Source organism: Mytilus californianus, unplaced genomic scaffold (assembly GCF_021869535.1).
Source record: "Mytilus californianus isolate M0D057914Y unplaced genomic scaffold, xbMytCali1.0.p SCAF_36, whole genome shotgun sequence".
Taxonomy (NCBI): domain Eukaryota; kingdom Metazoa; phylum Mollusca; class Bivalvia; order Mytilida; family Mytilidae; genus Mytilus; species Mytilus californianus.
Genome location: NW_026262686.1, coordinates 505163 through 632378, shown reverse-complemented (window position 1 = coordinate 632378; position 127216 = coordinate 505163). Strand labels below are relative to the sequence as shown.

At 31.5% G+C, this 127216-nt stretch overlaps 5 protein-coding genes and 1 long non-coding RNA gene across 9 annotated transcripts; 2 read left to right on the top strand and 4 right to left on the bottom strand.

The window, feature by feature from the left end:
* Nucleotides 1-10903: 10903 nt before the first annotated feature.
* LOC127736752 (28S ribosomal protein S23, mitochondrial-like) lies at nt 10904-27331 on the bottom strand. Its single transcript, XM_052247332.1, has 5 exons — nt 27237-27331; nt 17194-17358; nt 16310-16393; nt 14376-14514; nt 10904-11078 (listed from the first exon to the last, which is right to left on the bottom strand). Exons 1-5 carry the CDS (start codon nt 27278-27280, stop codon nt 11046-11048), a joined length of 465 nt encoding a protein of 154 aa, XP_052103292.1. The 5' UTR covers nt 27281-27331; the 3' UTR covers nt 10904-11045.
* A 53-nt stretch (nt 27332-27384) lies between these two features.
* On the top strand, nt 27385-79497 carry LOC127736749 (uncharacterized). Of its 2 annotated transcripts, none has more exons than XM_052247327.1 (8): nt 27385-27504; nt 33781-34233; nt 35591-36199; nt 36926-37130; nt 38231-38473; nt 74189-74311; nt 75573-75651; nt 79259-79497. In XM_052247327.1, exons 2-8 carry the CDS (start codon nt 33835-33837, stop codon nt 79401-79403), a joined length of 1803 nt encoding a protein of 600 aa, XP_052103287.1. In that variant the 5' UTR covers nt 27385-27504; nt 33781-33834; the 3' UTR covers nt 79404-79497. The 2 variants fall into 2 exon arrangements, with proteins under 2 accessions (XP_052103287.1, XP_052103288.1); XM_052247328.1 differs by lacking the exon at nt 27385-27504 and adding an exon at nt 32934-32989.
* LOC127736748 (uncharacterized) lies at nt 44095-53614 on the bottom strand. Its single transcript, XM_052247326.1, has 5 exons — nt 50468-53614; nt 47036-47233; nt 45914-46075; nt 45004-45067; nt 44095-44683 (listed from the first exon to the last, which is right to left on the bottom strand). Exons 1-5 carry the CDS (start codon nt 52253-52255, stop codon nt 44658-44660), a joined length of 2238 nt encoding a protein of 745 aa, XP_052103286.1. The 5' UTR covers nt 52256-53614; the 3' UTR covers nt 44095-44657.
* Nucleotides 55041-73519, top strand: LOC127736751 (uncharacterized). 3 transcript variants are annotated; one of them, XM_052247329.1, is made up of 4 exons: nt 55041-55447; nt 64311-64571; nt 69530-69714; nt 71755-73519. In XM_052247329.1, the coding sequence occupies exons 1-4, from the start codon at nt 55271-55273 to the stop codon at nt 72314-72316; spliced, it is 1185 nt and encodes a 394-aa protein (XP_052103289.1). In that variant the 5' UTR covers nt 55041-55270; the 3' UTR covers nt 72317-73519. The 3 variants fall into 3 exon arrangements, with proteins under 3 accessions (XP_052103289.1, XP_052103291.1, XP_052103290.1); XM_052247331.1 differs by lacking the exon at nt 55041-55447 and adding an exon at nt 62209-62266; XM_052247330.1 differs by lacking the exon at nt 55041-55447 and adding an exon at nt 62209-62343.
* A 15669-nt stretch (nt 79498-95166) lies between the features above and the next one.
* LOC127736747 (peroxisomal acyl-coenzyme A oxidase 3-like) lies at nt 95167-114421 on the bottom strand. The gene is made up of 13 exons (XM_052247325.1): nt 114105-114421; nt 112867-113172; nt 112061-112150; nt 109647-109879; nt 108692-108788; nt 107844-108026; nt 107181-107424; nt 106501-106623; nt 105115-105225; nt 104317-104471; nt 101666-101813; nt 99461-99615; nt 95167-96155 (listed from the first exon to the last, which is right to left on the bottom strand). Exons 1-13 carry the CDS (start codon nt 114339-114341, stop codon nt 96042-96044), a joined length of 2196 nt encoding a protein of 731 aa, XP_052103285.1. The 5' UTR covers nt 114342-114421; the 3' UTR covers nt 95167-96041.
* A 9304-nt stretch (nt 114422-123725) lies between these two features.
* Nucleotides 123726-126279, bottom strand: LOC127736746 (uncharacterized). The gene is made up of 3 exons (XR_007999154.1): nt 125919-126279; nt 125545-125618; nt 123726-123804 (listed from the first exon to the last, which is right to left on the bottom strand). It is a non-coding gene; the product is annotated as an uncharacterized LOC127736746 (long non-coding RNA).
* Between the last annotated feature and the right edge of the window lie 937 nt (nt 126280-127216).

Here is a 127216-nt window from a genome sequence, read left to right as displayed (position 1 = left end):
AACAAGACTTTAATCATTGCCAGCTTACCCTATGTGCATGTTTTCTGACATGAAATGTCTAAAACATGTTTGAAACTATTCTGATAACAAATTGAAAGCATTTTAGAATACTATAAATGTATTGTTTTGTAGTTAATCATTCCAACATTCAAGATTATACAAAGTATCCAAGCCTGCCTGTGTCTCCAGTCCACATCTTACTGTATGCCTATTTGTCAATGAAAGTTCACAATTTCTGTCTCAAATGGTCAGTTAAGAATTCTTGTCACAACAGTATTATCTCTAACCATATAACTAACATAAGTTAGTTAATATATGAACTAGAAGTGTCTAAACAAAGCCATATTTGCAGATTGTATTTAAGAAGATATCAGTCTGGTGCATAAATTCACTAAAAGTTTGATAGAAATGACTGCTTACATCTTATTTTTGCATTACTTTCCAGCACAGTTATTGTTTTGTTTACAAAAGATCTTGAAAATAATAAAATCATAGGATTAACAAGTTAAATTATCTGTTTTATGACCCAGGGTAGGCATTTTTTTCTGTTTTTTGCTCCCTGGGGCCTCACATTTCCTAAATATTTTCCCTGTTTCTAGCAATGTGGAATATTTAGTATATATTTAGGATAGAACACACTATTGTAAGTTTTACTGAGGTCTTTTTGTAATTCTAGCTTGTACTTTTTAATGCCGCAGTCACAAAAAAACACATTTAGGTGTTACGGCTTACTTTTGGGTTATCGACAGGACAAAAATAACCCAACAAAATTATTTAGGAAGGATCAATGAGTTCCAATGACTGCGAATAGTAAATATAAGCACTTCTAAACAATTTAAATCACAAATAGGCATATATTATGAATTTATTTTGAATTCAGGGCTTTAAGTAAACCATGCATACTGTAAACTGTGAATTTATGCTGAGTCATCATAGTTAAGGCCCAGGATTTTCTCAATCTTCATGAAATATTTATAAAACTTCATATTTGAGTTAAATTCTTTAAAATCTCTGCGATAAACCAGATTTTGTGAAATTCTGTATGTTCTATTTTTTAACCCTATATAGGTTGCAATTCTGTAAATATAGACAATGCAATTTCCCATAGGAACTCCCTTTGCGGCTAAAACTGTGACACTTTTACTATGAAGTTTCGTGAAAAATAATATCCCAGAACGGAAAGTTTATATGCACTACTATTTTATTCAAAGGTCAAAATATAGGGCTGTGCGGCATATTTTCAACAATTATATGCCCTGAACTTCTAAGAGTTTAAACTTATACTAAAATTCTATACTACCCTTACCTTCATATTTGGACCTCCTAAGAATTAAAATTTAGGCGCTACCATGTTTTTCTATACTGGTTACATTCCCAAGTGATGTCTCTATGAGATGAAACACAGAGATCATAAATGAGAACCAGTGCATTAACAAATTAACATATCTATGAATATTATATATCTCCCCAAAAGAGGCGTGGTTTGAGAAACAGCTGTATTTACAAAGTGCAACCTACAGGCATTTTCTCATGTAGAAAATGGTGGATTAAACCTGGTTTTATAGCTAGCTAAACAACTCACTTGTATGACAGTCGCATAAAATTCCATTATATTGACAACAATGTGCGAACAACACAAACAGATATAATATAGGTAAAAATGTCAAAACTAGGAGTACAGCAGCCAACATTGTGTTATAATCTTAATCACTATAAAACAAACAAATATATCAACAACAAAAATTAAAATGGCATATAGACAAAGCACATACGCAAAAATGAAATACAAGTATACAAAAAATGACAAAATTCAACAAATGTGTTGTCAATAAGAAACTCCAGCACGTGTTCCTCTGTGTAGAATGTTTTACCTTTTTGTTCACTATTAACAAAATATGCCGTATGGTATCCTAAAGTAATACATTTATAGCGTATGCTACCATTGTTATATTGAAAAGCATTGTGGATTACCGTTTTTTTGTGTGTGTTTTTGCCTATTCTTTTTAAGACTGTATTAATAGATAGACACTTTACAAAACAAAAATTATTAGTAAAATCAGATCTGCAAATAGTTAAGCATAAAGGAAATTGTTAGTTGTTCTCTTATAGGAGATATTGCCCTAAAATGATGATTTTTACCCTTTGTTGTGTTTTGGGCCAAAATTATAGCAGGAAGATAGAAACTGTTAACAGAAAACATGATCAACAATTATATTCTTGTCCACAATGTTGGAGATACACATGGACTTAAGTGATCCTCTGTTTTATTTGCTTTGAGTGTTTGGTAAGCTTTGTTTATTGGTTCAAAGAATCATTGTTAGGTGTACATATCTGTCCAATGGGAAGCCCTATCATCTTGATCCAATTTTATACATAGATCAATTGGCATAGCTGTTTCTGATTGTAGGCTGTTTATCACGGCCTTCGTTTACTTGAGAGGATCCAATGTAGTACTGACTGTTATCAATAGAATGTCAACATTAAATTGTTATTTGCTATCTTTTTTTCTGGGGGGAAAGGGGGGGGGGGGGCAATTGAACAAGTAGATACAGTCCTTTTTTGTCCAATTATGATCAGCCATGTTCTGATTCCAGTAATAATTGCCTGTTCTCTGAATGTTCTGGTGTCCCCTGGTTACAACCCATTCTGTTCTCTGAATATTATTGTGTCCAGTTACAATCCATTCTGTTCTCTGAATGTTCTGGTGTCCAGTTACAATCCATTCTGTTTTCTGAATGTTCTGGTGTCCAGTTACAATCCATTCTGTTCTCTGAATGTTCTGTTGTCCAGTTACAATCCATTCTATTCTCTGAATTTTCTGGTGTCCAGTTACAATCCATTCTGTTCTCTGAATGTTCTGGTGTCCTGTTACAATCCATTCTGTTCTCTGAATGTTCTGGTGTCCAGTTACAATCCATTCTGTTATTTAACGAAAGAAAAGTATGACAGACAGCACCAAACGACAACCACTGGGCAAATGGATCTAGTCTAGCTTAAGATAAGGATAAGACATTAAGATTGTAGCTTTTTAAAAATCTGTGTTGTATTTTTTTTTCTAGTCCAGACAAAGACGGCCTAAGCCAGATTTGACTACCGTTTTAAAATGTGTGGTTAGTACTGCAATTCGTAATTGATTTGACTTTCCAGCTGTTTTGATTCGATCGCACTGATTCATTAGGAAAAAGAGTATGAATAAAGACTCGAACTCAGGGCCAAGTTAAGTTCAACAACAAAGAGTTCCAAGTGGTGAAGTTGAAATCGTCCCTTTGAAAATTTTACGGACGAAATTTTGAGTTGGTTGACCTTTATGGAATATCTGTTACTGCGTAAAATCGTTTCTCAATTTTGTTACGTAACTAACAGTCCTGCAGACGGAAATCTTTGCTCTAAACTTTCGAGATGTATTTTAGTTTTGATTGATCAAAGATTACTTTTAAATTTTCTGAGAGGCGCGCTCTATAAAAAAAACTTATTTAAAGGAGGCAACAGAAAACCTACAAGTCGAGCATCATTTTGGTATTCGATACTCGATACTACCGAGCAATACTCTAGTACTCATTGACATCCCTAATAAATACTCATCAAAGATATCAGGCTTATAATTTGATACTCTAAACGCGCGTTGTGCCTACATTAGACTCATGACGCTCAAACAAAACATTTGGAAGGCAAAATGAAACACGAGCCTGTAGCATGTTATCAAAGGTAAAGGTACACAAGGTGAACCCGTCCGTCTGGTTGATTTCATTTGATCTTTCTTGGTTCATTTGTTAACATTACATATCCCTGATTAGATCAGTTTTTCCGATTATATTCGGTTGATAGCTATATATAATGGTTGTAAGGTGTACATGTTGGCCAGTCCGACAAGGACTATCTGGCAATGACAAAACTTGAAAGCCAAGGTTAATAAGTACCGAAAGAGGCTTTATCAGCAAGACAAAATAGCCAAATTCATATAAGGTCCGGATTACCTGTTGGGGCCTTAGTTTCTTGATATTTCTGCGAACTAGGATTGCCAGTTTTTCTACCGAAGATCGGTGGTTCTGACTGCCGGGCTGATGATATCCTCTGGGACACCGTAACCAGGTTACAGTCTACCAGCAGCGGTGTCGACCTAGTAATAAATCAAAATGACACAAGAAACAAATGGGCATTGCAATCAGAACAAAAATAAGATCAAGATCATCACAACACTAAATCTGTATACGAAATTCAACATATGTTGACCTATTAGAGACTGAAAAAGTTGCCTAACCACAAAGACTTTACGTTGATTATGTTAACAAACAATAAAGGCCATTGAAATTTTCCGCCTCCTAAGATATTTGGCTTCATACAAATAGTATTTGGTATGTTTCCCACCAATACACACAATAAATACAAGGGAATAAAACGCATACGAAATATTTGTTTCTGGTAAGGTAATCTAAAAAAAAAAGAAGGGTAAAACCCAAAATCAACAAGAAGCTAAGACAACTATATACCAAACATTTTTTTGGCGTGTATTTAATCTGAAATTTAACATTTCGTTATTAAAGGCAATGATTCTCACAAATTCAGTATACTATGATACCAAAGAGACAAGATTTTGAATCAACCTCTCGTTCTGGAACCCAGCAACCTGTCTCAAAACCAACATGCACTGGCACTGGATTCATACTACTATGAGATCACACAGCACCAGGCAGGGAATAAAACCCACAACCGTACGAACAAGCATGTTTTAGGAAATAACAGACAACAGATAACCGAAATGGGAATCAAACCCAGAACCTCTCGCCCTCTAAACTACCATGCTCCAATGAGGTCATATACAATAGTCTAGGAATCAAATCAAATATCCATAATCTCTTCATTTTTCTAATAAGTTTTAGATTTTCATATATTTTGGCCTCGAGTATCACTTAGGTGACATTCATTGTCGAAATGCGCATATGGTGCATTAAAATGGGTACCTTTAATGTTGTTACTACTGCTCCTGCACCGGGAACCAAGCACACAACGTCTCTCTCTTGAGGCAATCATGTTTCTATGAGACCATAGAGAACCAGACTAGAAGTCAAATAGTTATATCTCGCTCTCGAAATAGAAAATTGAACAGAGCAGGGAAACAAATTAATTAGATTAGATATCGCCTTCGTTCCCATAATCCTTCTACCAGGGGTCTTAGCTAACAAATCCAGACAGGGAATCTAACCACTAAAAGCTGGCTATTCCATCCACTATACTACTATGACAAAACTGAGAACCCGAAAGGGAATCCAACCAATAATCACCGATTATCGAAGCCATTCGGCTACTATGCGACCACAGAGCACCAGACAGGCAGCCAATTCCACAACACCTTACTCTGGAAGCCATACTACTATGAGACCACAAAGCACCATACATGGAATCAAACCCACATAATCTCGCTCTGGAATCCATATCATACTACTAAGGGAACACAAAGCACAAGACTGATAATTTAACTTCAGAATCCACTATGACAACACCTGACAACCGATCTTAAATCAAATCCGTAGACTCTCGTTCTCGTAGACAGCATACTACTATGATACCACAGTAAATTGGACAGGGAATGAAAGCAAACTCTCGCTCTCAAAGTTATAATGTTATTCTGAAAAAAATAGAGAGGCAGAGAGGGAATCAACCAGGTCCATATATATAACTCTCAAAGCAAACATGCTACTATGCAATAACAGAGAATCAAACGCAATCGAATTAATTAACCTCTTACTAAAAGAATACATGCTCACTGAGCGCCGGATAGGGATTCAAATCTACAAAATTCTTACACATTATGGTGGGAGGAGCCTTTCAATTATTTTAGGGTCAAAGATGCAAATTATTGCATTGAATTACCGGTACTTAAATGTCTCCAAATTAGCAAAACTTGAAACCCCTTTTTTTGGTTTTAGTTTATAACGGCATATTTAAATTATTATACCAATAAATGATAACTGATCTAGTATTTGCTATGCTCCTAGAATCATGTTAGACAATCAGAGGTAATACTGATTTCTACAAATTTGAAAACCAAAAGAAACTGGTCTTTCAGGAGATACAATAGAGCAAAGCACATATACAATTCTCCAAACGTGTACACAAAATGAGGTGTACCTCTTCAATTAATATACACATAATATAAAAAGATTGAAAGCTCTGTGTTAATCAAAAGGATCGAATCACTGGTGGAAAAAGTAGTTTGAAAAATGTCAAATCATATTAAAAAATTGTTAGGAAACAAGAATATGTAAATGCTCTTTTGTTCCGACGTTGGAAAGTTCCGGGCGGAAAGAACTTACTAGCCGAAAAGTTCCGGAGGAACTTATTAACTAGTTACTTTGTTCTTCCTCTGGTTTAAAAATTCCACCGGAACAAAGTGACTAGTTGAAAAGTTCCAACGGAACATATCAACTAGTTAGAAAGTTCCTTTTTGCCAAATTAGTCAAAACCGGAACTAACAAACTAGCCCAAAAGTTCCAACGGAACTTATCAACTAGGCAGAAAGTTCCATTTGGAGAATTGATGCAAAGTAAAAGCGCAACATATTATATTTGAACCTTTTAAAGGGAAACCAAAATACTGATTACAAAAGTCAAAAGGAACTTATCAACTAGCCACAAAGTTCCTCTTTGGCAAATAAGTCAAAACCGGAACTAACAAACTAGCCCAAAAGTTCCAACGGAACTTATCAACCAGTCACAAAGTTCCATTTGGAGAATTGATGCAAAGAACCACATGAGGAAGGACTTATTCCGTTTTATGTGAGCTATGAAATACAACTTAACTTTTGCATATTTGTCCCCAAAGAAACCCCTTTCAGTGCGTTGGGTATTCTTGTAAATTAATGATTTGCTCTTATATATACTGATACTCATTCTTCCCCCTCTTCCTACAAAAAGGACGAAATACGGTATATTCGGAACGATGTAACTAGTTGTTCTGTTCCGCCAGAACTATTCAACTAGCTACATTGTTCCGGGACTTTTCAACTAGCTACTTTTTTCCGGAACTTTTCGACTGCACTCGGAATAAAACAACTAGTTGGAAAGTTCCATCGGAACGAAATAACTAGTTGAAAAGTTCCGCCGGAACAAAGTAACTGACGGAACATAGTGGCTGTTACAAATACACTTGTTGAAATGTCTCGCCTGCTTTAGTGACCATTATTGGTCTTAAAGATAAGTTTGAGGTCACGGTCAGATAAACCCTGTAAGCCAAACATGTGCACCTTACAATCATTCAATACACCAAATATAGCTGACCTAGTGCTTGTAGTATCCAAGAAACAGTAGCCATGAAAATTGAACATTGACCAATGAACTATAAAACATTAGGTCAAGGTGACATGATACATGCCAGACAGACATGTACACTTTACAGTCATTCCATATACCCACTACAGTTGGCCAATATTGTTGATATCATCTGAATGAGGACCAAATAAACTCAAAATTTGAACACCAGACGTGTATTTCGACTACAAAAGACTCATCAGAGACGCTTGAATAAAGAAAGTTAAAAAGGCCAAAAATAAAGTACGAAGTTGAAGACCATTGAGGATCCAAAATTTCGAAAGGTTTTGCCAAATAAAGCTAAGGTAATGTTCTCCTGTGGTAGAAAATCCTTAGTATTTCGAAAAAAATAGAAGTTTTGTAAACAGATAATTTATAGTCATGATCATATCAATGATACCCTAAAACAACGGAAACTTAACATCATGTCAACACTGAAATGCTGACTACTGGGCTGGTGATACCCTCAAACTACGGAAACTTAACATCATGTCAACACTGAAGAGCTAACTACTGGGCTGGTGATACCCTCAAACTACGGAAACTTAACATCATGTCAACACTGAAGAGCTAACTACTGGGCTGATGATACCCTCAAACTACGGAAACTTAACATCATGTCAACACTGAAGAGCTAACTACTGGGCTGATGATACCCTCAAACTACGGAAACTTAACATCATGTCAACACTGAAGAGCTAACTACTGGGCTGGTGATACGCTCAAACCACGGAAACTTAACATCATGTCAACACTGAAGAGCTAACTACTGGGCTGATGATACCCTCAAACTACGGAAACTTAACATCATGTCAACACTGAAGAGCTAACTACTGGGCTGGTGATACGCTCAAACCACGGAAACTTAACATCATGTCAACACTGAAGAGCTAACTACTGGGCTGGTGATACGCTCAAACCACGGAAACTTAACATCATGTCAACACTGAAGAGCTAACTACTGGGCTGGTGATACGCTCAAACCACGGAAACTTAACATCATGTCAACACTGAAGTGCTGAAAACTGGGCTGGTGATACCCTCAAACTTCGGAAACTTAACACTATGTCAACACTGGAGTGCTTACTACTGGGCTGGTACTTCCCTCAAACTACGGAAACTTAACATTGACCAATAAACTATGACAATGAGGTAAAGGACAGGTCATACCTGACAGACCTGTATATCTTACAATCATTCAATACACTATTAAATATAGTTTACCTATTGCTTATAATATTCAAAACAGACCAAAATACAAAAAATAACATTAACCAATGAACCATGAAAATGAGGTAAAGGTCAGTTGAAACCTACCAGACTGACATGTACACCTTATAATCATTGCATACACAATCAGTGTAATCATTGAGAAACAGGCCTAATCATGTAACGTTAACCTTGATCAATGATCCAAGAAATTAGATCGAGGTCAGAGGGACCTGTCTGACCGACAAGAACACAATGCAGGGAACCATATATTAAATACAGATATCCTATTACTCATAATGAGTGAGAAATTCATATGACAACAAAAATACATTTTTCAAGCAGTCGCTGAACCATGAAAATGAAGGGCAATGGATACAGAAGGAAACTTTATGACATAAGGACTCTGTATATAGGTATGAAGAGTCCAGGTTTTCTACTTCCTGAAATATAAAACTTTATACAAAGTTTATGCCCCAGCCACATTCTCGCATTCTACAACTTTCGTCCCAGGTGAGACAAAAATCCTTGCTATAGTACTACTACAAACAGTTGCATTTTATGCAGTTCCTTTGAAGGATAAGCATTTTTTTTAAATACATTAAATGACCACTAGTTCAAATTTTTCAAAAAATCTGCACGAGTAATTGACTACACAAAATTAGCCCCTCTTGAAGAATCCTACTGACAACTGACCTGGAAAATCTACAAAAATGCTCCAAATGTGTATATATATTGAGGTTCACATCTTCAATGTGTATAAAACAAAACATCCTAGAAGGTTACAAATTGAAAACTGCAGTTGATTACACAAAATCCATATTATAAGCAGGATTTGCACTTTGTATAACCCAGCTAAAGAATTGTAAATCCACCTCTGTGTACCAGTATTTTGAGACCGAGAGGGAGACTGCAATTTCATAAAATTTGTTCCACTATTGACCAGTCTTCTTTTCTTCTGAATCAACCTCTGTATTGAGCACAGTTTTAATCATAGATAAAGTTTCAAGTCTTTTGTGTACAATTTGGAGTTTAGTATGGCATTCATTATCACTGAACTAGTATATATATTTGTTTAGGGACCAGCTGAAGGACGCCTCTGGGTGCGGGAATTTCTCGCTGCATTGAAGACCTGTTGGTGGCCTTCTGCTGTTGTCTGTTCTGTGGTCGGGTTGTTGTCTCTTTGACACATTCCCCATTTCCATTCTCAATTTTATTTTAAAGTCTACAAAAGGAAATGCCTGTACCAAGTCATGAATATGGAAGTTGTTTTCCATTTGTTTGATGTGTTTTTGCCATTTGATAAGGTACATTTGAATTTTCCTTGGAGTTCGGTACATTTGTTATTTTACTTAGTGCAAGCTTTAAAAAATAAATTAGATTAATTGTGATCTTTAAAATGCCCATCTCAATCATATCTGGCAATAAGTTGTTGTTTGTTCAGTGAAAGATAAAAAAAAATAAAGATTTGGCCAAGATCCCAAAACATGTTATTTTAGCTAATTAGTTCATTTATTGTATGAAGTACATAAACAAGTTGATCTGGCATTCCCAAAGCTTGCATTACCTATCATAATTTCCTTAATAGAGGATTGCTGCTGATAAGGAACCTTTGAGCCATGGGTATCAAGCGGTAAAGTTGAAGTCATCCCTTCAAAAGTTGAACGGACGCCATCACGACTTGGAAAACTGTTATGGAATATCTATGTCACAAACAAACAGATATATAATCTAATTATATGTCACAATCCTGTCCTCTTTTCCTCAATCTTGACATCACAGAATGAGACTAATCACCAAATAAAAAATCCTAAAAAGAGACTGTCAACTTTATCTCTGATTAGTACTTACCATGAGCTACACAACAGGTGCCATATGTGAAACAGGATCTGATTACTCTTCAGGAGCACCTGAGTTTACCCCCCTTTTTGGTTGGGTTCCTGTTGCTCAGTCGTTGGTTTTCTACTGAGTATTTTGTAGACTGTTGTTGGTGTTTTTGTGGTTTTTGGTTTTGAGCCATTGTTTTGATGGATTCTCTTAGAACTGTATATTTTGAAGTTTGTGTCAAAAAAGAGGTGGAGGATACCAAGGGGACATTCAAAACTCACAAGTCGAAGGAAAACTGACAATGACAAGGGAAAAAAACTGACAATGTCATGGCAAAAACCAAAAATGATGGGCATACATTGTATTTTACTATTCATAACATTTCTTCTTTTTTTCTATCCTCAAGTTCATGTTCCAATGCCCCTGTTAAAGGCAATAGAAATCTTTTTTTATTTAGTGTGCTCCTTCTGAACATGGATTATTGAGAGTGGCCATACTGGACTTTGGACTCTCATTTAGATATCACAACTTTTATCAAAATCCAAGAGATATGAATAAATATATAAATTTAATAGCATTTTATTGACACTCTGAACACTCTTCCCATCTGCATTTGGACAGCATGTGTCATTTTTTATTCTATCCATATCTTATTTCTATGAGTTCGCTTCTTAAGTCTTAGCACAAACACAAACACACACACGATTAACTAGGAAACATCTCTTGAGCCATATTATGCTAAAAAAAAAAAATTTTATAATTAGAGTAATCATCCAAATTTGATATCTTTACAAATAACCACAATGGATATAAAACTCAAATTTCGTTATAAAGTGAAGCTGATAAATATATTTTTTCAGAAAAATTTTTTGTGTACAAAGATATCAAAGCAGTTTTTTTTGTATTTCTCATCCGAAGATTAGATTAAAGCGAGCCTCCAATTATTGTCATGTTCATGATGCCTTATTAATGGATACCCTTATTCCCTTTTATTCAGATGACAACTTAAAATTAACAAGTATATGTGTACCATGCCCCACTTACAACATCATATTTTCATATTTAGTGAACAGTAAAATCAGCATTCAAATCCTTATTTGGAACAAATCTTTATGAACACATGCACTGTAGGACAAGGTACATGTTGGAGCTTATTTGTCCCTGTAAATTCACCAAAAATAAAATATTGCTTGATATCATTACATATCACATATTTTAAGCTTCAGAAGAAAGGATTTCACAAAATATCAGCAAAGCCTTAATGACACAATTTCTTAAAAGTGATGTCATAAAAAGGTTTTGTCTAAAATGGGTAAATTGTAAGAGCATATTATCAAACAAAGAAGAAATTTGTCCATTTATAAATTTTGAAATTATAAAGAAACTAAGGTTTAAACTCCCTCAGGCAAAGTTGACCTTAGATGGATTTGGCTATTTTTTAGGTCCTTTTTGGTTATATAGCTCTTCAATTGTTTCGGTTCTTATACATCCTTGGCTTTCAAATATTCCGCTGTGAGCGTTCCTGATGAAGGTAAATCCAGAAAAGCGCTTCAGACGCATGCAATTAATAACATGTTGTTTTCATTTTTTGGAGAACAGACAGACTAACAGAGTGATGGACACACAGATCAGAAAACATAATGCCCCATTCTATTGTAGGAGGCATAAAAAGTATCATTACAATCTTGCCAGACCATAACATTAGCTTATAGATGGATGGTAGTTCCAAGGACTGACCGTTTAACGAATGACATATTTTCTATAGGATTGTACGCAGACTTCAGCAAAACCACGAAATTATATATCCAAGGACATGCAAGTTTTCCTTAATCCACGAAAATTGGTACCTACGAAAATAAATGAATCCACAGTATTAGTGTAAGATTCCAACCCAGTGGTAGTAAAATAACTTACGATTTACAACTCCTATTAGTACAGTTTGTTGCATAATGTGTAAGTAGTATAATAAACATGATGATAATTCAAGCGTATATTTCCTGTGTCTTAAATAACCTTGAAGACCGAAATCAACAAATCTAAGCTTTAACCTGAGCTGTGTCAAATAGAAATCGACCTTATGCAAGAGCATGTAATCATGTACAAGTATAAGACTTTGGTTTATTTTAGGACATTCAAATACGAAATAAAAGATGAATGTTGGTCTGGTTTGTAGGGTTCTTATTTCAACTCAATTTTCAAACAGTTAAAGACTTTGTAAAGAGATTTTTTCAACCTGAAATAAGTCAACAGATGTATTGATATACATTTGCATAAGGTCGATTTCTATCTGACGCAGCTCACCTCTATGTTTTGCATTTGTACAACATTCCTCAAAGAAAAGAAAAAAATTAAGAGATTCCTATATAAACTATCGTAAAAAATTTAAAAAATGTAACTTCTACAGAATTATACTTGAACTATGAAAAAAAAGATAAAAGAAATATAGATGTAATACCACCAAAACATGGTACGTCACACAGTTTTCACGATAAACTTTAAAGTCTACAGGCCAGAGGCTGAATTTTGCGAAAATTTTAGTTAGATTCTATTGGCTTGTATAGATTATTTTTACAGGCCTGACAGCATTTTTACAAGCCTAGGCTGGTTGGCCTGTAGTTGAGTGCGAAGACTGGGACTCACATCCGGTTTTATACGAAAAAGGGTCGAAAAAAAATATTCCCTTGAATTTGACAGTTGTAGGAAATTAACCCTGCATTTCATTGCAGGAAAAAACAATAAACTGCTTCGCTGAGCGCAGCTAGATACGCCCGCAGAGGTCCAACCATGAATAGTTGGGGCAAAAATGGACACAATATTCAAGCTTGATTCAGGTCTGAATTTGGATTGTAATTAAATATTTGACATATTATAGGTTTCTGAATAAATGTAGTCAAAGAACTTGAAATTGGTTATATGAATTGAATTTATATTCAATTAAAGATTTCTTGTTGTTGTGCAATACTTAGTAAATCTGTTGTCAGACTATAAACAAATAAAGTTCAATTTATTCTCAATGTCATATTAGAAATTTATGAAAATAAAAAGGGAGCTTACATCAATAGATATAAACAATTCACCAAAGTTTCATGAGAATTGGTGACAGCATTTTTGAGTTATTGTCTGAAAACTGGAAAATCACCCCTTTTTTTAATGAAAAAAAACCCATAACCTAGAAATGCAAAATGTAAAATTTATAAAATTCTAAAGGGAGCTTACATCAATACATACAAACAATTCACCAAAGTTTCATAAGAATTGCTGAATGTTTTTGTCAGAAAACTGGAAAATCCCCCCTTTTTTTATGAATAAAACCCTGTAACTTGGAAACGAAAAATCTTAAATTTATAAAAATCAAAAGGGAGCTCATGTCAATAAATATAAACAATTCACCACAATTTCTTGCAAGTTGGTGAAAGCATTCTTGACTTATTGTCAGAAAACTGGAAAACCCCCCTCTTTTTAATGAATAAAACCCCATAACTCGGAAACGTAAAATCTAAATTTTATAAAAAACGAAAGGGAGCTCACGTCAATAGATATAAACAATTCATCAAAGTTTTATGCAAATTGGGTAAAGCATTTTTGAGTTAATGTCCGACATTTTGGCGACGGACAGACGGACAACTGTATACCATAATATGTCCCGTAAACGGGCGTATAAAAATTTAGTCATGAACACATACCTTTGGTGATTCAAAGCACCATTCTTTTTTGATTTGGTGTTTCTTGGAAATATTTTTGAAACTGGAGGTGACATTGTTACTAAAGCTTGTAAACAGGAAAAAAAGGGGTGACGATTTGATTGGTTAACTTCCAGTGATGATTATTATCTTATATGCAATGAAATGTTATGTGAAATTTTGACTGTAGTATTGGACAGGATTAAACTTTATTCAAGCCAAGTATTTCTATATTTGAAACAAAGATAAATTCTGCATAATTTTTTGAAAAGTGCCAATTTAACAAAGACTAATACGGAAAATAATGGTGGTATCACTACTATATAAGTAGTAGGGTGGAGTGTAGTATGCTTACTAATTCTTTCTGTTCTTTCTTTTCAACCTCTGACTCTAGTTTAAAACCTTGGGCTCTCATGAAACTAGCTGCTTGTCTAAATAAATCATCATCACTTACTCTTCCAGATTTCTTTAATTCAAAATACTTATCTACAAATCTGAAAGAAAAAAATAAATTCTAGAATAACAAAGATATCAAACGCATTTAACATGTCGACCATTGATCAGTAAATCTTTTTTCCACTTGTTAGTAAATAGTATTTTTGATTGGAGACAATTAATGAGCTGCTGACCAATCAGAAAATTCACATTTTTTGCAGGGGTTCATTATGTACAATCTTTAGTTTTCTGTATTGTGTTTCGTGGAATGGTGTCTGTCTGTTTTCACTTGGCCATGATATTGTCTGTTGTTATTGGTTGACTTAGGGAGCAACCATTTGATTTTTATGGGGGGCTAGGATGAAAAATTAGTGTCCTGCATTTTTTTTTGGTTGTAATCTCGGTCCTGCCTTTTTATTTTTCACTTTATTCGGTCCTGCCTGTTTTTTTTAATAGTTTATCCTGACTTTTTATACATGATTTGTTATCCTGCCTTTTTTTTTTGCCAAGTTGCTCATCCTGCCTTTTTTTTACTCAAAACTTCTGTCCTGCCTTTTTTTTCAAATTTCATCCTAGCCCCCCCGCCCCCCCCATAAAAATCAAATGGTAGCTCCCTTATGGCTTTTTTATTTCCTCCTTTGTATTTTTTCACATTTTTTTCACTAATTTTTAAAACTATTAAGTTGTAGATTCAGAAATTATTGCGTGCATTTATTATTGCTATTTTTGAAGAATGGACAGAAATGTGAGATTAAATATTGCGAGTTTAGGATAATCTGAATACAGATATATGTACCATATATCAGAATGCCAGTTCTTGTTATTGCGATCATCACCTAGTCTCATTATTCACATTAATAAAAACCTCACAATAATTTCTGAATTTACAGTACCTACCTGATGAATTTATGACACGAATTACACAGAGGTATTAATTTGATAACTTCTTGAGATTTGATTATTTCATTATATTTGATTACTTCTTAAGATTTGATTACTTCTATTGATTTGATTAACTTCTTGATATTTGATTTCTTCTTGAGATTTATTTACTTCTTGAGATTTGATTGCTTCTAGAGATTTGATTAACTTCTTGATATTTGATTACTTCTTGAGATTTATTTACTTCTTGAGATTTGATTACTTCTTGAGATTTGATTACTTTTTGAGATTTGATTACTTCATGAAATTTGATTAATTTAATTACTTCTTGAGATTTGATTTCTTCTTGAGATTTAATTACTTCTTGAGATTTGATTACTTTTTGAGATTTTATTACTTCATGAAATTTGATTAATTTAATTACTTCTTGAGATTTGATTACTTCTTGAGATTTATTTACTTCTTGAGATTTGATTTCTTCTTGAGATTTAATTACTTCATGATATTTGATTACTTCTTGAGATTTATTTACTTCTTGAGATTTGATTACTTCTTGAGATTTGATTACTTTTTGAGATTTGATTACTTCATGAAATTTGATTAATTTAATTACTTCTTGAGATTTATTTACTTCTTGAGATTTGATTTCTTCTTGAGATTTAATTACTTCTTGAGATTTGATTACTTTTTGAGATTTTATTACTTCATGAAATTTGATTAATTTAATTACTTCTTGAGATTTGATTACTTCTTGAGATTTATTTACTTCTTGAGACTTGATTTCTTCTTGAGATTTAATTACTTCTTGAGATCTGATTACTCCATGAGATATAATTACTTCATGAGTGATTACTTCTTGATATTTTATTATTTCATGAGATCTGATTACTTTTTGAGACTTATTTACTTCTTGAGATTTGATTACTCCATGAGATTTTCAGATGATCCCTACTGAAGTATACAAGAACTGACCTTTGACACTGGGTGGGTGTTTCTTTTTCTGTTAAGTCTACTACTTCTTGTGATTTTTTACTGCCATATACTGCATAATATTTCCTGAAAAATAAAATTACTTATATTCATCCAAAATAATAGAAAATCATAGAAGATACTTCCAATCCTGTGAGTGAAATTTTTAAACAGTCATAATGATGTGCAAGAGAGGGTGACGCACTGTATTTTTTTCTTCAGAACTTCAGTTGTAATTTTTCTTCAGTTAGACACAAATCATAGTTTATATAAACGCTAAATGAATAATGAAAAGAGACCAATTTCTATTTGATGGCAGCATGTTTTCCCTCTGATATGTAAAAAAGGAAATATTTTAGCAACTGATTTTCAATATATTGCCAGCAAATTTAGTTTTGAAAAAAAAATTTTAAATGTGATTTCCCATAATTTTCAATGGAAACTTGTTGCATACTTGTGGTTAACCCATGTAAAGGTTCATCATTACAGATGTAATTTTGTAGTTTCAGATGTAGAGCTTGAAAAATGACCATCAATGGCAGCCAAGTTTTCTGAGTTGTTTGTACGTCTATGTTTTAGAGAGATTGGAGTTAGTATGTTCCTTTTTATACATGTATTGGGATACTATGAGAACTTATGACTAGATCTTTGAATATAAACATTCTGTCTTGTTATTTCGGTAAATATCACTCAAAGCTCTGATTCCATTTCCCGGTTAGGCTTTTTCTGTTTTTGATTTGATCACCTCTTTGCATTAAATTTTGGACTTTCAAATTTTTGGACCTTGAGCATCACTGAAGAGACATTGGGTGTCGAAATGTGCAGTACCTTTAATGTTATTAATGCTTTAGATAAGTATATTATTACCATCTGTATAAGTAACTTACGCTCTGACTAGATCTTCTGGGTAGAGTATATTAACTACTTGTTGATTTTCTGATGGTTTCCTTGTATAAGTTGGATTTACTTTTGGTGGAAATACTTTGTATACATTAAACCAGATTGGTTTGTCTTCATATTTCAAAGCTCCCGATCGTATCATTCCTTCCACTCTGTAAATAATAATAAAACTAGGTTACCTATAGTACAGCCTTCTTTCATTTCAGCTGTCCCTGTACTTTAGGGATAGGGTTCATTAAAAATGTGGGTCAGAGTAGGATGATATGTTGTTTCTAGTTTTTTCGGCTAGGTTTTAAGGGTTACTGTAAATTCAGATATTATTGCGAGATTTTTATTATTGCGAATAATGCGATTGGGTGATAATCGCAATAATAAGAACTTGCATTCTGATATCTGACACATATAAGTGTACATGGTGTAAGCAGATTTTCCTGAAATCGCAATAATAAATGCACGCAATAATTTCTGAATTTACAGTAGTGTTATTATGTTAGGTATGGCTTAGGGCAGGTAGTTTGAACACTAGGGTTAGTTTAGTATAGCTCTATATAGGTTTGGACTGTTTTAAGATGAAGGGCATGTAACTGTGATTGCTTGTCTGAAAAGGGACAACTTAATAATGTTTGTTTACATATAGATAAAATATCTAAATGATTGGATAACTTTATAATATTTTGGGGTTGAAAAAAAACAGTTTTCAGTAGGATGCTTAATTTTTTTTCTGTATTTAAAAGTTTTATTTTCTTTAAAAAAAACAATGGTGACCCTATGTCATAACCCTTACAAGGATCTGACAATCTATCAGATAACTGTATTGTATTCTAAGCTTGGATTTTGCAAAATGTTGGTTTTATTGTTGCTATCAAGAGTCTACCTAAGCTAATATTTGTGACAAACAAACTAAATTTTACAGAGACAAGCTTCAAATATACAGTTACATGTACAAATAACATGTACCAATATTTCTGTTTTAATGCAAAATATTCAAAGTATTCCATTTAACATGTTTAAGACATAATCTCACAAACGAAAATTCATTGGCTTAGATAAAAAGTACAAAAGTGTATTACATGGGGACAGAACTAATTACTATAATCAAGTAGGAGTAAAAGGAGGTCAAAGGTGTATTAGGGTAGGCAGAACTAATTACTTGTCACTGGGTTTGTACTTTTGACCGAAGCCACTAGTGGAGCAGCATCTGCTTACCCCTCCCAAGCACTTGAGATCACCCCCAGTTTTTGGTTGAGTTTGTGTTGCTAAGTCTTTTGTTTTCTATGTTGTATTTTGTGTACTGTTGTTTTTCTTTCCGTCGTTTTTCGGTTTTATTTGCCATTGTATTGTCAGTTTATTTTTGACTTATGAGTTTGAATATCCCTTTGGTATCTTTGCCTCTATCATCAGGTAGGAGCAACATGAGGTCAAAGGTGTACATGGTGTGTAAGATGAGGTTAAAGATGTATTAGATTAGGTCATCAGTGTATACGATTAGGTCAAAAGTAAACTGTAAATTTAGATATTATTGCGAGGTTTTTATAAACGCAAATAATGAGACTGGGTCAGTACCACAACATTAAGAACTGGCATTCTTACATCTGTGTGCCGATTTTCCTAAAATCACAATCATCAATCTTGCATTTTTGTCCATTCTTCAAATATTCGCAATAATAAATGCATGCAATAATTTTTGAATTAACAGATAAGTAAGTCAGCATCAAGTTGATTTATATAATTTAAAAAATATGGTTATATTTCAACAGTTTAAACATGTTAAAAGTATTGTATATGTTAAAAATACATCATGTGTATTTTTTTAACATAACTGTAACTTTTATTTTCTCCTAATGCTTATATATATATATCTATAAAATTAAAATCATAAAATAATTTTCTCTGTCAGAGTCTGAATATATCATGTATATAGGAAAACCTCAAAAGGACAATAAACAAATATATGAATAACATGTCAACTGGTTAATTGCTTAAATCACTGAAACATTTCAATTTATTACTAAGACACAAATCTGGTTCGTTATTTCTTATTCAATTATTTAATTAATTGTTAGGGTGGTTTAATAAAGCGCAAGGAGAGCTCATCTGCATTTTATATGTCATTGTTCCTGCTTTTTGAAAAGAAACAAAAGTCTATTTAGTCGTCCTATGTCACATTTGATGTGGGTCTGAGACAACCAAGGCACCTGTATGGCAGAAACGGTTCCATAGCGACTTTTGTAATCAAGGTCATTAACAATGATTAAACGTTGCCCTAGTCATCAGTCAGGGGACTTACTTAAATGAGTGATTTTCTAAATCACTGATTCAAGTAACATTATGTCCATAAAGGTTGGAAGTAAGAGTTGTCTTTCTTTAATAATCACCTATTTAAGTAGTACAAATTAATCACTAGACTAAGTGATTTAATTTTATTGTAGCTTTAAATATAGAATACTAATGATCCAGGGACTAATTATGTTGCTAAAATTATCAGAACCAACATCTGTGTTGATAGGATGACCGGGTCATGTCAGGTGATGACCTTGTACTAAATCTAGGATAATGACATAAAAATCACTTGTTTAAGTATCATACCTCAATTTCCTTCCAAAAAATCACTTCTTTAAGTATCATTATTTTAATAACCCCCACTAATTTCAACACCCCCGAACAGTGAAATTGTGATCGCGAACAGTAGAATTTTATTACATAATCTATAAGATGAAACCTTGAATTTTACAGGAAAAATACTCCCACTGCTGGGAAAAATCTGTTAAGAAAGTATCAGTTCATTATGTAAAGCCATTTTTATAGCATTTTTTCAACTAAAATAGAATTTGCAGTTAAATGATTGCATCGAAGGCAGAAACCTTGCTGCTTAAAAGAAGCAAAAAGTTCATTTTTTCAATTTTACTAATGAAAAGATATTATCTAAACCTATGTGTTTAAAATTTTGGTAAAACAACAAAATCACAATTTGTGACAAAACTTCGAATTTGCTACTTAAATAAGTGATTTAATCAAAGCGCGAAAGCGCTGTAAAGGCAGTTAATTACAGGTTGTGTGTATTTTTAGTCCAGTTATATCATTATCTTGCATAGTACATTGTACTTATCAGAGGTGGCTTTCAGTATTTAAGATTTAGAGTTCTCTAATGATATTGAAAAAGTTTTATGAATGTCATATTCTGAGCACTATATGAAGGCGATTGTTCTCACTTGTTTATGAACTAGTGCATTATGTCCAGTTTGTACCTTTTTTATCTATGTTTATAGTCAAATACTGTTTAAAATAGTTTGGCATTTTTTTTAGTAATAAGTAAATGTTATCAACTGTATTTTATTCAACTTTGCAAATGTGGTTTGTTACTGGTAAGTACAATGTATGGATGATAGTTGTTTCATTGGCAATCATAACACATCTCCTTATTTATATAATGATCTATATTCATCGACCTCAGGTACAAAAAAAATGTATGTAACTAAACTATGATGGGAAACCTTTGACTTCTTTCTTTAATATAAACTTTTGATTTGGTACCATAGAACTATGTAGAATAAATGTACATTGCAACATGTCAACTCTTTCAAAGACAATACTTTTTTTAGAAACTATAACTCGAAGCAAAATTATATTTCCAAGTATAAAGTAATTTATGAATGAAACAAGAGTGCACACACTGAAATGTCTCGCCTTCTTTACTAATCATTGATATTATGTTGATAGTCCTCAATATAAAGCTTTATTACAACTGTCACATAAACTTAACATTAACCAAGTAAACTAAACATTGACCAATGAACCAAGTAAACTAAACATTGACCAATGAACCAAGAAAATGAGGTCAAGGTCAGATGAACCATGCTAGGCAGGCATGTACAGCTAACAATTCTTCCATACAACAAATATAGTTGACCTATTGCTTATAGTTTAAGAAAAACAGACCAAAATAAAAAAACTTAAAACTGAGCAATGAACCTTGAAAATGAGGTCAAGGTAAAAAAAAACCTGCGTGACTGACATATAGATCATAAAATATTTATATACACCAAATATAGTTGAACTATTGCATATAGTATTAGAAAAAAAGACCAAAACTCAAAAACTTAACTTTGACCACTGAAAAGTGAAAATGAGGTCAAGGTCAGATGACACCTGCCAGCTAGACATGTACACCTTACAATCATTCCATACACCAAATATAGTAGACCTATTGCATACAGTATAAGAAAAACAGACCAAAACACAAAAACTTAACTATAACCACTGAACCATGAAAATGAGGTCAAGATCAGATGACACCTTACAGTCCTTCCATACACCGAATATACTAGACCTATTGCTAATAGTATCTGAGATATGGACTTGACCACCAAAACTTAACCTTGTTCACTGATCCATGAAATGAGGTCGAGGTCAAGTGAAAACTGTCTGACGGGCATGAGGACCTTGCAAGGTATGCACATACCAAATATAGTTATCCTATTACTTATAATAAGAGAGAATTTAACATTACAAAAAATCTTAACTTTTTTTTCAAGTAGTCACTGAACCATGAAAATGAGGTCAAGGACATTGGACATGTGACTGACGGAAACTTCGTAACACGAGGCATCCATATACAAAGTATGAAGCATCCAGACCTTCCACCTTCTAAAATATAAAGCTTTTAAGAAGTTAGCTAACGCCGCTGCCGGATCACTATCCCTATGTCGAGCTTTCTGCGACAAAAGTCGCATGCTCGACAAAAAGGAGTTCTTAATTAAGTAATAAACTGATTCGCTGAGCGCAGCTGGATACACCCACAGAGGTCCAACCCTGAACAGTTGGGGCAAAAATGGACACAATATTCAAGCTTGATACAGGTCTGAATTTGGATTGTAATTAAATATTTGACATATTATAGTTTCTGAATAAATGTAGTCAAAGAACTTGAAATCGGTTATATGAATTGAATTTATATTCAATTAAAGATTTCTTGCTGTTGTGCAATACACTGTGCTGTTGCGCAATACTTAATAAATCTGTTGCCAGACTATAAACAAATAAAGTTCAATTTCTTCTCAATGTCATATTTGAAATTTATGAAAATCAATAGGGAGATTACATCAATAGCTATAAATAATTCACCAAAGTTTCATGCGAACTGCTTAAAGCATTTTTGAGTTGTTGTCCAAAAACTGAAAAATCCCCCCTTTTTTAATGAATAAAACCCCATAACTCAGAAATTTAAAATCTAAAATTTATAAAATTCTAAAGGGAGCTTACGGGTTGATAATTAAGTCTTAATTGCAAGATTTTTTTATCAGTTGTTTGTGGCTTTGAACTAGCTGTCAGTAAATGCGAGTACTCTCAGATCTGTACTTAGTGTCTTTTTGTTGTTTGGATGTACAACTACCCGGCCACGTCCACTTGTATTTGTATTTATCCATCTGATGAGTTAAGCCTCTTTCAACTGATTTTTATAGTTCGCTCTTATATTGTACTGTTACACCACTGTCCCAGGTTAGGGGTGGGTTTGGATCCCGCGAACATGTTTAACCCCGCCACATTCTGTATGTACATGTATGTGCCTGTCCCAAGTCAGGAGCCTGTAATTCAGTGGTTGTCGTTTGTTTATGTGTTGCATATTTGTTATTCGTTCATTTTTTGTACATAAATTAGACCGTTAGTTTTCTTGTTTGAATTGTTTTACATTGTCATTTCGGGGCCTTTTATAGCTCACTGTGCGGTATGTGCTTTGCTCATTGTTGAAGGCCGTACTGTGACCTATAGCTGTTAATTTCTGTGTCATTTGGTCTCTTGTGGAGAGTTGTCTCATTGGCAATCATACCACATCTTCTTTTTTATATTTACATCAACAGATATAAACAATTCACCAAAGTCAAGGTGAGACAACAAAACTTAGTTGTAAGATCTCTGAAATTTTTTACACGGTACAAGTTTTTCTAATTGTTGGAGATTGTATGGTGACAGTAACACCTGTAACTGCTTAACCCATTTCTTATGCACTTTGGTTCGATAAACTCACTGAATATCATACCACATCTCCTTATTTTTATATGCATTACAATTTACATGTGCATGTAATTGTAAATAATATTTATATATATATATCAGAACAAACTTCATTGCGTCACTTTTATTTATGCATCCTTTGGCACAATACAAGTTCTAAAATTACACAACATAAAACAACTAAATGTTATTTCAGATGAAAGTTTTGTTTCAGTTCCATTCATAGGATTTATTAGAATTTTGTATGTTTTGCCAAGTCCAATAAATAGCTCTATGTGCACGTGTTAATTGGAGACTTTTCTATCCCGTATAAGAGTTTTGGAACTAATTCTGTTTCTTTTTTTGAAAAAAGTGAGCAAACAAATCTTGCACATTTAAACCTTTGTCTGCCATCACACTGTCACCTGGATCACATAATTGAACTATTCTACATCTTTCAACTATTTCACAGTCACTGGTACAACCAACATATGCATTAGAGACATAGTTGACTAAACCACCAGGTGTCGAACATACAAGTATTTTCAGTGTTTCTGTTTTTATATGATGAAAAGGTTGCCTGAGCTCAAGGAGCTTTAGGTTTTATCACGGGATATTCTGTGCTGTCAATAATAATCCAAGTTGTAGGAAACTTTAATTTGAAGTTGGATGGCGAAAAATACCTGACTAAACCACTAAATGGCCAAGTGTTAGCCTCACGCCACTGTTTAGACATAAAAACAATCCATGTTTACACAATATTCTTAACACTAGTTTCAATCTAGAATCTAGACAGTTCAAAGTTGGTTGTATAATGCATCAATTTCATCAAAGTCATAAAAAAACTGATTTTCAAATGACACCCTATCAATTTGAAAATATATGCATCTCAAACAATGTGCTGTTGGACCAAGTGTGGTCAAAACAAATAAAAATTTAGTATACAACTCTACAACTCTAAACCGGTATAAAAATGCATGGCTGTGTCACGTGTCTTCATTTCAAAATTCTCTGCTGAAAATATAGGCATTGATGGTGTTTGTGTAATTCCATCTGTGAAGCTCAACATTAGCTCGGCAGTCGGTGGTGGACAGTCATAAATCCTGTCTGCAGTATGAATTACTTCTTCAGGAAAACCAACTTTACAATCAAAACTTTCCTCTAGATTTCTACTACAATATTCATCAAGTTTAGTTCTTTTGTTTTCACAGGAAACTGCCCTGATTTTTCTTTTTGCGGACGATTCAGTCTCTTACTTGGTCCAGGAAAATAGGCTGGGATTGGCAGTAGACTTAAGTCTCTGTATGGTGGGTTTGTGCCCTGAAAAAGGTTATAAAACATTAGTTTTTTGATAATTAAATGAACTTCCATTAGCAATGCATACTTTGTACGGAAGCAAGTTAACTCGTACCACGTAAACTTGTACCAAAAAAGTTAACTCGTACCAACGTAAACTCGTACCACTGGGAAGTCGTACCAATCAGAACTCGTACCACTGCAAACTCATACCATTAAAAATATATTCAAAAATACGAATGTTTTATGATTTTTTTTTTGGTAAACTAAATAAAAAAAGTTGAATTACTTGAATTTTATACTAGATTTTAATGAAAACTTAAACAAAAATACAAATGTTTTATGATTATTTTTTTTTAAGCTTTATACAAAAAATTAAAATATCTTTGAAATTTATACCAGATTTTAATGAAAACTTAGACAAAAATACAAATGTAATTTCTTAATTACCATGCTAATAAATATATTAAATTTCTTTGATTGTGTGATTATTAACTAATCAACTTGTTTTTTTTTATCTTTAACTAATCAACTTGTATAATCATATAAGCATGGTCATATTCTGCTGAAATGTGCTGAATATTGTATAAAAATAAATTTCATACTTTCTAACTGTTGGTCATAAACAATTTTAAACCTTTAAAACACAATCAATAAATTCTTTCATTAAATAAAATTCCTTTTAGAAACAATAGAAAAATACCCAAATCTATTCAATGTTACTGATTTGGAATGATTAAAAATTAAATCAAATAGTTGTCAGTAAAAGTTTAAAAAAGAGTCTATTCAAGGGAGACAACAAAGCCAATCTGCCACGGTTTTCTCTATCCAATTAGACAAGGAAAATTAGCTACAAATTGGTTATTGTAATTTCAAATTATATACATTTTACAGACTTAAGAGGTATTGAGTGAAATTAAAGTATATATTCATCATTAAACACCATTTGAATGCATTTAAATAAGTTGGTACGAGTTTACAATGGTATGAATTTACCGTGGTACGAGTTAGCAGTGGTACGAGTTTGATTTGGTACGAGTTTTTGTTTAGTGGTACGAGTTGACATTGGTACGAGTTTACAATGGTACGAGATAACTATAATTCCTTTGTACTACCTGGCAAAATATTAACTAGATTTATTCATTACAATCTGGATAAAACTATGTTAGCCTGATTCAATGTACATCAAAATGTATGTTATGTAAATCCAAAGGACAAACAATGAGAGACGTATGCAACAAACATACATTGTTTGTACCTAAATAACTATAATATAGATGAGAGCATGTCATTGTTTTGTTCCTGTTAACATTGTCATTGATATTTTTCAAGAAAGTCTATGAGGCATAGCTTATGCATTCCTGTCATTACTACATTAGCATAATTACTGCTAAAATAATTCTCAGTATGATATACCTCTTGTAAGAAATCATTATAATTGTAGCAAGCACCAAAAAATCTCAAACAGATCACATTGAATCGTAATCCAAAAAATTATGACGTCTTGAATTAACCACCCCCTTTTATAATATTCTAAAACGATAATTGCGGTTGTAAACAGACTTTGGTTTATTAGCATGGCGATTACATATATAACTATATATTTTAAAAAGAAAATAGAGTTTTACCATGAATAGTTTCCTGCACATAGTCTTTTTCAGTAAAATGTGCCTTGCAAACAACAGCTGATTGAGATGGACTCCACGATTTCATCGTGTTCTCGTCCAATCTGCGTATGGGCCATGGCGTTGATCCAACTTTTCCTTCTTTTTAAGTCATTTGGAAATGCATGTCCTCCTCTTAAATGACATCCAGGTACACAACAACAAGTACTTGGCATCGTTAATTAAAAATGCAACTGTAGTTGCACAGTGCAGAAACCGGAAGATGAAGTACAGGATCGGCTACCACGGCGCCACCTATTCAGGAACGATAATTTGCTTCTTTATATAACTGCGAAATAACAATAATGTTAGACGGGTTCGCGTGCATAAACAGAAATGCGCTTTAAATTGTATAATATAATTCATGTTCAGTCGACCTTTAATTATTATATCAATGACTGAAATGATTTATAAACATCTAGATTGCAGATAACACTCGAAATTAACCCGACCTCTTTCCACATGGAATTCAAATAATTCTAGTTTGTCAATCGGTTGACTGCTTATAATGTAAAATACAAATATATCAAAAGTTTTTAAAACTAACAAAACACAATGATCGTTTCTCTATTTCCCAATGTAAATGAAATGAGACAAAAAACATTTTATACCACAATAAGAAAAGGAGAGAATCAACATTTTCCGGATCTACTTGGAGCCTAATGACCCCCCCACGTAGATAAGATGGATATTGCGGAAAGAAATATTAACACGGCAACTAGAAAGGCATTAAAGCACTGCCTTTAAAAATCACTTATTTCAATAAGACCCCCTGACTGGTCATTGGTAGTAGTAGTTCAACACATATACAAAAGAACATGTATTATTTCTAAATAACGGGGGTAAAGATGCAATTACAAAAGTAAGGAGTTTTTATATTTCTTTCTATATAGTGATATACTATTCTGTAAAACTAAAAATTATTTTATCATCTTTGATAATCATGATTGTGATTATTCTGCTCATCAATGACATCATTCGCACCCTGCTAGTGCTATTGGCAAACAAATATTTATTCAAGTCTTTTTCATCATCTTTGTAGTCTTATGAGAACTGTCAGTATATAATTATAAATAGAGAACCTTGCAAATATATTTGAAAATTTATCAATTCTTGACCCAGCCATGATGAAAACATCGAATCAATGTATGTATTAACAACGTGTGATTTATAGTAAAATTGCACTGCATTAAACACTTAGGTGAGTCAGTACAATCTTGTGTTTACAAGTGGACTTCCGGTTGCTTGACCGCAGCAGGTGGTTGAAAAATACTTAAAAGCTTACTATTGCTACAGACGATTAAAAAATGACTATTTCAACATTATTTTGGAATAAGATGTGAACTCAAAGTAAGATAAAAACTGAGGATAATTTAGGTTAATTTTATACAGAAGTATAATTGGAAAAGCCCATCCTTCATCTTGACACACTTTCGAAATATTTCTTTGATGTTTGTTATGTGTTACATTTTCGCTATAATAGTTAATTCCTTCTTTTATATCACTGTTTAAATCAATGCTGAAAGAATTGCCACATTTTAAAGTATGAATGACGTTTGCAAATGTCAGTTTTATTTATAAATTATATGCAGATACGAGGTAGGTTTTTATCTCTTATTTTTTATGTGTATCAAAATTTAATTTTGCAATGTAATTAATTGTGTTTAAATGACATTTTCCACATATATGCAGGTCAAATTGATTACATTTTAAATTTATACACAGCATCCTTCGAGTCATGCCAGTCAGTGAGCATAGAAATACTCTTATATTAATTTTGGTGCCATGATTCGAAAGATTTAATACATGTACATACATCAGTCTGTACTATAGCTATCAACCGCAGGCTCACCAGCCCAGGCTTGTTAAAATCATCTCTACAGGTCAATAGACAAAAAGTCACATGATAGAATCTAACTAAAAATTTCGTAAAATTCTGCTTTTGCCAGTTTTGGCCTGTAGATTCAAAGTTTATCGTGAAGACTGATGCATACATTGTAGATATAAGAAGATGTGGTATGAGTGCCAATGAGACAACTCTCCGTCCAAGTCACAATTTGTAAAAGTACATATTTTTCATCATTTTCAGAGGCAGATTTAAGGGGGGCTCCAGTATCATTTCAAACGTTGGCTTGTCAGGGGCCCCAAACCCCCTTTTCCAAATTTTGGATCTGCACCTGATTTTGATGTTGACATGTATATCATGATCATTGTGGAACATGTATAAAGGCTCTTTTCTTTCATCATGAGAGCTTTCAAAGGAATCAAAATTTAGAGTGAACGTGATTTTGTATTCTGAACTCATTTTAAATTATATGTTTTTCCTTTTAAAAAACATTAAAAAATTATTCAGTGTCTTTTAAAAATAAAAGCGTATTTAAATTTAGCCTCAGGGGCTGGGCTGTGTCAATGTTGAAATTGCAATTTTTTTACTTCCAATTTCAAAATTTTCATTTCTCGATTGTAACGATAATAGATATCAGGGTATTTACAGATAAATTTATTGTATGCTAGCACATGTTTATAATCTCAAATACAGGTAAACAGATAAACAAGGGTGATAGTGTGAAATCGTAATTATCAATTATGACAATATCTATTTATATCCAGTGATGACTAGAAGGTTACATTAAAAATAATCATGGTAATGAGCTATGGTTAACAGGAATTTGTAAATTAATAAAATTTATTTGAAAGTCGTTTTATACATGTATGCTATTTAAAGACTCATCAATATGCCAAAACAGGTAATTTATGTAAAAACAAAACAATGCTCTCTCGAAAAGTGTCAATTATCAATTGAAATTCCAACATTGTACATAGATTACTTTCTGCATGAAATTTTAAAACAATATACCTGCTGTTTAACTTTAGAATACCATTGAAATACCTTTTGATGGTCTACACTTGTAATTCAGTTGGGTTGATTGTTTGTATGACATGACAGTAGATATACATGTATAATTATAAGACTTTTATGCATTAAACGTTTTATTTTTGTTAATGATGAAATAATAAATTAATTCTAATTCGTATCTTTTCTCACGTACAACACTCAAAGAAAAACTGTAACGATAAAAATAAGAAAATGTGGTATGTTTTCAAATGAGACAACTCTCCACAAGAGACCAAATGACACAGAAATTAACAACTATAGGTCACAGAATGGCCTTCAACAATGAGCAAAGCCCACACCGCATAGTCAGCTATAAAAGGCCCCGAAATGAACTATTTATAAAGCAGTTGAAGAATTCTTATAAAAACTATATTGAACAGCCCGACAGAATGATGTGAGTAAAACAAATTAGACATATAACATGTATAACAAACACTGGTCTGAGAAAACAGTTATACCTTAGTGCATTTATTTAAGACAGAAAACGCAAATTTAAAAAAGTGTAGTGTATTAATATTGGGACAAATTTTATCAAAATTATAGAAAAGTCTTTAGACTGTCACTCAAATTTAAGACAATTTTATGTAGATGGGGTGTTATGATACAGTTTGACAGCCTCAGATCTAGACATACTAATTTTTGACCTTTTCAAACTGGACCAGATCACTACTTTACCTACATGTAAAAATTGCTCCAAATTGTTTACACATGTAATTTCACCTTCCTACTTACTGTTATATGCATAGAATATAAAGAAATTAATTTGGAAGGTGTATGATCAAACTGTGCGCAAGTTATACACTGTCGGCGGCAAAAGTCAGCACTAGGGACTCTATTTATAGACAACGAAAATCAAAGGACAATTACAGTAAAGGGCCCCTTAACTACTGTTTATATTTGGAAACACCTCTTGTTTGTGGTATACCATCTTTTCCGCAAGTTCATTGTTTTCTGTTTGGTATTAAATTATAATAAAGATCCATTTTGTTACATCTTGTGATCCCTTTATTTGGCAATTGCCAATGGCAGTCAGCAGGGTTTAAGAACATCCGTTGTTCGACCTGTTAGTCAATTTAGGTTAATGAAACACATAGTGCAAGCGGTATATACTGCATGTACAATTCCCCATATAGTCATATACATGTACCCCTCCTGAACATGATATTTATTTGTTAAATTTATACACTGAATATCAGTAAAGATGTTATCATGATGAAGTTAAACATTCAAAATTTAATTTTCTGCTATTCTTTGGCGTTCATGACTTTAGCCATATCAGTCACATTTGATGAAGTGAACAAAAAAATGCATGTACATGTAAAGGCACAGATGTACACTTTTATAATAAAAGATTGTAAGCAATACTGAACATTTACAGCTTTAAAAACAATACTGTCTGTTGTTTCATTTAACATACTGGTCAAGGAAAACAAATCTATTTATAGATCAACTGGTACAGTCTGATGTTTCATTTAACATAAGGGTCAAGGAAAACAAGTTTAATTATAGATCAACTGGTTCTATTTTTCATTTCTTATGTCATGTACAAATATAGGTAAAGGAAGCGCTGGTATAAAACAACAAACAGACCAAACATATGTTTATTATATGTTTATTATCTTCAATGAATGAATTTAAAACAGAATTAAATGAGACAACTATATTTTATTTAATTCAGCACTGAACTTATCGATCACAGCTCTCCATCTTTTATTTGGAATTTCAAATTTCTGATATATATTAGCTGCATAATCTTCTTTGACAAATTAGGTGTGCAAATAACCAAAATTCTCTGTACTGTGCCAAGAAAGAATGGTTTCTCCTCAAAACTGAATAAATAAGGAAGCGAAAAATACAATTTTCAAAATTCACCTCAGTTAAAGTTAACAAAGTTATCTGCATTTGGCTTTAGTTCCACAACTGCAAACAACTGTGTCAGTGAACATGTTCAGTTTTTTTTTCACAGAAAGGAAGAAAAAACATCAAACAACCTGGCAATACATAACATGAAAAATCATCACTTAAAAGTTAAATGATGTACAGTGCATAAGAATTTAAAGTAATCATGGTTTCGATTTGGAATGAGGAAAATAAAGAATCTAGCTTACTCTAAAGTTGACTCAAAGTTTTCGAAATTGGCATTAAAATATAACAGCTCACGCTATTTCTGGCTCCAACTTTTTTGGAGCCAGTGCAGCCCCTGAAATATTGTTCTTATTGTACAACAAAAATAAGTGGCATTCACCATACCATGAAAAAAAATAAAGTAAAAAACTTTTGGAATTAGCAGCTGGTCTAATGCTCGAGGCCAGTATTTACCATGGTAATTCTATTCTCAATTTTACATGTGATATTGGTCATCAACATTTTTCATAACCATTCTAATTTGGTTTTCATAGGAAGGAAACATGACTGGCACTACCATTGGCAGTCTTTTATCCTTGTCGCTCTATTTCAAAATCTTCCTGAAACTACAAGAAGAATTGAACTGTTAAAGAACTGTATTGGAATGATAAAAACTAAACCATTCAAAGCAAAATTTGTCAGAAGTTTCCTTTCTGTAGGTCAATGGAGGTGTAAATCTACCAGATGAACTATTCAGGCTGTCAAGAGCCTCTTGTTTTGGTTCTATTGTGTTGTATTATTGCTGCCTCTCATTGATAATTTATAATATCCCCTTTATACATTTTTGTCCCCCGCATAATGAGTTGCGGGGGACATGGAAATACCGGGTGTCCGTCCATCCAGTCTTGTTAGCGCTCTCTCAGGTACAATTCTTGCCAGATTTTTATAAAACTTGTACTATACATGTAGATAAATATCAGCAATATCTCGAACAAATTTTATAATGGTGGATGATCGACTTTTTTTAAAAGAGTTATGTCCCTTGGAAATATTAGATTTATGGAAAATGGTTTCGTTAGCGCTCTCACAGGAACAGTTCTTGCCAGATTTTTATAAAACTTATACTATAGGTTAATATCAGCAATATCTCGGACAAGTTCTATAATGGTGGCTGATCGACTTTTTTTTAAAAGAGTTATGCCCCTTGGAAATATAAAATATGTGCAGCACAGGGGATATTGGAACTCTGTTCTTTTATTAATTTTTTAATAGACATGATAGACAAGAAAAACAACCAATTTGAGGTCTCAACCCCGACTCCCTTTTATGAGAGTAGAGTTTAGGTAACTGAATCACATTTAGAGTGAAAGACATAGTTAAACATCAATAACCTCTGTAAAAGTAACATTTATTTCTGAAAATTCACTTAAAATGCATTAAAAAATATGTCCTGATCAAAAACTCAATCAGTACTTAAAGATCTATATATTTAGCTTGTCTAGGAATTCATGCTAAACCAGTTTATATATGTACAAACATTTTGGTTACCTTGACATTCACCAATGGAAAAATACTTATTATATAACATTGGAATTATACAGAAATAAAACCAATGAAATTAGACTAATATGAAGTACTTAGGAACAACAAGTGCAGTCATCATTGTAATCAATGGTAAAAAGTAGTTGTGACACTTAAATATCTTCCTTCCATCCTAGATTTAAATATTTTGACAGGAAGAAAATTTTATGATTCATGAATCTTTCCATTCATATATCTGAGGGTAGAAATGGGGTACCCTACATGACAATTACAGTAAACTTTTTATTAAAATAACATTAACAATAAGCATTTTCTCCATGAGACACAAACTGTGGCTGAAAAATATGATGTGACAATGGTGATTAAATTTGAAGTCTCATTTGACCCTACAGGTAGAGAAAAGTGATACCTGTCTATAAACGCCATACCTACCCTCATACAAATGTACATAGTATACCTACTGAATGAAAAATTTCCTTGATGGAAAGGTCAATGTTCTATGTTCATTGTCAATATAAGTACTTGTAGGATTTTGGAGTTACATTTAGTATTGTAAGTTTTATCACTCAGTTATTTGGGAGAGGCAAAGCTCATTTGGAAATAAGGTTATGGAAGATAGATAAGTAAGGCACCAACCATTTGTCTTGATTATTTTCTCTAGGGATAACAAATTTTTCCACTTTAATAAAAAAAAAATAACATACAGGAATAAGATTATTTTTTTAATCAATATTTTTTTCCACTTCTCTTCTGACTTGTCTGAAACATTTTTTTTTCAAAAGAAATTTAGAATCAAACAATTAACATGAACTTATTAATGATAAACTATGCCATGATAAAACATGAGGTAATTATAGCTTGCCATGATAAACATGTTGAAGCGAAAGTAAGCAAAAATCAATCATTCAAAAATAATATTATAACAAGTTAAATGTAAATGTAATTCATAATATCTACTGAAATACATTACATTTACATGTATGCTGTATGCATTATTAAATCTCACTGAGGAAATTGGAAGTTTATTGAAGGAGTGATCTTTTTGATCATGTGATTAAGTACACATGTATTGTACATGTACATATTCCTTTTGGGTCATGTGATTTAAGTACACTTGTATGGTACATATTCCCTTTTGATCAAGTGATTCAGTACAAATGTATGGTACATATTCGCTTTTTGATTATTTGATCAATTATGATACAGATTCCGTTTTGGTCATGTGTTAATATTATGGTACAGATTCCTGTTTAATTGTGTGATCAATTTATGGTACAGATTATTTTTCGTTGTGTGATTAAATATATGTATTCCTTAAGATTTTCCTTCTTTTACTTTTGTAGGTTTCTTAAGGTAATGATATGATAAAGAAAGGGAGAGGAATAAACTGACTTCAGATGGCAACAGCAGACGCTCAGCAACACAAGCCGAGTAGTAGACGTAGCAGCCGTAGGAATCAACCATCTCCACCGGATAATGAATTTATACCCAACAACATGACAGAAACAGCAGTTACTACTGTAGACGGTCATAGACCCCATCACCATCATCATCGCACTCATAGCAACACAGAAAAAAGTAAAACAAAATCACGACCAACCAAACAGTTGGACTTTGATCAGGCAATGGCTGATTTCAAAACAATGTTCCCGACAATGGACTGTGAGATTATTGAGGCAGTACTAAGGGCAAACGATGGTGCTGTAGATTCAACAATTGATCAGTTGTTAACAATGAGTATAGATACAGAAGGCAAGGAATCCCCAATAGAGATCCCTCCTGATCTTATATCAGCAGTAAGTATAGTTACAGAAGGCAGGGAATCCCCAATAGAGATCCCTCCTGATCTTATATCAGCAGTAAGTATAGATACAGAAGGCAGGGAATCCCCAATAGAGGTCCCTTCTGATCTTATATCAGCAGTAAGTATAGTTACAGAAGGCAGGGAATCCCCAATAGAGATCCCTCCTGATCTTATATCAGCAGTAAGTATAGATACAGAAGGCAAGGAATCCCAGATAGAGATCCCTCCTGATCTTATATCACCAGTAAGTATAGATACAGAAGGCAAGGAATCCCCAATAGAGATCCCTCCTGATCTTATATCAGCAGTAAGTATAGATACAGAAGGCAAGGAATCCCCAATAGAGATCCCTCCAGATCTTATATCACCAGTAAGTATAGATACAGAAGGCAAGGAAGTTGTAGTGTAGTTACAGAAGGCAGGGAATCCCCAATAGATATCCCTCCAGATTTTAATAAAACTGATGGATGACCTGACAACAACCATGATAACACTTAAACAGAAAAAAACATTTAACATGATAAAGAATCAGTGACAACCACCTAACGTTGAACAAACCAATAAAATATTGACAGGCACAACTGTGGAGTATTTCAGAGTCAATCACACCATGCCTACAGTCACCATTCACAGCGAAGATTCACTACCAAGACAGAGTATTAATATAGCACCGAGTGTGTACTGTACAAATCATCTACACTACACACAAGGAGATTCAGTCATCACAGTTTTTATACGCCCCTTTACGGGACGTACATGTATAATGGTATACCGTTGTTTGTCCGTCCATTGTTAACATATCATACAATAACTCAAAAACGCTTTAACCAATTTGCATGAAACTTTGGTGAATTGTTTATATCTATTGATTTGAGCTCCCTTTGGATTTTTATAAATTTTAGATTTTATGTTTCTGAGTTATGGGGTTTTATTCATTAAAAAAGGGGGGATTTTCCAGTTTTCGGACAATAACTCAAAAATGCTTTGAGCAGTTTCATGAGACTTTGGTGAATTGTTTATATCTATTGACGTGAGATCCCTTTCGATTTTTATTAATTTTAGATTTTACGTTTCTGAGTTATGGGGTTTTATTCATTAAAAATGGGGGCTTTTCCAGTTTTCAGACAAGAACTCAAAAGTTCTTTGAGAAGTTTTCATGAAACTTTGGTAACTGGTTTATATCTATTTGAATAACCTCCCTTTAGTGTTTTATAAATTTCTGATATGACTTTGAGGAGTTATGGAACTTTATTCTTGTTAAAGCGACCGGCTTATTATGCGCTCATGGCGCAGCTCTTTATTGATATTGAGTGATCCACCGTAACAAGTTTTTTAATTGTACTTTTTAGGTGGAAGACGATTGCCCATTGTATAATGAGCACAGGAGTGAAGATTCTCCTCCGTCTTATACTGAAGCTGTTTCAACAAACATCTGGACAACACCTATATCTAGTCAGGAGAGCAAAAACACATCAAAGACACGGTCTCATTCAATGTCATCAAAAGCTCATAGAAAATCACACAGGTCACAACGTAGCAAGAGTTTGTTTGACCCAGATACTGATGAACTGTCTCTGTCTAATACTGAACCTAAACGACCTCCGTCTTCCCAGATTACTCATAATACACCCGTTAAAACCGGTTTCCGTAACTGGAACCCACCCATGCTGGGTAACTTGCCAGATGACTTTTTACGATTGATTCCACCCTCTGAAACACCGAGGTCATTTTTAGACCCTAATATTGACTTAAATGAAAAACCTAGAGTGCACCACAGAAGGAGTAAGCATGTTAGTTCAAGGTCAAGTAGTGAAAGGAAAAAACTGTCACAAAGCGTTCTTACAGAAGATAACAGTACAAGACAGACCAAACTGTCTCGGAGCATGAGTGAGAGATCGCCTATTGAACCGCTTCTTAGAACTAGGAGTACAGGAATGCCTTTGACCAGTCAATCATTAGTAAGTTTATACAACATGTTAAATCTATATCACTGAGATCTTTTACCTTACAAGTGACAGGAATCAGACTTGATCACCTACAATGTTCTAAATAACTCAATAATTTACTGTATTTGTTAGGTTGTTAAAAGCTTTTTCCCTCTACCATTGTCAAAATGATTATTTTACTTTGTAAAGTATATATCTTCCTTCAGAAAACATAAATGCATAGGGGAGGACTGGAAAGGCAGATGGGTGCACAGAAAGGGGAGAGGTGAACTGTGTCCCATATATCATGATATATGGGCTAGCTAGGACACTGACCTGAAGTATACAAAAATAGATTCAGTAGAAAATATCTTGTTTGTGAATTATGAGTGATCTGCCATTGAATACATGTATCTGTTTTAATACATACATTGTTTAATTGATTGTTAATTGCTTAATATTTCCACTGACAAAACTACATGCATATTCAGGACAAGGTCCTTATTCGCTCTGACACAGAAGAGAATAAATGGTAGACGTGTTGGTTTGAATCTCAATGTCAAAGTCCTCCAAGTTCGGTTCAGATTTGCCAAACAGTTTCAGAAAAGATGATCAATGATTTCCTATAGGTTTCAATGTGAGCCTACATATTATCTGTATATGACATAATTGATGAAAGAATAGAAAGCTAAAATGCAAAACAAGACTGAGTGCAAAATGCCCTAAAGTGTCATAACTTCAGATTCAAATATTTTTCAGATAATATCTTCACATGAGTTTACGCAAGGTATGCTGGATAAGAAAATGAAGGAGAATGAGAGACGACGTCGTACAGCTGTGATGAATGCAGACCCTGAGATGTCACAATATTTAGAGGACGAGAGACTTGCCATTATGTTACAGAACAGCGAATTTCTACAGGAACTCAGAGGGAATGAGGAATTCATGCAGACATTAGAAAAAGGTATTAGAAAAGGTCCCACCACATAAATTTGCTGGCCTTTAAGATAGTAAATTAAAAATGTCAGAATATGGATAACGTCAGAATATAAGTACAGTACAACTTAGCTGATTCATAAAAAAAAAAGATGAATGCAATCACCAGAATTTTGTGTTTAATTATCAATATATATCTTCTCTCCTTGCTGATTGTTAAAATCTGCTTTTGATTGAAAGATTTTTGTCTTGCCTGCAAATTTTGTTGCATTATGTGAGACATAGGTATAACTATCAAGCGACGGCGGCGATGTAAACTGTTTGTATAAAGCTTTATAGTGGTATTTCAGAAGGCCTGGATGTTTCATACCTTGTATGCAGATACCTTATATTATGTAGTTTCAGTCTCATATGTCCATTGTCCTTGACCTAATTTTCATGGTTCAGCGACTGATTGAAAAAAGTTATAGTTTTTTTGTCATGTGAATTTCTCGCTTATTATGAGGAATGAGATAACTATATTTGGTGGGTTCCTTGCAACATCTACATGTCTGTTAGACAGGGTTCACCCGAGCTCGACCTCATTTCATGGATAAGTGATCAAGGTTAAAGATACATGACTTAGTCTGTTTCTCAGATACTATAAGCAGTAGGTCAACTATATGTGGTGTATGGAATGATTGTAAGGAGTACATGTCAGTGTGGCAGGTTTCATCTTACCTTGACCTCATTTTCATGGTTCATTGGTCAATGTTAAATTTTTTGTGTTTTGTTCTGTTTTTCAATTTATACCACCAGCAATAAGTCAATTATATTTGGTGTATGAAATAATTGTAAGGTGAACATGTCTGTCTAACAGGATTTATTTGACTTTGACCTCATTGTCATGGATCTTTAAAAATGTTAAGTTTATGTGATACTTGTATTAAAACCTTTATCTTTAAGACTTTTAACATAAAAAAATAGTGACCAGTAAAGCAGGCGAGACACTTTCAACGTGTGCACTCTTGTTTTCAATGAATATTCATAACCTTGGGCACACAATAATATTGCTGAATTTATATTTACAGAGTTTCATCTAGAAATCCAATTGTTTATTTTATGATATCCAATTATCCACCATTTCAGAACGAATCAGGAATCAAAGTAAATCAGAGCGGAAGAAGAAATCACCCAGCCGTGACTCTACAGAGAGTCGGAAGCATGGTCCTCTTACAGAGCAGTTAGAAATGTGGAAAAAGTCACATGAAGTACCAGAGGAACCTCGACTTCTTCCCATCCCTCAACAGGAAGACAGACATGACTGGTCAGCTGAGGTACCACTAGCAGCAACATCTGATGTTAGACTGTCCTTTAATGATGATGATAGAGGTAATTATAGTCTGATGTTAGACTGTCCTTTAATGGTCATGAGGAGTGTATTGTTTATCCATTTCTAAATCATCTTGTCTGAAAACTGGAGAAATCAGTTAAATACGCTGTTAACAAATTTTGTTCCTCTTGACATAAATTCAACTGGAAACTGTTATAAACAATACCATAAGATGTTATTCTATTAGAACAATTTCTAGTGAAGGTTTCTGAAATTATATTTCTATGGTTATTAACCATAGTTACAAATTAAGCATTTATTTTCCGGCTAACTGTGTAACCCTCTTTAAATAAAGAATTGTTATTATTATTATTATTATTATTATTATTAATTATTATTATTTTCATTATTATTATTATTATTTAAGGAATGACTGTAATATTTTTTCTGTCTATGAAGAAATAACATCAAAAATGTGGTCCACACTGAATAACCTGCGTAGCGGGTTATTTAAAGTGTGGACCACATTTTTTATGTTATTTCGAATAGGCAGAAAAAATATTACAGTCATTTCTTATAATTTAATTCTTAATTCCATTTTAAAAACGGAGTAAATCATGAACAAACATTGATGACGTCACGGTCACATGACAAAATTATGTCTATGAGCTGATAAACAAAACGACGTCAGCCAATCAGAAGACACGTTACATCCAAAATTAAATTATTAATTATTATTATTATTATTATTATTATAATTATTATTAACGGTCATTTTCTGCTACTGTTAGCATCAAATCGGTTAAAATTTTATCGTGATTCGTCAGAGGTCTTAAATAATTATCAGTTACCATTATTTTTGGAAAGAATTTAACGTGACTCATCAAAATCAGTCGATTTTTTTATCGTCATGCACTAAAAATTACCGTTAACGTCATTTGGCATGAATTTTTACTGTTATTCGTCATCAAGCACTACAAAAGTCCAAAAGTCTGAAAAGACCAGTTTTTGTCTCGATTTGCATGAACTTTTACTCGACATTCTCTTTTTGTATGAATTTTTTGTAAAAATTCTCGACAGAGTCTGAATTTGTCTGAAATAAGTATCTAGATTCTCGACATATGTCTCGACTATCTGTATTATTACTTGATTTTTCTCGACATATGTCTTGACAGTATTAATATTGTCTGAAAATTCTCGACACTTTCTCGACAGTCTCAAAAGTGTCTTGATTTGTCTCGACCTATTCTCGACTGTCTTGGATTTGTCTCGATAAGTCTCGACATATTCTTGACATTCTTAATGATGTCTGAATATGTCTCGACACATTCTTGACATTCTTAATGATGTATGAATATATCTCGACACATTCTTGACGGTCTTAATGATGTCTTAATATGTCTCGACACATTCTCGACAGTATAAATTTCATCTGAATTGTGTATCGACGCATTCTTACAGTCTAAACACTTTCTTGAGCTGTTTTATATTCATTTCTATTATGGCTTAACTAAACCTAGAAGAATTAGAATACAATAACACAATGCAAATTATAAAAACAATAATTTGGTACAATAATTGTTTATTAACCATATAAACATTTAATATTATGCATGTAAAATGAAATATGTCTACAGTATGATTGATTTCAATTATTAAGCACTTATTTATTATATTTATAAATTAACATTTGTAATTATTTACAAACCCACATTTAAATTGGTTTATATTTAACCATACTCACATTTGTATTTGTAACATTTTTATACCAATATTTGTTTTTATCAAAATATTTACATATAAACATTTTAATACAAAATATTTAATTGCCAAAATTTTGTTTTAGTAGTAATAAGTGTAACTTGAAATATAACAGTAAATTCTAGAAAGAGAAATAAAGCAAAATATATATCCTGTACAATGGTCGTAATTTGAAAGCTCAGAACTAATTTTTTTTTCAATTACAGAAGAAAGTAGGATTTGAAATGTGTGTTTTCTTTTCCACATTTTTGCACTACATTTCTGCATTTTTATAGAACTCTTTTCCTCATTGTTTTTTACATTGATAATACTGACCGAAACCAAATGAGGACATGAAATTGAGTGTCCAAAAAAGAAATCAAGCATATGCAAATTAATATAAAAGATATAACCAAATACTGAATTCAACACATATGGGGCGACTTTCCACATGGTGACTTTTAAAAAGTACTCGCAATGTTAAGGTAGATCATATGTATAAGTTTCCCGAGATAGAATCTTGTTATACTTTTCTAAAATGAAGACTTTTATGCTCTTTTCAAAAATATAATAAAAAGGATGGGTCACCGTGCTATTTTTAAAACTATGAGTCGTTGAAAATTGTCTAAATTTATTTAGAAGGTTCATGCAAAAACACATTTTTGTGCCAAAAAAAAATCTATGAGATAGAATTTTGAAATAAATTGTGAGAAGATAGGTTTTATAATATGTTTAAAGAAAAAAAAAGAAAAAATGGTGTCACCGAACTTGTTTTCTTGCAACAAGCAAAAATTTCCCTATCAGACCAGTATAATATTTTTACTAAAAGAGTTATCTCCCCTTAAATGGCTCAGTTGAAAAAATTGATTCTAAAACACAAATGTTTGGTATTTGTTTAAATATTTTGGATAATGCAATAAATTAGCAAGTTTCCTTCATATAAATAAACAGTCTAACCAATAAAGTTGCACTTTTGTCTACAAATTTGCAGATTTGAGCAGATAACTAGACTGATTGTGTACTGCGATAGTACAATCCAAGATGGCAGTATAAGGTCCGAGTACACAGTTATCGTCCTTTGATTTTCGTTGTCCACGAATAAAGTCCCTAGTGTGGACAGTGTGTTGCTTGCCAATTTTTTTAGTACCCCTTCCAAATGTATTCCTTCATGTTTTATGCCTCAAATAGCAAGTAGGGGGATGAAATTACACTGTAAAAAAATTTGGGTCATGAATTGTAAAGTAAAGTAGTGATTTGGTCCAGCTGAAAAAGGTTAAAAATTAGCACTTCGGAAGCTGTCAAAAGATTTCAAGACCCCCTTAACATAGAATTGTCCATATTTTGAGTTAGAGCCGATGAAGTTTTCTATAATTTTGATATAATTTGTCCCAAAAGTAGTACAACACACTGTAAAAATATTATTGAGAAAGCGCAGGTGGGATTTTTTTTATTTTCATTTATTGTCTAAAAGAAATGCACTACGAAATAACTGTGTACTCGGACCTAAGAGGCGAAATCAGTAAATATAGAATCTGTACTTTGGCAACTTCCCTGAATGATTTAATGGTGTCAATTTGTCAGATAGCATGAAACTAAAGGATTTAAACTTTTATTTGATAGAAATTCTGCAAAAATTACCCATTTTGGCATTATATGGTCAAAATAAGCATTTCAAAGCTTTTTCAATTTTGATGCATAAATGGCATTCTGACTTTCTATGTGACAGGTTTTCCTGTGTCAATATTTGTGTTTCTATGCTTTAACCCAGTTGTATTACTCATTTGTGAACTCTGAATCTACAGAAAATAAGATTATCTCAGACAATATGTGCAAAATGTGTTGTATAAATGACCCTCGTGTAACGGCCTGTTTGGATCAAGTTAAATGTGAGGACCTAGGTACATAAAAGTTGAAGTCCATAATAAAGATTTCACTAAATTTGTATTAAAAGCACTTCACAATGTCTTTTGTACCTGTTTCATTTCACATAGTATCTTTCTTTTCTTATGTTAAATAGCAAGTGGTTCAAATATAAGCCTGCTGAGGCTAAAATTGCATGCGAGTTTTTCACTAAAAAGTGAAAAATCTTTGTATCAGACCATACTGTCTGCAAAAAAAGTAGAATGCAAGAGTCCCTTTATTCTCAGATTTATTGTATCATGTAACCTGAGTATAGAAATTATAAAAGAGACACAAATTTTTATTTCCTATAGCTTCAGTATGCATTTTTAAATGTAAATATGTGCTACGGCCTAAATTGACCCTAAATTATTTTCAGTCTTACTTGGCTTAAGACCCTTTTATACTAATATGGTATGCTATTTGTAATTTTTCTTTCCATTTAAAGTACATTTAATACATATGTAAGGATTATTTATAACCAAAAAACTCCACAAATTTAAAATTGCTGGAAAATAATACATCTTCATGTAAGGCCCCCCTTCATTGGAAAACCTCCATTTTTTGGCACAGGCTCATATAAATTTGACTTTTAAATAATTGTGATAAGTCTGATAAATCAAATGAGTATTCTATTGCTTTAAATACATAATATGTCATATATAAAGCCCTTTAAAATGTAATTTTTTGCAATATTTTAATTTTTAAAGCCCCAAATGTCGATAGTTGAAATTTTTCAATTTAAACGTCAAAATTTAACACGCGAAGTTGAATATAGAATTTATCATATTGTCTATAATATATATCCTATTGCCATGAAACTTTGTCAGCAGTCTCATAATTTATTAAGCTTTAGTCATACCAAGTTTTATTAAGATTGGTCAAATTTTTCTATCCTATTAGGTCCGAGTACACAGTTATCGTCCTTTGATTTTCGTTGTCCACGAATAAAGTCCCTAGTGTGGACAGTGTGTTGCTTGCCAATTTTTTTAGTACCCCTTCCAAATGTATTCCTTCATGTTTTATGCCTCAAATAGCAAGTAGGGGGATGAAATTACACTGTAAAAAAATTTGGGTCATGAATTGTAAAGTAAAGTAGTGATTTGGTCCAGCTGAAAAAGGTTAAAAATTAGCACTTCGGAAGCTGTCAAAAGATTTCAAGACCCCCTTAACATAGAATTGTCCATATTTTGAGTTAGAGCCGATGAAGTTTTCTATAATTTTGATATAATTTGTCCCAAAAGTAGTACAACACACTGTAAAAATATTATTGAGAAAGCGCAGGTGGGATTTTTTTTATTTTCATTTATTGTCTAAAAGAAATGCACTACGAAATAACTGTGTACTCGGACCAGTATACCATGAATCTACCTTAAATCTGAATATAATCTACCTGTTGAAGGAATTAAGAAAATACAAATTAAGGTAGATAGGGTGTCTTCCTCCATCTTGGATTTTGAATACCTGAAAACAATCGGTCTAGATCTTTAATAGAATGTGCAAATTTTGAGAGTAGTAGGTAATTCATGTGTAAGAATTTTCATTTCAATATAGAAAATGACATGTTTTATCATATTTATGGTTGTATTTTACAAAAAACAGAAAACTTTTGTTTGATTCAATTTTTTCCAACTTTGCCACATAAGGGGAGGCAACTCAAATGTAAGGGCAGATAATTCAGATGAAGGTACTTTTACAATAGAATGTGTTAGGAATTTACCTATTTTATTATGTAGCAAGAAAACGGGTCCGGTGACCCCATTTTTTCTTTTTCTTATCTGAAAGCATACTATTAAAGCTATCTTCTCATATTTTATCTCAAAATTCTATGGTGTAGTTTTCGTTTTATGGCAGAAAATTGGGTTTTCGATGCATAATCTATACAAAATCTGTTAATTTTGAACAACCTGTAGCGTGAAAATAAGCCCCGTGACCCATTCTTTTTATCATTTTTTTATAAAAAGCTTGATATAAACTACATTTTGGCAAATTATTAAAAAATTCTATGGATTATAATTTAGACACCCCATCTACCTTAAGAAAAAATACTATAATTAAATTAAGTCTTATATATCATTATTTCCATTTTTTACAGGTGAAATACAGGTAAAAATGCGTAAAGGTGGTAACTATTTATTTTGGAAAAGTAATGCAAGAAAATGCAGAAACGTGAAACTGGAATTTTGCTAAAAATTTGGAAACGTAATACACCCTTTGAAATGAATATCTCATAGAAAATAGCAAACTTGACTTCCATTTAAAGAATCTCTTAACACTTGAATAAAACCTTTTATCCAATAATTTTTTTCTTTTGAACAACTCTATCTATATACAGCCAGAAAATACATAACAAAGGAATTTCTGTACCTTTCCAAGTATATAAAAAGAACTATTTCTCTACTTCATACAAAATACATACATGTATAAATGCATATCTAAACATTTAAAAACCATATTTTATTGTCTTCTAAAGCAAATACAACTGGATTGCTTATTTTATCAAAGCTAAATATATGTGTGTCAATCTTTTTGTCATCAGTGACCAAGAATAGTCCAGATTGTTCCGGAATAGGAAACATCTCCAATTTTACCCACATGGTAGCTTTATCTTGATGGTTGTGAAGGAAAATCTTATTAATTGTTCCAAAGCGAAGGTTTGTCCTATGCGAAACACTAACACAATAGTCATGTGAGCGTGATGCCGTTGTCTGATGCTCTGTTGTTGAAAAGAAAATTTGTCGTTTTAACTCTGCATCCTGTCTTTGGCTGAACTTAAGATATGTGACCACTGGGTCTATGTCAAATAACTCATAACTTTGGTTATATATACTATTGTAATTATCTCGTAGAATCAATAGATCGTCACTTTGCAACATGAATCTTTTTGTAGATGATGTAGATATATCTTGATGGTGAATGGAATTAACTTTTTCTGCCATGCGACACAAACTTGTTTGTCTGCTGCAATTTAAAATTTCACCGCTCAAAATGTTGTAGGAGCTCCAATCGTATATCTGAAATATAAATTAAGGAAATTAATTTATGCATACTAGAGTAAGTGAGTGATATGTGATAAATTGTATCTAAACAAGTCTGTAGGCCTGAACTCTTGAAAGCCAAATCAGAAAATTATAAACAGATATTGTTAAGTGTAAGTGTTAGTTTTAAACCCGCTGCATTTGTTTGCAACTGTCTTAAATCAGGTACCTGATGTTCAGTTGTTGTCGTTTGTTGATGTGGTTCATAAGTGTTTTTCATTTCTCGTTTTTTATATAGATTAGACGGTTGTTTTTCCTATTTTAATGGTTTTACACTAGTCATTTTTGGGGGCCCTTTATAGCTTGCTGTTTAGTATGAGACAAGGTTCCGTGTGGAAGACCGTTCTTTGACCTTTAATGGTTTAATTTGAGTGATAATTCTGAAAATGCAACACACAGTATAACTTGCTAATATGAACCTTGATTCCAAATTTCATCAAGCATTTTGAGCGTATTGCAAGGCAAAACATAGATCCCTATCTGTTAAATTTCATTACACTGAAACAAAATGCTTTAACTATCGCTTGTCAAGGTGTAAACTACATAACAAATATCAAGTCAATATCTTAAAGCATGATAAAAAAAAGGGGGGAAACTAATTATTTGAGTGAATTTACCAAGTCCAAGGACCATAACTCTGCGCATATTGTATTTCATAGTATTATTCATCTTTCTCAGTACATTTTTAAACTCAAATGAAATGTTGATGCAACTCAAAACGCCTTCATTTCATAACCTATCATGTATATATAAGATGTTGTGGTCTGAGATAAATGTATGACTATATTCAGGATAAGATTATCCAATTCTGTTTTAACTTACGCGGTATGTCTGCATCACTGTTGATTCTTCATGTCCGTGTTGTAAAATTTGTCTGGTCACCCAACTGTTTGCCCGTTCCAAGGGATAAAGCCATCTATCATACAATGGTCCATAGTCTTCATAACCCTCTGGGATATGATGTAGCAGGTGTGTTGTGATATTCTACAAATATTAATATTTTAAACAAATGATATATGATAAATTCATACAGTATATACTACGTCTGAAATTATTATAAACCTTAATTCTGACTACAGTACCGATACCGGTTTAGTGTCTGTCTGTCTGTCATGATGTTACTGATGAAACTTAACACATCAGCTATACAAAACTCGAGGATGTGTGTGAAGGAAATTATTTCAAGGGAGATAATTGAACGTGCTTATTTTAATTGATATTGCAACAAGCATTAATGTATAATTATTACCATCAAAGTCCATTAATTGGTCGCTGATAGAGAGTTGGCTTTTTGAAATTATATGACATCTTCTAACATTGCATTTCTATATCATTCAGCAATTTATCTCCCCTTAATCGTTGTTTTCAAATTATGTATTCATTTATAAGTACTTAAATAGTGCCTGATATTCTTTTTTTTTTTATTCAGCTCTCTAAGCATACTTTTGGAAAATTAGATGATAAAAATATACTATTTCTTATGAGGCAAAAAATCTACAATCTGATTGATCAATTACAATTAAGGCTGTTAATAACACCCCATCTAGCGTAGCAGCTAATAATAAGCAATCTTTAATTATGTGCAGAAAAATTAATTAAACCTTTAAATAAATTTAAATGATTAAAACAATCATTTGTGTGAAACAGTAGTTTTTGAACCAATAAACAAAATATCTTGTTTCAATTCGTTGTTTTTAAAGGGAAATTTAATAATCATTTACATTTCCTACGAGAGGCATCAACAAAATGTTTTGAAATCTTATAAGAATTAAATTTATCTTGGTTGATCAGGGGTGTACGGAAATTAACTTTAAGCTGTGCCTCCTGCTGTTAATCGTGTGAAATAATTAAAATGATGAAGAAGTTTATTATTGTTTACTTGATTCTTTCAATTGCAAAATACCGATAAATATAGAACTCATACATCTAAGTAAATAAACTAACCTGCAAGGTCAAAGGAAAATCCCTTTCAAGTAACACAACTGCTGTACTTGTGTCTTCAATAAGTCCTTGAAGCTGCTCAATTGTGTAGGATGGTTGTGTCAGTCTTTTGATCACTTCAAATAAATTGAACAAGGTTTCTTCTTGTGGCTTTGCTAGGAGGCCTCTGATACACCATGCTGCAATATTCTTGGTTACGAACTGAAATAAAGTATTTATTTATAAAATGAATATGAATAAAAGAAGAATATTCACTATTATTTGAGTTTGAATTAACAAATGTGTTCTCAAAAAAAAATAATCATATCATACAACTATCTGTCATGACTGAATTATATGTACTTTAAATAACCCAATACAATATTTACACATTCAACTTTTATCAAAGAAGTTTAAAAGATTTTTTTTTATCTTTAATGACATTAATAATTTGACACTAAATGTCATAATTGATATTTTCAATAATTCTCCTGAGTTTAGGGTACTTGACATACTTGCAATTGGTTTCCTTTAAATTCTATCTTCAAGTTAAATATTTTATTTAAATAACTTTATTGAATATTTCATATCAATTTTGCATGCATATGGTAAATGCATTTTGTTAAAATACAAAGATTCAAAGCATTTGGATGATATGATAAATATTACTAGATATAGGGCACACCTTCATTTTATATATTTAAGAAATAAAGAAAAGTGGTACTTTTTTCCAGCTTTCAAATAATTATAATATTATTTAAAATTATTATTAATTATGACAGTTATTATTTCCTCCCCTGAATTTGAAATATTTGGTACACATATTTTTTCATGTTGACTAGGCTGTTTACTGATTACTTTGTGGTGTGAGTCAAGGCTCCACATTGAACATGTTGAAGGCTGTATAGTGTGACCTGGCTTAAATTGTTTCTACTCTAATTCTGTGCTTTACTTTTGGGCCAATTGGATTTTTTTTTCCCCAAAATAATCTTTTATTTACTCTGAAAAATCATATTTAAACCTTTCCTTTATGGCAGATTCCATATAAGAAAGTGAAACAACTCCCATAAGCACGTTAGGCAAAACTCATAAGCAATGAACTTCTGTTTTTGAATACATGCTTTACTAATAAAGATAAAGACAATTTGACAAAAAAAAAATTATGAGCATCATCCTTTTAAAAAAATAAACGAAGCCTTAAATATTATGTTTCTGACATAAGATTTGACAGACTTTATTGTTTCTGACATAAGATTTGACAGACTTTATTGTTTCTGACATAAGATTTGACAGACTTTATTTTTTCTGACATAAGATTTGACAGACTTTATTATTTCTGACATAAGATTTGACAGACTTTATTCTTTCTGACATAAGATTTGACAGACTATTATTTCTGACATAAGATTTGACAGACAAATTGAGTTTCTGACATAAGATTTTGACAGACTTGATTCTGACATAAGATTTTTCATACATAAGATATTTTGACAGACAATATATATTTGTTTTTTTTGACTGACATTGGAAATCAAATCCTAGTTGAAAGTCATTTTTAAAACTCCTGGAAAATACTGCAGCCTAACATCTAACAAGATTTCACTACAGGTCAAAGAACTTTAACTGTTAGCACATTCAAATGTTTCAGACATAAGAAAACAAGTTTGACAGATCTTATGTAGGAAACATATAAGTTAAAAATATTGCTTGAATAAAGTTAAATGAAAGAATCAACATGTGTTTTTTCTTATGCACAGCATGACTTACAGTTTTAACTGGCATATATATTGGAACCTACAATGATTTTGAAAGTATTTACAGCGATGTTTCTGACATAAGATTTATTGACAGACACTGAGCTATAAAGCAAGATATTTGAAAGTGAAAAAAAATATATATCACAGATGTTTTTGACTAAAAAAAGTAACAAATTTGGGAACAGGGATGTTTGAATAACCAGACTACACTAGTAAATACCAGTATACAAGTGTCACCATAAAGCATTGCAACACATAAACATTGTGTAAAAAAATGGGAGTTAATTCTGTCAAAACTTTTGTATTTCTTCAACTTGTTTTAATCATTTCTACTTTAAACGGAAACAATCATATCCAAAAATTATTTTTATAATTTCTTCTAACATCATTATTCCTCAAAACATTCACAGATTATCTTTAAAATAACAGTTATTATTATTTTTATTTATTTATTCATTTTGACAGACATTTCAATTTCTTATATGGAATCTGCCATATATGTTACCTGTAAAATGGTACAAATGTAGTTTTATTTTTTGGCGCAAATGAAATATAACCGTGTGGCACAAATGGAAGATTGGATTTGTTAAAAATTTGCTTATATTTACTACCTAAGTCTTGCATGGAGAGTGTCTCATTGACAATCATACCACAACGATAGACATCTTGTTATGTTTATATAGATGAGTCAAATGTGTCACCAAAAAAGATCCTTAATTCTCTTATATATACTTGTATGTTATTTCAGTGGTAGAAAAATATTAAGGTTTATGACCCCTTCTGTGGCCTGTGAATTAGGAACTTTTCAAACTGCAATAGTATCAAAACAGCAAAGATAATGAATAATAGAGATGGGCCATTTTGTACATATACCAAGGGGAAACTTCGTGCAAAGCATAATTATTTATAGTTTCATTGCATTTCATAGAAAAAGGGAATTTGGTGAAAATAAAATCAAGAATTTTGTAGAAAATCCACAGACTTTAGTATAGAGATTTTTGTTATAAAATTTGAAACATAGTTTACTCACTAGTTTTTCTATGAGCAGCTAGCGTTTATTGTTTACAAAAAGTCCTAAACAACCTTTAAATTCCAAAACACCTCGGGCTGAGACACTAAAGTCGAGCGCACCCTAGAGGGTGTACTTGAATTGGTCCATATTTTCATTTGTTTTAACCAATATCTAAATTCATAACCTTGTTTTAAAGAATTCATTGCTAGCACTGCATGCAATAATCCTCTATCTATCAAGTACCGAATTGCCAAATATGAGAGTACAAGGGGAAAGGCTGTGGATTGTCTATAAAATTTCCATATGTTTAGCATTGAAGCAACACAAGGGTACATAATCCTTAATGTAAAATTTGCTTAAAAGGTGAAATCAGTTAAAATTTTGAAAAAAAGATATGAGACTTAAGTAAAAGACACATTTTTTTAAAGACCAATGCAACCTACTCTAAATTCAGAAATTATTGCGATGTATTTGTTATTGCGAAAAATGCTGCAGGGTTACAATCACAATAGTTTAAACTTGCATTTGGAAATATTGTATATGAATTAAACAGGATTTTTCTCTAATCGCTAAAATTTAAATCGCATTTTAGTCTAAATAAAAGTCGCAATTATAAATGCACACAAATTTCTGAACTTACAGTATTCATATCTGATTCATTAAATAAGATATTTTCATAATCAATACCTGTTGTTTGCCATGCATTGTACGCAGTGTCCATGCTCTGGTAAAATGGTCAGCAGGTGTATAATCAAAGCCTTTAGGGTATTTTACACTCTTTGCTCTGTTGTCAGCTAATTTAACATCCTGTTTCGTCAGTAACCAAGGAGCTGCTGGTAAAGGAGGTGCTTTTGGTGTTGGTTCAGGAACAGCTGTTTCTGCCGACGATTTCTTTGCCTGTTTGGATGGTCTCTCACATGTGGCACTTGATGATGATGGTCTTTTTAGCCAGGTTTCTTTAAACCGATTATAGTCTTTTTCACATTGGCGAACTTTAGGTCCATCAGATTTGCCTGTTATAAGATCAAGAATGTTACTGATTACATCTGCTAATGTGTGCATGCCATCTGGTTGCATCTGATGCACTCTGTCAAAATATGGTAGGCGATGCAGTGGATGCATCCCTTTAAAACCAGTTTCCTTTTGAAGTTTAGATTTTTGGTTGTTGTTTTTTTTTTGGTCATATTCTTTTCTTATTTCCATTTCTTCTTCCCTTGAATATGCTTGTGGTTTGGGAGCAACCTCTTCAGTTTTCTTGGCAAATAATGTCTTGTCTTTGCGAAAAAGAGAATCTGTCCGTAAAAACTCTCTGTTCGATATGTGCAATACTTTATTCACTGAACTGCTATGGACACCTGTATCTTTGCAGAAAAAACAAGCACGAATAGCTGCCTGACCAGAACAGTGTAGAAGTTTAGAAAAAGCTGGTATATCACATAAATACTGTAATAAAGCAATCTTTACATTTACTGGTGCATCTGTGTAGGCATCATACAAGTTACATTCAATGTTTGATAATAATTCGTCAACTAGAACATTAATATAAGGGTCCAGTGATTTCGGTTCCTTTCTACCATAGCCTGGAACAATACCTGCCAACATCATTGGTCCTAAAATATATCGCATTTCTTGTGGTAGTGTTATCCAGGTGATGATGAGAGGCCATATTGACTTCTGGACTGTTTGATTTTTATTTGGATTCACACCATCAGCAAAAAGAGCCAATGGCACACAGTTCTGCTGTTGCTGATCTTTGAAGACTCCATCTGTCATCTGTTGACGAAATATATTGCCATCTGTGTAGCTGCTTAGCTTGCCAGTTGTGTTGAGCTTGTTGGCATAAAGAATCTTTGCCAGGTTCTTAGTTCCATACCAACGAACTATGCGGGGTACTATAGGCATATATTGAAATGTTTTTTTGTTCCTGTTGTTTGAAAACACCAAACTTTCATTGCATTCTGGACAGACAAGAATGGTACTGCTGATAGGAAAAATTTTACAGTCATTTATACAGCATTTAAATTTTTCTATTGGCATCAGGTATGGTTGAATAATAGTGACAGCTTCACTATAAGTGGATGGCAGGTTGTTTGGTTGCGGTATAACACACTTTTCATGGTGAAGATACTGTGACAAAGCTGTCTTTGACATTCCATTATTAGATGAAAATATAAATAAATGTTCTGCTATGGCATCTTTTACAGTTCTAGTAGTTCCTTCATGAAGTGGCTGATTTAAAATCAAAGTCTTTTTTAAAAATTCCTTGGACTCTCTTACAATTGCAGGTTGTTCACTATAAGTGTCTGATATTTCAGCATGCCCGGTGTTATGAATTTTCTTTGAATGAGCTCGGAAAGTCTTAATGTTAACAAATTTTCCATTACATTTTGAACATGTGCATTGTCTCTTCAAGTTATCCATTATGGTGATGGTATAGCTGTGTACTTCATATGACAAAGATGTTGATGATGTCATCCTGCAATAGACAAAGAAATGACTGTTACTACTGCAGTGTTGTATGCTAATGACTTTAGAATAAAATAGAGAATGGAAATTGAAAATGTGTCCAGGTGACAACAACCCGATCAAAAATTAAAATAAAATGCTCCGCTGGGCGCACCTTGATACGACCGCAGAGGTCGAACCCTGAACAGATGGGGCAAGTATGGACACAACATTCAAGCTTGATACAGCACTGAATTTGGATTGTGATTAAATATTTGACACAGCATAGGTTTCTGACACAGAATGAATGTTGTCTAAGAACTTAAAAAAATTTAATTTACCTATTCAAACCATATCATTATTAATTGCTTTTATATATAAATCAGAAATAACCAATTTAAAATGGAAAATTTTAAAGAAAAAAAAAATCCCTCCCCCAAATTTTTTGAACCCCCTTGAAAGTCAATCCCAGCCTTCCCTTTGTGGTATGGTACCTTGCAGTACAATTTCAGAGAGATCCATACACTTGAACACAAGTTATTGACTGGATTCTAGAAAAATGCTTTTTTTTAGGCCACTTTTTGGCCCCAAATTCCTAAACGTTAAGGGCAATTACTCCCCAAACTCATACCCAGCTTTCCCTTTGTGATATGTAGTACAATTTCATAAAGATCCATACACTTACACACAAGTTATTGTCCTGAAACTAGAAAAATGCTAGTTTTTTGCCCCTTTTTGGCCCCTAATTCCTAAAATTTTGAGGCAATTACCACCAAAATCAATCCCAGCCTTCCCTTTGTCGTATGGTACCTTGCAGTACAATTTCAGAGAGATCCATACACTTGAACACAAGTTATTGTCTGGAAACTAGAAAAATGCTTATTTTTGGCCCCTTTTTGGCCCCTTATTTCCTAAACGTTTTTGGCAATTACCCCCAAACTCAATTCCAGCTTTCCATTTGTGATATGGAACCTTGTAGTACAATTTCAGAAAGATCCATACACTTACACACAAGTTATTATCATGAAACTAGAAAAATGCTTGTTTTTTGCCCCTTTTTTGGCCCCTAATTCCTAAAATTTTGAGGCAATTACCCCCAAAATCAATCCCAGCATTCCCTTTGTGATATGGAACCTTGTGGTACAATGTCAGAGAGATCCATACACTAACACACAAGTTATGTCTGGAAGTTACAAAAATGCTTATTTTTGGTCCCTTTTTGGCCCCTAATTCCTTAACTGTTGGTACCATAACCCCCAAAATCAATCCCAACCTTCCTTTTGTGGTATTGAACCTTATGGTAAAATTTCATAGAGATCCATTCACTTAAACTAAAGTTATAGTGCGAACACCAATGTGTCTTCGGACGACGATGAAGGACGACGACAACGACGAAGCCAACGTCATACCAATATAGGACTACAAATTTTTTTTGCGGTCGTATAAAAACAACTGAACTTCAACAATTAATTTCAGTGGATAAAATTAGGGTTTTGATAAAAGTTTACAAAGTTTATTAATTTAAAAACACATTTGGGTCAAGAACACACAGTGTAGTTTTTCCAAAACCTTAATCTTCTTGTCAGTTATTTTAATGGTTATAACAAAAATTATATTAAAAGATCTTTTTTGTTGATGCATGAGCTCTGAGTGTTTCTTGAGAAGACAACTAGCCAGTATTTGACTGTTTTTCATTAAAAATGGGGAAAAATTTAAAAGGTGTTGATATAGACATATTATATAAACGCTAACATGTAAATATTCAAACATTTACATATTTTGTATTTAGTTGCCATTTGGTCTATGACCTATTGCAATAATGAGCTTTTAAATTTTAAGTTTATAATTTTAAAAACATTGTGAAAAAAAAAATTGTAACTTTTTTGTAAATTATTTATTATGAAGGAAGGTCTTATATTTAATAATACATGTACTGTTAATTTCATCAGTACAGTAAAAGTGTATCCCAAACTCTGTCTGACTGACAAAATGTCAGACAAAAAATCATTCGGACAGACAGAACTTTTTTTTTTGTTTGATATATAGTAGAAAAGTTCAATTTTCTTCTTTGGTCAGACAAACCCTTAAACAGTTTGGCACAGACTGCAGTCATTGTTGACAGATGCTTAAAATTTAGAGTACATATTCTTTTCAATATATTTATTTCGATAAGAAATAAAATTAAAAATTCTGAAACAAAATTAAAAAATCAACCTAATAAATTGCTAAACTAGTTCTGGTGCTCTTGTCATGCTTTCTAAAGGTTAAGCTTTAATTTGATTTTTTTTTTTCAATTTTGTGTAGAATTTCAATGTAAAATTTAAGTTATAATCTAATTTTTCTTGGACATAATGAAATTAAGTGAATCTCATCATGCACAGACTGACTGTGGATTTTCATAGATTACCACTTCTTTTAATTCTAATGAATTATATTTTATTTGACAAATTTTGCAAATATACTGATTCACATAGTAATATATTAAGGAATATTACTGGTTAGGGCTATAAACTTTAAAGTTAATAGTACTATTTAAAAATGTAAACTCAAAACAGCTTTAAATATAATGCACAATGATGCAGGAAAATGTATAATTTACTTTTATATTTATGTAAAATCACTTTAATTTTAAAAATATTTTAAAAACATAAAACTTCTGATTGTAATTAATGCATATCAGTAACATTGTAAATATATTTGTACACAACATTTCAAATGTATTATACATTATGAAATAATTTAATGTTGTTTTGATAGCAATTAGGAAAAACAATCCATACATTTAATGATTTTGCAAAAACCTTTCATCATTTGAAGTTTATTATCAGGATATATTTGAATGGCTTCACAAACCCAATCATAAAATTAAAAACACAATAGAAATGGCATTTTCAATTCACAAGAGCTATATACATGTCAGCTTGGCATTGAAGCCATATTCATCATTATTAGAAATAACACCTGTAAAAATTCAAATAGAAAACACAAGTAGATGTTAACCAATCAATTATCATCTTTTTAACCTTATATAAAAAGTAAAACTGAATGCTTGCAAATTATTATTTGCTTGTCAACATGGAATATCAACGTCACTACCAGCCAACCTTTACACATCTTAACAATGTGAGAAGTAACAACCAGATAATGCACCAATATCAGCCAACTTATTCACTGCCAACTAGTAGTAGATCTACAAGTCAGATGTCATACCAGCAAAATACGGTGAGTTGCAAATAAACTATAATAATTACTTTAAATAATTAACATGTTTGTAATTAATTTTAGGCATCAAAATCTGTCTAGTAAAGTTAATTTAGGTTTTTTATTTGGGAGGACGGATAGAAAAAGAGGGGGGGTGTTAATTACTCCGTATAAAATAATAATATTCAAACACAACCATAAGACCTAATAAACCATTTCTACTCATTTTATTTTCATTCAATTCTAACCTCTTTATGAATATGAACATGAATACTGCATTTAAGTGTGGAGCTATTTTTTTTTAATATTTTTTAATAATCTGATAATGTTGTTTTGCTTATATTATATTTTATATTTCTGAGCATTAAAAAGACCCTTTTTTGCAATATTTGATGTTGTGTAGTAAAAAAATTATTGATATTTAACATTGTGGTTGATTTAAACAAGGATTTGTATAGTCTGACTATGATCCATGATTTAGATAGCAAACTTTAGCATCAAAGTTGAGATATATATAAAAAAATATACCAAAATTGTCTTCAATTATATTTAACTTATAGTATTCTAAGGTTAGGTCATATCAAAATGTTTTTGATACTTATCATGCTAATAGACCAACAGATATCTTTATTAAATGATCATGAACACTCTCTGTGTAATTATAATTCATTTTTCAACATGATTTCTTGCATTCCATGAATTTAGGTTGTAAATTATAAAATATCCTTTTTGATATGTTATTAAAACAATGTCATTTCGGTATGGACTCATTGTTGAAGGCCGTACAGTGACCTATAGTTGTTAATTTCTGTGACATTTCTGTCTCTTGTGGAGAGTTGTCTCATTGGCAATCATACCACATCTTCTTCTTTTAGTAACAACGGTGCAAAAAATTATGATCCGACCTTCTAATCGACTTTTTTTTTATCTAGATTTTGCTCTAACAAAAAATATTCATTTTCAGTCATTATTAACAAAAGCAAACAATTTCTTTTTCTTTGACAACAAAGTTCCATTAAATTTAAAAAGAGACACACTTTATAAGAGTTTGCACATACCATCAACCTAGGTCTATTGTACAGCACACTATGTGATTTAATAAGTTGTTTTTTAGCTTATTTATACCAACTTGACTTTAAGCTGGTTTCACTATTTTATTGAAATTCAGCAAAATATTATTTATATGTGTAAGTCAGTCATGTTTATTCAAGTTTTAAAACTTATAGTAGCCGGTTATAATTTAAAGAATATAATATAAATTTAAATCATTGTGAAATTAATTTTAAATGGATATGTTATTAATGGATTTGCTTATAATTTATAAAATAGTCTTCCATACCACATCTCCTCATATTTTTTTTACATTGCATATAAATTAAAAGTGGCAAATAACATGAATAACATCATCTAAAAGTATTCAATAAATTATAAAATAGTCTTTCAAACCACATCTCCTTATATTTTTTTTATATTGCATATATTAGATTTAAAGCATTTTACCGTTTTTAAATAGTAACAAGAAAATGTTTACTTCAGTTTTTTTTAAAACAATACCACAATTCTTCCAACTTAACGCTTTTAGGCGTAACACATATATATATTTCTTTTTTAAAAGGTTAAATACTAGGGGTCCTTGTTGAAATAAAGGTTAAGATGCAACAATACTTTGATATTGTCATTATTTATTTGGTATACTCATCTTTCTTTCAAATTAATTTATTAAAATTACAATGCATATATATATGTGTTTATTACTATCAAACATCTCTAAGCATTTTACAATTCCTACAACAAAAGTTATTTATTCCTTACTGCACAAAGTAAAAATCTTTCATAAGTCCACCTGTTGCCAAATTTAACTCCTAAGATTTATTTTAAACATATGATGTCCATGTCTATTTTAAAAGCACAATTTATAACATAATTCAGAAAGCTTAACTAAACTAACCCTCCAAGTTAATACTTATTTCAAGTTAACTGCAGCGAAATTGCATGAAAAATATGTTTTCTTATTTATACAATCAAAAGATTCACATAGTATGCTGCCATGGATATCTAGTGAAAAAGTTTAGAAAATTGTATTAAATTTCATGTAAAAAAAAATCAAATAGACAAAATAAGAAGTACAGTAAATGATATTGAGAGAATTATAATTCGGAATATGTAAGATATTTTTCAACAAATTTCTGAGTTTTACACCTGGAGTTAAACAATATACGCAAGAAATTGGAACTATGTTTTTATGTTGTGCTGTTACACCACTGTTCTAGGTTAAGTGCTCACACACATGTTTAACCCCGACCCATTCTTTATGTGCCTGTAGTCTAGTGGTTGTCCTTGGTGTATGTCTGTTATATTGGTCTTTCAGAATTGTTTTGTTATAAATTAGATCGTTAATTTTCTTACACTATTCATCTCAAGCTATTCATGTTGTGGCCTTTGCGGTATGGGTTTTTATAATTTTTTAAAGCCAAATGGTTTCCTATAATTATCACATTCACTTTAGGCCAAAAAAAAGTATGTGTGGGTAGGAATTTATCTTATTTTACAATTACTTTTTTTACATCAAGTCTATGGGAGAGAAATTCTGACCTGAACAGTATTTATTGAAAAATGACCATAAAAATTTAAGGTAGGCTATTTCAAAGCTGAAAATATAGGATAGGTAGGGAAACAGGAAACACACATACTTTTTTATTTGGCCTTATTTGAACTCTGGTTGATAGTTGTCCCATTGGAAATCATACCACATCTCCTTATTTGTTATGTTATCTCTAAAATTTGAAAATTGATACCACAACCTGATTACAAGCTTGTAATGTATGTTATAGATTTAAAAAAATATGTTATTTCTAAAAATAGCTTTTTTGTCACACATAAAATGTTTGAACGGTCGAAAGGTTTCAGCTGCAACCAGTTCAATTTTGTATTCTGTGTTCAAAACGAGCATTGAATAGAGAAGCTAGAAATTGGACATCAAATAGAGAAGTCACAATTTGGCCGTCGATTAGATAGGCATAAAATTGGCCGTCCATTTGTAATGTTATTTGATCATGACATCAGATTTGAAAGTCGATTTGAGGAACGGATTGGTAAGAGACCGGACCTTGATCTGAGTCTTACATTTATACTAAATAAAGATCAAAACAAATAACTTAGTTACACAGCAACAAACGACATCCACTGAATAATAGGCTCCTGACTTGGGACAGTCACATACAGAAACTGCCAGTGTATTTGTCAGGAAATACCATGTGCTAGGGTATTTGCTATCAATTTGTCGAATGAATACATATTGGTTAAAATTTGGAGATAAGACTCTAATTTACATACATTTATCAAACAATCTTTGTCCATTTTTTTTCTCTAATTCAATTTAGGAGATGTTAAATTTTGTAAGGGACAAAAATTTTACACTAAAACTTATTCATAAATAATCAAGATTAAACAGAATTTTCTTAAAAGGACAAAATCATTTAGTATAAACAAATTTACCTAAAGCTTTAAGAACATTTTAAAAAGGAACTGCATCTTCAGATATATGTTTAAAAGGCAACATCATTATGGTTGGACATGTTGAAAGCCATAAATATCCTAAAGTTGCTAGCATTAACTACATAAGGTATAGAGTTTTCTCCATGGCAATCATACCACATCTTCTTTAAGAAAAAAGATAAGCATGAGCCAAATAGACAATGAACATGATAATTATCTCTTATCACTTTTTGGCTTAATTATAAGATTTTTTTCTGTAAATTTAACAATCTTTCATCTTTTATTATATTAACAATTAACTTTTAAAAAATATAGATTTGTGGAAACCTCATTGAAGTTCACCATTAATCAATATAAAAATCAGTTTTGAAGTGTTCATGCATGGAGGTCTTGCTATGTCCTGTTAACTTATATACAAAGTTTTTGTCCATGTCTCAGATAGGGACAAATACATTTATTACAAATACAAGTAATCAGTTGGTAGTGCTCTTTAGCATGTACACTAGTTCATTGACTTCCTACTTGATATTTTTTATAATTGTTTCAGGTTTTAAGGGTTAATATCCAGCTCATTGACAAAAATATAGTTGGCTTGTTTAATTTTCATATAATTTTAACAAAATATGAACTTCAACCTGTTAAAAGATATATAATTTTGATTAATTTGAAAAACAGAATTTACAGGATTAATTTGATTAGTTATACAGCAGTTTAACAAACACAAATATTGATAATTTAGAAGCTTAAATTAATATTTTTTTACTTTTAGAATGTGATTTAAATATTCAAATGATTTTAAAGAGTAATCTCCCTGTTATGTTATACACATGTACAATCTCAAGTCCTCCTTTATAGCCAAACAGTGAAAAAGTGATTAAAGAATATAAAATAAGAACTCACCAACAATACTTTTCAGATCACTAATATAACAAGACTATAGATGCCTAAATATTTGCCACACATAATAGTAAAAGTAGAAAGTTACTTTCACTTGAATGTCATTTAATCAAACCACTCAATTATCTCTCATTTTGTTGTATATTCTGTAAACAAACTGATATTCACGGATACTTCATTTCACGTTTAACTCTTTCTAGCCCGTTTCACATTGATTTAATTTTGTGGTTCTCAAATGTTATAAGACAAGGAAAGATCCAAGTTTTAAATTTTCATCATAATCAACTGGGACTATTATACTAGTCCCAGTAATCAATAAACATTATTTTTCCTCTGGCGAAGGTCGCCAAAATAAATCGCTTCAATTAAAAAGTTGGTTTACAGTATATGAAATATAAAAAAGCAAGATTATTTTCCATGTTTTCAATCAAGATCAAGGGTGTTTTAGAAGTATCCCTATTCATGTGTAATACCACCATTGATTTCTCACTTTAAACTATAACTTACAGATTAAAGTAAAGGTTTTGAATTTTGTATGATCCCTAGTTTAAATTTAAAATATTTTCCTGTATAAAGCTTATTCCTGAGAAAATTTCACACTAAAATTTCATTACATGCATGACATATTAGATCAGTAGATTGATTGTTGGTTTTTTAATGCCATTTAATGATTTTATGCAAACTTTAGCTATTTCATGAATGCCAGTTTTTATTTGTGTTTTACATTTATTGATGATCACGTCAAAAGTTTCCTTTCTGTGTTTATATTGTAAAACTGTATCCTTATTTCCTAAATAGTTCAACCAATTACATTTTGAACCTATACCTAATCATTGAAAAATTGGTTTGAAATGGCCTCCAAACTACCATGATTCTGTAAGGATTTGTACCCAAATTGCATTCATGCTTAAATTCACATCCTTAAAAATGGAAAAATGGATGCTTTATATTATTTCTTCAAAAAATTAAATCAATTTGACATCTGTCCATAAAAACGGAAGATGTGGTATGGTTGCCACTGAGACAACTCTCCACAAGAGACCAAATTACACAGAAATTAACAGTCATGCTTACTTTTCATCTATTAAGAAATGGATTCTCGTAACATAATTGAGCTGCATCGGATAGAAATCAATCTTATGCAAGTGCATGTATGCATGTACATGTATAAGACTTTGATTGGTTTTGGAACATTCCAAATACAATCATGACAATATAAAAGATGAATTTTGGTCTGTTTTGTAGGGTTTAATATCAACTAAATTTCTAAACAGTAACAGACTTTGAATAAAGATTTTTTTCAACTGAAATTAAATTCACAGATGCATTGATAATGGCAGATATTTATTTGCATAATGTTGATTTCTATCCAACGCAGCTCATATTTTATTTTCGTTTTAAAAGAGACCTTTTTGTGAATGTTCCCTACATTTTACTTTCTCCAGTGAATAGCTTAAGTTCATCTGTTGAATTATACTATGAATGTTTTGTGAATATCTAAGACAACTTGCAAGAAATCCTGCTGCTATTTTTGCTAAATAGGTGCAATTTTGATACTCAATGATATTAGGTTCTGTACTGAATTTAATTTCTGCCACACAAAGTCCCTTTTTACTAAATCCCTTAAATCTGCCCCAAAAACAGACAGAAAGTCACAGGACTAAGCCATATTAAGAAACATAAAAAAAACCAGAAGATAGTCCAGGGTTCTCACTAAGGATTTTTAAGGTGAGTCCGCAGGGACTTGTTATATGTTTTGCCATGAGGAGTCCAGCAATTAGAAGATGTACGTTTATTAAATATAATATAATTGCAGTCCCCTTGACATTAATTTATAAATGGAGCAAGGAAATTTCACATAATTTAGATTATTTTTAACTTTTGAGATAAATTTGTGATTGCTCATGCAGTAGATACCAACATTGTATAAATAAAAAACTCATTGAAAAGCCGAGGCGGATCAAGAGGGTTTTTCATGGGGCCCGCCGCCCCCACCCCCCCCCCCCCCCCCCCACACCTTTTGTGGGAAAATTTGGTTGATTATATAGGGAATCACTGAAGCATGACTGGAGCGGGCCCCCACTTAGTTAGTCAGTGGACCCCCTCTTATGAACATTTCTGGATCCGCTACTGAAATGGACACTTTTCTTTTCATAGACTGTAAATAAAAATAACTATGCTGTGTTTTGTTAAGTGCAACATCACCATTTATATTTTCACCTGGATAAGGAGGTCAAGTTAGAAAAGGCTTTGTTTGAACAATTAATGAATAAATCTCTAAAAATCATACATATCCATCGGTCTAATAAATCTGTCTGTTTGTCAATGTTCACGAGATGGGCAAAAACAGAAAAATGTCACATGATACAACTTTTCAACCTTGACCTTGAACATGTTGAAGCAGCTTCTAGTTCTGTGGTCTGACTTGACAGACGACATGCAGCTAATGTAAGATGTCAGAAAAAAAATCTCCTGTTAATCAAGCTTTTTACATAACAATTTGGGACTCAGTTATTTCAAAAAAGGTAGACAATATTCACTTGTAATAGTCACTGATGATAATGTGAGGGACTATACCCACTAGGAGGGGGGAGGGGGGAGGACTTTTCCTTTAAAAATATTCTGATCCCCAATTTGATGAAAAATTATCTTCAAGCAGATGACAAAAAAAATATATTCTGAAGCCATTTTCCCCATGCCTTCAATATACAGTTTTAGTGTTGAATATAGAAAAATAATTTGATAGATACCTTGAGCGTCTTTAAATGAGGGGGGATAGGACCTTTATCAGGACTCCGGGATAGGGTGTTTTTAACCTCAGGATTTCGGGATCCGTAATTCTTTTTTTTGAATTTCGGGATGTCGGGATTTAAATTTGGGATATTGGGATTTCGGGATCAGGACCCCTCCTAGGCTACCCCCCTCATAAATGTTCATGTGAAAACAAATGTCTGACACCGATAAAATACCACCACATTTAAAGTTGATCCTTTAATGAAAAACACTTGCAGAAAAAGTCCAAATAATTATGAGGTCTTGAAAGGATTTTCTTTGCTTTGGTCGACGCCTTTCTACAACTTCATAATGCTGTAGAAGGAGGGGGCAGGACCTTAATCGGGACATCGTAATCAGGTGTTTTAAGCTCGGGATTTCAGGATTGATCATTTCGGGATCCTGGATTTCTTTTTTCGAATTAAGTTATATCAGGCTTTTTTTTTTTTTAATTTGGGACCTCAGGATTCCATGTTTTTAAGCCAAGGATTTCGGGTTTCAGGTCCCTTCCGACCCCCCTCTAGAAGGATACCAGCAAAATAATAATACCTTTTCAAGAAGTTATATCATATGGTTGGATCGAGTCAATAAACATGACATTCAGAAGTGGCATAATAGTAGACAAATATAGTGTTGCAAAATCTTGGGTAACACATTTCAACCAGAATTATGGTAATTGTGGTCATGACTTTCACTTGAGTACTTTTTAAATATCTTTTTTTAACAGAGATTACCCATCTCTCTTTTTCCAAAGATCTTTCTCAGAAGCCATAATTTTTTATTTGCTTTCTTTTTTTAACAGTACATAAACATGTTGAGCTACTTTTTTCTTTCACAAATAAATTAATTTCTTTACTCTTTTATTTTTAAACAATGTATTATGATAATTTGTGTTGAATATTACAATAGAAACAAGTATGAAAATAAAATTCTTAGATGGGGAAATATGAACTTTTTGTTTAAAGAGGTTTAATTCATATAGTTTATTAGCTAAATAAATAAAGTATTTGATCCAGAGTAAAACCGTTAAGATGGTTTTACTTAAGACTGGTTCTGTGTCAATGATCAGAAGTGAGGGTCTAGCATTGATTTAAACCATTAATTTTTAAGATTAATAAGTCATTTTGCCATAATATGAGAACAAAACTTTTTTTACAAGAAACCAGTCAGGGGTACTTCTAGTACAAGATATTTTTTAACTACTTGAAGAAGCTTATATAAGTAAATTTTGTCATATTCATCTTTTCATTGTCCATCAGAGCTTGTATAAGTGAAAAAATTTGAAAGTCTAATTGGCACATAACTTAGCAAATAAAATAATTTACTTATACAATTAAATAAAATACACTTGTACACTTGTATGTATATTAAAGTATCTTTATATAATCTTACAAATTTACTTCTTCAAGTAAATAAAATAAAAGTTACTTGTACATGTAGTACCCCTGACTGGACTTATATTTCTGCCCATTTCAACATCGTTGGCAAATGACAATTTCTTAGTTAATCATTATTGTCCTATTTCAAAGGCAAAATACACAAATAATTTCTATGGCTGAGATAAACAAAATAGCCTATCAAAAAGGATGTCTTTGCTTCAAGGCTTATAGCTCACTGAATCTTTTAAGAGTTTTTTAGAATTTTTTTAGTATGTATCAATATTTTATAATGTCTTAAAGAGTGATTTAATTTACATTGCTAAATCTAATTTAAAATTCAGATGCTGAATCCTTCCTCTCAAGACAGTCATAACAGGACTATGGCCACACAACATAACTTTAATACAGAATCTGACAGAGAAGATCAGCCACCAAAATGTGATCTAAGATGCAAGTGCTGTGCTGTACAAATGGCTTTTGGTCTAGTGTGTGCCTGTAATCTGACCAAAGAAAGTGTTGGTACACAGACTGATATTTTAGTTCTCAACATGACTACTGAAGACTACTTCAAACCAAAGACAACTGCCTTTAAGCTATTACAGGTAAGACAAAATATGTATTTTATATTTTACTAGACCTTTAATGAAGAGTATCAGTTGTACATAATAAAAGTAATATTTAATTCTTTGTATAGATGTAGTTACTATCATACTTTGAAAAATATGAAAAATTAAGGGTCTGTTCTCAAAAAAAGTCATTTTATTTTCTTAACTAAAGTCTAACCAATAGTTTAAAAATGAAATGTATTAAGATGTTTATAATCAAAAGATTGTTGGGTAAGATATTGTCAGATGTGTTCTAAATATTATTTATTTCTATTAGAAAGTAAAAAAGTTTTATCATATCAGAAATATCCCCTCATACATTTGGAAGTGAAATTTTTCAAACAATAAGTAATCAGTATAATTTACATTTAGAAGTGAAATTTTTCAAATAATAAGTAATCAGTATGATAATGGTCTATACTGCATTCGTTATAGAAAGTGTTCAATGAAAGAAAGTAACATATTATCATACTGTATTAATCTGGTACTAATTTAGCATGACCAAAACTACCATTCAGAAGCATACTACAATCATGTACAATGTAGATATCAACAGAAAGAACACATTTCAAGTTGAAAAGATGATGATCAGCCTGAATTAACCATAATTAGAAAATCTTAATATTCATCAATTATATATATAAATATATTAATGGTTTATTCACATTCTCTAGCATTTAAAAAAGTATAATTTAAGTTTTATGTTTATCCAACAAGTGTCAAATGATAGATTAGCTTTAAACATTCAGTGGTAGTTCAGATACATATTCAGGACAAGACATGATAATGAGAAATTTATCAATTAGAATTGTTCTTATAGGGAAGGTAGAATGTGACTGACATCCTTAGCCTTCAACAATGATCAAATTCTTCAATAGCATTAAGCCCCATTTATACAAATATATAAAGAGGTTTTATTTGTTTATGTGTCGATATTTATTTATATGACAAAGGGTTATAACCTGATAATTTTATATACTTTTTAAATTATAATTGAAAAAAGCTATTAAGGTAAAACTAGCAATATATATGTATGACCTTAAAATAGATATTTTCAGTTGTATTCTGATAGAAGAAGTCTATACCATGCACTTATAACTTTGAATATTTAAATATTTTAAATCATTGAAATAAAACTGAACTGTTTTACAATTGTCATTTCGGGGTCTTTTATAGCTGTCTATGCAGTATGGGCTTTGCTCATTGCAGTAGGCTGTACAGTGACCTATAGTTATTTAGTTAGGTGTCATTTGGTCTCTTTTGGAGAGTTGTCACACAATAAAATTTATACTTTAAATTGGGAAACATTATTGAAGAAAAAAAATAAGCTAAAAATATTGATAGGATATATGGAACTCCTTTTCATGATATTTGACTGTTGTGGATTGACTGCAAAATATGAAGAAACTGTGATCAAGATGAATTCAATTGTATTTCTGTTTGCCAAACATATACTGATACTGATACGGCAGGAAATCCAGATAATTAATGTGAATTTTCATTTAAAAGAATAAATGTGCTATATTAATATTTTTACAAGCTTCTAAAGATTATTATTGCATAATTTTTTTTTCAAAATAGGATTTTGAAAGGAGGTGACTGTGAAATAGTGCATTTTCTGAAGGAATCTACTTGTTAATCTTGCTATTTGTATTTTAGCCATAACTGTGACCCTATCTATTCTTTTGATATTTTAAAAGCATTTTCTAAAGCTATCTCATTAATCGTTTAAATTCTTTTGACCATCCATAAACATAAAAATCTATTTAGTTTTGTCTCTGCAGTGTATTTATATAAATCATTATAATTATATTCAAGTATGAGTTAAAAAAAAATAAAGTTCTACTCACCATATTTGAAGGGAACTGCAACACCCATAGTTTAATACAAGAAACAAGATTAACAACATTTATGCACTGACAGGATTATGAGATATATGGATTTCAATTAAATAATTGAGATTATATTTATATCACAATGCTTATGTTTGTGCTTAAAACTTTCTGATTGGCTAATGAGTTTTCAAACATAGGTGAAAGAAAAATGATGCTGTTTCATGATTGAGTAAAAAACATCAATCAAAAGATTAAAAAAATATTTACCTTTGATCAGGTTGATAAAGTAATAAAATTTATTTTGCAAAAAATCATTATAAGTTTTAATTATAGGTAATACACGAAAGGTGTGAACATTTTTAAAGATCTAATATATATACTGCAATAAATATGTCAAGGTTGATGATGTAAATTAAGATCATAATGATAAGATTAAACTCTTACCTTCATCAATTGTACACTGACTAATTAAAGGTGTGAAAATTACTAACTAGTGAATTAAAATGTTATTAAAGTAAAATAAAATGAATTGAAAAAAATATGGTGGGATTATGAAAAATAATAATGCTTTTCTTTTAATGCATACAATCTGGGACTATTATACTAACGTTAGTATAATAGTCACACTACAATACAATCAAAAGTTTAACTGTAGAAAGTGCCAATAGTTTCATATGAAATAAAATAACTATAGAAAACATTTTGAATGTTTAATACTTAAAACAACATTGCAATTGTGATTTAGGGTGGTAGGGATTTTAGTCAAGTCTATATAATTATGAAAGTGAACTGCCTTATTTAATTGTTATTATTATTATCAAAGATTAAAGATCTTACTATACAAATCCTTGTTATTATTTATGGTGTATCTTTTTTTTTAAGTTTATAAGCTGCCTCATCAGAGGAAGAATTAAGACCGCAGTAGCATCAGAGAAATAATTCGATATTTTATTGTTAAAGAAAAAAATGGAAAAATGGAAAAATTCCATATTTAATTTTTTTAGAAAAAATGGAAATATGATAAAAGATAAAAACATTCATGATTGCATAAATTATAAATCAGTCTGAGATTCACTATTTTAAATGTTTTAAACACTTAAAGATAGAGGTACTTTGATATTTTGTATTAAAGGAGAAATTTTTCTAAATTTTATATAAATCTTTTTATTCTTTACTTCAGGTAGACATGTCATTAAGGTTTCGCTTAATTTTGAATTTAATCTTAAGGAATGATATTTGAAATGAAGTTAATTTATTGTTACATAAAATTGTTTGGCACATGAATTAATATTATTTCTTAAACTTTAAACAATACTTAATTTTCTTAAAAAGAAAAGGGTTCAAATGGATAATTTATGCTTACGGCATGAAGATATGAAACAACAAATGAATTGAATCAGAGAAAATTCATACACTTGAAATTTTCTTTACACATACAAAAAAAAGGTTGATATTTTTTTCAGCTCAACCTTTTAGGCTAATTGTAAAGTATTGCACTCTCTTGAGAGCATTTACTCCTAGCTTTTGTTAATAATGATAAATAGGAAACATCACATTATGATTATGAATAAATAGGTACAATATATTAAGTAAGTTCCAGATCCCTATTTAATTCTCTAATATTAATGATTAATATTTTTCAACAGTTTTTTTGGTAAAATTGTATGAGTGTAACCTAATAGTTTGATAAAAAAAATTAAAAAGATTCAAAATATGTTTCAAAATTTATCAAATGACACAGAAATTAACATCTATAGTTCACTGTATGGCCTTCAACAATGAGCAAAGCCCATACCACATAGTCAGCTATAGAAGGCCCTGACACATTTCTTGGTTTTAGACCCCACCCCTTTAAAAAATGGCTGGATCTGCACCTGAATAGAGAGGGGAAAGGAACCAGAGGGATGTCCAAACTCATATATCAAAAATAAACCGACAGCACCATGACTATAAAAGAAACAGAGGTCAGTTCAGTGAACCATGAAATTGGGGTCAAAAATTTCATACAGAATTACTCATTATTAGATCATCAATTTGTCACTAATGGTCACATATCTAAAAATAAAAAAAAAAAAAATTTATACAAACACTTAAAATTGCAAAATGAACCAGCATGTAATTATGGCCTTAAGGTAGACCATCGGTATATATTTTTTGAGATAGAATTTTCTTATACTTTGCCAAAATGAAGATTTCACTATGCTTTTTTCAAAAATATAATAAAAAGTATGGGTCACCGTGCTATTATTTAAGCTATGAGTCGTTGAAAATTGCCTAAATCTGGTTAGATTGTTCATGAAAAAACACATTTGTATGCATAAAAAGAAATCTATGAGATAGAATTTGGAAATAAATTGTGGGAGGATAGGTTTTATAACATGTTTTAAGAAAATAAAAAGAAAAAATGGTGTCACCGAACTTGTTTTCTTGCTACAAGTAAAAATTAAAAATTTCCCTATCAAGCCAGTGTAAGTTTTTACTAAAAGAGTTATCTCCCCTTAAATGGCTTAGTTGAAAAAAAATGATTCCAAAACACAAAATTTAATATTTGTTGGAATATTTTGAATAATACAATAAATCACCAAGTTTTCTTTAAATAAATAAACAGTGTGACAAATAAATTGCAAATCTGTCTCCTAATTTGCAGATTTGGGCAAATAACTAGACCGATTGTGTACTGCGATTATACAATCCAAGATGGCGGTATACCATGAATCTACCTTAAATGGACCGTTTAGGGCAAAATGGATAATTCTTCTTGTTTTAAAATAAATGTCAATTTTTATGTCCCATCTGCTATAGTTTTTATGTTCTCTATTTTCCGTGTTCCTAGATCTGTCTGCCAGTAAAGATTGTTACACCATTTCTTGTTAAAGTTTCTGGTCAAGGAAGTTTTCAAAGAAGTTTAAGTCACATCTACTTAAAACTTGGAGAACATGTTCCTTATGAATTGTAAGTCAAATTAGTGTTCTGACCAGATTTCATGGTTCACTGAAAATGGAAAATATAGTGTGTCACACTAAGTGAATGTCAGTACATCAGTACTGTACTGTAGAACTTATTCCTTAACTTATTTCTGTAATATATCATTCATTTTATCATATTTATTTATCATTGTAGAACCAGATAACCAGTGTCTTGCATACAACGAAACTAAGCAGCACATCAGACAAAGCTTTTGAGGACAGTGTTTCTGAAGTAATCAACTTTATCAATGATCTACCAGACACACCTAGAACCAGAGAAAAAGTACGAACAAGGTTCAGAAAAAGAATGTACAACCAAAAGGGATATGAAAAAACCAAGTGAGTATAATTTTGATTTAACAAGTGTATGTATATTCATGCTCCTGCCACCAGGTCAAGAGGGTGTTAAGTTTAACCTTTGTCCCTAAGAACGTCAGTACATGTATGACTGTAATATGATTAAAAAATAGGGTGGCATAGCATACACAATTCTTGAGTTATGTTCTTTAATAAGGATATATATAAGCCGGGCTACACTATCTGTGTCCCATGGGCACATTCTCCTTTTAATTATTATTATTTTTGTAGAAATGATCGAGTTTTTTTTTAAAGATAAGTGATATTTTTTACAGAAGAAATTTTGTTTTAAATGTTTTTTTATGATTCTTCTTGTAAGTCCATAGGTTTTTCTGTTTAAACCATCTTCATTGATGACTATATCTATATTTTATAAAGAGGTAAGGTAAGGTAAGATCTAAAGCTTTCTTGGCAATTAAACACCTCAAATTCGAATAGAACAGTTTAACTGCAATGATTTTCATATCATCAATTAAACGATCGATAAAACATGTGTTGTGTGATATAACCCATGGACAACTTTCCACCAGAGACAATCTATTCTGAATTCTAAAAAAAACTACCATACAGCCATTAAAGTAAGGCAAAAGATCACTAGCATAGCAAGTTATGAGAAGGCCCAGAGTAACACATGTTTAACAATCCTATAAATTGTCTGATTAAATTATAAAATAAAAAACAAATAACATGTATATAAATCACAGAATTACACGCCCTCAATTACTTTAGACAAGTGAATACATAGTACACTCTGATAGTTGATCTGAAAATGTTAATAAAATTAACAATTGTTGAAAAAGATATCTTCAGTGTACCTTTGCAACTTCTGTTCTGTAAAAACAATTCAAGAAACAGGAAACAAATACTGGCAAATAAACTTACCTTACAGAATGAAATGGTGATACCAGTTTCTTTTTACTTCTTAGAGATCTTCTTAGATTTCTTGTTCAGTTGTCACATTCCATGTTTCTGGTACTCACTTTTTAAATTATCATGTAAAACCGTGAATTAAAGGTGTACACGATATATATGAGATATAGAAGTAAAAAAAAATCATCCTGTTTAATCAAATTAAGAATTCCAACTTTTGATGGAATGTCAGTTCCTGATCCTAATAATAGAATCAAGAAGTCAGGAAGATTCAACTGACTATTCCCAAATTTCTATACAATTAAATGGTTCAATTATGAAGAATTAAAAAAGACCCTTCCACCCTCTGATGTTAATATATTTTAATGTCAAGTTTAAAGTGGCCTTAAATGCACTTAAATTCCTGTAACTGTTAACTTATTCCAAGATCATTATAACATGTATAAATAATGTTGTAATTGAATATGTACAAAAAATGTATTAACCCAATAAAGCACTTTCATTTCCCCCTATCCCCTTTTCAGTGTACTACAGGAGGCACTATTGATTTGCTCTATGGTCGGGTTGTTGTCTCTTTGACACATTCCCCATTTCCATTCTCAATTTTATTTGTAATATTTGTATCATATTTGAGTAATTGTCTAATGTAAACCATATTTTGGGGTAAATTTTTAAATTTGGTTATTTTTGCAATCCCATAATATTTAAGCTAGGATTTTTTGCTGATTGGCATTTATATAATAGATAAACATATGACGTTTGCAGTAAATCAGTTACTGGAAATAATTTAAAGAACATAAATTCAAGTATTTCCCAATTGTGGCTAACATTGGACACCTACTAAAAAGGGAGGTAATTGAATCTTCTATGCAATATGATAACAGTTATTATTATTGATATTTTAAAACCCCTTTGTTGTTGTTAACAATTCAATATTTTAAGTTATATACTAGTGAAAGAGGTGTGTTAATGCAGCATATTCTGAAATGTTAGTGCATTAATCAAAACAGCTAAAACAAAATAATAACATATCAGTTGACGAGATAACTATATAAAAACAAATTACTTATAAAAAAGAAAATCTGTATAAATATTTACAAACTTAGGTTTATAGAAGTACAGAGAAACTAATTTTTTATTTTTTTATTTTAGGGAGTTAGCCATAGCAACTGGCGGAAGTGCCAGAAAACTGCAATGGAAGAAAGCCAGAGAGGCAGTTATACCAACAAAACAACCCAGGGCATCCGTCAACCAAAGAAATATTTCTATTATGAGTTCCTCAACATCATCACCCGTATCTTCTCCTGCTGCGTCTCCTGTATCTACTCCTGCACATTCTCCAGAAACTTCACCCACTCAATCTCCAATGATTTCTCCTGCTTCTTCAGTCACCTCTCCTGCACCAGTATTTACAGAACAGCTTCCACAGACAAACAGTATAGGAATTCATTTCAAAGTTGGAGACAATGTCTGCATTGCAAGTGGCGGCAAGTCTTGTGACTTTGCAACCGTGGAAAAGATATGGAGCTCAAGAGTGGACATTACCTACCTAAAAAAAGCTGGGCCTAAGCTAACAACATGGAAGTTAGGAAGTGGTAAACTTTACAAAGACAGTATCCATAAGAACAGTGTCTTTCATTGCTTGGGCAAAATAGATCAAGTAGAGGGTCAGCTGATGCAGACAATAAAGAAAAAACTGAATAGCCTTTTTTAATAGACAATTTGGTAAAACCATGTAAAGTTTGACTTTTGAATTATGTTATCTTATTGTTATTGAAATTTTATTTTCAGATTTTATCAAAATTTATATAGATATAAATTAACAGTATTTTAATCATAGGCTAAGCTAGTTGATTGTTTTTTGTATATATTTATGTAAATATTTCAGGTTTCACTTTAAATATATTATATAAAGTACTGATTGAATTAAAATATATTTAATTCATTTAAGGATGTTCTCTCCTCTTCTATTTTAAAATTTGCCAGTAATTGGGAATCCTCTTGTTTTGTTTTATCCATGAACTACCATTTAAAAAATTTGCACACTAACTCTGACTTTTTTCCCTTAATTGTATCACATATAGCTTAAAATGTCATGTTTGAAAATCTATGAAAATCCTTGTTTTTTTTTTCATGGTTTTTGAAAGAAAAAAGGTGCCAATGTTAAAGTAGTAAAAGTCTAGAGAAATAATAATTCCCCACCAAATTTTCAGTGCCTTATATCTCGAAAACAAGCACACAGACCACTTATTTTTTTCTGCTTTTCCAGTTCCTTTATTTATATTCAATCAATTTGTAATATAGTCATTTAAAAAGCTTATTATTTTTAAACAGAGTAGCAAATATCCTTAAAGAAAAGAGATAAGAAACACAAAAATTACTTTGTTTATTGTTTAACCTAATTGTCCTGTATTTTTATTGTTAAAAGACAAGTATGTTTTGAATGTTGAATTGTCACTTTACTGTTTGTCATCTTGAAGGATAAAATTAAATTTCTTTTTGTTGAGACTTTGGGTTTTCCCTGTGTTATTGTTATAGTATTTATAAGTTCAAAAATGGTTAGTGAGAGTAGTTGTATAATAGGTTCTTGTTTTGGGGTAAAGAAATATATGGGTAATATATGCAAAGAAATTCTTTGGCGGTTCAAAAGGTGGGGTTCAGCTATGTTATATAATTTTTGGGTTTTATTTCACAGAAAGTGCTCGCAGTAATTAAGACAGTCAGTTCACATAATAATGTATGATTACAATAACAAATATGACTTCAGTCCATTTAAATAATGTATTGGACATTTTGTATTTTGTTTTGTTTGAATATTGTTGTTATAATATATATCATTTTATAGTTTATAATGTTATTAACGTGATTAAAATTGCTAGCTAGAAAAGAGAAATGTTACTGCGAGCAACTAAACCTATACCTAGAGTTTTGTTTTATTTTTTATACGGAGGATTAACAAATGCAGAAAAAAAACTGTTTATAATAGATTTACATATTATTATCTACACTTACACTTCCAAAGAAAATAATCTGCATTTAATTCATTAAGGGGAATAACTCTAACTAAACAATGGGAAAACTAGTTTGACCTAGTGTTTAGTACATTCAAGACAGATTTTAGCATGTCGAGAATATATCAAGAAAAATTAAGACACAATTCAAAATGTTCAGAATGTGTCGAGACATAATGAGGAAAAAAAAGAATGTCGAGAATCTGTCGAGACATAATGAGAAAAAAAAAGAATGTCGAGAATCTGTCGAGAAATTTTAAGACAGTATTTAAATGTCGAGAATTTGTCGAGAAATTTTTAGACAGTATTCAGAATGTCGAGAATATGTCGAGTAAATTTCATACTTATTTAATATAAGTCAGAATTTGTCAAGAAAAATTAAGACATAATTCATTCTTTTTGAGAATGTCGAGTAAAAGTTCATGCAAATCGAGACAAAAACTGGTCTTTTCAGACTTTTGGACTTTTGTAGTGAAGGTACCCCCATTACGACCCTCATGTAGGAGAGAATGGAGAGGACTAACAAAAGAAGCTTGAGAACTGTAGTTATCATGGTAACTCCTTTATTTTTTCAGTTTCTATAGAAGGTTATGGAGATGATAGACAACAGCAGCTAGATGCCTTCCCTTTTAGTCAGCCAATACCACAAGGAGACGATGATGCAGAATTAAGACATAAACTGAAAGACATGGGAGGAGGTATGACACCCTATGTGCCTCCAAAAATATTTTTTCATAGCATTTTTGTATTTAAGACAAATAGGAGTAAACACATGTAAATTCTTCTAGTCATAAATGTCTTTAAATTGTTTCCTTTTAATTTTTCCCTATGAAAGTTTGCTGTTTTCTGTTGAGGTCTATTCCATTAAAATGGATATGGGAGGGAAAGTTGGGAAGTTTTTATTTTTGGACCTGGGTCCTGAGTCATTTATGGTTGTTTGTCTTATTGATGTTGCATAATACTTGTAAGAAATATAAAAATAAGGAGATGAGGTATGATTGCCAATGAGACAACTATTCACCAAAGTTCAAATAAAGTGGATATAAACAATTATAGGCAATTGTATGGCCTTCAACAATGAGAAAAACCCATACCATATAGTCGGCTATAAAAGGCCCCGACTTATGTTTGTTGTGGAGGAATTTAATAAAAACTTTCTTACACACCATTGTTCATTTTAATGGAATAGTCTTGAAAAAAAAATTACATAGAGCAAGCATAGATTTCTTCAACACAAAAAAATTAAATGCTATGTTTCTTACAATTGCAAGTTATATATACCATCTCAAAATTGAAATACATGGTTCATATTCATTTTTTATATGAAAATAAGGAGATGTATTATGATTGATAAATGGTCCACTTTTCACATCAGGACGAGGATGTGAACAATTTTAGGTTATATAATTTACCTTTTAGTAGAGTAAGCAGACATGAGGGATAAAAACATATACATACCGTTTATATAATATAAAAAAGAAGATGTGGTATGATTGCCAATGAGACAACTCTCCACAAGAGACCAAATGACACAGAAATTAACAACTATAGGTCACCGTACGGCCTTCAACAATGAGCAAAGCCCATACCGCACAGTCAGCTATAAAAGTCCCCGAAATGACAATGTAAAACAATTCAAACGAGAAAACTAATGGCCTAATTTATGTACAAAAAGTGAACGAAAAACAAATATGTAACACAAAAACAAACGACAACCACTGAATTACAGGCTCCTGACTTGGGACAGGCACATACATACAGAATGTGGCCGGGTTAAACATGTTAGCGGGATCCCAACCCTCCCCTAACCTTGGACAGTGGTGTAGCAGTACAACATAAGAACAAACTATAAAACCGTACGGCCTTTCACTTTATTTGTGGTTTGCTTTTTATGATAATGGTTTTTAAACTAAAAGCAATAAATTTACTGAATGTAATAAAATATAATTTGTGTTGTAGCATCAAGAAAACAGTTTATGGCGTTGGCAAGAAAATTTTTCTCAAGAAAAAAGACAAACAAAAGAACACTTAAACAAATGTATCCTTAGTAAATCTATGATATATTTATGTTATATACACAACATTTGACAGGCATTTATATTTATGAATGGACAATTTTTATACGACCGCAAAAAATTTTTTGTGGTCGTATATTGGTATGACGTTGGCGTCGTCGTCGTTGTCGTCGTCGTCGTCGTCGTCCGGCGTCGTCTGGCGTCGTCCGAAGACACATTGGTTTTCGCACTCTAACTTTAGTTTAAGTGAATGGATCTCTATGAAATTTTACCAAAAGGTTCAATACCACAAAAGGAAGGTTGGGATTGATTTTGGGGGTTATGGTACCAACAGTAAAGGAATTAGGGGCCAAAAAGGGGCCAAAAATAAGCATTTTTGTAACTTCCAGACATAACTTGTGTGTTAGTGTATGGATCTCTCTGACATTGTACCACAAGGTTCCTTATCACAAAAGGAATGCTGGGATTGATTTTGGGGGTAATTGCCTCAAAATTTTAGGAATTAGGGGCCAAAAAAGGGGCAAAAAACAAGCATTTTTCTAGTTTCATGACAATAACTTATGTGTAAGTGTATGGATCTTTCTGAAATTGTACTACAAGGTTCCATATCACAAAGGGAAAGCTGGGTTTGAGTTTGGGGGTAATTGCCCTAAACGTTTAGGAATTTGGGGCCAAAAAGGGGCAAAAAAACAAGCATTTTTCTAGTTTCCAGACAATAACTTGTGTTCAAGTGTATGGATCTCTCTGAAATTGTACTGCAAGGTACCATACCACAAAGGGAAGGCTGGGATTGAGTTTGGGGGTGATGAATCATAAGGGGGTTCAAAAAATTTCGAGGGGGGGGGATTTTTTTTTTTTTTCTTTTAAAATTTTCCATTTTAAGTTGGTTATTTCTGATTTATATTTAAAAGCAAATAATAATGATATGGTAGGAGATACACACCAAACAGGATGTGTAAATTATTATATAATAAGTATTGTGCAATAGCAAGAAATTTTCAATTGCACAGTATTGCACAATAGCAAGAAATCTTCAATTGCACAGTATTGCGCAATAGCAAGAAATCTTCAATTGCACAGTATTGCGCAATAGCAAGAAATATCCAATAGCACAATATTGCGCAATAGCAAGAAATTGTCAATTGTACAGTATTGCGCAATAGCAAGAAATATTTAATTACACAGTATTGTGCAAAAGAAGATATTTCGTATAAATTGCTTATTTCTTGACCAATTTCAATGGGGTTTTATTCTTGAATTCTTGGGGTTCTTTAATATGCTGAATCTAACCGTGTATTTAGTTTTTGGATTTTGGGCCCCGTTTTTTAATTGGTCCACATTGAGGTCCATAGGGTCCAAAATTAAACTTTGTTTGATTTCATCAAAAATTGAATTAATGGGGTTCTTTGATATGCCAAATCTAACCGTGTATTTAGATTCTTAATTTTTGGTTCCGTTTTCAAATTGGTCTACATTAAGGTCCAAAGGGTCCAAAATTAAACTTAGTTTGATTTTAACAAAAATTGAATTCTTAGGGTTCTTTGATATGCTGAATCTAAACATGTATTTAGATTTTTGATTATGGGCCCAGTTTTCAAGTTGGTCCAAATCGAGGTCCAAAATTAAACTTTGATTTCAACAAAAATTGAATATATGGGGTTCTTTGATATGCTGAATCTAACCATGTATTTAGATTTTTGATTTTTGGGCCCCGTTATCAACTTTGTCCACATTGAGGTCAAAAGGGTCCAAAATTAAACTTTGTTTGATTTCATCAAAAATTGAATTCTTGGGGTTCTTTGATATGCTGAATCTAACCATGTATTTAGATTTTGGATATTGGACCATAATAGGTGAATGTCCAATTTAAAATTTTTAAGTTCTTAGACCACATTCATTCTGTGTCAGAAACCTATGCTGTGTCAAATATTCAATCACAATCCAAATGCAAAGCTGTATCAAGCTTGAATGTTGTGTCCATACTTGCCCCAACTGTTCAGGGTTCGACATCTGCGGTCGTATCAAGCTGCGCCCTGCGGAGCATTTTATTATCATTTTTGATCATATAATCTTTCAACAATATTCATATTTAGGATGAGAATATGTATTGTATAATATTGTAAATATAATTTCTTCTATGCCACCCTGTTAATTATAATATTTATTCACTTGAGATAGTTAAATTTTCAAACTTTAAATTTTGATATTTCCTGAGTATTTTAATTTGATAATTTAGCTATAGTGAGTGGATAAATATTGTGTAGACAATGGTGTAAAGTGGTAAAATCTTTTTCTATAATGATTTGATGCAAAGTGCAGAATGGTGGGAAAGTACACAAGAAAAATATTTAAAAGTGTATATAAAAATTTTATAAACTGGTCGAAAACAATTAAAATCCATACCGATTAAGAGAAATGCATATATTATATATTTATTAATGTTGCTGCTAATTAGACCAGCAGGATGATCCACATTTTTAATGTACTAGCAGTCTTCACGACAAACCTTTAAATCGACAGGCCCGGAGCTCAAATTTTGGAAATTTTTAGTTAGATTCTATTAACTTGTAAAGCTGATTTTTACAGGCCTGAAGGCAATTTTACATGCCTGGGCTGCTGGGCCTGTGGCTAAGCGTGAAGACTGGTACTAGCTCACATGATAACAACTTGTAAGAAAACACATGACCATAATATATGCAGACATTCTATCAGCATGTCCTGTCAGATCATTTTTTGCCTGCTTTTATTATTGGGATTGTTGAATAATAAACAAAAAATGTGAGATAAATTATTGCAATTATTGCAATTAGTGAGATAAATTATTGCAATTAGTGAGATAAATTATTGAGATAAATTATTGCAATTAGTGAGATAAATTATTGCAATTAGTGAGTTAAATTATTGAAATAAATTATTGAGATAAATTATCGCAATTACAGGAAATGCTGCATACAAATAATCCTATCAAAATTCTAAATGACGGTTTGTATTGGGTAAAGATTTGACTTGATATCTAAATCTTCCAAGGTTAATCACTTCTTTTGAGATACACAAAATAAAGTGCATTGATTATAAATTTCCAACATCCTATCCTTGAACATTTCCAGAAATTTATCAATGAAATATACGCTCAGGTATTCAAGTTACAAAATGATGTTATACTTGTCAAGAAAATTACATAACTTGTGCAAGGTGTAGGAATCTAATATCTGTTCTAAAAATATCAATGATGTCATTATTAAAGTAATCTTTAAAATTGGAGTTATCTTCCTTTAACCAATGCTTTATACAATGCAATGTTTAATTTGACTTCCCACTGATAGATTAAAGCAATCTTTACCCGTCAGTGCTTACAAGCACTTTGATTTTTAATACCAAGACCTATCCCTTCGCATTAATAAAAGCATTGCAAAAATTTATGAATTTACAGTATTCTATATATATCCAATAAATAAATATGATGAAGAAACCTGGCGATCAAAATAAAGTAATTAGTTTGAAGGAAAAATAGAAAAAATTACAAATATTCAGTTAAGTTCATTTGCATTGAAATACTTGTAAAGGTAAAAACCATTTAAACTTATTTTCGTAAGTAAGATAATATTATTTAACCTTGACCCAGAAAATCAGACAGAAAGAGAAACTGGCGCCCTCTATGATGAATCTGCTGAATAGTGATGAGGAAGGTTTTAATGAGGAGGAGCATATCAACAATAGTAAACCTTACGACCAAGAACCAGAAATTGAACCCTTGGTAATTATTTGTATATTTTAAATATGCTAGAAACAAAAAATATTCAACATCTTATCAAAATGAGAGCAGAAAAGATATTTCACAATGCTAAAATGCATAAATAAAGATAACAGGAACTAATAGAAATATAAAAAAGATAACAAGAACTAATAGAATTATAAGAAAGATAACAGGAACTAATAGAAATATAAGAAAGATAACAGGAACTAATAGAAACAAAAAAAAATAACAGGAACTAATAGAAACATAAAAAAGACAACAGGAACTAATAGAAATATACAAAAGATAACAGGAACTAATAGAAGTATAAAAAAGATAACAGGACCTAATAGAAATATAAAAAAGATAACAAGAACTAATAGAAATATAAGAAAGATAACAGGAACTAATAGAAATATAAAAAAAATAACAGGACCTAATAGAAACATAAAAAAGATAACAAGACCTAATAGAAGTATAAAAAAGATAACAGGAACTAATAGAAACAAAAAAAATAACAGGAACTAATAGAAATATAAAAGAATAACAGGAACTAATAGAAGTATAAAAAAGATAACAGGAACTAATAGAAATATAAAAAAATAACAGGAACTAATAGAAACATAAAAAAGACAACAGGAACTAATAGAAACATGAAAAAGATAACAAGACCTAATAGAAGTATAAAAAAGATAACAGGAACTAATAGAAGTATAAAAAAGATAACAGGAACTAATAGAAACAAAAAAAATAACAGGAACTAATAGAAATATAAAAGAATAACAGGAACTAATAGAAATATAAAAAAGATAACAGGAACTAATAGAAATATAAAAAAGAAAACAGGAACTAATAGAAGTATAAAAAAGATAACAGGAACTAATAGAAATATAAAAGAATAACAGGAACTAATAGAAAAATAAAAAAGATAACAGGAACTAATAGAAATATACAAAAGATAACAGGAACTAATAGAAATATAAAAAAGATAACAGGAACTAATAGAAACATAAAAAAGATAACAGGTACTTATAACAAGATAACAGGAACTAATAGAAATATAAAAAAGATAACAGAAACTAATAGAAACATAAAAAAGATAACAGGTACTAATAGAAACATAAAAAAGATATCAGGTACTTATAACAAGATAACAGGAACTAATAGAAGTATAAAAAAAGATAACAGGAACTAATAGAAACATAAAAAAGATAACAGGAACTAATAGAAATATAAAAAAAGATAACAGGTACTTATAGAAATATAAAAAAGATAACAGGAACTAATAGAAATATAAAAAAGATAACAGGAACTAATAGAAACATAAAAAAGATAACAGGTACTTATAACAAGATAACAGGAACTAATAGAAGTATAAAAAAAGATAACAGGAACTAATAAAAACATAAAAAAGATAACAGGAACTAATAGAAACATAAAAAAGATAACAGGTACTTATAACAAGATAACAGGAACTAATAGAAATATAAAAAAGATAACAGGAACTAAGAGAAGTATAAAAAAGATAACAGGAACTAATAGAAATATAAAAAAGATAACAGGAACTAAGAGAAACATAAAAAAGATAACAGGTACTTATAACAAGATAACAGGAACTAATAGAAGTATAAAAAAGATAACAGGAACTAATAGAAACATAAAAAAGATAACAGGTACTTATAACAAGATAACAGGAACTAATAGAAGTATAAAAAAAGATAACAGGAACTAATAGAAACATAAAAAAGATAACAGGAACTAATAGAAACATAAAAAAGATAACAGGTACTTATAACAAGATAACAGGAACTAATAGAAGTATAAAAAAAGATAACAGGAACTAATAGAAACATAAAAAAGATAACAGGAACTAATAGAAACATAAAAAAGATAACAGGTACTTATAACAAGATAACAGGAACTAATAGAAATATAAAAAAGATAACAGGAACTAATAGAAATATAAAAAAGATAACAGGAACTAAGAGAAGTATAAAAAAGATAACAGGAACTAATAGAAATATAAAAAAGATAACAGGAACTAAGAGAAGTATAAAAAAGATAACAGGAACTAATAGAAATATAAAAAAGATAACAGGTACTTATAAAAAGATAAAAAAGATAACAGGTACTTATAAAAAGATAACAGGAACTAATAGAAATATTGGACTACAACAGACCACACCAACTACCATCAACAATAGATGCCAAAAAAGTTCTATCATTTGTTCATTTTACTTCCTTGTTTTGTCAGAAGACTTAATGAATTACGTCATTGCTTTTCATTTTCCTCCTGCTGTTTGACTGGCCATGGTAAAAAAATATGAGAATCCTTTGTGAGAACCCTACTTTGCCCTTGGTCTCATTTTTTAAGTTCATAGACCTTCAAAATAAAACAAATGTTCAAGCATGTCAGACATTTTTAAGTGTCTAATTATGTTCATTCTATTATAAATATAAAAATAAGTTTGTTAAGAGCCACTTTATATTTACCCTAATAAGAGCCACTTTATATTTACCCTAATAAGAGCCACTTTATATTTACACTATTATGTGTATAAAATTTATAATCAATTAGTCAAATCTGCAAAAACATCAACCTCCAATCAAAATTTTAAAAAAGTGCCTTGAATAATCCTCCTGCTTTATGCAAACTTATGGAAGCCTGAGACATGTTGTTATGGAAGGGTTGATACTATTTATCTAGAGTATGATTTAATGGTAACCATGGGTACAGTAATTACAAACAGAAAAAAGACAAAATAAACGAATGAAGAAAGAAAGGAAATATACAGATACTTAGATATGATAAATTGCAACAATAAAAAGATTGATCAACTGCTCTATAAATATAGTAAAATATTTTTACATGATGTATTTTTCAGCCAACATCTTTAATAAGTGTACCAGGTCATAAATATGTACAACGACCCCCATATCATCCTGACACTATTACAACTTACCATGACAACATGGGGTCAGATATGGTCTGAAGGGATTGATGTCCACTTACCATGACAACTAAAGGCCAGATGTGGTCTAGTGAGATTTATTTCTAGTTACCATGACAACACATTTCACTGCCTGTTTACCACAACAGTATAAATTACAGATTGTTTAATGAAATCATCAAATTTAGTTACTATGACAACATTTAGTATCATCCTAGTTACTATTGCAACATATATTGTGATATGGTAGTGAAACAGTCTTATGTTGCAAATTGAAGTTTAGATTTTGTTGTACCTTGTATTTATTTAGTATTAATTTTGTATCAACATGATAGACACAGATTTCATCCTTTATTTTTCAGAAAAAAGTCATCATAATTCAAAGAAAAAAATAAAAACTCTTATTATTAATTTAGCCATTTCATTTCATGGAATAGATAGTTTTTGAAAGAAAATTTGAGTTACTGTAAATTCAGAAATTATTGCGTCCATTTATTATTGCGATGGTTGAAGAATGGAAAAAAATCGAGTTTAATTATTGTGATTTCTGGAAAATCTGCTTACAGATATATGTATCAGATATCAGAATGCAAGTTCTTATTATTGCGAGACTCACCCAGTCGCATTTATCACATTAATAAAAACATTGCAATAATTTCTGAATTCACAGTAGTCATTTTTCTTTGCACAAATTCCTTGATAAATCAACTAAATTTAACTTTTTATACTGACCACTAGACTTTAGAAAAAGATTTTTATGAAGAAGTTTAAGTCTTAATTCATCACTACAATCAAGAAAGGATCTCTTATCAGATTGTACCTAATGGTTTCATTTGTTTAGTCAAATAAGAAAATTGTCCAGTTTCACCTCCAACTTGGAGGCCAAGGGAAATAATTCCAACTCAAATTATGTCATGTGGACACTTTCTATATTGTATGTGATGCATGTGTGTTTTTTACATTGTGATCTGTGTTTATAAAGTGCTTTAATTTAAGACATCTGTCAAAACATTTTAAAGACATTTGAAATTTATCTATCATGTGTCAGTTTTACGATAGTAAGAAGAATGTTCAGTTGAAAGCTGTACATCAAAAAGTTTGCAATTTTCATAAGCAATAGTTATAATGTTAGGTTTAAGTACTGTTATTTAAACTTTGTTTTTTTTTACTCTCTTATTTCTTTCAAGAAAATTAATGAGTGAGAATTATGGTTGATAACCATTTGTGCAATGCAAATATAATGCAGGGTTGTTGAATAACAGATTTATGATAATTAATTGTTTAATTATTTTCACATTTATGGAAAACAACTATAGAATGCACTGTGCACAATAAGGGGAGATAACTTGTCTTCTTTTGTTCATCACTTTCTATTCACTGGATTGAAAAAGTTCCAAATCTATTATGTATGCGTAGAACAAAGCTTTTTATTTATTTATAGTCTTTTGGCAGCACTACAGGTATATGAATGCCTAAATTGGAGGATTTCTTTTGTGTAGAATCGATTTGTTTATATAATTTCTTAATTCTTATAAGTACTTTAATTGTTTTGATTACCTTGTGTTGTTGTGTTAATACATTATGCTACAACCTCTGTTATTCACATTTATACTTTTTTTTAATTTTGACATTTTATAAATGGATTTCTCTACTGTTGCCGTTAACATTTAACATTGACTATAAAATGACATAAGGCCAGTTACAATGTATTTATTTATTATTTCTGTAGTCAATGAGGCTCTAGGTGGGAAAATTTTTTTCAATTTGTATTCTATAATTCTTTTAGTCATTTTCTGTTTTCTTCAATTTTTTAAGCAATTTACTGCTTCTTTAATTTTTTTTCTCATTGTTCTCTGTTCTTTTTATTGTAGGTCTCATTTTGTTTTTCTATTTTTTGTATATTTTGGCCCATTTTCTCTATCCTTTATTTTTTGGGTCCATTATTCTGTATTCTGTTAACCCTGTCCAGACCCTCTTTAAGTTTTATTGATTGTGAAGTACTTATATTGATAGATATTGATATATCTGGTGCAATGGGGGTAGTCAACGGTTTGGCTCAATTATATTCTTACCATTTTATTGTTCTGATTTTCTTCTTAAAGAAATGTATCAATTCTAATTTACAAAGAAGAACGTCCATTTTGGGGATATTGATTTCTGCAAATTTACTGAAAACAAAAATTTCAGAAAAATTATAGATCCAATTTTGCTGTCATATAGTTGAAGTTAAGTCCATAATACATTCTGTTGATAAACAACATTGTACAAAGAGTTATTATATCATAAATTATAAAATTAGAATTTCGGATCGCACTTTTGGTGCAAGATATTTATTTTTTATGAAAGCTTGATTCATGACAACATCTAAATTTTGTAACAATTACTTTTTTACTTTGGCAACAGTTTAATTATTTTTGGTGTTGACAGACAAAGTAAGAGGGTTTTCTTCCAAAGTTTGTTTTATTTGTTGAAGGATTCTTTAATCATTAAAAGATTTACTTAATTTTGGATTTTAAATTTTGTTTATTATTGTTTTAGTAGCATAAAACAAGCATAGAATCAAATGATGTTGTATGTAGGTCATCATAATTAGACAATCTGATATCAATAATACAGGAGCCAGTACATCATTTATTTCATTACCTTATAACTTTGCACCTGATATTTGCCATCATTTAAAGCTCTATGAACTCAGAATTATTTATTTTCCCTCTGAATCATGTCACCTTATTGTCATATAATTGTATATTCAATCATATATTTATGTCATCTCAGTTTTTTAAAAGGGTAATCAGTAACTGCATGGCAGCTTTAACATACACAAAAGTGGGTTATGCCTTTTTTGATCTGTCTAGGTTTGTTTTTTTTTTGGGGGGGGAGGGGATAAAGCTTGTCTTGTTCGTCCACCCTGCCGTATTGGTTGGACATGGTGTTTTATTACATGCAGGGCTCATACTACTTCAGAATCATAGGGAGAAGTGACTTCTTTTTTTGAAACTGAGAGGGAGAAGTGGTGAGATTTGAAAGAGAAGTGCTCATTCGCTCGCTCGCGGCGCTACAATGTTTGGTTTTTACTATAATACAATGAGCTATATGTATCTTATTTTTTGTTATATTGTTCAATTTGTACCTGGGTATACAATTAAAGTAACAGTTCAAATTCAAAGTTGTTTAATTTTATCATATTTAGTTGCACAATCATATTAGTCCTCTTGTCAGAAAAAAACAATTAAATATCTGGCAATAATAAAAAAGATTTTTTTTTTATATCAAAAAGGAAAAGAATCCGGATTTCAGTCATAGCTGGTCCGTTTCGGATGAAATCCCCACTCCGATCCGTAGTTGAACAATAATTTGCCCAAAAATTTAAATGGCGGACGAAGAAAAATTTACAAAAATTAACGATGTTTGACACGCTATTTGGAAGGGAATATGACATTTTTAATGGAATATAAGGATAACCAATTTACTTCAGGCAAATTTCATCACGTTCTAATGAATTAACAAGCTTATTTTGCTGAAAGTTAGAATGATTTGATATACGCTCTCAGAAACAAGTACCGGAAGTGATAAAAAAATTGTCTTCATGAAAATAACATGCAACCAACTTTAAAATCAATGCTTTAACCTCTTTTCTAAAGAAAATAAATCGTTTATGTCTTTGAATTTCTTTACTTTCAAATGAAAAATTGCTGTTTTTATCGACTTGGTAAATGTTGAATATTGCTGATGACGAAAGCGACTGAAAGCGAGTATCCTGAACAACAGGGCGACTAGATTTCGCTTTTGTCGGTCGGACAAAGTGAAGTGACGGACGGGAAAGCGACTTTGTTGCCCCAGTCGCCTGCTAGCGTGAGCCCTGACATGAGAACAATTCATGATACAAGCTTTAACATACGCAACAGTGGATTTTCCATTTTCAATTGTCTTTGGGGGTAAATATTAAAGCTTTTCTTGTTTGCAATTCTGCCCTGTCGGTTGGACATGGTGTTATATCACACGATTTGAAGGTGTTATATCAAACGACTTGAAGTAAAATCCATGATATAAGCAGATAAGCATCTGTTGTCAATATTAGAAATTGAAATATAAAAATAAAGTAGACATGGGGTACAGCCAAATTTGGATACTCAGAGAAAGGCAAAATACATACACGTTTTATTTTTATGTTTTGGTCATCGTCTAACTATTTTTATGCATAAATTTTAAAGGAAAGTTTGACATTTTTGTGATATTTTCTATTCACAATAGTCAGGTTAATATATCCTCCTGAAAATCAGTCCCCCCTGCCCCTCCCTAAAATTTCATTTCCAGGAAAACAGGGAATTTTGAAACACCATCTTATTTCTAGAAATTATAGCATCACATCCATAACACTATTAACACAATATCAAAGGAATCATTTCAGATAGGATCACGTTACCCTCATGCTGAAAGGTCTTAGGGAGATAGGTCCTGAGGAGAATACTGGCACTTTACAGTACTCCCGCTTTAATATGTTTTCTTTTAAACTTTACCAAAGATAAATAACCTCATAATATTTCTGTTTGGTGCTTTATCATGTAAATTGTTTGTCTCCAGATTTATAAATAATATGTTTTTGCTGGAAGTAGGTCGATAGCGATGTTGAAATTTCAGTTAGCTATTATGATGTTAATTTTTATAAACTGATACATTTGTATATCTTTATTTATTTAGAATAAGATATCTGAAATGATTTTTCCCTGTTAGCTTTTTTTAACAAAAGTTTCACTACAATAATATATGAAAGCTACTTTACAGGAAATCATATTTTGCTATCTCAAAGAATTGCAACTGACCTTACACATTTGATTGACCTCAAAAACTGTTAAGTAGAAACCAATTAAAGTTATCAAAAATAGTGCATAAAAATCTGCCATTTTTTATGTAAAAAGTCTTCCAGTGTCTTCAGAATTAATTATTTGTATTGTAAATGTTAATTGTATGTACGCTTATAACTAATTAGATACTATTAATTTGATAGAATTCATCAAAAACAAACGATAATTATTTTATACTTTAATAGTATATATTTACATTTGGTTGTTAAAATCATGTAATAAATTCAACAATTTACACATATTGAATAATTATTCAAAATGTAATCACAATTTGTTTTTTATCTTGCATGATCAGCTCTTAATATTTTTTTGGAGATTTTTTATGACAGATTATAATGAATTCTGGGTAATCTTTTTCAATTTAAAAGCAGACACCAAAATATTGTGATTGTTTAACCATATCTGTAAACAATGATCATTAAAAATCTCCAAGGCAAAGAAATTATTATGACTAATTTTATGTAGTGCTGACATCTGCTTTTAATCTACATCAGTGCCAAGTATTTGTATAAAAATAGAATATGGTATTAATATTTGTTAATATGTAAATATACTAAATAATGTAAAATTATTTGAATTGTTGTTAGTGACGTTTTTCTTTTTTGTTAATTTTAAAACATTTCAGTGAATATGAAAATATACTATTTATACTTTTAAATGTGATTATGAATCATTTTGTCTATTATATTCCTGATATCAGGGTTATTTTCACATCATGTTTTATATTGTTCGCAAATTGATTCTAAGAAGGGTCAGATAAATATTTGCCTTGTTCATTATTCGTGTTTCACTTTGTACAATGCATTTAATCGGACAGTAACATTTTTGCTTAGGTTAAAATGTGTCTACCTCAAACACTGCGAAAATTAGACACACACGAAAATTTCCTGATATATGGTTGTATAAATGAAGCTTTCGTAACTCTTCTAGAACAATTATAACAATAATTCTGTTTTAAACATTGCATGTTTTATGTCCTGGGCGTTTTTTGAAATAAGTAATTTGACAATATTACTGAATATGAAAATATTCTATTGAAGTGCTATTGAGTTCAACAACTTCAGCTAACTTATAAAAGTATTGAGAATAAATGGATAAAAAAAAATCATTTAGGACAGAGGTCATTTATGTATGGCCGTAACATGGTCAGTGTTTAAAGCATGTAAAATAAATGGATTAGTGATGTTAATTTTCATCACTATATTGACAAGATACATATTCAAAACTGGTTTTCCAAGAGGAACATAATTTTCCTTAACTTGCTCACCTTCCAAATATTAACACATAAAAGAAATTAAAGTTAAACTCATAGAAAAGATACAAATAATTTTCATTTAGAACCATCAGTGAATTTTACTTTTCCTGCATGGTTGGAATTTAACTTAAGCCCAGCAATAATTCATTGAAAAAGTGTATCAACATCTACTGGTACTTAAAATCAACTCGATTCGAGCCATCTTTTTGTTTTTGCCTTCTTGAACATCCATTGGAATCACAAAATACATCATTGAAATAGTGTATATACACCCACTGGTACTTAAAAGGGATTTACTTCTAGCCATCTTTTTGTTTTTGCCTTCTTAAACATCCTTTGGACTCAGGCTCTGCAAAAAAGATTGTTGGTCTCCCCTAACCCTGCCGTGTCTGTATTAACTCCCGGGTCAATTCTTTTTTTCCAATAGATGAAAAAAGACCAAGACTATATGGTAATGTAGCTTTAATTGTCTGATTATTTCTTTTAAAAAGTTTCATTTGTCATTCTTAAAGTTTAAATTATGAATCAAATTTTTTGTCAAGAATTTCCTGTCAGTGGTTCAAGAAGAAATTCTTTGTAGAGCAAAACTGGTGGCTCATTTGATCTCTTGCAAAATAAATAAAATAAGATAAAAAAAAATATCTGCCTGCCAACCATTTGATATTGTGTTAGGGGAGACCAACATTCAATTTTCAATTGCCTCACAAAGTTAACTTGCTTGCAATGGAAACAACACATAATGTTTTACCTCAAATGGTTTGCTTTTATTATTTTGATATTCATTGTTAACTTTGATAAGTTTTGTTCTATCTAAGGTTGTAGATAATACTCAAGTATTTTATTATTTATACATTTTTCAGATGTATAAACTTTTAAACAATTGTTGTATATAGTTTACATATATGTATTGATTGTATTTAGTTAGTGTCAATATTGACCTCAGTATGACCTCTGTAAATATTTTTTAGATATGGTAGTGTCGATGTTCAGTATAAATAATTTTACTTTGAAAGACCTTGTGAAAAATAGGTTTTTTTAACTGTTGGTTAAGACACACCAACTTACAACCAAATGTATAAATATGGCCACCATTGGTGTGTAGATACCCAATTTAGGAATACCAAGGGTTAACAAGGAATCTATGATTAAACAACAAAATTCATGTTTTTTAAGTAAGTAAAAAATAATACACACATGTACAAATTTTAGTATCTTTTTAAGATTACCTATTGAAACATTTTTTGTCTTTTTGGTTTTAAAATAACAAATTTTAAAAGTTAGATTAAGTTTAATGCTAGTTCTTTGAATTTAATCTTAATTTTGGAAATATGTTATTTTTTGAATTACTAGTAGCTTTGTTAACAATGCCTGTTATTATATTGGTTGATATATCTTATAAAAAGTAAACAATTAAATACATTGTGTTGATATTGTGGACATTTACTTGTATGTTTACAGTAAAACTTGTTTATTGTGTAACAACCTAACTATAAATTAAATCATTAATTGTTTTTCTTGTCTTGTTTTTTTGTGTAGCTGGATAATTATTATTAGTGTATTGATGGTTAAGTTCCGTTGTTTTGTTTAGAGTATCCCAATTTTAAAAAAAATGGAGGTGGAGGTTGGATTTTTTACCGATTTTGTACATCACCCTATTCCCATTATAGCAATAGTCTTTGTCTGTCAGTATCACACTACTACACTAGACTACACCAAACACCATTTTGATTTGACAATTTCTATGAGAGTTTTCATGGTTCATCGACTGCTTGAAAATATAATTAGATTTTATTCATCAGTCAATGTTAAGTTTTCATGGTTTTGTCACTTTATCAGATACTAAAACCAATCGGTCAAGTATATTTGGTGTATGGAATGATTGTAAGGTGTACATGTCTGTCTGGCAGGGACTTCCAGTATATTTGGTGTATGGAATGATTTTAAGGTGTACATGTCTGTCTGGCAGTGTTCATCTGACCTTGACCTCAATTTCATGGTGTTGTCCGTTTCTCAGATACTATAAGCAAAAGTTCCAGTATATTTGGTGTATGGAATAATTGTAAGGTGTACATGTCTGTCTGACAGTGTTCATCTGACCTTGACCTAATTTTCATTGTGCATTAGTCAATGTTAAGTTTTCGTGGTTATGTTTGTTTCTCAGATACTATAATCGAAAAGGTCAACTATACTTGGTGTATGTAATGAATGGATAGTGTACATGTTGTCTGGCAGGGTTAATCTGACCTCTATCTCATTTTTATGGTTCATTGGACAATGTCCAATTTTCTATAAAATTAGATCTGTTTCTCAGATACTATAAGCAATAGGCTAACTTAATTTGTTGTATGGTATAATTAGGTGTACATGTCTTAATATGACTTCATTTACATTGATCATTGACAATGTTAAGTTTATGTGATGCTTGTAGTAAAACCTTCATATTACACACTTTAACATTTATTCAATCACGACAAGTAAAGTAGAAAAGTATAACAAAAATACCAAACTCCAAGGAAAATTCAAAATGGGGATGTCCATAAAAACTGACAAAATCAAACGTTATACTATATCAATCAAGGGATCAAGTGAAAAACAACTGCCATATTCCCGACTTGGTACAGAAATTTTCTGAAGATAATGGTGGGTTAAACCTGGTTTTATAGCTAGCTTAACCTCCCACTTTTATGACAGTTGTTTATGGTTCCATTATATTGACAAAATTAGGTGAGGAGTTTCAGCATGTGCACTCTTGTTGTTGCATAACTACCAGTACATATTAAGTCAAGGCCCTTCCCCCATAGGACATGGTTCAGTGACTTTCAATAAATTACCAATTTTCAATGCTAAGTTTCTGCTTAAGTTAGTTTGATAGGCAATGATATTATCTATAAAGTTGCATTACTATCAGTATATTTCAATTAAATGTGTCAACCATTTCGAGGCCATGCTCCCAGGTTCATGGTCCAGTGACTTTGAATTAATTAGCAATGTTGCTGTTCATCAGTTAGTCTTTTTCTGAATTTTCTGCTGACAGGCAAAACGTATCTCTGTGTCAACAGTTCTTTTAAGAGGGACATTAGGGTGTAATATCACCAAAAAGATACTACACCATATCAGGTTTCATGTTAAAAGGGGTAGAAAAAAATAATCCCTTGAATTTGAGTTTTATATATTGTTTAAATGGACTATTCTGCATGGATTGGGACACAAAAAGCATGCTTGAGGGAAAATTGTGTAAAAATAGGGGCGTATGGAATTATAAATTTCTTGAGAAAAGAAATTTCCTATAGGTTGCACTTTGTAAATACAGCTGTTTCTCAAACCACGCCTCTTTTGGGGAGATATATAATATTCATAAATATGTTAATTTGTTAATGTACTGGTTCCCATTTATGATCTCTGTGTTTCATCTCATAGAGACATCACTTGGGAATGTAACCAGTATAGAAAAACATGGTAGCGCCTAAATTTTAATTCTTAGGAGGTCCAAATATGAAGGTAAGGGTAGTATAGAATTTTAGTATAAATTTAAACTCTTAGAAGTTCAGGGCACATAAATGTTGAAAATATGCCGCACAGCCCTATATTTTGACCTTTGAATAAAATAGTAGTGCATATAAACTTTCCGTTCTGGGATAATATTTTTCACGAAACTTCATAGTAAAAGTGTCACAGTTTTAGCCGCAAAGGGAGTTCCTATGGGAAATTGCATTGTTTATATTTACAGAATTGCAACCTATAGGCATGTATTTGTAAATTTGTTTTACAAAGCCCTTAAGATGAATTAAAATCACCTGGTTATTGTTCTATATTGGTCTTCAACTTCATACTTTATTTGGCCTTTTTAACTTTTTTTGATTCAAGTGTCACTGATGAGTCTTTTGTAGACGAAACACGCATCTGGTGCAAATAGAAAATTTCAATCCTGGTATCTATGATGAGTTTATTTTGGTAGGGTTTTGTTTGTTAATTGGTTGATGATGAATTTTTCATTTGCTGTCCATAAAGTTTGGTAATTCATGCTATCTCTTTTTTCCTCTACTTTTTCTTCCCTTGGTGATGGAAGAACAAAAAACAACAAATCAACAACACTATTTCAAATTCATTTTATCATGATTGTTCATTGTCATTAATTCTGAACGGTAAAACAAATGACTGATGTTGGCAAGTGTGATAATATAATACAGTTATTCCTTAAATAATCATTGTATTCATTCTTTAAATGTAATGAATGATGGTTCAGAATACTATTAACAATATGCCTGTTAATACACCCCTAAAATTAACATACCATGAAATTATTCTGTATAACTGTAGACCAACTTATTTTCGTGGATACTTTATTTCGCGTTTAGCCGTTTCTAGCCTATTTCGCGCCGATTTAATTTAGCGATTCTTAAATTTACTTGATGTAGATGAATAAGGAAAAATACAAGTTTTACATGTCGCAACGATTTATATTCACGTTATTTTTCTACTCGCGAAAGTTGTGAAAATAAATCACTCACGAAAATTAGTTGGCTTACAGAATTCATTGGCATATCCAGGAGGAGGAATTTAGGAGGTTGGGACCTTAATTTCTTCAGATTTTTTTTCAAAATCACATAAAAATCTACAAAAATAGACTTAGAACCTTTCTTTTAAAGGTAGAACCCTCTTTTGCAAATTTCTGGACAAGTGCCCGCTAATGTCACAGACTCAAATCAACAACACTAACAACATACAAATAACTATACACGATGCTGGAATGTGCTACAGGTATATATATGATTATTATTGGAACTACTGTACACATGTATATCTTGTGATTTATATAGCTATACATTTTGCCTGGGGATTAAATTCCTGCATTAATAATAAGATGGCACTTCACATACAAACTATTTGCCAAGGAGATAAATTTTGTGAAATTAGCAAAATAAATCCCATGCTAAAATATCCATGTTTACAGTATCCTAAATTAACTACAAACCCTTAAAGACATGTCTCCTATTGTTAAATGTTGATACCTAAGAATAGCAAAAATAACAATAACTGGTAACTAAAACCTAAATACAACATAGGATAAACAAAACAGTATTAAATGATCAAATAAATATTATCTGAAAATTCTAAAAATTGACAATTTTAATTCTACAGTCCATAAATTATTAACTTGAATTTTATAATATGCATGCATGGAGTATATGTTGATTTATTATACTTTATGCAAATTTCTTATATCATCCATTCATTTCATTGGACACGCGGCATTTGTTAATTTTCACTAACCTTTCATAAGCCCCGCCCATCCATAGCAACATGTGATAATATTAGCAACGGGTGTTAATGCCTAAAATTAACACCCGCCTGAGCCAGTGGTTTGCCGATTCGGAACAATTAACACCCGCTACGGCCGAGGTTTACCGATTCTTATCTCTACATCATTTCCGTCGTTTTGTTGTTGTTATTGAAATAATTTAGACAACAAAAAATGACAGTGGAACGTATAGTAAAATCAATATAAGAAAGCATAATAAAGTAACAAAGGATGTGACGTAACATACGGAACACTAAAGTATAACGTTACGTTACACGCAATTAAAGTCATTACAGTTATTAGTTAACAATCTTAATTTATACAATTTTTACAATTGTCCTTCTAATAACATAGTACACACTTGAATCATAAGGCATTCAGTATAATAAAAAACATACTGCCCTTGGATGTAGATGTTAGGGTGATTAACACCCTCGGTGAAAAAATTGTCACCCACGACTTCTTCTTTGGTGATAATTATTTCCCTCATGTGTTAATCTACCCTAACACCTTCATCCAAGGGCAGTACCGTAGAAAGGCTTGTATAGTTCGCAGTGGTACATAGTCCGCAACCCCTTCTCCCCACGAAATTTTAGGTAAAAAAACTTTTTGTAACTGTTAGAAAAGGTCTAATGAAACTCCGGTAATTTCAAATCCTGTGCGGTCGTTTGCGGTATTTTCTTGGAAAAACCTGTTCTCCATCATCAAACAGAAGCTGAAACTGCTTGTAAATGATTCTAGAACGCTTCATGATTGTTAAAATAAGTTTAATTCACTTTAAAAACAATTTAGAAACTTGTGTATGTTTAAACAGGAAGTTTAAAAAGCACGTGTAAAAGAAGAAATTAACCGGTGAGAGTCGAAATCCGTACATAACAGATATCACTATAATACGACTTTGAAAGTAAAACAGTTCCATCCTTTTGTAAAACAGTCTTTAATATATCTATCACATTAATGTTTGAAGGGTCTTAAGCTAATACAAACCATATTAGTCAGTATGAAACACCAAAACGGAACGAACAATAACCGATTACGTTTTGTAGTTTACAAATTCTAAGCTGGTTTACGGTTGTCTTTTTCACTATGTTTGTATCGTTTCAATCAAGCAGATACCAGTTTATTTCAACCAATACATTGAAAAGAAACGAGAAATTTGTATATTAAAGATTTAGTTTTTATATTTATCAGTATTAATTTGATATTGAATAGAAATAACTTATTAATATGGATGAGTTAAAATTATTAGTTTGAAAAATGATAAGAGCGCCCTCTACAATAGAAATAACAAAGATGGCGGAACGTAAACAAACCACCTCGACCGCGAATTTGAAATTTTTTCTGATTTCTTGCTTATTGTACTCTATAGTCCGCACCCCGTCTGGAAGGTCCAATTTTGGAGAATAAAACCGCGGACTATACAAGCCTTTCTACAGTATGTTTATAATAGCACCACAACAACAATAAATAACCAAAAAATCATACAATTTTCAGCAATGAATGAAAAAAATATTAGATCAGTTGTTCTAATTTACATTAGAAATTTATTTACAATAGTGTGGTTAAATTGGTATAATTTGAATATAAAACTCTTTCTGTTCATTATTTGTAAATCTGACACTGAAATATAAAATGTCATCAAAAGAATCTATCATAACATGTTACAGAAATATATATATATATATATGCGTATATAGTCTTACTCCAAAAACCATGTGCAAGTTTTCAAACGAACAACATGTACACACTTAAATTTGAATACAATACAATATAAAAACAAATAATAATCAATACAATATATAAATGAGGTAAAAAATCAATGTACCTTATAAAATTATTGTTTACTTTTAACAACAACAACACTTTAATAGAATTGAGCAAAGTTTCATTGCAATTGATAAATGGATTGGAAGGAGTTGTGCTTCATATGTCAATGTTATATAACAAGTGAAGTAGATAAATTGAATTACCTCCCCATGAATCTATCAGACAGTCAAATTATCTCCCCTTGAAAATGCATAAATTAAATGGTGTACTTTCTTGATTTAAGAGGAAAATGTGCTGATAAGATGAATTAACAAATGGTCTGACGGAAGGACAGGGTCATTCCTGTTTACTTTCCAAAAATCTGTTAACTACAGATGTATTGATAATTCATTATTTTTTCAATAAATTTACAGTAAAATTTAGTACATTGTTTTATGAAATCACAGTTGCTTTAGATCTTTTCTGGCAGTTTTGATTCTGGTCTCAATTTTAACCAATCACAGATTACTTCTCAAAGTTCTGCCACCAATTATTCTATCTGACAATTTACAGCTTGGCTTTACAGCCAATCACAGGCTTGTTTACAAATTCCTGCCACCAATCAGGTCTTTCAAAACAGTTTGGTGTGTTAATCATGGCATTATACAAGTTTTTGTAAATCTGAAATACACAAATAATTATTTTTTTAGGAGTAAACTCTTAACCCAAGAATTATGTATAAAAATCAAATGTCCATATGTGTGCAAATTTTAAAGGGAGCCTCAAAATATCTGTCAAAAGGAAATCTCCTCCCTCAATACTAGTCTCTGAAGTAAATTTAAAATATGATGGTAAACTGTCCAGCTACAAACTTATCGCCTCCACAGGTAAACTGCCAGAAAACATTATAAGTGAAATGAATATTTGTTTTGCAAGATAATCCTGGATGTTTCTATCGGGGATGGGCACGATTACTGACAAATGTAATCGATTAATAATCGATTACATGAAGGTATTTTTGTGCAATCGATTAATAATCGATTACTCAGATTTTTGTATGTAATCGATTGCAATCGATTACTTTATCAAAAGTAATTACATTACTTTTCGATTACTGTCAATTACATGCTTCAAAATTTAAAAAAAATAAAGTAAGTTAAACACAATTATGTTGATCAACGTTTGTATAGTCGAAATTTAGAACTTTACCAAAAAAACAGCATTTAAAGAATTGTTTCCAAATTATAAGTTGACAGTTGTTATCTAGATGGAATCTCTTACTGAGGATCAGAATTATTAAAAAAATCTTGAAATTTTGACATTCAACATGAATTAGAGATGACATCGCCTTCCATCAATCACTTATATATATGTTTAAGGTTTTTTTCATTAATTTTGCTTTCGTACTGACTAATGTTAGCTTTTTTGTTTTTATTCATTAAAAGCAGGTATATTTTAGCATAGTTATTTACAATGTTGGAAGTTTTCTCTGAAGGAAACATAAAAAAGTAGAATTATTAATTAGTTCAGCTAATTCTAAAGATCAAAATTTATAATTATAATGACAGACATGATTTAATCCTTTTGTTGGATAACCACCTTAATTATAGGTTATAAAACTGCCAAAGGAGTACAGTTTATAACCTGGGGCAAAATAATGTAAATCTCCATCTTAATTAGACAAACAGTAATTGAAATAAAAACAAAGTATGTGTCTTATATAGTGATTAGAAGACTTTGATCATCTGATTAGTAAAGACAAGAAGTTTGTTAAGATTTTTTTATTCTCTAATAAAATTATAAACAGTATATATATATATAGTGTCAACGAGGGATACATGTATCTTTTTCTGAAAAGAATTTCAATGCATAGGCATTGGTTCATTGTTAAAAGGATTTTGTGTACTTTCTTATTTTTTATATACATGTATATCATAACATTATAAGAAATCAACTGTTTATCTATTCTAAGCTTAAATCTTATTGAAAATTATGCTTTTAGGAAATTTAATACAAATAAGCTTACTACTTAAAGGAAGTACAGAACTTAACTTAAGACACATTTCTTATTTTAAATCTATTTTCTTGTTTTAATATAAAAGGTGTTGACTTATTGACAAGCACATAAATCCATTTGTTTCAAAAGCTAGATATAAAGTAAATTATGGTAGGGGATCTGGTTGATCATAATGCAGCTTGAGACAATAGATAGAAATATAAAGGCAGTTGATAAACTCTTAAGTCATATCAGTACTTCAAAGTGATGAATACATACATGTTTTCATTTAAAATAGGTTATATTTCATCAAACTATTTTACTAATAAAAGTAATCGAAATGTAATCGAAAGTAATCGATGATTTTTGCTGTAATCGATTAAATTACGATTACATGTAATTGAAAATGTCTTCGATTACAGATTACTGTCGATTACTGGAAAAAATGTAATCAATTACAATCGATTAGGATTACAGATTACGATTACCCCATCCCTGGTTTCTATGCATGGTATGCAGGTGACTGAACTATAAAATGCACATGATTTTAATTCTGAAACTCCAACATTTGAATTATCATGTTGGTAATTTTTTACTAAAAATGGTAAAGTCTTGCAACAATGACTGATTGTGGACCCTCACCCTAGACACTTTATACAGTCGAACCTTGTTATGTCGAAGTCGAAGGGACCGGACCAAAGTATTCGACTTATCCGAGGTTTCGACTCATCAAAGGTCGAGTGTGGCGTCATCAATTTGGAATGCATGAAATTCTGTGTGAGATTTGTGTAAACTAGATACTTTGAACAGTGTGCCTTTTTTCGATATGACACTTTATGATTGTGTATTCAATCTCCATATTTTTTTGGTCCACCATAATAAATAAACACACAAGTACAGATACAAATCATTCAAAAATAAAATCAATAGTATACACAAATATTTACAAAGGTCAGTCACTATAATTTACGAAATCACTCGCGGAACGAAACAAGTTCTGAACGGTCTCTAACGAGGTCATCCTCTTTACATTAAATTATTATAAAGTTATCATAGTTGTTTTGATCCTTTTATTTTATTGTAATTAATGAATTTTTATTCTTATGATTCATTTAATCTCTGCTTGGGATATTTGAATTCGTTTCGTTTTTATGTCGGATAAAATATGTTCAACACACTAACGTTCTGCTTGGACTATAAACAAAGGTGCTAATTACCGGTCACCATAACATGTCATTTTAACTGTTATACAAACAAGTATGTTTACACAGCTTTAATCTCTTTTGAAAATGATGAGGTTACATAAGAAATACATCCCATTTGATTTTTTATCATTAGGTCTGCATCTTTTGAAAATTTTACTTTCGAACTTCGAGACATCGGGGTCAATTTACATTAATTTTACATCTACGGGACTATAAAATTTACTCCACTTAACCGAGTATTCAAATCAACCGAGTTCGACTCAACAGATGTAATTATGCATTGATCAAACGGGAATTTTACTGGGACCGAGAAATTAATTCGACTCATCCGAGTTTTCAACACAACCGAGTTCGACACAACGAGGTTCGACTGTATATCTAATTCTAATTAACAAATTTGACCTACTGAATTAGATTTATCACCAGTTTGTACTTTCATGAGCAACATGACAGGTACCACATGTGGCGCAAGATCTGCTTTAACTTACGAAAAAACCTGAAACCATCCCAGTTTTGGTGGGTTTGTTTTGCTCAGTCTTTAGTTTTCTGTGTTGTGTTTTGTATACTGTTGTTCATCTTTTGGCCTTTTTTTTTATTTCTTTGCCATGGTGTTGTCAGTTTATTTTCGACTTTAGTTTAAATGTCCATTTGGGATCTTTTGAATCTCATTTTCATATATATATAAGTTCCCGTCAGTTCTCCTTCAATGTGCTGTCATTATGAAACAAACTGTCCCATGCAAAAATCAGAATGAACACTAGACCAATGACCCCACTGATACTAACCTCTCCATCAGATTGTCCTATAGGCGAATTCAATATGAAATCTGTTGGCGCTACAGCGTCAGCCAGCGACACAGCATCGTCTTTCAATTCTGTACACAAACGTAAAATGGCCTCCCTGATAATTTGAGGTGGATTACTTCCAGTAATGTAACCTCCTACAGAATAAAATAAATGTGGATAGTGTCCACATGTGGACACGGATGATGCCCCCACTTGCATATCATATACCTATAAATGGACATAACTGAAGAATGGTAAAAGTGACGCTACCCAAATTTGAACTTGATCTGAGTTTTGTGGTAATAAGCATTGTGTGTAAGTCTCATAACATTTGGTTGAGGCTAACTTAAGTAGAGAACAGAAACTAAAAATGCAGCATTTTTTCTATTTGTAAACACGCATAACTCTAGAACGGTTGTGTATAAGTTTTATAACATTTGGTTGAGACAAACTAAAGTTAGAGAACGGAAACGAAAAATTCAGCAATTTTTATGTTTATAAAGGGACATAACTCAAGAATAGTAAAAGTGTTGCCACCAAATTTCGTGCTTAATCTGTATTATGTAGTAATAAGCATTGTGTATAAGTTTCATAACATTTGGTTGAGGCAAACTAAAGTTAGAAAACGGAAACAAAAAATTTGTACTTGATCTTAGTTTCGTGGTAATGAATATTGTGTATAGGTTTCATAATGTTTGGTTGGGGCAAACTTAAGTTACAGAATGGAAACTAAAAATTTTGTAATCTTTCAATCTATAAAGAGGCATAACTCAATAATGATTAAAGTGACACTACCCAAATTGAACTTGATCTGTGTTTTATCAGTGGAAGTCAAAATTAAACATTGCATTGTATAAAGCATTGATTGTAGTTGATTCAACTATAATCATGGACAAAGGAAGATAACTCCAATTTTAAAAATTACTTGATATTTAGAAGAAAATAAAAATTTAGCAATTTTTCCATTTTTAAAGGGCATAACTCTAGAATGGTTAAAGTGACGCCACCAAAATTCAAACTTGATCTGTGTTTTGTGGTAATAAGCATTGTGTATAAGTTTAATAACATTTGGTTAAGGCAAACTAAAGTTAGAGAACGGAAATGAAAAATTCAGCAATTTTTCCATTTGTAAAGGGGCATAACTCTAGAACGGTAAAAGTGACGCCACCAAAATTCAAACTTGATCTGTGTTTTGTGGTAATAAGCATTGTGTATAAGTTTCATAACATTTGGTTGCGGCAAACTAAAGTTAGAGAACGGAAACGAAAAATTCAGCAATTTTTCCATTTGTAAAGGGGCATAACTCTAGAACGGTAAAAGTGACGCCACCAAAATTCAAATTTGATCTGTGTTTTGTGGTAATAAGCATTGTGTATAAGTTTCATAACATTTGGTTGAGGCAAACTAAAGTTAGAGAACGGAAACGATAAATTCAGCAATTTTCCATTTGTAAAGGGGCATAACTCTAGAACGGTAAAAGTGACGCCACCAAAATTCAAACTTGATCTGTGTTTTGTGGTAATAAGCATTGTGTATAAGTTTCATAACATTTGGTTGAGGCAAACTAAAGTTAGAGAACGGAAACCAATTTTGGGACGTACGTACAGACAGACAAGGGTAAAACTTAATGCCCCCTCCGCTACGGCTGGGGCATAAAAAAGTTAATATTTATACACAAACACAAAATGGCCTTGCTAATAACAGACCTGCTAACTTTTAAATTTTATGGGGATTAACCCATGATAGATGTCGACCTGATTCTTGTAATCCTATATCAAAATAAACTGAAAACATCAAAACAGACATTCAAACATTTTTTTTGTTGGACCTTTTATAGCTGAATGTACAGTATGGGTTTTTCTCATTGTTGAGACCATATGATGACCTATAATTACTTATATCCACTTCATTTGAACTCTGGTGGAAAGTTGTCTCATTGGCAATCGTACCACATCTCATTACTTTTATAAAGAAGTTGAAATGGAAATTAAGAATATATAAACTAATTAAAAAAATAGAGTATATTACTAAATAGATCAAAAACATTTATATGACATGTATAAGAGATTCATTACATCCTCTAGTTGGCAGATACATATCATTGTAAATATACCTTGGTATAAAGTTGTCAGAATTTTTTTAATGTCCCACAGACCTATTGAATTTAACATAGCATTCAGTAAATTAAATTGAATGTTGATATACCTTGGTATAAAGTTGTCAGATGTTGTTCAAGTCTCCACAAACCAAACAGAGAACAAATTCTGGTTAATACTGGTCGTAGTTCTGAAGGGACATCTTCCCCGTTCTTCCCTTCTTGTAAAACTTTATAAAATCTCTCTAAAACTGTCATCTGAAATTTAAGAATTGGGTACCAATTTTTATGGATTGAGAAAAAAATGTATTTCAGTGGATATTACTTTTGTGGTTTGCCAAAGTCTGCATACAAGCCTTTATTATATACTTAGTAGTAAATACAGATAAATTGTATATGTAATACAATCATTGGCAAGCATGCTGTATCAGCCACCCGTGATGATATCGATATGAGCATGGTTGCAAAGGCTTTATCACACCTTCAATCTGTATGACGTCACGTCATCGATTGCAGTAACTGTTGCAAAGGCTTTATCAAATCCCTAGTCTGTATGACGTCATGTCAAACCTATAATCTGTATGACGTCATTTCAAACCTATAATCTGTATGAAGTCATGTCAAACCTATAATCTGTATGACGTCATGTCAAACCTATAATCTGTATGACGTCATTTCAAACCTCCTTTATCTGTATGACGTCATGTCACATAGAAAAACATCTACGTGATCATGAGTTATATGTATATAATAAAGTGTATATGATATGGCTTTTTCATTATCACACACCGTATCAACCCTCAACCAATATTATTCCTTCGAGCAGAGCTCTTGGGATTATATTGGTGTCTCGGGTTGATACGGATGTGATATTGAATAAACAGCCGCGCCATGAGCGCATGATACGCCCGTCGTCTTGTGTGTGAATTTTTATGCAATAAGCATAAATAGTTTCTGACATACGGCGTGACATGCGAAAACCCCCTTTTTTTTTTACAAAAAACTCAATATCTCTAAAATAAAATTTTGAATCAAAACCAAAAAGTATACAGATCTTTAGATTAATATAACTAAGAAGTGTGTAAAATTTTAAGCAATAATCATAAATTGTTTTTGAGATACGGCGCGACATGTGAAAAACCCCTCCCCCTTTTTTTACAAAATACTCAATAACTCAAAAATAAAATTTTGAATCATCACCAAAAAGTATACAGATCTTAAGGTTAATATAAATAAGAAGTGTGTAAAGTTTTAAGCAATAATCGTAAACAGTTTTTGAGATACGGCGCGACATGTGAAAAACCCCTCCCCCATTTTTAAAAAAATACTCAATATCTCTAAAATAAAATTTTGAATCATCACCAAAAAGTATACAGATCTTAAGATTAATATAACTAAGAAGTGTGTAAAGTTTTAAGCAATAATCATAAATTGTTTTTGAGATACGGCACGACATGTGAAAAAAAACACACACCTGTTTTAGTTACTAAGTCCCGTAACTCAAAAAGTTTTAATCTTATTTTCACCAAAAGTATACAGATCGTTTGACCATCATAAGAAACAACTATGTTAAGTTTCATGAAATTTGGATAAGTCATTCTCAAGTTATGGTGTGACATGTTTACGCCGGACAGACAGACGGACAGACAGACAGACGGACGGACGCCGGACATTTGTATACCATAATATGTCCCATCAAAAATTTGACGGGCGTATAAAAAGCCATATGATAATCTCTATATAGAAAATTTGTATTTGGTACAAATGCACCCACAAAATTCCACTAATATATAATGGTACTACACCCATAATAATGAATCCACAGTATGTTAAGGATGTTCACTACTCTGTGTCAAAATAACAAGTTTTTAAAAGACTGTTATAAGTTGATAGTATATAAATAAAGGAAACTAAAAAAGCAGAAAAAAATGAAGGGTCAGTGTGCTTGTTTTCGAGATATAAGCCACTGAAAATTTGGCGGGAAATAATTCTCTGTAGATTTTTCATACATTTAACATTATCACCTGTTTTCTTTCAAAAACGATGAAAAAATAACAAGGCTTTTATAAGATTTTCAAAGATGACATTTTGAACTATATGTAATCATATTATGGAGAGAAAAGTAGGGGTTAGTGGGCAACATTTATTAATGGCACTACATGGATAAAACCAAAGGATTCCGAATGTCTGACAAAAATTAAAAAACAAGAGGAGCGAACATCCTTAAGAAGAAGTTCTATGGCCGCTAAGTGACTGAGATGAAGAACAGCAATACAAGCACTGTCCTTTGATAAGTGACTGAGATGAAGAACAGTAATACAAGCACTGTCCTTTGATAAGTGACTGAGATGAAGAACAGCAATACAAGCACTGTCCTTTGATAAGTGACTGAGACGAAGAACAGCAATACAAGCACTGTCCTTTGCATTTGGTTTTGTTAAATGAGAGAAGAGATTTTGTGTCATGTATTACTTCATATCCAATTAACATTGGTCCTTAATTAATAAACTGTTCTCACAGAAATATGCCTGACCTTATCACATGGATGCCACCAACACTAAATACTGCACACATGCTTTCATCTTCCTTCGGTGACTTCTATTGGGAAAAGGGGGGGGGGAACAAAAAGGAAGTAAAACTTAAAATGCATGTTATACTACAGCAGAATGTTAATCATATATCTATCCATCAATCTGCCATTCAGAAAACTCTTGTGAGACATAGAAAGATACCTCAATGAAAGCTATGGCTAGAGTCCTACCTCAATAAAAGCAATGGCTAGAGTTCTGCAGTAATACACCTGGCTGTCATTCCTAGCAGAGAATCCATCTTTTCCTTTGTCCAGTTGTTGTTTGAGTCTGGCATCACTATCTACTAATAATCTTACAACCAACCATCTATAGGCTTCTAGTGAAACTGAAACACATGTTATAATTCAAAGTGTAATGGAAATCAATGGGTTCAAAGGTCAGGATCTGCAGTGCATTAGTAAAATTTCATAGCAACTGGGAAATTTAAGTGTCATTTGATTTTATCATTATAACTTCTATTAGTTTTTATTGGTATGCAGATAAGTATAGTAGAACTTGGTTCCTTGTTAATTATGCTACAAGTTTCTTATACTCTCTGTTAAATCTATTCAATAACTGTCTAGATTGATTGGTTGGTTGTTTTTCGCTTAATATCCATTGGCAAATAAATCATGATGGATGGAGGGCTGTTTGACGTACAGTGGCAAATTAAACGCATATTCAGGACGAGAATATGTTAGTGCCATATGAATATGAACCCTGCTTTTTACTAGACCGACACGCTGAGCCAAATCTTTAACTTGCTAGTTCTAACAGTCTGCAGGAAGACATGCCACCCATGCGAACACATTATTCTGACTAAGAGCCAACCAATCTTTGCTCTTAAGTTCCTTAATGCTGCATGCTTAGTAGAGAAGCAGCAAATATAAATTTAACTGCCTTTGGTTTGACCCGGCCCACACTTGAGGCGAACACGATGTCACCAGACATTTAAATACATTATGGTTGTACATGTGTGTGTAACTTACCTTCAGGTCTGATACAGTCTTCTACACTTCTAACTTGGAATGTAGTTTTAAGCAAGCTATCGAGATCATTCAAAAAATTAATACTTCCCAATGGACTTGACACCTTTTTACCTGAAAAAATTGCAATTTTCAATTGGTCATGGTGATTGATCATCGTTCAACATTAAGGATGCAATCTTTTGACCGTTGTCCAGTTTATAATAAATTTTATTAATAGAAACCCTGCTTAGTAGTGGATTGAGATTCTCATCTAGGTTAAATGGTCGACATACCAACCTATCTACACACATTTATATGACGATGATTTATTACACTTTTTAATGTATTCATATAAGAAAAGATCCATGTTTGACAAATTGGTAATGATTAAAATTTGCTTTATCATTTATCATACATCTCACTTCATTCAAACAAATAAATCACTCTTTAAAATAAATTTGTTTACAGTACTGTAAATTCAGAAGCTATTGCATTATTTTTATTTATGCGAAAGATGTGACAGTATCAGGTGCAATAATAAAACTTCAGTAGTGATTTTCCTTGATAAAATTTTTACAATTGCATTAATAAGATCTCCCATGTTTATCAATCATCAGTGATTCACAATAATAAATGCATGCATTAATTTCAGAATTTACAGCACTTTGTCTAGATATTAGAATATCCTTTGCTATGCTAATCTTGTCTTAATACCATAGTTTGCTTTTTAGTAATTAGTTTTACAGCACAATAAAATGCCTTGTTGTTTATGCTTATTTTGGTGTTTGAATACTATGTGTGCTTCATCACACCACCCTCATTTTCAGTTGCTTCAGATACTGTTGGGAGATCTGAACAGCTGACCAGAGGCACTTGCCATTTGGGCTGCTATTTAGGTGTTCTTACGTCCCTGTATACATTGCAGGTCTTCTTGCTTTTGTTGTTAAATTCATAATAGTGCATGTCATGTCATGTGTTTGTTTTATTTATTTTACATTTGACACAACTTTTCAGAATTTTCAGTTATTACTCAACTTTGAATTTGATTTGGCTTTCCAACTGTTTTGATTCGAGTGCCACTGATGAATCATATGTCGACTAAATGCATGTCTGGCATACCAAATTATAAGCCAGGTACCTTTGACAAAACTTTAAATATCTTTTTATTTTCCTAAAAAAAAAAGCTCTTAAAAGAGTTTTCGGTATGAATGTTTGTAAATATTCATTAAAATAAAGTTTTCTAGGTCTATCATACCACCAATTCTGAAACTGTCTTGGATATACTGTTTAATGAAGCTTATTGCCTGATGCAAACTGACAAAACTTTTTAAATGGTGGAATTTTTTTTTATGCAATTATGCCAAATGCAGTTCCTATGACTATTAGAGCCAGGTGAGCAAAACTTACCACTCCTGACTTGTTCCAGGTTAGCTAACAGATAATTACTGGTCTGTTGTAATATCACATTGTTGTCACCCTCGTACGTGCAGTTAGTATCATTATCATTACGTATAGCACCAAGACGGTTCACTGAAAAATGTAAATATTGATAAAGGAGTTTACAAGTTCAGTGGATAATATTAAAGAGAATCATGTATGGTTAAGTTTAAGGGTTAGAGAATTTACATGTTGTGACAATGACTTATAGTTAGATAAGAAACATTAACCAATCAGTTATTTTATGATGCCTAATTACTGTCTATGACTCATATGAATGGGTGTAATGTGGAGCGTGGCATTAGTGGAGCAGAAACTGCTGATCCTTTCTGGAGCACCTGAAGTCAACTCTGTTTCTTGGTGTGATTTGTGTGGCTCAATCTTCAGTTTTCTATGACTTTTTTGTAGACTGTTATTTATTTATTTTCTTTTAGCCATTGTGTTGTCTGTTTTTCTTCTACTTGTAATTTTTGGATGCCCCTTGGTATCTTCTCCCTTAATTTACCACAAAAGTAATCATAAAAACTATCTTACTACAAAAATATGCATTAAAAACTAACTTATAACAAAAATATGAATTAAATATAGTTTTTCATATAAATATTCATAAAACTAAGAAAACATAAAAATATCCATTAAAACTCTCTTACCATAAAAGTATCCATGACCTCCACATGCCTCTCTACATTCTTGAACTGCATCTCTGGCAATCCAACTGGCAAACGGCTTACTGGCACAAGACAAGGCATGGATTTCCTTGCCCAACTCTGCCTGTTCTTCAGAATTGTTGCCCAACATAAGGCCTATTCTCACACCCACAAAGTCCATGAAGAAAGAGTCAGACCAATGTTCTAATACATATGTAGCGGCAAGAAAAGGCAACAGTCTCCATTGCTGAAATGATATTAGTACATATGTATTTTTTGCTGAAATAATAAATAATACCACTTTAAATGTAGCATCATGAAACAGCTGCAGCCTCCATTGCCGACATAATAAATACCAGTAGCAGGACAGGTATTGCTATTGAAATAATATAAGTACATATGTAGCAGGAAAAAAAACAATTGCCTTCTCAGTGGCCTTAATAATAATAAATACCAGCACATATGTATTAAAAAGAAATTTGAGTAGATTTAATGATGAAATAATGAATAATACCACTTCATATGTAGCATCATGAAACTGTAGTAGCCTCCATTGCTGAAAAAGAAAGTAACAGTACATATGTAGCAGGTCAGGTAAAGCTTCTCTGTCATAAATCCCAAACCTCTTTGAAACACCTCTCTCCCCATGCTTCTGTTAATCCTTACCTGAAGTTGATATTCAAGGACAGGTATTTCTTCCTTGTCTGGAGGTCCAAACTGTCTCCTAGCAGCAGAGTACCGTATAGCTATAGGCATACACAGCTTTAGATTACACGTACACATCCCTGTAATACCTACTCTACCACCAGACAGTGCTCCTAGTGAGGCACCAAATCTTTTGTTTGGGTCCTATAAAAAATAGTATCATGATTACTGTTAATTTAGAAATTATTGCGATGTTTTTATTAAACCGGAAAATGCAACATTTATCAGGTTCGGAATTAATAAAACACACTTATAATTTCAGAAGTAATTTTCCTTCATATAACATTTGCCATTGCACTAATTAGATTTCACATTTTTGCCAGAGGTCAAGGATTTACAACAATAAATGCACACATTAGTTTCTGAATTTACAGTAATTTTGTACTTTAGTTTATACCAGGTACTTTATAATTACTGTAAAATCTTTTTTTAAAACAAATACCAGTAATCTGAATTTAACTGTAAGCTATTAAAAAAAATGTTAATGAGACAGTGACCCATAAACACAAACCATTATCCCTGTATGACAAAGTGTCCACATTGTATGACAACCTCTAAATTAATAACCGAGATTCTTAACAAGTTGGGATTTATTTCACCAGACACATCCGACAGCAATAAATTCTAAAAAGTTTTTTTTTAAATAAGAAGTTGAATTAAGAAGAAACATCTCCATTTTAGTGTATTCATACTTGACATCTGACCCAGACACTAGCATGACTAGAAGTTAAATTCTGTCCAGAAACAAGGGAAGTAATTACTTCTTACATCAACTCTTATTGTCATTTATTTAGAACTGTATTTCTTACCTTATATGGAGTTACATAGGTCCCATTTTCTAAAACATCACCTGTTCTGTTCAATAAGTACTCTCGAGGAATTCGGTAATTGTTAAAATGCATAAAACTGAAAGAAACAATTAAATTGCTTTTGTAACAATTTCATATACATGTAGAATAAAAGATTATAAAAATGGATTTCTAATAAACATTTAAATGTAAACATTATGAATGAGCTGTGTAACAATACTTCAACACTGAAATGGTATTTATTATATCAGTGTTTAATAAATCTTTTTTTTTGGTTACATGTATCCTCGTCTCATGGGTTTTTCGTGCTATTAAGAATGCATTGTGACATCACAGTTTTCACTGAAAAAGCTTGCATAGTACGAATTCATATGACGTATGAAAACATATGATCTGACCATATATAAAAAAATTTTGTTTTTATCTAAATATTTTAATATTATTACCGGGTAAATGAATTATTTTTTTACCATAATGCATTTTTCTTCCTATTTCCATGAATTTAAATAAAACTAATCAATCAATGTCTCCAACAACACCAAAGAATATACATACTTTTCATAAAACAATGGGAGACATAGTACACTTACAATACATATATCATATTTATACCATATATATGTCACACATGTAAAAAAGCACATATATGTATCTGTTATGGGCTTTTCTAGAAAAAAATGTACCTTGGGGATCAGAACTCAATTCCATGTTTAGGATTACCACCAACTGAATTTTAATTCTTTTCTGTAATGCATAAGAATCAGTGAAACTGATGACTTTGCACCTGGGTTAAAAAATAAGAGTGGAGTTTACGACCCTCCCTGGTATTCAATTCTGGAAAGGCATATATTAGAATCATAACTTACTGTCGTATTTGTGGGATGTTTTACATATACATGTATTACTATATGTGTTATATTTTTTTAATATTCTAACATTTACATGTAAATCTTACCCATTATCTAGACCATTTAGTCCTAATTTTTCACCCTGGTCACCAACAACAACTCCTGGGTAACTACGTAGTGTTTCTGGATCTCTGACAGGTACAACAAAGGAATGTAGGCCATGACACTTGCCGTCAGGAGTATATAACTGGGCATAGGTCAGAGCATGTGTAGCATTCTTACCCAAGTTACCCGACCAAATCTTTGTTGCCTCAAAATCAGGAGTATTTAATTTAAATTCCTGAAAATAGAAGAGCACATATATATTAATCATGATTTCTGTTATCATCTTCATCTATTATTCTGAATATACTTTTATCCCTGAAGTTACCATGGTTACTGTATAATTTGACATCACAAGAGAAAATGTCTGAAATAATAGCGCAAAAGTGATTGTTGTATGACGTCAATAGTTCAAGTGCCTCAAAATCTTGAGTCAGGGGGTTGCAAATTCTGAAAAGTAATATGGTCTGTACTATATTGAATTTTCTTGTGGTTATAATGTTTAGCAAATTATTGAACCAATGCATGTATATAAACTAAACTTAGTACATGCACTCTTGTTTTTTTTCTATATACTTAAAACGAATCTGAAAAGTTTAAAGCACAAATAATATTTTATTCATTGATTTGTGAGTGAAAACCTTGGCTGCTATTTAACTTCTGGGTTTTTGTGCCGAAGTCAAGCAATTGTAACAATTAACACAGAATCATGGAGCTAGTGAAAAATAAGTAAGATCAAATAGTGATGCTAACATTTTTTATATTGTTCATACCAGGGTTTCCGCTGGCGGTTGCCATTTTCGCATTTTGCGAAAAAATAATAATTGTGGCGATTAATTCATCATTTGCAAAAGAATTTGGCGAAAGAAATATATATAACGATTTAAGTTTATCCATCTTGTTTATTTATTTTGTTTCGCGTTTCTTGGACTTTACCTGACTTTACCTGATAATACTCGGAATTCACCTGGAACTTGTTAAGATTTTGACAGAAAATCAATAATCAGCTGATTGCATTTTATAGCTGTAGACAACAAAGGACTAATTAATAAAGGTGTTGATTGTATTGTTTGACAAAATGATATGGTTAAATGGCGTCTGCACATGTCACTTAAAGGATATATTAACCACTTTGCAATGCACGTGTTTGAAGCAATAATTAACGTAATCTCTCCTTCTTTTATTTCTGGAAAGGAAAACTATTGTATGACAAAAAATGCTCAAAAGCAAGAAAACTCTCTTACTTAATCCTTTGACTTTGATATAGATTATTGATTTGAGAGGGTACTTTAAGTCGTTTTGGCGACACATGTGTTTCAACCATAGTTTTACGTCTCAACTTTTTCATTTACGATGGTCCGGAATAGAAACTGTTGATATGAAGAAATATATTCAACAGGTTGGGAACAACCACTCAAATGAGGGGTAACCCTTCAATGCAAATTACTATATCTTTAATGAGGGATCAATTTCAAGTGATAAAACAATTGTTTTGTTGTAAAATCTACCTCTTTGTTCAAAAGGGCACATATTTATATTAATTGAAAAAACTTTTCCCAAAGGATTATATATTCATCTATTTGGTATTAAATGGTCAAAACATGTCCAAGAATTTTGTTCTATTCCTGGACTTATATCTTCTTTATTATTTGAAAGTAAGTGGACCCCTCTTTTAGGAAAGTTCTTCCAAGTATCCCCCCCCCCCTTGCAACTTAAAAAAAAAAGCAAAGCTTTATTTTTAAAAGTAAGCTTTCAGTGTTTATTCATTACAATGTAGACTAAAAGATAAGTTTAAGAGAACAATCATAGACAACAATGGGGCAAACTCATTTTATTTTATTTTTATGGGGAGGGGGGTTGAAAGGGAAAATTTCAATTGAAAAATATATGTTATATATGTATTGGCGAAAAAAAAACAACAATAAAGTGGCAAAAAATATATAGTTTTGGCGAAAGAGGTGGCAAAAAAAATGATTGACCCAGGGGAAACCCTGGTTCATACCTGTAGACAGGTCTCTGTTTCATTCAGGGTGTGATTTAGACTAGTTTCTACTTAACTCTTGGTTCTGCTTACACACTTTTATTGTTGACTCAGGGTTTGCTTTTGCAAGCGTCTTGTTTATAAAGATTTAATAAAGACAGGTCTCCAGTTTAATAAGAAAGGTTTCACTGTAACTTGATTCTATGTGCATTTGTAATTAATGGCTAATTATTTTACCTAAATGTGATCACTGTTATTACCTGAGTGTTTGTAGTATAACTGTTTACTGGTTCATCCTTCTGAATATGCATGTAATATTTGCCACTGGATGTTAAGCAAACAACAATCAAGCAATCTTAGTGCTCTTTCCTGAGTGTTTTGAGAAATGGTCTATTTGTTTTTACCTGAGTTTTTGAGTATATATCTATTTGTTATTACCTGAGTTTTTGGATCATATGTAGCTGTGGTCCTCATAGCTTTTGTATTACTTCCATGACTAAGCTCTGTTAGTGAGAAACAACCAAAATACTGAAAAACATATAATCAATATTTTAGAAATATTAATAAGCATCTGTTCTTGATGAGCACACATACCTAACAAAACTAAAGATGGCAATATTATGGTGACAAGCTTTAATAGATTTTTGACTGAAATAGTTTTCCATAGATTTCTGAAGCAAAATTTTTTTTTTCAATTGAAAGCACCTACTAGTAGGTTAATATTCAAGGACCACTTTCTGCATGTCATGTCTTTTGAGGACACAAAAATAGCATCTTCCTGCATCACATAAGTATAAAGGTCATTAAATAGGTCAAAATATCAGCAAATCAAGAATGTGTCCATAGTACATGGATGCCCCACTCGCACTATCATTTTCTATGTTTAATGGATTGTAGAATTGGGGGCAAAACTCTAATTTGCCATTAAAATTAGAAAGATCATATCATAGGGAACATTTGTGCCAAGTTTCAAGTTGATTAAGACTTCAACTTCATCAAAAACTACCTTGACCAAAAAATAGATGGACTGACAAACAGATGGTACGACGGATGAACAAACAGACACACACAGACTGAAAACATAATGCCCATAAATGAGGCATAATAAATGGGACATAAAAACAAGATTTTTCCTTCAGTACACACTTCAGACATGTCAGATGTAAAAAGCAAAGTTGGAGACAAATACAACAATTATTTATCATTTAAATATATATACTTAAATCCCTTGAAGTTTGATTTACCTCGAATGTTTTAAATTTCTGAGCAATATCAGCATGTCTAGCTGTCCCTGAGGCTCCAATATTTCCTCCAGTAAACTCAACATTTAACTGAAACTTAGCCATCACGGACCAGTCATACATCCCTAGGGAGTCAGTGAAAATCTTATGTTTTAATGGGTTACTGAATATTTCATCATCATTGAGTAAGTCATATTCAAATAATCTTTTCACTCGTAAAAATGTCTTCCTTCTCTGTTCCTCTAATGATTCAGTTATCATGGACTGAGAAAATATCGGGTCTTTTTCCAAAGTAGTCCATATTTTATTCTGAAAGTAAACTTAAGATTTTATGTACCTGATATTACATGTACTAGAAATTAAAATGGTGAATCTGAAGGGATTATGTATCAAGATTTGAACTGTAAAGGGTATACTCAACGATAAAAAAAAATCTACTTTTTTCAGTCAAGTATTTTTATAAATTAGTCAAAGTTTAATTACAGGGCTATTATTGGGCAGACTTCATTGAATGTAAAAAAAATACCAATATTTTAGCGTTTGAATGTTCTTCTATCATGTCTTTCTATTGTAGTTTCCGCAAAAACACAATATACAAATGATAAATAATGGGTAAAAATTAAGGAGTCAGTTGAATATATGTACCTATCGACATTTAGCATGTATAAGACGTATTTTGTAAATAAGAAGCTGATAAACAATGGATGTCACAACTCGTCAGAGAACAGACCTTATAACATGCTAACATAAAGTCAGAGACCGCATTTATGGAAGATCTGATATAAATACAATGTATATACAGTTTGTATATGTAATTTGATGTAATTCCTGAGTAAAATGTGAGCAAACTTTCATAAATGGCCAATATGTTTATTAACAATATTTGGTATTGAGTGATAGTAGCCTTCAAAATGCATTCATACAGTATACATGGTATAAATATATCATGCTTACATCAAGCCTGAGACCATACATATTTTGTACATGTATTTATGTCGGGAAGATTAATAGTTCCCGAGGCCATTATGTAAAAGAAAAGATATCGGGTACTCAGACAGGTCAAGTCCAATTAATTATGCCGTCTAGAAAGGCTATTTTTGATGTGACGCATTCCTTGAAGGAAGGATAAAAAATTTATAAAAGAGCCGTACAAATTGGCATAATTATTTGGACTAGGTAATGCCAAGCACATAACTATCATTTAATGGCATGATTAGCAATAAAAAAACAGGATTATTCACCTTAAATCTTAAAATCTCTTCTCCATCCATATAAATCTTCATATTCCTCCAGTCAAATGATGACTTTTTCCTGTAGGCATCCAATGGACCTTGTTTTGCTTGTCTGAGTATTTCTAAATCATACAGATTTTGTTCCATTGCTTCCGATTCAGTCCCTGGGACTACGACTGCAGGATCCAGGGGTGAATTTGTTTGCTGGTTCGAAGTCTGCCTCAAGGATACAGATTTCCTGCTCATATTGAACAAAATATTCTGAGAACTAGTCGTCGTCTTGCATAAACTGTCCAAAGTTCAGATTTGGATTGTGGTTACGAAAAATGCTGAGACATTCCGTATTGAAAAATGATAAATTTGCTAAAAGAAAGATTACAATCCTGAACTCGAATCAAAATTCTGTTAAAGAACCAATCAATCAAAACTTCGACCTGTCGATGAATTTTTTCTTTATAATTAGATAAAAGTGGTAGATAAATTTGACATAGTTTAAATTTATATTTCATAATATACTACATCATTTTTTTTATATATGTGAAATTTAACAATTTAAAAAAAAAATGTTATTTAGTTTAAGTTTAATCTTTGAGGGTCGTAATGGGGGTACCATCATGACAAAGTACGGTAAAAATTCTTGCCAAATGACGTTAACGGTAATTTTTGGAGTATGACGATAAAATGTTCACTTTCTTTTAGAGGATAAAAGCATCGACTGATTTTGACGAATCACGTTATTTTTTTTCCAAAAATGACGGTAATGATAGTTATTAGAGACCTCTGACGAATCATGATTAGGATATTTTGACGAATCACGGTAAAATTTAAACCAATTTGACGCTAACGGTAGCCGAAAATGACTGTTTGACGCCTGACGTTAAAGGGCATTACTACCCTCATCTATTTGCTAACCCGATTAATAATCAAACACCAGTTTCGAATAAACTAAAAAAAAAGTAATAGTCAATGTGCATAAGAAAAGCACAACAGTGGTATCTATACTATACTTCTATAGTTACTCAGTTGTACCGCTGAATATATATGAAATATTTGACAATGGAAAATGTAAGCAACAATCAATCAATCCATGATTATTAGTTCAAATGACGACATATTTTAATATTATTGAATTTAGGACCATAAGATATAGCTTGAAGCATGGGAATATTTTAAGAGCATTGGCTTCAGCTTAAAAGATTTAATTGGCATATTGTAAGAGCATCAGTTGACTTAAGCTTGAAGCATTGGCATACCAGTATTTTAAGAGCATTGGCTTCAGCTTGAAGCATTGGTTACAGCTTGCAGTATTGGCATTTTTTTAAGAGCATTGGCTTCGGCTTGAAGCATTGAAGCATTGGCATTTTTTATTAGAGCTTCAGCTTGAAGCATTGGCATATTTTTGAAGCATTAGTTTCAGCTTATAACATTGGCGTTTTTTATAAGAGCATTGTCATATTTTAAGAGCATTGGCTAAATTCAGCTTGAAGCATTGGCTAAATTCAGCTTGAAGCATTGGCATATTTTAAGAGCATTGGCTTCAGCTTGAAATATTGGCATATTAAGAGCATTGGCTGTAGTTGACACCTTATAATCATTCTATCAACTGAATAAAGTTGATAAATTACTTGTTTAAGAGAAAACATTAATCACTGAACCATGATATGATGTCCCTGCTAGCTGATCCCTCATGATGGTAATGATGGTCGGCTGTTTAAAGTCTGGTTGTAATTAAATGCATATTCTGGACAGGTACATGAATATGAACCCTGCACTGTGCAATCCACAAGGAGAATACCAATTTTAACATGCCAGTGTTCCAACTGGAGTGAACATGCTAAGGGGACGACCATTTGATATTCTGGGGGGGGGGGGGGGCAGGAGGATTTTGAAAAATAACTCAGCCTTGATAACAAAAATTCGTAAGGGTTCCGCGGAACCCAGTGTCTCGCCTACTTTTGGTGTTAATCGCAGGCTCAACAAAAATGAGGAAAAAAATTAATAAAAATATTCCCCTCTATACTATGTTTTGATTGTAAGTAGCTTCTGTCCAAGTTTGGTAAAAATCCAGGATAATTTATGAATCTAATAAATGTTTTAAAAACTTTAACTGCAGAATGTATGTAATGTTGACTGGAAGAAAAACTAAGTCCATTTATAAGTAAAATACAGAAAAAATGGAACAAAATTTTATCAAAATTTCCTTCTAGATACTAGCTTTTGATCATAAACAAGCTTCTGTCCAAGTGTGGTACAAATCCAGGATAGTTTAAGAAAGTTGTTAAAATTTTAAAAACTTTAACCACAGAGTGAATGTAATGTTAACTGGCAGAAAAACTAAGTCCATTTATAAGTAAAATACGGAAAAATGGAATTTTTTTTTTACAAAATTTACTTCTGGATACTATCTTATGATCATAAACAAGCTTCTTTCCAAGTTTGGTATAAATCCAGGATAGTTTAAGAAAGTTATTAAAATTTCAAAAACTTTAACCACAGAGTGAATGTAATGTTTCCTGGCAGAAAAACTTAAGTCCATTTATAAGTAAAATACGGAAAAATGGATTTTTTTTTTACAAAATTTACTTCTGGATACTATCTTATGATCATAAACAAGCTTCTTTCCAAGTTTGGTAGAAATCTAGGATAGTTTAAGAAAGTTATTGAAATTTTAAAAACTTTAACCACAGAGTGAATGTAATGTTAACTGGCAGAAAAACTAAGTCCACTTACAAGTAAAATACGGAAAAAATGGAATTTTTTTTTTACAAAATTTACTTTTGAATATAATCTTATGATCATAAACAAGCTTCTGTCCAAGTTTGGTAGAAATCCAGGATAGTTTAAGAAAGTTATTAAAATTTCAAAAACTTTAACCACAGAGTGAATATTTGTGGACGCCGCCGACGACGACGCCGACGGAATGTAGGATCGCTATGTCTCGCTTTTTCGACAAAAGTCGAAGGCTCGACAAAAATGAACATTTTGTTCTGTGGTAGTTTGAAAATAAATAACCTGACTTACAATGTATTGAAAATAACTTGGCAGGTCTTTTAAGCCATTTTATAAATACTACTCTGAAGTATGAGATGGCACCAGATTCTTCCAAAATTCGTCTTTTTTCATATTTTTTCGGGAAAAACTTCCCAAATCTTTTAATAATATAAATATTAATGTATTTGAAATGTTTGAAAATGGGTTTCATTTTACTTGAGGACTATATTGTCTCGTGAACATTTACCTCACTTTTATTACAGGGCCGTAACTACATTGAGGCAAATGCCTCATGTTGGAAATTTCAAAACAAAAGCTTGTCTTCATATCAAATTGTTTTCACGGCAAGCGTCTTGCAAGAAGCAAGTTCTGTTCACCCTCTGACGTAGCCCGTGTTTTTTGAGATCCATGTTTCTCATTTTTTTTTTTTTTTCAGTGTTGATTGTCTATAATGTTTGTCGTTTTGTGTTTTATCTGTTCCCGGGTTTGTCTTTTGTTCATTGATTGCCCTTCTTTATGACTATTCTCTTAGTGTTGCATTCTATTTGTAATTTAGTAATTATGTTTTAAACTTGAGTTTTATTATATTTAAGGACCTTTTGTCTATTACAAACAACTTTAAATTGTATCCCAGTTAGGAACTACATCAAGTTGTAATTGAAATGTGTTATAAAAACTGACTTGACATAGTTATATCAATGATAATCAGCCCCCTCTTAACTTAATTTAAAAAAAATAAAAAATGACAGGTATAAAAGGTTTTTCTTCGCTGATTTTTTTTTTGGCTCGCTCTGCTCGGCGAAAATGTTTGACAACTTTTAAAAGAGGCTAGTTACAGCCCAGCTTTAATACCTTGTACGTATGCAATATATGCAGTTTGCAATTCAGAAGATTAACTTCCAGAGGATGATGATTAATTCTGATTGACTTAATTGACTATGTTATTTATTTAAGAATTTAAAAATTGTATGTTTTCAAATATTATAAATATAATTGTGAAAATAGATAATCAGTCCCTTGTTTTAATGAAAATGAAAAATCATGCTTCAACAGTGCAGAAAATAAATAATCTGTCCTTTTGGTCCACAAAAATAAATAACCCATCCAAAACAAGTCCTCCTGGCCTCCCCCAGAATATCAAATGGTCGTCCCCTAACACAAGACCACTGATGTGATCATTGTATGAAGGACATGTATACCTTGCAATGAATTTATATACCATATATAACACATAAAAAAAAACCAAATTTATGTTATAAAACACCCTGGTTATTGAACCTCAAAAATGGAGCAAAATGTCAGATGAAAATATATAAGGCATCTGCATACAGATATGGAGCTATCCAGCTCTTCTACAGTTTGGATAATAAAGTTTTTACAAAAATTCAGAAAGGTTCCATGAAACCTGGTGTCTCACCTACTTTATGAATCTAATAAATGTTTTAAGAACTTCAACTGAAGACTATGTATAATGTTAACTGGAAGAAAAACTGAGTCCATATATAAGTATGTATGGAATATAACAGGAAATATATTTTTACAAAATTTTCTTCTAGAAACTAGCTTTTGATCATAAACAAGCTTCTGTCCAAGTTGAGTAGAAATCCAGGATAGTTTAAGAAAGTTATTAAAATTTTAAAAACTTTAACCACAGAGTGAATATTTGTGGACGCCGCCACCGCCGACGGAATGTAGGATCGCTATGTCTCGCTTTTTCGACAAAAGTCAAAGGCTCGACAAAAATACCTCCCACTAGATAAGTATCCCTTTGTTTTGCAGATGATACAGGCAAGCCAATAAATTACTAGTAGATCTTTTATAACATTCTTGATTAATTAACAGCATAAGTAACTTAACAGGTAATCTGCAGGTTAAATGATTAATTATGTAAGGTAATGCTTAAAGCATCATTTGTTTTATTACCAACAAAGAAATTCCAAACATTTCTTAAAATGTTGAAGAATGATGATCTGTATGTGTCCTACTCCTACCCACAGAAACCTCTTCCCCCTTTACTTGATTCCAGATTCAATTGAAATAAGATGGTTATCCAAATAAATTTTATTTACCATTTACATCATGCTACAAAATATCCAAATGAAACCAAACACAATCTGCTTTATTAGGTGTGTAGAAATACCAAACAAATTGTTAGTAGTGATATGCTTTTGGCCACTGTTTGTAAATTATCTTTACAATAAAAAGGAGGAAAAGGATCTGCATCATGGGTTTGGTATCATTAGCAAAATATTACAATAATACAAAAATAAAGACAGTACTGAGGATTCAATCTATTTTCATGGTTGTTTTTATAATAGTGTTGTGAATACTAATTAGGGGGAGATAATCAGAATGTAATTTCCAATTACGTAATGTTTATGAATTAAAATAAAATCATGTCTATTTTGTGATACATTTATTAAATTTTGGAATCATTAAGTATAACTATTCTTTGTTTAGTATATAAACTTTAGGCTTTTGAATTTCTTATCAAACTTATAAATGAATAATAGAATTCCATAAAAAAAAAGAATCCACAGTTTGTCACAACTTTTGAAAATAACATTGAAAACATTACAATACTTATACAAAGGAAAATTATGGTAAGATCTACAATAAAAAGTACCGGTATTAAAATCTTAAAAAATACATGAATACATTTTTTTTTTAGAAGTACTTAACTTATTTACTGGGTAATAAAAATAAACTTCATATCTTGATCTGTGCCAAAATGATTAGATCACCAAGGAAATAGTTTACATTTCATTCCACATTTTAACCCAAAGCTGTTTTAGAATATAAAGTTTCTTTACTCCCACCACATGCACCAAATTTCTTAGCAAATTAATTTTTTAAAATTAAGTAGGACATTTCTATTCTTATTTTAGGGAACCTAGGAAGGGAGATAACTAGAATTCAGTTATTATTTCTTATCCCTTAGGGAATGTGCTATAGTAAGCAGGGGTGGATCCAGCCATTTTTAAAACGGGGTTTCCCAACCCAGGATAAAGGGGGGTTCCAACTTTATGTCCCCATTCAAATGCATTAATTGTTAGATAAAAAGGGGTGTTCCAACCCCTTGACCCCATGCAGCACCTGGTAAGCAAGTGTATGAATTTGTGCTCGTCCATCTACAACTTTAACCCACAATTATAAGATTAAATGGACTTTTCCCAAACATTCAAATAATCTTCAGTTTCTGTCGACATTGTGTATTATTTTTTTTAAATTCTAAAAGGTTCTCCAATCAAAGAATAGATTTTTTTTCATTTCTTACATATTAAATCTCATATTGAAGGTAGGTTGGTTCTCATCAGCTGTTATCAACATAGATTTAGTAAGAGGTGATTCTGAACTTACATCAATAAATCTTGAAATTTTGTCAATCTTCAAGGACTGCTTATGAATTTAAAGATAGAGATAAAAGCATAAAAATGTCAGATCTCATTATGTTAATAAATATTTTGCATGTAAAGGCAATATCTATTAAGTTTCTCAACAAACTCAATCATATTAAGGCTTGATATAACAAGATTTGACAATAAAAACAAATAAAATTATATAACAAGAGTGCACACGCTGAAATGTCTCGCCTTCTTTACTAATCATTGATATTATGTTGATAGTCCTAAATATAAAGCTTTATTACAACTGTCACATAAACTTAACATTAACCAAGTAAAGTAAACACTGAGCAATGAACCTTGAAAATGAGGTCAAGGTCAAATAAAACCTGCATAACTGACATATAGATCATAAAATATTTCCATACACCAAATATAGTTGAACTATTGCATATAGTATTAGAAAAAAGACCAAAACTCAAAAACTTAACTTTGACCACTGAACCATGAAAATGAGGTCAAGGTAAGATGACACCTGCCAGCTAGACATGTACACCTTACAATCATTCCATACACCAAATATAGCTGACCTATTGCATGCAGTATTAGAAAGAAAGACCAAAACTCAAAAACTGAACTTTGACCACTGAACCATGAAAATGAGGTCAAGGTCAGATGACACCTGCCAGCTAGACATGTACACCTTACAATCATTCCATACACCAAATATAGTAGACCTATTGCATACAGTATAAGAAAAACAGACCAAAACACAAAAACTTAACTATAACCACTGAACCATGAAAATGAGGTCAAGGTCAGATGACACCTGCCAGTTGGACATGTACACCTTACAGTCCTTCCATACACCGAATATACTAGACCTATTGCTTATAGTATCTGAGATATGGACTTGACCACGAAAACTTAACCTTGTTCACTGATCCATGAAATGAGGTCGAGGTCAAGTGAAAACTGTCTGAAGGGCATGAGGACCTTGCAAGGTACGCACATACCAAATATAGTTATCCTATTACTTATAATAAGAGAGAATTTAACATTACAAAAAATCTGAACTTTTTTTTCAAGTAGTCACTGAACCATGAAAATGAGGTAAAGGACATTGGACATGTGACTGACGGAAACTTCGTAACATGAGGCATCCATATACAAAATATGAAGCATCCAGGTCTTCCATCTTCTAAAATATAAAGCTTTTAAGAAGTTAGCTAACGCCGCCGCCGCCGCCGCCGCCGTAGCCGCCGCCGCCGGATCGCTATCCCTATGTCGAGCTTTCTGCGACAAAAGTCGCAGGCTCGACAAAAACCACTAAAATAATATAAAACCAGATAAAACACAAATCTTGTTATAGCAAAACCTTATATTTTACTTAAAAGCTACAGTGGTAATAAACTGGTGTTTCAAAGAAGAATATATTGAGAATTCTCGTTATATGATATGAAAATTTTGTCATAATGAGATCCAACTATTTAAATTAAAAACAAGATTATAAGCAGGAATAAAAACACAATAAAAAATATTCAAACCAACCTATTCTGCACATGATGAAATTGATGTGTGAGAAGTTAAAACAAAGTATTTAAAAGGTCCATTCTTTCAATTGGGAACCCCAAAATTTCATTATAATAATACAAAATACACACTGCCATTAGTTACAGAAGATAACCTGAAAGTTTCAATGATTTGATTTGATTTGATTTTTGGTGTTTTAACGCCACTTTTAAGCACCGCTTTTGGGCTATTTCGTGGCGGCCAGTTTTTATTGGTGGAGGAAGCCGGAGTGCCCGGAGAAAACCACGACCTTCAATAGGAAAACTGACAATCCTAGCCAATTAAGATTGGAGTCGAGTGCACCCGCACGAGCAGGGTTCGAACTCACAACCTCAGTGTTGACTGGCTAGTGATTACAGTAGTAACTACTTAGACCACTTGGCCACCGAGGCCCCTAAGTTTCAATGAAAATCTACCAATAGTATATAAGCTGTGGAAAAGAGATGATGATGGACAAACAGACAGAAAATACAAATCTTCAACAGCCCATTTCATTCTAGTCTTGAGGGCAGAGAGGAATTTGATCCCCCCTCACTGGGTCAAACCAAAGAATTGAAAATTGGTACTGTAAATTCAGAAATTATTGCGAGGTTTTTATTATTGCGAAAAATGCAATAATTTAAACTCGCATTTTGAAATATTTTATATGAATTAACCAGGATTTTGCTCAAAATTGTAAAAATTAAAACCACATTTAAGTCTTAAATGACAAAATTGCAATAATAAATGCATGCAACAATTTCTGAATTTACAGTATTTAATTCTCCTCTGAAAATCATGCTGCAGTATATGAGTATGAGCAAGGATTCTTCAGCTCAGTCAGAATAATGTGTCCAGGTAGGGTGAAATATTTCGTGTGGACTGTTATGTTGCACAATAAAAATCAACCTTAGTGTGGTGATCTAGTAAAAAGCAGGGTCTATATTCATAACTATGTTCTCATCCTAAATTTTCATTTAATTTGCCACTGGACATTAAACAGCCATCCAGCAAAAATAATTTTACAGGTTCCCGAGTAATCTTGGATAGGGTAAATAATTTTTGAAAAGTTGAGTACAATCCTCCAAAAGATGAACCTAAAAACAATTTCCTTGATGTATAATATATGATGAATGAGAAAAATTATGAAAATCAATTACATAAAAATTAAAAAATTAAACAAACTACTAAAACTGTAATTATTTTCACCTGAGTGATCTCAAATGCTGAATAATGCATTTATAATATATAAACAAACCAATAAATAAAACTGACAGCCATTAATTTGTATAAATGTAAAGAAAGTGGAGTCAAACCCAACCAGATATTCAAACATTTTTATTTGGGGTCAAAAACTTTAGTACTATAAATATTTAACAGTGGACTTGTTTTATATTCTCTGTTTAGCCATCAAAGTCCTACTTTTTTGGATTGTAACCGTCAAAATTCATTTCACAAAGCACTTGTAAGACTTACATGTACATAACTTAAAAAATATATCTAAACCGATGTAAGTCTAATGGGTACTTTGTGAAACAATATGACATACCTTTGGGACCTCTCAAAAAACAATAATTTCACAGTTTTATTTTTCATCAATCACAATACAATAATTGAATGCAAGTTATATTAATAAAAAAATCTATAATATGAACCTCAATAGTCAGCAATAAAAATAAAATTTGTTAACTGTTGTTGTCATTCTGCATACAAGACTACTGTCTAGGGACTCTACGAAAAAGATGGTCACAGTTTATCCGATGGTTTGCAGGATTATTGTCCGAGGATTGTACCATATAAGGCAGCAACAGTAACACTTTCAACTGAAAAGAAGTAAAGTCAAGTTTTAATTGTTTTAAAATTGCTAATATCAAAATAATCTTAAGGGTATATAATAAAATTTAATTGGCAATTTTTTAATTAAAAAAAACATATCAATGAATGTGAAAACTCTTCTTTTTTTGCTACTTATATTTACTGGATACTTCTGTGCAGCTATTGTAAAAATTCGTAAGGGTTCCGCGGAACCCAGTGTCTCGCCTACTTTTGCTGTTAATCGCAGGCTCAACAAAAATGAGGAAAAAAATTAATAAAAATATTCCTCTCTATACTATCTTTTGATTGTAAGTAGCTTCTGTCCAAGTTTGGTAAATATCCAGGATAGTTTATCAATCTAATAAATGTTTTAAAAACTTAAAGTGCAGACTGTATGTAATGTTAACTGGAAGAAAAACTAAGTCCATTTACAAGTAAAATACGGAAAAAATGGAATTTATTTTTTACTTTTTTACAAAATTTACTTCTGGATACTATCTTTTGATCATAAACAAGGTTCTTTCCAAGTTTGGTAGAAATCCAGGATAGTTTAAGAAAGTTATTAAAATTTCAAAAACTTTTACCACAGAGTGAATGTAATGTTTCATGGCAGAAAAACTAAGTCCATTTATAAGTAAAATACAGAAAAAATGGATTTTTTTTTTTACAAAATTTACTTCTGGATACTATCTTTTGATCATAAACAAGCTTCTTTCCAAGTTTGGTAGAAATCCAGGATAGTTTAAGAAAGTTATTAAAATTTCAAAAACTTTAACCAGAGTGAATATTTGTGGACGCCGCCGCCGCCGCCGCCGACGACGACGCCGACGGAATGTAGGATCGCTATGTCTCGCTTTTTCGACAAAAGTCGAAGGCTCGACAAAAATGAAGAAGAAAAAAAACTTCAATACACAATAATAAATTTTGCCAACTTTTGACTTGACATCAAATACCTCAGCAGCGCAATTAGTTGAAATATCAAATCAATGAAAGCAGAAGCTGCTGATAAATTCACTTAATAAAAAGTTAAAAATAATGAATATTTTATTATTTGTTAGTTAATTGATGCTTACTCCAAATAAAATTTTCTCCATGATAAAAATGTAGGAATGAATTCTTTTGAAATTTGAAATGAAAATATGGAAGACTGAATGTAAGGTAGTTATCATACATTTTTTTTTATGACAGCTTGGTTTTACATGATATCAGGTTATCTCCCCTTCATATCTCTTATTAGGTACATTTATCTAATGAAAAAGGGAGACAAATCAGTAAATATGGATACACTTCTAAAGTAAAGGTACAACATTTAACATTGAAATATATTGGGATAGATATAAAGATATCTAGGGGCATTCACAATTATGTAACATAAATAATTTTAAATCCTATGTCTCACCTTTAAACAGCTCTAATTTCTCCCTCAGCAAGTAACGAGGGGGGATAGGACCTTTATCGGGACTCCCGGATCGGGTGTTTTTAAGCTTGGGATTTCGGGATTGACCCTTTCGAGATCCGGGAATTCTTTTTTTGAATTTCGGGATGTTGGGATTTAAATTTGGGACCTCAGGATTTCGGGATTTCGTGTTGTTAAGCCCGGGGTTTCGCGATCAGGAACCCCCCCCTCAAACTAGTGGTTTTAAATTTGCAATAGTAAAATAAACTTGTATTTCATCATATTGTATAGTATTTTTAAAAAACCTTTAAAATATTGATTGATGTAAACTATTTAAAAAAAGCTTTAATACCTGCCAACATGTTAACAATATCAGATATCCAAGTCTTACTCCCGACACCATGAAAACATTGTAATTTCAACAACCTGAAATAACAAAAAAAATATACTTGTTTTAAAGATCGAATTATGGTGAAGAGGAGTAACAAAATTATGACTTGTTTCATTTTTTATGAATTTGTTATTTATTATCATCTTCAATATGTAAACTTGATACCAAAGGCAGAAAACAAAAACATTTTAATACAAATAATTACAGTTATGTTATAAAATAACAAGTTATGCAATGATGAAGATATCCTCAAAATCAAACAAAACCCCCTTAACAAATAATTCTAAAAGCCTATGATAATATTATCATAAATTTCGTGGAATATTTCAACTCACCACATATTTTTCATGGTAAGACCTCAGATTTGGTTGAAGATTTAATTGACCATCTTCCTTAGAGCTGCTATCCTGGCTGCAAAGCTTTTTCATGCCCATATGATTTAATTGTCCATTTGCTTTCAGAAATATTATTATATATATAAAAAAAATATCAGAAGCATTTTTAACAAATCACTATTATCAGAAAATTTCGCATAATCAAATGTAGTTACCCACAATTTCTCCAACCCTCCAAATCTATTATCTAGAGCTCTGCTTTTATTTTTTTTTTTTACAGAACTCTAAATAATAGTTAACTTTAGCTAGTATACATCTGATATTTAAAGAAAATGTGTACAAAAGTGAATATTTAGGTAAAAAAAAGTTACATTCCTTATTAACACTGAGGAACTTTAAATTATGAGGAGTTTAACAAGGGAATTACCTCCCTTTGCCCTGAAAATTTCACCCTGTTGAGACTCCACATCCTTCCTATATTTAACACAAATACAAAATATAGCATGATTAAAATTAAAAAATAATATATAAAAACTACAACACATTTCAAAAACTAATTTTAATAATACTTTTTTACGTAGGGGCCTTGGTGGCAGAGTGGTCTAATTAGTTCAACTACTGTCTCACTAGCCTGATAAAACGGAGGTTGAGAATTCAAACCCAGCATGTGGTCGGTGTGTTAGACTCAAATCTTAATTGACTAGAATTAACAGTAATCTGGGGGAAAGTTGGTGGGTATTTCCTGTTACTTTTTTAACCAATAAAAAAATGGCCACCAAGATAAAACAAATCAGGCTGAAAGTAGAGTTTTACACCAAATGTCAATCAATCAATCTTTATTCACTAAGATGTTCCTTTACTATGCTTCATGTAAACAATTGTAATTTTTTTTTAGCTAAAAGCACTGTAAAAAAATAACAAAAAGTTGGAAAAATATCTAACAATTCACAAAACTCAAACACAATATATTTTTTTTCTCTTTTTTTTTTTTTATTTAGATTCTCCATTATAAACCTTCTGGAAGCATTTTGACTGGACAGACCATTACATGTATTAAGTTTACAAGTAAAATTGTAAAATTATTCTGTTCCATATCATTTTCAAAGTACAACTGAAATCGAGTTACAGGGGAGAAAATAATGAATAAGATCTAAACTATGAAACAACATACCAAAAACTAGTTCAGTATCCATAAGCATGACAAGTGTCAAAGCAATAATTGACATAAGTAGATATACCAGAATATAGCTTTAGGTTTTAATGGAAAAAAGAAAGAGTAATTTTGAAATTTCAAATAC

What these genes read in the sequence shown, in the direction of transcription:
- LOC127736752 (XM_052247332.1), bottom strand. Translation starts at nt 27,280, where the DNA reads ATGGCTGGGTCAAGAATTGATAAATTTTCAAATATATTTGCAAG. An exon ending in TTTTCAAATATATTTGCAAG is followed by an intron (nt 17,359 to 27,236) that starts GTTCTCTATTTA and finishes TATTATTTACAG; the next exon opens with AGTGGAAGGAATGATACGAT. An exon ending in CCAGAAGATCTAGTCAGAGC is followed by an intron (nt 16,394 to 17,193) that starts GTAAGTTACTTA and finishes TTTATTTTTCAG; the next exon opens with GAAATATTATGCAGTATATG.
- LOC127736749 (XM_052247327.1), top strand. Translation starts at nt 33,835, where the DNA reads ATGGCAACAGCAGACGCTCAGCAACACAAGCCGAGTAGTAGACGTAGC. An exon ending in CTCCTGATCTTATATCAGCA is followed by an intron (nt 34,234 to 35,590) that starts GTAAGTATAGTT and finishes TGTACTTTTTAG; the next exon opens with GTGGAAGACGATTGCCCATT. An exon ending in AAAAGAACACTTAAACAAAT is followed by an intron (nt 75,652 to 79,258) that starts GTATCCTTAGTA and finishes CCAGAAAATCAG; the next exon opens with ACAGAAAGAGAAACTGGCGC.
- LOC127736748 (XM_052247326.1), bottom strand. Translation starts at nt 52,255, where the DNA reads ATGACATCATCAACATCTTTGTCATATGAAGTACACAGCTATACCATC. An exon ending in ATTTTCCTTTGACCTTGCAG is followed by an intron (nt 46,076 to 47,035) that starts GTTAGTTTATTT and finishes TAATATTTGTAG; the next exon opens with AATATCACAACACACCTGCT. An exon ending in AAATTGCAGCAGACAAACAA is followed by an intron (nt 44,684 to 45,003) that starts GTTTGTGTCGCA and finishes ACAATTAATAAG; the next exon opens with ATTTTCCTTCACAACCATCA.
- LOC127736751 (XM_052247329.1), top strand. Translation starts at nt 55,271, where the DNA reads ATGCTTGCAAATTATTATTTGCTTGTCAACATGGAATATCAACGTCAC. An exon ending in CTGCCTTTAAGCTATTACAG is followed by an intron (nt 64,572 to 69,529) that starts GTAAGACAAAAT and finishes TTATCATTGTAG; the next exon opens with AACCAGATAACCAGTGTCTT. An exon ending in AAGGGATATGAAAAAACCAA is followed by an intron (nt 69,715 to 71,754) that starts GTGAGTATAATT and finishes TTTTTATTTTAG; the next exon opens with GGAGTTAGCCATAGCAACTG.
- LOC127736747 (XM_052247325.1), bottom strand. Translation starts at nt 114,341, where the DNA reads ATGAGCAGGAAATCTGTATCCTTGAGGCAGACTTCGAACCAGCAAACA. An exon ending in TCCTTGAATATCAACTTCAG is followed by an intron (nt 107,425 to 107,843) that starts GTAAGGATTAAC and finishes ATATCATTTCAG; the next exon opens with CAATGGAGACTGTTGCCTTT. An exon ending in CCTGGAACAAGTCAGGAGTG is followed by an intron (nt 105,226 to 106,500) that starts GTAAGTTTTGCT and finishes CAATTTTTTCAG; the next exon opens with GTAAAAAGGTGTCAAGTCCA.